Here is a 144,179-nt window from a genome sequence, read left to right on the forward strand (position 1 = left end):
CCGGATGATGACGTCACGCGACTAGCGCCGCCGGACGGGTGCGTGGTCCCGCGCACGGCATTGCGCCAGCTATCCTCTATTTAGGTAAGATCTTTATGTATGTTTTGTCTTAAAGCCTGATGAAAATGCCATGTTAGGCATTGAAACGTTGCTTTCATGCAATAAAAGTTAGTTCCTGTTTAAGTGAATGGTGTGCCGCATCCTCCGTCTCTACCTACCTATCTCCATTTGCGGGCACCCATGCAGTAACCGACCTAGGAGGCTGTGCCGGACACCCAGGATCGCTATATATATATATATATATATATATATATATATATATATATATATATGAAAAAAATGTATAAAGATAACGGCGAATAATTACTGGGCTGGGTATATAATAATAAAATATTTATTAAGATAACAATATAAGACAAAAAAGGGGTGGTACGTATAAAAAGGAGGACAATTTTTAAGATGTAAATTATAAATATATATATGTCACTTTGCATTTATTAGATTGATGTATGACTATGTTAAATGTATTCATGAATATCATTACTAATTTTACCCCCTTTAACATGCCCACAGATGAGCCTACCCAAGCAGATGAGGGTGTCCGTGGGGCCCTCCTGCGACTGAGGAACCACCTACACCTCGTCCTTGCAGACCTGCAGGACTTAACTGATCTCCTGCTCTAAATTTTTTTTTTCATATTTTTGAGTTTTCTAAATTTACTGCAAAAAATAAATAGTTGTTCACAGTTAGAAGTTGTCTGTGTGTTTTTTTTTAACATTAAACAGTATTTGTGTAAATTGTTTAGAATATTTTTCAGTAGCAAAAGGTACATACTGTATATAGATGTATGTTATTGTAGTGTGCAGATCTTTGCAATACACAAATATACTATAATTGTAGATCAATTTACATTATCAAAACAATAAAATACACACACACTGTGTTTATACCTGTTGGTAAGTTTGCTTTAGTATGTGTTAGTAATAATTTGCACATTGTAGAATATTGCATTTAACGTGCAATTATGATATAATATGCATACATAAAACCTAGCTAAAGGGGTGAAAATGAATAAATAGCACTTCACATGATGTAAGGGTTAATGTCTGTAATGGATGTGGTAGTAATGTGTTTAAGTATCAATTAGGATTTAATTGATTCCAATTCCAAACAAACACTTTTTAATAAGGTTGGCTCATTGCATAAGTGGGTCATGTGACCGATTTCTGAGTACAGATAAAAGTGATTAGTTTTGCGATAATACATCGCATCGGTGCGTACGGGCAGGTTCCCGTCCGTTCTGACACGGTAAGACCGTGCAGACGCTGTAAGACCGTGCAGAATATGTGTCGTGTCCACCGCACATGCAAGGATTGGATGTCGTCCGTAAACACGCCCTCTTCTTAAAGTGTAAGTCGGTCCGAATGCAGAGCACCGGTGGGCGTTTCTTCGTTCTTCCGAAAGAATTCGGAAATTTACGCACCAACCAGAATAACCTCCTATGTGTAGGTATAGCAAGGTTTTAGAAAAGCAACTGTGTCATAATACCCCTAAACATCTGTGCTCTTGCCATTATACCAGTTATTTATATTGTGCACACATAGAGTTAGATGCACGAAGCTTCAAAGGTGATAAAATGGAGAGTGATAAACAACCAGCCAATCAGCTCCTTCCTGACATTTTTCAAACACAGTCTGTGACATGGCAGGCAGGAGCTGATTGGTTGGCTGTTTATCACTCTCCATTTTTTCACTTTTGAAGCTTAGAGAATCTAGGCCATATTCTGCAGCGCTTTTACAGAGAATATTTGAACATTCACATCAGTCCCTGCCCCAGTGGAGCATATAATATATATATTCCCAAACACAAATACACGCACACACATTCATTCTAGGGTTAATTTTGTTGGAAGCCGATTTACCTACCAGCATATTTTGGATTGTGGTAGGAAACCCAGTGCACCTTGTGGAAAGAAAAAAGAAATGCCTCATATTAATACTGTATAAACAATAATCACAATTATAAATATAAAATACACAAATCATATATTTAAGCTTGAATTTCAATCTGTATTTGCTGCATGAATTCATGTTCAGGATAGAGTCAAACTTTCCCAACTATATATGTTGAATTTCATATTACCATTCCGTATTGATATGCTGGTTGGTGGGGTCTGGGAGTAATTAGGTGTGGTGCTGCTGTCCGAAATTTGTAGAGCTGTCCCCCACAGATCCCTGGTTGCTCTATAATTTCAAGAGCGCAAGACTTCTGAGAAACCTCCACTTGCTCCTCTGGTTAATTAGGGGCAGCTGCTGAATGTCCCAAAATTTGGTGACCAGTTCTTGTGGTGAGGTATACTTTCAGGATGATGAAACCAGCAAACAGAAGGTATCTGGGTCTAGTTGGAAGTGTATAAATAGGCTCAACGCGTTTCCTCGGATGTTGCACTCCGGCTTCCTCAGGAGCAAATGTCACCTTGTGGAAAACCACGCAAGCATGGGGAGAATATACAATCTCTGCACAGTTAGTTTTAGTCAAACTCATGATATCAGCACTGTGAGGCAGTAATCATACCCTCCAACATCTGAAGGGCAGAAATCGGTACACATTCAGAAAGGGGCATGGTCTATGGTAAAAGGGGCGTGGTCACCCACTTTCCAAATGTGTACTGGTAATTTTTTCCATATATAGATATTGGTGTACACAGGCATACAGCCAAAGGCTTCCTGCAAACTGCATATGACACATTGATATTGCACTGACCCACAGCGTGCCCCCCTGCCCCCGTCTGCTACAGGGCACAGCAGGGTTACCTTTGTTGGCCACTTCCCAGGCCACCTCGAACAGCAAAGTGTTGTCCAGGTCATCGTTCCAGTCCTCCAGGCCAGTGAGGGAGGTGACGGACAAGCTCCTGGCCAGGGGCATCTTGCTTTGGGCATCACATACACCCGACCATAGGGTGAAGAGCAGGCCCCAGTCTCCCATCTAGCCACTCCATGACAACAAACCCCCGCAGTCCTCCTCCCATGCCGCAGCCCAGGCTCTACAGGAAGCCGCTGGAGCAGCGCTGGACCCTTACAGCAGTGGGCCATTACTCCCTGGCCAACACCCCCTGCTCCTGGTCTTGGAGACCCAAAGCAACAGGAGAGCTGTGTGAGCACCCCCTGCTGCTGCCGCCGCCACCGTCACATGGACTGTCTCCACTAATTCCCCCCCTGCCACACTGAAAGCCAGCAACATCTCCGCTCGCCAGATGCCCCCCCCCCCCCCCCCCACGTGTACAGCTTGTGTGACATGGACGCATGGGTGTGATTGGAGAAGCGGAAGCCGGCAACTGGCACCCTAAGCTCCCTGGGAGATGTAGTTTGGCCGGCCACTCACCCTCACCCTCCCCGAAGAGCAGCCGGCTGTCAATAAAACTACAAATCCCAGAGTCGGAGGAGCCAGTTATCAAAAAAACGGTACATTCGGTACACTTTGATTTAGCCAGTACAGACCGTTAAAAAATGGTACTGTACCGGCTAAATCGGTACAGTAGGGAGTAATGCTAACCATTAATCTGCCCGTGCTGCATAACTATTGCACTCTCAATTGCATGCAGATCATGTTTTATCTGGTGGTGGTGGTGTTGGTGTGTGGGTGTGGGGGTGCTATTTGAGGTGGTATTGTTGATGGGGGGGGGGGGTCTCAATAACATTACCCTATAAAGAGAAAATCTTAAAGTTTGAGTTAAATTATATATTATGTAATGTGTCCATGGTAACCGTAAAACTGTATATATTTTAATTGAATTATTAAGGTGTCTTAATGCCAATGACTCACAGGTATCTGCTAATCTTAGCTATAATCCTGTAGGAGATATATAAATGGAAATGGAAATATTTGGAAAGGCTATATACTCTCTATATCATGTTCCTGTCATATCACCCCGAATGCTGTGACAACTGTGACGTGTGAAACTTTCAGTCCTGAATCACAGTTTTGGTAAATGCTTTGTCATTTTTATTGGCTCCAGCACAATAAGATACTGCATAGGCTTCCAGGAACAGCTGGTATTATGAAAAGTAATTTACAGCACCTCACATGTAATTTATGATGTACAGAGCTTGTGTGGAACTTCGTAAACTGCTGCATTATTTCTCCATGAAAAAAATTACAGTCATTTTTTTTTAAAAGCTGTGCTAATGTTGTTTTTCGCTTGTGCTGTTAAACCTGATTGCAAGAATCTGCCCACACTAGAATCAGCTTGAAGCCAAACATGTCAATGCTCATAAATTGTCTGTCCTTAGTGATTTAGGCTTTTCATAAGCAGAAGTATAAAAAATTATTATTCCTACTTTACTGTAACCTCAGAATTTAAAAAAAATTGAAATAATAAACTGTTTATGTATTGTAATTTATTTATGTAAACTCAATGCACTGATATCTTATGTTAACAATAAACTTAACTAAGACCTAGAAACAATGACATAGGACCTGATTCAGATGTGTTCGCAGCCTGGCAAACAGATAAATGCCACCAGCTGGCCAACCAAGCCTCTTACAGCCTAAGAGGCATATGTATCAAAGCTTGGACAGAGATACTGTAAAGTGGAGAAAGATAAAGTTACTGTTATGGTTTTAGGTATGAACCCACAGCCGTGACCGCTGTTTAGGACGGCCACGGCGAGCCCTTCTTCTTTGTTGGTCTGCCCTGTAGAATGACCAGTACCTGCTGATGCTAAAGCTTCTACTATAATCGCCACGTTTTAAGATATAGAGAAGGGAATAGGTGGAAATTGAAGAGGGAGGGTGAGAGAGAATAAATATGGGAAATTGGTGAGTATGTAACAGAGTGAGAGAGAGGGAAAGGAGAAATTGAGAGAGAGAGAGAGAGAGAGAGAGAGAGAGAAGCAATAGAGAGATCAGCCTGAACAAGAATACATAATACAAGTACTCACTGTGGGGGGGGGGGGGGGGGGGGTGCTGACAGGGAGATCCTTGCTGCAGTGTTTGCTTTGGATCCCTGTGATTTGATGGGTCCTCCTCCCCTCATCCGCACAGGCAGTGCACCATGATCTCCTCTTACCGAGAACTGCTTTCAGGCATCCATTAGTCTGGTCTGCTCTGGTCCCGGACAGCAGGGGCTGCTGGGGCATGTAGTTTTGTTTTAAGTGCCTGGCTGCCAGACACTTAAAAAAAACTACATGTCCCAGCAGCCCCTGCTGTCCGAGACCAGAGCAGAGTCTGGCTGCAGCAGAGCCGATGGATACACCACGGGGACAGAAATCAGAGGCAGATAGATAGCTGGTAAGGAGCTATTTAATATTTATAGTTGTAGGATCAGGTCTGGGCCCCATTCTCTGTCAGGGCCCAGGACTCCAGACCCCAGAGACCGCCCCTGTCGGCGAGCCTGCTTGTGCATAGAGCAACCCACACAGGATTGAGTTGCAAAGGCACAGACTCGCCACCGGAGGCCACCAGAGAGTCCATTACCAGAAACCGACTGGAAAGCTCACAGAACTGACATAAAACGAATGAGTCATAGGGATGGCCATTGTTACCATTTCCATCGATGGTTGCCATCGATGGCAGTAGTACAACTGGCCATCGATAGTATTAAACTATCCAATGGATGACCATCAATGTTTTTACCTATCGATGATCATCCATTGTTTTTTACTGAATGGCCTGTAAGACAATCAAAACACGGGGGCGGGGCTTCACGGGTGTCAAGGACGGAGCTATGCTCCATACCCGACACTTTGAAAAAAAAAAAAGCAAAACATCGGTTTTGCTGTGCCATGGATGGAGGAAAACCATCTGGTTCTCCCCATCGATGGCTAAAGTATTCGACATCGGTCATAAACCATCAATGATTTTGAATGATCAATGGTCAATGGCCATCACTAATGAGCCACAACAATGGCTCATGACAGTGACAACCAACCAGCTACAAACTGATCTGCAACACCAGAGAGAGATCTTGAGAAGAGGTGAGATTACCCTAATGGTAGGATTTAGGGCGGGATGTACTAAAGGGAAAATGCGGTAAAACCCCCGTTTTACCGCATTTTCCTATGTACTATCACCGGTTCGCCCCGTTTTCGCAGGCCAGGGTATCGCCACCCAGAGGGTGGCGATACCCTATAGAAGCCTATGGGCTTCTTTCGCCGCCTGACGTGCGCCGTCCGCGCGCCGCCCCCCCCCTCCTGTCCTCCTTTAACCTCCTCCTCCCCCTGGTGTGACAGCCGGGAGGACATCCGGCTTCAGGGGGGAGGAGGAGATGCAGGGGGACGCTGGCAGCCGCCGGGAGGTGACGGAGACCCCCGCAGCCAACATCACAGGTATCGCGGGGGTCTCCGTTACCGCAGCCCGATGCTGGCCGCATATGTTAGTACATATGCGGTAGCATCGCGGCGGCTGCCGTGCGAAGGGCGGGGATGTATGTTGATACATCCCGCCCTTACCCCCTACCTGGTATGCTTCAGTACCCGATGCCACTGGGAGAACAGTGTTTATGTAGCCATGTACAATGGTGCAAACCATGATAGTAGTTGTATGTTGTCAAAACTGAAGATGGGCAGTGCGTTTGATCAAAGCTCTGCACTTGGCTGTCTGTATATGACCCCAATTGTTTTGTATTCAATGGCAGCTGTGTGTTTAAAATTCAATTACAATGTCAATAACCCATCTGTACTCAAATGTTCTCCTTTTATCATTTAGCTATATCCCCTGTCAGGCTTAAGCAAACAACATGTGAAAATACAAGTTTGAAATGTGACCCTATTAGTTGTGACCTGGAAAGCAGCACATCGAAAGTTTACTAAAGGTGTCTTGGGGGGATTGGCTGCTGTTTGTACAGCGTGAGAAACTGCTTCTATTTTTGTACACTTTTTTTTTGTTCTCCTTATTACAAAGCGCCATTTTATTCAATAGCCTAAAGGCTCGGAACCTTCACTGACGTGTAACATTACAGCTGAGTTATAGTTTACAACTCAGCCTGAACATATTATGTTACTGTTATTACTGGCCCTGCTTGTTGGTTTTTAAGTTAGTTTCCTGTGGCCGAATAAAGAATGGTGATCTTGGGTTTGTTCTAGCAGTACATTGTCATTACACTTTGTCACATTACACTTTTGTTCTGTTTGGAGCTGATCGCTATTATTTTAAGCATTGCTACTGTATATTGCTATATAGAGTAGTTATATTCCTTCATCAGAAATAAGAACAATATAACAAGATACAGTATGTTTACTTAGATCAGGGTTGCCTACTTTTAAAGTCTTCTCTACAGGAGAAGCCCTGAGAGGAGACTGTCAGCAGCACTTTGGGGGAGGGGCCTCATGTAGACGTAATCAAGCCCCACCCCTTAGTACTGAAAATCCCGCAATTTGTGGGACTTCGAGGAGGGGGCTGGGCTAAATGACATTAGCATCTTTAGTCCTGCCCCATCCCACAAAAAGCCGCAAATCGTGGGAAATTAATGCTGCCAGGGGGGGGGGTGGGGGGGTTTGCCCTCCTTTCCGGGGGGCAAGAGGGGACCTGATTTTTTTATGAGCCTCCCAGCTATTCCGGGAGAATAGGGAAGCACTCCACCACCATCTTTGTTTTTTATCTACATTCCAGGAGAGTAGGCAACCGTGACTTAGATACACAAAGCATTATAATAATATCGACATTCTTAACTAGAAGGGTAATCCCCTCCCAATTTGACTGACAGTAGGCTGGTGTTTTGCCATGGTAACATGCCATATTATGGGTGTGTCCACAAAAAGGTAGGCGTGTCCAGGCATTTTAAAGGAGGGCGTGTGACTTCAGCTCCGGCCTCATCAACTGCTGAGTCATGCCCATCACTGCCATTCTGCTCCTCCTCCCTGCCCTCTGCTGGAAGCAGCTAGGCCGCTCACCATGGCATCTGTACATTGTACTGAGCTGAGCACGTAATTGGCAGGCAGGCTTGAATACCACTACCTCCACTTCAACCAGGCCGGCTTGAGTTTGCAATTTTTGCTTTCTGCATGTCTCACAGGGGTGCCATGAGTTGCACTGTCATCCCTATGCCTCCTGCTGAAAAGGCCAGCCCATGTCCTACAGCAGCAGTTGGCCCTTCCCAGCAGGAATCTGCATTCATTTTAACCAATGTGAAAGATGTCGGACTCTTCTCTGCTGCCAGCTTGGTTTCAGGAGTCAAGGGGAAGCCAGTTATAGTGTCCCCTAGCTTACTTCAGCTTTCAGTGAAGGGAGGTCTCACTCTAGTCTATAGACCCCGTGCAGGTTCCTCCTGGGACATACTCCAGCACACCTGTTGGGTATTATTCTACACCCCTTGGACCCTCAATTTCCCCCACACAGCCTGTTGCCATTACCTCCCCCTCCTGACACTTACTGATTCCTTACTTTGCAGAACCCCAGATATTTTTTTCACACCCCCTGGCTGTTCTCTTTGCAGTTTGTCGGCTTTCAGCTTTCCCTTCACTGGACCCCCTTTACAAATTGCACAAACAGGTTTCCACCCCCCCCCCCATGTCCCACCAGTATGTCATCCACCTCCTCCTCCTCTGTTTCCATGTGATGCATGTTCCTTGATATGAAGGGCAGATGCAGAGTTGAAGTTACACTTATAAGCAGAGCACTCACAACAATTTTGATGCAGAGTCATAAATTATGGGATAGCAGCTACACTTCTGACTGAATAATAATTATAGTTGTATAAATCTAGACAACTCTTTCTACAGTAGCTGGTATTTCTGCCAACATGCACTCTATGTGAGACTGCCCAGTTATACCCCCTCAGATCAAAGTGGATCAAAATGTTCTGAAATATATCAGAAGTAGTTTCAGAAGAAACAGATATCACAAAAGACAAAGATTGACATGCATATAAACCTCCAAAGCACTGCAGAATGTTACGGGTGGTGTAATGGTTAGCATTACTGCCTCACATCGCTGAGGGCATGGGTTCGATCCCCACCATGGCTCTAACTGTGCAGAGTTTGTATATTCTCCCCGTGTTTGCGTGGGTTTCCTCTGGGTACTCTGGTTTCCTCCCACAATACAAACATATACTGGTAGGCTAATTGGCTCCCAACAAATTTACCCTAGAATATCTGTGTGCGCGTGTACATGTGGTAGGGAATATAGATTGTAAGCTCCACTGGGGCAGGGACTGATGTGAATGTTCTAATATTCTCTGTAAAGCACTGCGGAATCTGTGTGCGCTATATAAGAAACTGTTCATAAATAAATTAAATAAATGTTACCCCAATGGGCATCAGAAGTCACTGGTAATGCTGGAATGCAGTGGATGCCAGGCCACAGCATATATCAAACAATGGGGCAGATGTATTAAGCCTTAACAAGAGATAAATTCAAGGGTGATAAAGAGAGATGAACATCCAGCAAATCAGCTCGTAACTGCTATGTTAAGGAGCCCACACACGCACCGATCCCGGCGTGCGTTGTGGGTTTAACTAGCACACATAGCATCGCATTGTATGCCATGTGCATGCGATGCGATGCTATGCTAGAAAAAGCTAGTACAAAAAGTATGTGCAGCACATACTTTTTGTACTGTACGATGAGGTGCCGCGGGAGCGCGCACCCCATCGTACAGCATCGCACCGCCGGCAACGGTGCGTGTGTGGGCTCCTTTACACGCTGTGTTTGAAAAAAGTCAGTAAGGAGCTGATTAGCTGGACATTTATCTCTCCTTATCACCCTTGTATTTATCTCTTGTTAAGTACATCTGCCCCAATAATAGTTGCATGCAGGATTAGAACCCAAATGTAACCATTAAGACACCTCAATAGTATAGATGTTAGCATTACTGCCTCACAGCACTGAGATCATGGGTTTGATTCCCACCATGGACCTAACTATGCAGAGTTTGTATATTCTCTCCATGCTTGCATGGTTTTTTTTCTGGGTACTCCGGTTTCCTCCCACAATCCAAAAATATACTGGTAGGTTAATTGGATCCCAAAAAAATCAACCCAAGAATGAAAGTGTGTCCATGTGGTAGGGAATATACTGTAGATTGTAAGCTCCACTGGGGCAGGGACTGATGTGAATGTTCAAATACTTTCTGTAAAGCGCTGCGGAATTTGTGTGTGCTATATAAGAAACTGGTAATAAATAAATAGAGCATTTTACTGATGAAGCAAATGGAAACGATGCAAGTTGGCAGTATGCAGCAAGCAATAGGAAAAACAAAGTGCGAGCCAATGCTGTGTGCAAAAAAACAATGATTAAAACAAAAGAACCTGGCACTAACTTTTTCTTGGATTAGTCTGACAGCCTGCAGCCTCCAAGAAGGGAATGCTAAACCGTTCAAAAGCCATTAGAAATACAACATAATATAAAAAGTGCTGGCTTTCCAAATTAATGCATTTATCACACACGACCTGCTTACAGTAAAACCACAATAAAAAAAACATATATTTTTAGTTATATACATATCAAAAACTTGCTAAATGCATTATCATTCAAGCAGCGGTTAAAGTGTAATCTGAATGGGGTGGAACTGAGTTCCACCACCTGTAATGGTAGGTGGATTAAGTCCCCCACTAACAACGGCAATATATGATTCAAGCAGTGGTTGTGTCACTTTCCCCTTTCTCAGGTCCTCTGCCTGAGCCCACCCTTCCTGGTACTCTCACACACTGTGTCTGTCAGGTGGTGCTCGTTCCCTCTTAAGGTCACAGCATTTCCTCTTCCAGTATGTGACATCATTCCTTTACTGCCGAAGAAGTGAATAATATCATACCCTCCAACTGTACCAATTAATCCGGTACAGTACCGATTTTTAACGGTCTGTACTGGCTAAAATTCACTGTAACAATTGTACCATTTTTTGAGCTTCAGATCAGTTGGCGAGTCCTCCCCTTCATCCACGGGCAAAATCCCCCAAAATCCGGATCTGGCAGCCTGTCCGGGAACCCTTCCCAGAGGTGCATTGCGGGTACAGGCCAGCGTGAGTCGCATCATGACATCAAGCGACACCGCAGACCAGCCTGCACTCAGAGGGGTTGTCTGCGTGAGCCTTCTTACAGATGGCGCATGCGCAGTTTAAATTTGTGGACACCGTGGATGGAGCGGTTAGGGAGGTACGGGATAGCAGCACAGTAGTTACTTTAACTAGTTTTAATTATGTGTCAGTTCTATTTTCAAATATGTGGCTAATCACTGGTATTTTATTTGCTTTGCAGTGTTTTTTTTAAGTTTGAAGCATATGTGTCCATTGGCAGTATAAAAAAAGAGGTCGCGGCCACGCCCTCCCATGCCCCTTTTCTGAGGTGGTACAGATTTTTACTCCTCAAATGTTATAGGGTGTGGCACTACTGTGGGCATTATCTTTATAACGGTCAATAATACTGTGGGCATTATGTACAAGGGTGGCGCCTTTCTAGGCATTATGTGTATAAGCAGCAATACTACTGTGAGCATTATATGTAAGGGGCATTACTACTATGGGCATTATGGGTAAGGAGCTCTACTGCTATTGTGTACAAGGGACACTACTGTTTGTATTGTGTATAAGGGACAGTACTGTGTGTCATAAGATGTAAATGGGTTACTACTGTGTAGAGTAACATGAATAAAGGGCTCTACTGAGTGACATATTGTTAAAAAGAGGCACTACTATGTAGTGTCATATGAATCAGAGGATGTAAATAAGATTGTGCAAATGTGCACTGTCCCTTTTTAAGTGTGGAAGGTAGGGCACAAATGTATATTTTGTCTTTCGCCCTATCCAACTGGAGTGGGGGGGGGGGGGGGTAGGTGGCAGGGGAGATGAGCTCCACCAACCTCAACCCCATTGAACCTTCTGTCTGAGGAAGCCACTGGCAATTATTAAGTTAAGGAGCTTGGAAATATTGGCACCAGGAGCCAGCATGTGTGTAAGAAACCCAGATAATCTCCAGTAACATCTGGCATGGATAAACCGTGATACCTCTATGTGGCTGTGTTTCATGGATTTAACAGCAACTGTGAGGAAAAAAAAAAACACCTTATTTCATACTAATACTGATGCAGAAATAAACACCCTTGATGATTATAATGATGATGATTGTGAGTATCAGTCCTAGTCTAGCTGCATCTGATTGACTGGTTGTCTCACTAGTGGATAGTATTAAGGAGGTTGCAGGGACCACAGGCGCTTACTTAGTTCACAAAGAAGAATTTATTAGGAAAATGACACTAGGTCCAATATGGACTAATAAGCAAAAGACTTTAAAATGAAATGACAATACAAAAAAGATAAAGGGCGGGATGTACTAAAGGGAAAATGCGGTAAAACGGGGGTTTTACCGCATTTTCCTATTTACCATCACCCGTCCGCCCCGTTTTCGCTTGGCTGGGTATCGCCACCCAGAGGGTGGCGATACCCTATAGAAGACTATGGGCTTCTACCGCCGCCCGCCGTCCGTGCGCCCCCCCCCCTCCTCTCGTCCTCCTGATCTCCTCCTCCCCCAGCAGGTATCACAGCCGGCAGGACATCCAGCTTCAGGGGGGAGGAGGAGACGCATGTCACCGGGAGGTGACGGAGACCCCCGCAGACCACATCAAAGGTATCGCGGGGGTCTCCGTCACCGCAACGCGATGCTAGCCGCATATGTTAGTACATATGCGGCAGCATCGCGGCGGCTGCCATGCGAAGGGCGGCGATGTATATTAATACATCCCGCCCAAAATGACATAACAAGTAAAAATTATTCCAGGGATTGTCCCTTACCCAAGCCTGGTGGTGTAGCCACAGGTGTTATAGTGCAGAGTGCCTCCGGATGCACCCTGCAAGGCTCCAAAGGAGTGAGGCTGGGAAGGTGTCCTGGTCCTGGATACGTACTGCAGCGCGAACGTCCCGCCCTCCCAACTGCAAAAGTTGCTATCCCTAAAATGAACATTAACCCTTCCCCTAGTGCTAAACTATTTTCCTAAGGACCCTAATCCTTCTCTAGTGCCTAACCATGACCCAAAAACGAATTCAGGCCCTTTCTCTCACAGAGTGCAACTAAGCTGATCATCCACTCATTGGTCATCTCACGGCTTGACTACTGTAATGCTCTTCTCACCGGCCTTGCTCAATCCCAACTAGCTCCTCTCCAATCTGTCCTCAATGCTGCAGCCAGGCTTATCTTCCTCTCCCGCCGCTCTAATTCTGCTACTCCCCTTCAACAAAATCTGCACTGGCTTCCATTCCCCTACAGAATCCTCTTCAAACACCTCACACTCACATACAGGGCCATCTCTAATTCCATTGCTCCATATATCTCTAACCTCATCTCCATTCACACACCCTCCCGCCCTCTACGGTCAGCTGACGACTGTCGTCTCTCCTCCACCCTGATCACTGCTTCCCATGCTAGAGTACAGGACTTTGCCCGTGCTGCACCCCTTCAGTGGAACGCACTCCCTCGCTCCATTAGACTCTCCCCGACCTTGCAAAGCTTCAAACGGGCACTGAAAACTCACCTATTCATCAAAGCGTACCCTTCCACTGCATAAACCAGCTGGTTCTCCGACCCCTTGCCTGTTTCCTGTTTACATCCTGCTATCTAACCACCACCACCTCGCTTGCACCTCTTGTAATCTGTCTCTCTTCCCTTCCTACTAGATTGTAAGCTCCTCCGAGTAGGGCCCTCTTCCCTCCTGTTGTCAAAGCCCACTTCTCTTCACATTTCACTCACAGCTCTCCTTTACTCCAACACTCAGTGACCATCTTCATACTCCTCTCCATCATTGGCCTCAAGCCTCTAGTTGTATGTTGATTGAGTCCTCACTACTTACATTTAAGCTGTAATGTGTATTGAACTGTGGTGCTCTTTATTTGTACTGTATTTTTGTTATTTATTCAATGTTATGCCAAGTTTTGTTTCCCTGTATTGTTCCTTTGTACGGCGCTGCGAAACACTTGTGGCGCCTTATAAATAAAATTATAATAATAATCCTAACCCGAACCCCAATACTCACCTTAGCCATCCATTGACATTGCGAGTGTCAGGATTCTGATTGTGGGGATACTGGCTGCTGGGATCCTGACTACATCTCTTGTAGCTGCAATACTGTACGAAGCGGAGTATCTATCCTCATTTACTGTCATTCATTGATATTTCAATGTAGACTGTATCAGGATGAAGATTCCCGTTTCATTCTTAACTGTGAAAATCAGCAGATGTTTGCATTTCATTTTGTTTAATCCATTTTTGGTTTATCTCATTATATTTTATACAGTGGATCTATTATTAATTCACAACACTTCCCTGTTCTGTAAATGACATTTCAATACATTATTACAGTGTACAAAGGAACGTCACCGATGGATGATTAAGCCGGAGGTGACATAAATCACCGAAGGGGAATCAGGCTGAAGCAAGTTAACAGTTTTGTTTAGTTAGACAGTATGCTGCGTCTGGCAGCCAATGGGTGCAAGGGGAGGAGTTGGGAAGGGGAGAAGGGTCTTGTGATAAGAAGTGGCTTCCTCTGGAAGTTTTTTTCCCACCCTCCCATCCCTATTTTCTGTCTCTATTTTCTTCATTAGGCGGCGGTAAAGAACGGTCAATTGTGTAGATGGAATGTGTGTAGATTAGTGGGTGCGCTCTCCAGGCATCGACTGTCACGAGCCATACTTCTATGCACGGAAGATGGCTGCCACCACCGACACGGGTGGTTGGCTGGGAGAGTTGGTCACCAGCGGTGTGTGAATGCTATGGTGATTCTACCCACCCCCTTTTCTTTAGTATGACCGTTCTTTAGTGCCGCCACCAATATTTATAGTCTTTAGTCTGTTGTCAAAATAAATTTGACATTCATTATTTTGAAACGCCAGCACTTGTGTCTGTGTCGTTATTTTAGATAAGTTTAGTAAGTTAAGTGTTAAGGGTGTAAGCCTGAGAGTACCGATGGTGAATTTAATAGGGTAATCTGCATTTAATACTAGTGCTGCCATGTCACATATCTTCCTTGTAGTTGGTGTACAGTATACACACATGATATTACTCTTGATCTATACCTGCTGTAAATGAAGCTATGTATCCAGCGCTGCATGAGCCCAAATTGGAGAGAGTACCACATTCATATCATTTGTTTTGAAGAAAAAAAAAAAAAACCTAGTAATAGTTGTTCTAATATGAACTGTGGTATTCAAGGCCAAAACCCCTAGCGCAGCATGAAAAGATTATAGCATACATGATTTATGCTAACCATTCTTTATTATTGCTGTATTGTAGAGGAACTGTCACATTTGTTCTTTCCCTAAATAATGTGTGTGCTCTTTAAAGATAGATTTATATTTTTGATCATTTACATTTAGCCATCGGCCTCTGATATTTTTGCAGTAAGCCAGCCATTTATTTTCCTTAATTTCCCATGACTAAGTTCTGCTGCACAGAGCTTAATTAATGCCCCTTTCAGACCGCACTTTTAAAACGGTAAATTGCCGTTTTTTTACCGTTTTAAAACGGTAATGTGTGCGGTCTGAAAGGTCCAGTCCCACTTAACCGGTTAGAAAATGCCGTTTTTTCTAACCGGTTAAAATGCAGGGTCCTACCCGTTTCTGAACCGGTATTTTAGCGCAAAAATCGGCTCAGAAACGGTATTTAGGACCCAGCCAATGAGTTGGGTCCTAAATTCAGCACAGTGAATACTTAATGAGCGCTCATTAAGTATTCACAGCACTGGAGCCCCCCCGCGCGCGTGTCGACGCCCCCCCGCGCGTGTCGACGCCCCCCCCGCGTGTCGACCCCCCCGCGCGTGTCGGCGCCCCCCCGTGTTGACTTACCCCGTGCCGGTATCTCCGTTGTGGTTCCCGGCACTGCAGCTCAGTATGCTCGGAAAGCACTTATGAAAAAAGTGTCTTTCAGAAAATGGCTGCCCCCCATACGGAAGACAGTTTTTTTAAACTGGGTTTCCTATGGGGCAGCCATTTTCTGGAAGACACTTTTTTCATAAGTGCTTTCCGAGCATACTGAGCTGCAGTCCACAGCGGAGGTACCGGCACGGGGTAAGTCGACACGGGGGGGGGGCGCCGACACGCGGGGTGGGGTGGGGGGGCGTCGACACGCGCGGGGGGCGTCGACATGCGCGGGGGGCGTCGACATGCGCGGGGGGGCGTCGACATGCTCTCGGTCGACACGCGAGGGGGGGGGGGGGGAGCTGCACGGAGGGGAGGGCTGAAGGCTGCACTGGCTTTGACCCTGTATTTGGAAAGTTTCCAAAAACGGGTCTGCCAGTGTCAAAAAATCGGCACTTAAACGGTAATATACCGTTTAGGTGCTGCGGTGTGAAAGGGGTTTTATCTGGCAGACCCGTTTTTGGAAACGTTTCCAAATACAGGGTCAAAGCCAGTTATGCGGTCTGAAAGCAGCATTAGCTGTTTGTGATCCAGTTTAATATGACCATCTACATCTGCATTAATGTGTATTAAGCTTTAAAGCGTAAGTTCTGCAATGTGCTTCCCACATTTTGTCCACTAGAGGGCAATAGAGTTTTTCTTATTGACAGGCTCCTTACAGCAATGTTAATATTTGGAATTATATTAAAACCCTCCAAATGCAACATTAAAATATAATATAAAGTCAATTTTGCAAGAAGTTTATAAAAATTGCAAAGAGCTGGAAAAAAACAGTCAACATTATTGCTCCAACCGATCTGTTTTAGCATTTTGGCTCTCAGTGTAGGTCTTGCTTGCTACAGAAGACTCCGCAGACGCGAGCTAAGAGATCTGGTTATTAAAGCCCTGGAGCTATCTCTATTACAATAAGCCATTTATTAGTTTCCAGTATTGTATATTTTCTGTAGAAGGGTTTTTTACGCCTGGTGCTGTCTTGGTTTTGACAACAGTGAAAATATAGTGGATGCAGAATCAGGAGAGTACAGGACTGCCGCTGTGTCCTTTATGGTAGTATTTTATGCTTTGTGAGAATTATTAAAGTGGACCTGTCATTTCCACATTACTAGGGGTGGTTTAAGAGGGGAAAGGGTCCAGCTGCAGCTGCAGGCTCCATGTGGGCCCCTCCTGCCTGGTAATGCGGTAGACTGGCTTAGTGCATTACAATACAACTATTACACACCGGTAGGCAGTGCTAATTAAGTAGATATGTAGCACTTGCTAGGGATGGCCATCGGTGCAAACACCATAGATGGCTGCCATCGATGGTGAATCTGCACCCAGCCATTGATAGTCGTAAACTATTTGATGTATAACCATTGATAGTTTTAGCTATCGATGGTCATCCATTATATTTGACTGAATGACCCATGGGCCAATCAGAACATGGGGGCGGGACTTCACTGGGTGTCAGGGGGCGGAGCTATGCTACGTGTCCCGGTACCTTGAAGAAAACAAAAAGGAAACATCGGTTCTCCTTTGCCATCGATGTAGGGAAACCATCTGGTTCTCCCACATCGATGGTAACCATCGACGGTTTCAAATCATCGATGGTCGATGGCCATTCCTAGCACTTGCATCTCTGTGGGGGAGCTTGAGGGGGAGTGTCTGCTGACTGAGAAAGAGTGCCTGCTCCCTATATTGAGAACCAGTGGCGTAACTATAAAGGGGGGAAATTATGCAGTTGCTGTGAGGCCTGGCGCGCCCCGAGGCAACCCACTGCACCCTTTATAGTTGGGAGCACATCATGATACTTACTGAATGGAGGGTGGAGGTGGCAGATGAGTGCAGACTCTGGAAGCTAGGAGCAGAGCCAGCTGTGCTGCTAGCTTCCAAAATCTGCAAATGAAGCGGCTTCACCTCCATCCTCTGTCCTGCATCCTCCATCTCCCAGCAAGTAACATGTCGGGCTCACACCACGGCTTGCAGCAGCCACATTAATACTGTAACTATAAGAGGGGGTTAGTATTGTCGATACAGGGCAGCAGGCCTAATAAAGTCCCAGCGACAGCAATGGCTAAAGATGAAAAAAATTATGATAAATTTCGGTGGTGCAGTGGGATTGCTTTTGGGCCCCCTAAGTTCCTGGGACCCATAAAAGTGGCATCCCCTGCACTCTCTTTAGTTAGTCCAGCCAGCCTGTCCATCTACGTCCCCTCCCATCCAATTGTCCATCTATGCCCCTCTCATCAGTTCGACAATGCCACCATATGGTGCTCTGTTCGTCCATCTCTCCATCCATGCCCCCATTTGTCCGTCTGTCTGTCCATCTATGCCTCCACCATCATCCTGTGCTGTATTCTCTCTCTACATCTCTCTTTTGGGGGGCCCATTGACTAACATTATTTTTACTAAAATATTGTGAAAAGGGGTGTTTTCATGCACTTTTCGCATTAGTTTAGTTTCACTTAAATGTACTAAAGAGGAATTGGGGATAATTCGCAAAATTCTCCAAAACCCAATTATCGCATTTTTTTAGAAAGCATATCGCATTTGCCATAATTGTAATGGGAAATGAGATCTGCTCAAATTTACTAAGCCTATTGTTAAAAAACCCCCCCGAAATTAGCCTGGTGATAATAACGCCAGCTGAGAGCCGGGTCAAACCATTGACTGCAAATGTGATAAGGCTAATTTTTACAGGAGGGAGAGAGGTTTCCAGATCCACCTCCCTCCCTCCCCTCTGTCACTGATAAAAAAGCCGGGCAGTAGAAGCTGAAGGAAGAGGATACCTCCATGGTGCATGGAGCACAAGCAAGCGTTTTACATGACAGGTTAATAAACCTGTTTTTTTTTTTTTTAACACCCCCCCCCCCCCCCTTGTACTTACATGTCACTTTTACATGTATTTCATTTGCTCTGGCCATGCTTGCACTCATATTCTGCAAGTCTCCCTGACACTGTCTCTCTCCCCCTTTCTCTCATCTTCAATAGAACCCCTGCTGCAGGTGCAGGATGCTGCTATGGGGTGCCGTCACTAGTGACTAGTTGTGAGCTGGGAGATGCTCCGGGTGACGGGTCTGAGTCGGGACACGGGAAGATAGCTGTGGCGCTGCGCAGACATGGCTGCTCGTCGGCTATTTTAAATCTTGTGGTTCAGCTGCCAATCAGGAGTGGTGGCTCCTGATTGGCTGCCGGACCGCGAGATGGCGCGAGATTTGAAATAGCAGCCAGGTCTGCGCAGCGCTATGGCTATCTCGCTGTGTCCTGGTAAGCGCTCTGATATAGCCCGGCTCAGCGGGCTGTCACCTGCCTGAAGAATTGGGCGCACACAGCCGGCAAGTGAGAGTGCTCCCGGGTAGCGTTCTGTCACAGGAGCGTCTGCCCGGAAGTTGCGCCTCGCATAGCAGGTGGTCTGTGGTGCCGGCGTGCAGGACCACCCACAGGCAGCTCGGCACCGGAGACACATCGGGGGACTGATCATATGACGAGGGACCGAGTCCAGCCCCAGCAAACAGTGTGACAGGTACCTACTCCTATATTGGGACGCCAGACCCCCTTCCTCTCACATTGCACACATTGGCAGTGCTGTACATTATTTTTTCATTATCAACAATGTAAAGGGGTTGGGACACCCTTTAAGTATACAGTAGCAGTGCCACAACACACTATAGCATCACGGGTAAGCGCGGTGTTAGACTACAATCATGTTACCTGCCTGCCGCCTGCTTAAACTCCCCCTTGGCAACGAGCATTAATAATAGTCCCCCCCTTGGCAACGAGCATTAATAATATTCCCCCCTTGGCAATGAGCATTAATAATATTCCCTCTTGGCAACGAACATTAATTAAGCTCCCCTTACACTACAAGTAAGGAAAGGAGTTGGAGGAATTCCTAATGCGCAAAAATAGCAGCAAGTTGTGGTAAGGATTTGAGGAGGAAGCACCAAACCTCCCCTGAATATGGAAGTAAAAAGTAGATAAACCCTTCACCAAATATATGCGCTATAAAATGATAAAACTCCCCTGTATGTAGGCCCGTATCCGGGTTGCTTCTTGGGGAAATTCGGTAGTGGCGATATGGAAGACAAAAAAACAGAGATAGGGCTCCGCCCTCGTGTAATACTGTTTTACAATGTGCACACTTAAACGATCAACTTGGTTAGAAAGATTATAATGTGGTTAACATTAAGTGTAGATGGTCAGGGAATTCCCCCTCTCTATAAACTCACACTATCGAGTATATATTCAAGCTTATCAACATAACATCAGGTTCAATCCTTTTACTCTGTGTGGATATTCCAGTATTAACGGGGATTCCCCATTTCCATATACTCACTATTTGGTGGTATAAATACAGCGTGTCACAGGGTCTTTCTCCTAGATATCAGATCCCAAGGAAAACTTCCACAAGTCAGCGAAAAGTGTTCTTTATTTATAATGAATCTGATAAAACAAGCAGGCTGTACCACCATTCCAGGGCTGACTGGCGTCCCAGGGGTCCAGATGGTATCAATCACGGGGCCCCGTAAGAAAGGTCCCTCTGAGTGCCGTCAGATAACCAGAATGGGTCCAGCTAATGCTTCCTTAAGTCACTGACAACGCGTTTCGATCTCAATTGGAGATCTTTTTCAAGGTGCCAGTGACTTCACCAAGCAGGGTTTAAATACCCCTCCAATAATTGACATTCCCGACATCTGTGGGAAAAGTCCTCCCATGTGTATCTGTAGTGGTTCACTATTAGTCTCATAATAAAACAAGTCCTATGCAGGTTCCCGGGTATGGGGTCCGGTGCTTTAGCCCCTCCCCGGAAATGACGCGTCACGCTCATGACGCGACCTATTCCCGGAAGTGACATGCCAGTGTTGGGGTTTCTATGTCCGGCTTATATGGAGGTGAAGGAACTTTGTTCCGCCGCGTCGGAAATGACGCGATCGCGGGTCCTCTTATATTGTCTTCCTCCCGGACTGGCGGCCATCTTCATCCTTCCGGCCAGGGTTTCTAATGCGTAGCGGCCATCTTGCTCCTCCTGCTGGTTTCTATTTAGTTCTTTACACATACGGCGGCCATCTTTCTCCTCCTGAATAGTTTGGAAACTATACCCGGGAACCTGCATAGGACTTGTTTTATTATGAGACTAATAGTGAACCACTACAGATACACATGGAATGACTTTTCCCACAGATGTTGGGAATGTCAATTATTGGAGGAGTATTTAAACCCTGCTTGGTGAAGTCACTGGCACCTTGAAAAAGATCTCCAATTGAGATCGAAACGCGTTGTCAGTGACTTAAGGAAGCATTAGCTGGACCCATTCTGGTTATCTGACGGCACTCAGAGGGACCTTTCTTACGGGGCCCCGTGATTGATACCATCTGGACCCCTGAGACGCCAGTCAGCCCTGGAATGGTGGTACAGCCTGCTTGTTTTATCTGATTCATTATAAATAAAGAACACTTTTCGCTGACTTGTGGAAGTAGGATTTATCTACTTTTTTATTGATTACACTCCCCCTTGGCAATAGGCATTTGTTTTCCCCCTTGGCCCTTGGCAACAACTCCCCAGTGGAATCGAGTATGAAGGCCCTGGCATCAAGCATGAAACCACTATCAATTATATTGTAGGTAAATGGCACTTACATGGCATAATATCTAATAGGCATTAATGTGTGGTGTATGCAATGGGCATTATGATATGGCACTTACATGGCATAATATCTAATAGGCATTAAGGTGTGGTGTATGCAATGGGCATTATGATATGTGGTATTATGTGTAACGGGCATTATGGTGTGTGGTATGATGTGTAACGGGCATTATGGTGTGTGGTATGATGTGTAAAGGGCATTATGGTATGTGGTATTATGTGTAATGGGCATTATGGTATGTGGTAATATGTGTAAGTGGCATTATGGTGTGTGACACAATGTGTAATGGGCATTACAGTTTGTTATATACTATGTGATGGGCATTACGGTTTGTTATATACTATGTAACGGGCATTACGTGTGCTCTTATGTGTAATTGGCATTATGGCATGTGGCTTTATGTGTAATCCGTATTATGCAGTTCCCTAAAATGTGCAATGGGCATTACGGTGTATAATGCCATGCCCCTTTGTGATGCCCACTTTCCAGTAGACCACACCCACTTTCCCGGAGCGCGCGCGCGCCCTGGGTGCGCGCATAATTAATTTATTCTCTTTTCCATACCCCCACTTTTAAATTTCCACTTTGAGCACTGTATTGTACTGTGTGATTGTCATGAGTCATTGTATAAAGCTTTGCACTATTTGATACAGGATCAAGTACCTGAACTAGTTCTACAGTAAAGGCAGTAGACCAATGTAAATTAACTCACTAATGTGTTGAAATAGCTTTGTTAATCGAGGGAACATAAATTAGAAATACAGTACCGCAAGACATGGTTAAAATTTGTTTTTAGTTGCCTATTAAAACAAAGCCAAATGTTAGCTACTGTAATTACAAGCCATCACCAGTGATAATTCTAAGCAGAATTAGCAGTAGCAAATGACAGGCAGCCTGGTCCTTTTCCCTAGGGAATGTACAGTATTTTCCCTCACACACAGTGATGTGGTCATTAGACTGAGAAGCCGTTAGCAGTCACATGTCAAGATGCATTTTCCAGCATCCCAGCAGGGATTGCTTAAAAAACATCATGTACTATAATTATATCAGGCAGTCCTCATAATCATATTGGATTATTTTATACAATGTCAGTGTTCTTTTTCTATATTCCTCTTAAGCCCCAAACCGGCTCTTAACAAACATATGTGATGATGTTTAATACATCTTAATTACTGTACTGTACAGGGCCGGACTGGCCATCTGGCACTTCTGGCAAATGCCAGAAGGGCCGATGGCCTTGTGGGCCGGTTTTCTGTATACTGAGCGCAGCGCGGTAATTAGTGTAAGAGAGAATGACAGGTCCCACGGAGGAGACAGAGAGAGCCGACGACGCTCCCCGCTCTGCATTCTCTATAATTTCTGCTGTCCTCCTTCCGGTCTGCGCTGCACTAGTACTACCTGTCACAGTGGGGGAAATTTACTAAAGGAAATTTGTAAAAAAATAGGTGTATTTGTATCCAGAAATACACTCATTTTTGACATTTACTATCCCGAAAATACGGCAATTCGTATTCGTATTGATGTGCTATCAATACGAATACGAATTGCCGTATTTTCAGGATAGTAAATGTAAAAAATAAGTGTATTTCTGGATACAAATACACCTATTTTTTACAAATTTCCTTTAGTAAATTTCCCCCAGTGTGTATGACAGGCAGCAGCGCCGGAAGCTTATTCACTTACAGAGCTGATCTGTACCTCCCAAGATGTCCGCACAGGCTGGCAGTAATAACTGCGTCCTCTGCCTGCTGCGTGATGGATTTCTCTTCCTGCTACTAACTAAGCACGGAAGTTTTCACTCTTCAGTCTGCACTCTGATTACAAGCCCGGCCCTCCCCCTCTACAAGCTGCTGCTGCTTCACATCACAGGGAGCCTAGAAAGAAGACAGGAAGATTTAACCCTCTGTCATCCTGTTTTTTTTTACAGTAAGCTTCAAAAGTGTGTTTAATTTTTGTATGTATGTATGTATGTGTGTGTGTGTGTGTGTGTGTGGGGGTGGGGGTGGGGGGTAATGGGCATAATGTATTGTGTCATATTCTGTAGTGGGCATTACAGTTTGTGCCACAGTGTGTAATGGGCATTATGGTGGGTGCCATGATGTGTAGTGGGCATTATGAGGCGTTCCAATGCCAAAATTTGTAATTGGCTTAATGTATTGTGTCATAGTCTGTAATGGGCATATCGGTGTGTGCCACCATGTGTAATGGGCATAACGGTGTTTGCCACCATGTGTAATGGGCATAACGGTGTGTGCCACCATGTGCAATGGGCATAACGGTGTGTGCCACCATGTGTAATGGGCATAACGGTGTGTGCCACCATGTGTAATGGGCATAACGGTGTGTGCCACCATGTGTAATGGGCATAACGGTGTGTGCCACCATGTGTAATGGGCATATCGGTGTGTGCCACCATGTGTAATGGGCATAACGGTGTGTGCCACCATGTGTAATGGGCATAACGGTGTGTGCCACCATGTGTAATGGGCATATAGGTGTGTGCCACCATGTGTAATGGGCATATCGGTGTGTGCCACCATGTGTAATGGGCATAATGGTGTGTAATGTCTCCTTTTTGTAATGCCACGCCTCCTTTCCATGAGACCACGCCCCCTCTTCTCAGCGCAAGGTGGGCCTGTGTGCTCAAAATGCCAGGGCCGATTTCTGGTCCCAGTCCGGCCCTGGTACTGTATATGATGAGGCATAACACTTCATCCATATTTTAATGCCAACTCTATAGCAAATTAGCTAGTTATTATCCTCATCATCCTCATCATCAACATCATCATGATCCTCATCACAACCTTTGTAGTTAAATAAGACATTTTTTCCTTTAATAAAACATTTTGGAGTATTTTCGACTAACTGCTGGTCAAATTCTGAATACATACAAATGTAATCAATTATGTACCGCAATAAATTGGAGCAGTACGGATGGTGTAATGGTTAGCATTACTGCCTCACAGCACAGAGGTCATGGGTTCAATACCCACCATGGCCCTAACTGTGCAGAGTTTGTATATTCTCCCCGTACTTGTGTGGGTTTCCTCCGGGTACTCCAGTTTCCTCCCACATTCCAAAAATGCTGGTAGGTTATTTGGCTCATAACAAAAATTAACCCTAGAATGAATGAGTGTGCATGTACATGTGGTATAGATTGTTAGCCAAAATGGGGCAGGGACTGATGTGAAATAAATAAATAAATTATAGTTTGATACGGGGTGAACACTAAGGGGGAAATTTACTAAAGGAAATTTGTAAAAAATAGGTGTATTTTTATCCAGAAATACACTTATTTTTGACATTTACGATCCCGAAAATACGTCAATTCGTATTCGTATTGATAGCACATCAATACGACTACGAATTGACGTATTTTCGGGATAGTAAATGTCAAAAATAAGTGTATTTCTAGATACAAATACACCTATTTTTTTACAAATTTCCTTTAGTAAATTTCCCCCTATGATCTAGGGAAGAATTAAGCAATCTGAGCCCTTATTCTAAACAGGCTTATTGATTCATTTTCAGAAGAGCACTAATGATAAATCCACAAAGCATTTTGTATTGACTATAGAGTAAAACAATGAAGTCAGAAAATGCCATTGATAAAACTGAATTCAAACTGTCCACTCCAGGCTTGAAAATCGCTTCTTGAATGACAGGAGAAAAAATATAGTTTTAGACTTGAGGCAGTACATTTACTAGAGTATTGGAAAACTTTTAGCTTGCTATATAATGCTGAAGAACTGTATTTCTCCACAAACAATGAGAATGCATCTATTGACAATTCAACAGCTGGAAGATGTTTTATTTAACACAAGCACAATAATATTAGGGCACTCTGGAGAACATACTATTCACTTTATTGTTGCAAGGCAAATAGTATTAGTAAAACATTCAAAAACATTTGAAAACAAAACATTACCATGGTAAAACCCTTAATAGCCATTATATTTATAATTAGGGATGAGCAAGTTCCTATTAGGGGAACCCGTACACCCCCAGCGTGGGTCTCGGGACCTAGTGAGATCCCGCCATCAGATCTCGCAAGATCCGGACCCTATATGTATGCTGGCGGGCGGCGCCATTTCCTCACTCCAGCTTAGGAGAGGAAGGGTGAGCTGTGCTGTCCAGTCCAGTGATACTGCTGTTGGTAATGTCCAGTCCAGTCCAGTGATACTGCTACATACATCCAGTCCAGTGAACCTGCGGCGGGCCCTTTTTTGGGTTTTTGGTTTTGGTTTTGGATCTGGATCTCCCTTTGGGTTTTGGATCTGGATTGGTTTTGGCAAAACCACCCTTGCGGGTTTTGGTTTTTGATCTGGATTTTTTTTGGAAAAATGCTAAAAATTGATAAAATAAGTGATTTTCGGCCTGATTTTGGCCCTAAAGTATTATTAAGCTCAACAACATTAATTTCCACTCATTTCTAGTCAATTTTGATCACTTCACAGCTCACAAATTTTTTTTCATTTACTGTAGTAGGGCCAAAAGGTTATACCGAGGTAACTGGATGACTTAGGCGACAGATATATGTCATCACACAATGGATATATGTCGTCACACTGGATATGTCGTCACATTGGACAATGGATATATGTCGTCACACTGGACACTAGAAATATGTTGTCACACTGGACACTGGATATATGTCGTCACACTGGACACTGGATATATGTCACACTGAACACTGTAGATATATGTCGTCACACTGGACACTGGATATATGTCGTCACACTGGACACTGGATATATGTCGTCACACTGGACACTGGATATATGCCCTCACACTGGACAATGGATATATGTCGTCACACTGGACAATGGATATATGTCGTCACACTGGATATATGTAGTCACTCTGGACAATGGACATATGTCACACTGGACAATGGATATATGTCGTCACACTGGACAATGGATATATGTCGTCACACTGGACAATGGATATATGCCGTCACACTGGACAATGGATATATGTCGTCACACTGGACAATGGATATATGTCGTCACACTGGATATATGTAGTCACTCTGGACAATGGACATATGTCAAACTGGACACTGGATATATGTCGTCACACTGGACAATGGATATATGTCGTCACACTGGACAATGGATATATGTCACACTGGACAATGGATATGGGATGCAGTGTAAATCCCGGCGGTCGGGATCCCGGCGTTCAGAATCCCGACGCTGGAATCCCGATACTTTCTCCCTCCGTGGGTGTCCACGACACTCCTGGATGGAGAATAAATTAGCGTGCCGAGCATAGCGAGGCACCAGGCCCGCTGCGTGGCGAGCGCAGCGAGCCTACAAGGGGGGGCGATCCACGTCACCCCCCTTGTCGGGATTTCGGCGATCGGGATTCCAGCGTCGGGATTCTGAATGCCAGGATCCCGACCGCCGGGATTTAATACTGAATCCATGGATATATGTCACACTGGACACTGGATATATGTTGTCACACTGGACACTGGATATATGTCGTCACACTGGACACTAGAAATATGTTGTCACACTGGACAATGGATATGTGCCGTCACACTGGACAATGGATATATGTCGTTACACTGGACAATGGATATAGGCCGTCACAGTGGACACAGCCCGTTACACTGGACACTGGATACAGCCCATCACCCTGGACACAGCCCCTGGACAATGGACACAGCCCCTGACACACTGGACACAGCCCCTTGTATTATAGACACTGCAGCCCCTGTACACAGTGTACACTCAGCAGCACTGCAGCCCCTGCGTGTGAGCACTGCAGCACCGAGTTAGTTAAATCACACAACACAGGGCTCAGGGCTAAATAAATCACAACACAGGGCACAGGGCATGGGCCACAGGGCACAGGACAGCCCCTGGACAGTGGACACAGCCCCTGACACACTGGACACAGCCCCTTGTATTATGGACACTGCAGCTCAGCAGCACTGCAGCCCCTGCGTGTGAGCACTGCAGCACCTAGTTAGTTAAAGCACACAACACAGGGCTCAGGCCTACATAAATCACTTCAACACAGGGCACGGAGCACAGGGCACATGGCACGGAGAACAGTGCACGGGGCACGGAGCACAGGCCACGGAGCACGGATTTTCTCACCCACGCTCTTCCCTCTCCTAGATTGGAGTGAAGATGGCGCGGCGCGCGCGTGTCTTTTATAATAACCCGGTCCCGCGAGAATCCGACAGCGCGATGATGACGTTTTGCCAGTAGATTGATACTGCTGCAGTACCAGTCCAGTGGTACTGCCATTAAAGTTCAGTCTAGTGATACTGCTACTTAAGTCCAGTCCTTTGGTACTGCTGTTAAAGTCCATTGCTACTGCCATTAAAGTTCAGTGGTACTGCTGTTAAAGTCCAGATATACTCCCATTAAAGTCCATTGGTACTGGCATTAAAGTCCAGTGATACAGCTGTATAATTCCAGTCCAGTGATACAGCTGTATAACACCACTCCAGTTATACTGCCGTTAAAGTCCATTGATCCTGATGAATACTTTCATTCCAGTGATACTGGTGCATAAATTCAGTCCCTTGGTACTGCCATGAAAGTCCAGTGGTACTGCAGTTAAAGTCCAGTGGCACTGCCATTAAAGTCCAGCCCAGTGGTACTGCCAATGAAGTCCAGTGATACTGCCGTTAAAATCCAGTGATTTGTCTCTGCTCTACTGACTGACTTGGGAAATGGGTTGTGAGTTTGCTTTCCTTTTATGCAGCTCTCGCACACAGGTCTTTCAACGTTGCTAATGGTGGTTCCTGTTACCATTCCATCTATCAGTTTTTGGACATTGAATGCAAAAGCTATGGCTGCAGAGTGCACAATAAAACCAAAGTGCTGCTAAACACAAATCCACAGAGTAGAAACACCTTAGACTACTCAATCCGTGATACAGGTTGGAAGAAGTGAATCTGAAAGGTAGCGCTCAAAGGTATCTAAATTTAATGGTGAATAAACCTTATAAGAATAAAATAGAAAAAATACAAAACCAAATATAACTCATCAGAGATCACACATGAATTGTATACAATGGGTGGAATGGATGATCCAGATTAATCCATCAGATTCTGACTTGGTAAAAAGCATAAAACAGTATTGTCCCAGGCAAACAGCAGGCATGTACAGATGTATCAGGTCTTATCCTTGTTGGCGATCCGCCAGCAGCATGCTGCTGGCGGATCGCCAGCAACACGGCACCTCTACCTGACTGAGACGCGCGTGCATCCCCCACGCACACGCGTCTTAGTATCCGGGCGGCGAGGCGGATGCATTACTGTCCGCCTCCCGCTCGAGGGGCAGGGGGGGGACCCGAGGCATTGCGGGGGGGTGCGGTCGCCCGGTGTGGGCACCGGGCGACCGAGGGCAGCACCGTCGGAAGGGGACGCGCGTGCACCTCGTACATACAGATGGCGGCGGGGCATACAGATGGCGGCATACAGATGGCGGCGGGGCAGGGGATGGCGATGGCGACGCCATCACCTGCAAAGATGAATCCCGCTACATCTGTAGGTGTAAGGAGAAAGTCCTTCAGTCTGGGTCCCTTGGTCCAGAAACAAGGGGGGCTCAGTCCAGGATTCTCCACTGCCACAAACTTTCACCAGGAAGCCATACGTCCGTGTAGTACTGGATACACACTTAACGCGTTTCGGAAAGGGATTTCTTTGTCAGAAGCGTGTGTGTCTGACTAATTAATCCCTTCCCGAAATGCATTAAGCGTGTATTCAGTACAACTGTTGAAGCAAGGCTTTGTGGTTCCTGAAGTCAAGCCCTGGTGAAAAAACTTTTTTATGATCAGGACAGTTATGGAACTCTCTTCCTAGTGAGGTGGTGTTGGCAGACACAATAAATACATTTAAAATAAGGTTGGACAAGCATCTATTGGATAAAACCATCCAGGGGTACAAACAACAATCATAATCTAATCTATCTATAATGAAATCAGATTTCACAGTTTATAAAAGGGTTGTAGCAAAAAGATCATACACTATAACCAAAGGTTGAACTTGATGGACTCATTTCTTAATTCAGCCTTAACTACTAAGTAACTATGCAGTGTCATCCTTTCTCTTCCTTGGTCCAGTCAGACCAAGACATCTGATTTGCAGTTAGGTCAGGTGGAACATACAGTATACTGTACAGACCAGTCATGGTCTCTGGACACATGGATGCCTATTGTTATGTCTGAAAAGTGACCACAGCACCAAGAATACATAAAAGCAATGACCATTACACCTGCAAGGTTCATTTAAATTTACAGTTGTGCTTTTTTAACCAATAATAAATTGGTTACGCATATTAGCAGACTTTATTTCAAGTCATATATTTTATTGAATAAATGAAATTATATAACAGCATGTGCAGAAAAAACGAACATACAATTATGGTATCATTTGCAGTATTTAAAATAAAGAATTCGTTGTTTTGGGCAAGTTAGACCGGTAGCAATGAAACATGTCTGTTGTCATGAATAATGAAAGAACTTTGGAGTGATTAAGTAATGGTAACCGTCATTCGCTCCGGGAGGGTATTGGCCGTAATATTGTGTGTTTTAGCTCAATATAGGGTTAATTTGAGAGTTCGGCCCTACCACCCCTTCTCTTAGAGTGTGTTCAGAGTTAGGCTGGACGGTTTGAAGGGATCCAGATGTGTGGGGAAGGAGGGGGGGGGGGGGATCCCAGCGACGGGAAGAGAGAAAAGAAAGAGAAAGGTGGAAAATTATAGGTATTGGAGCAGTGTGTACGGAGGGAGTTAATTATGTGTGCATGGTAGTTTTAAGAGTGACCAGGAAGCTGAGTGTTATGGTAATTATACCATGGGAGCCAAACAGAATGGAATTTACGAATAGTGTTGTTTTGTAGGCTAGTAATGTATTCCATTTTGGCTATAAACCACATTCTGTTTATTAATTCTTGTCGGCTAGGGGCGTTTGGATTTTTCCAGTTGCTAGCAATTTGATGTTTAGCTGCGCAAGCCATGTGCAGGATCATCTTGTTCGATTCCTTAGGGAGGTGATCTATTGGGGCGCACAAGAGTAGATTGATAGGTTCGATGGGAGTGGGAGGGGCGACGAGTCGAGAGAGGAGGGAAAGGACCATCTTCCAGAAAAGGGCAATAATTGGGCAGGACCACCATATGTGGTAAAACGTCCCCCTCTGCCCACAATTTCTCCAGCATAGATCTGAAGTATTAGGATAGATGCGGTGAAGGCGAGTTGGAACTAAATACCACCTGGAGTATACCTTATAGGAGTTTTCTTTTATTGATACGCTGATTGAACATTTTGAGATTGCTAGTCGGATTGTTTCCCATTCCTCCTCCTCAAGACGCCGGCCCAGATCCGTTTCCCATTCACGTTCATGATTATCAAGGGTGGGCATGTCATTAATTAGGATAGAGTTATAAAGTTGTGATATTGATCCTCTGTCGGTCGGCCTATATATGCAGAATCTTTCTAGAGCGGAGTAATTCTGTCGGTGTTGTGAGGTTTGATGTAGGGAGAAGTGTCTAAGCTGTAAATATTGGTAACTTAGAGTGTTCGAGATATTATATTTTTCTTGCAGCTCGACAAATGTTTTAGGACTAAAGTCCCCAGATATGTGATGAATTCTGGTGATGCCTGCTTGTAGCCAGGGAGAGGCCATCGAGGGATGGAGGCCCGGGGGAAAAGATGGGTTATTCCATAGTGGGGTTAAAGGTGAAGGGGATGATGAAAGTTTGAATTTTTTATTGAGTTTCTCCCAGAACTTTAAGGTCAGATCTACCGTGGGGGAAGCATAGGAGAATTGTGGGTGGTTTTTGCGGGGCAACCAAGGGAGATATGAGACGGAAGGGATCCCCACTAAGTCACTTTCCAGATCAACCCATCTTTTGCTATTAGGGGGAGAGTGCCAGGCTATAAGTTGGCTGAGCCTAGTGGCGTCTAGATAGCGCTGTAATATGGGGAGGCCAAGACCGCCATTCTGGGATCGTCTCGATAGTATATCTCTGCGAATTCTGGGTTTCTTATTGTTCCATATAAATTTACATAGAACGGATTGAAGAGCAGCGAGTGTGGCCGATGGGATTGGGATCGGGAGGGTTTGAAATAGATAGAGTAATTTAGGGAGTGTATTCATTTTTACGGCGTTGATGCGGCCGATCCATGAGAGGAAATGTGATTGCCATTGTTGTATATCTTTTTGAATTGATTTCAAAAGTGGAGGATAGTTGGTCTTATAGAGGGAGCTATAAGATTTGGTTATCTGAATCCCCAAATATTTGAGAGAACGTTTCCTCCAATTGAAGTTGAAGTTGGCCTGTAAGAGTTTTTTAGATTGATCTGTCAGATGAAGTGGGAGGGCTTCCGATTTTGAATTGTTAATTTTGTAACCTGATAGGTTTCCAAATGTTGTGAGTTCTTGAAATAGGTTTGGTAGTGATATTAGGGGGTTGGTTAAGGTGAGGAGAATGTCATCCGCAAATAAGGAGAGGGAGTATTGATGGTCTTTGACACGAATTCCCGTGATATCTGGGTTGGATCTAATATGACATGCAAGTGGTTCAATCGTTAGAGCAAATATGAGGGGCGAGAGAGGACACCCCTGTCTAGTGCCGTTCGTAATCTGAAAGGGGGAGGAGAGCAGACCGCCCGCTTGAACCGCGGCTGAGGGGCAGTGGTATAGCGCTTGTATGGCTTTAAGGAATTTGCCCTGAAGTCCGAATTGTTGGAGAGTTTGGGTCATAAAAGGCCAAGAGATTCTATCAAAGGCCTTTTCGGCGTCCAGGGCAAGAACTAACGAGGGAGTCTTATTGGTGTTAATGTAGTGGATGATATCAATGGTTCTTCTGGTGTTGTCTAAGGCTTGTCTAGTTGGGATAAAGCCTACTTGATCAGGGTGAATCAGTGATGGGAGGAGTGGGTTTAGACGGTTGGCCAAGACTTTGGCGAATATCTTTAGGTCCGCATTAAGTAGTGAAATGGGGCGGTAATTAGAGACAAGTTGGGGGTCTTTATTTGGTTTGGGAATGACTATGATGGTGGCAGATGTGGTGGCTGGGTGAAATGGGGCGCCGTCTAGTATTTGATTAAACATCTTAGTTAAGTGATGTATTAACGGGGTCTGAAACGTTTTATAATATGAGGTCGGAAAGCCATCTGGGCCAGGGGCCTTTGATGGTTTTTGGGTTTTAAGCGCGGATGTGACTTCCTCGTCAGTTATGGGTCTGTTTAAGTTCGTTGAGGTATCCGTATCTAGGCTCGGGAGGTTACATGAAGATAGGTAATCTGAGTTAGGCTGTGGTAGATGTTCATCTGGGTGGTCTTTGAGGTTATATAGTTGTTCATAGTATGCTTTAAAGAGAGCGTTGATCTTAGTGGGATTATATTGTGGTGTGTTTGTTGTGTCCTTGATAGCAGGTATAGCTGTTAGGGCCTTACGTGCTTTTAATCTATTAGCCAACAGAGAGTCTGCTTTATTGCTTTTCTCGTAGAAGCGTTGTTGGAGTCTACGCAGGGTCCTCTCTGTCCTCTCGGCTAGTAAAGCATTGAGAGAAGCCCTAGCTGTAGTGAGTTGCCTATAAACAGTGTTGGTGGGTTGTGTTTTGTGTTGAGCTTCCAGTGTACTAACCTCGGCGGTTAGAGCGTTCAGTTTGGCTTTTTGCTCTTTATTTCTAAAAGATGCATAACTTATGATGTGGCCTCTTATTACAGCTTTGTGTGCTTCCCATACCAAGGGTGAGCAGGGGGAGTCATTGGTGTTAAGGGAGAAGTAATCTGTGATGGCTGCGAGAATTTTTTCTTGGAACTGGGGGATTTTTAGTAAAGTCTCATTTAGTCGCCAAGATGGGCGGGATGTGGGAGTGTCGAGAAAGTCAAATGAGGCAGTGAGAATCGAGTGGTCGGACCATGAGTTGGGAATTATCTGGGATTGTACTATGTGTGAGGATATTGCGGGGCAGCAAAAAAACATGTCTATACGGGAGTAAGAGTTATGTGGCGTTGAAAAAAATGTGTAATCCCTGGAAGTGGGATTATGTGCTCTCCAGACATCAAATAGGCCCGATTCTTTTATATATTTATTTAGTGAGCGCGAAACAGAGTTGGTCTGGGAGCTTGTTGAGGGGCGAGACTTGTCTAGAGAGATGTCTTTGACCGCATTGAAGTCCCCTCCTAGGATTAGACAGCCTTTTCGTTTCTTCTCTAATTCTGAAAAGAAGGTTTTAAAAAAGGAGGATTGACCCGTGTTAGGGGCATATATGTTTGCAATTGTGCATTCCAGATGGGCTATCAGGCCAGTGAGGATGATAAAGCGCCCGTCTGAATCAGTGGTGATTGAGTGGAGCGTGAAGGGGACTTTACTACTTATCAGAATGGCTACGCCATTATGTTTAGTTTGGCTGGATGAGTAGAAGGATGTGGGGAAGCGTTTAGAGCTAAGAGAGGGATGGGAGTTGGCTTTATAGTGGGTCTCTTGTATGAGTATAATATCAGCTTTGACATCATGTATTGTGCGAAATAGGGTGGTGCGTTTTTGAGGAGTGTTTAGCACCTTAACGTTCATGGAGGACAATGTCAAGGGCATGTTTGAATAGAAAAGGAGTGAAGTGTAGAAAGAAGAGAAAAGAGAGTTCACCCCGTCGCTGGGGGGGGGGGTGAGATATGGATGACTGGGTGGTTTTGTAGGAGGGAGGGTCTGGGAGAGTGGACCTCACGACCAGCGGAGGACAACACGCCCAGAGTTTGGGACCTTTGGGTCCAATTTGGGGCGGCCTGGGGAAAGGACCAGGCTACCTCAAAGGATAATTAGGTGACAGGTATGAGGGAAATGTTGCCGTAATAGAGACAGTGCAGAGAAGTTGGTTGAGGTTGAAGAAACTTGTGAATGTAGGAATGGAGGGTGACATCCCTCCAGTGGAACATGAACTTATAGAGTTGAAACTCGACCTATGTAGTAAGGCCAACAAAAGTTATATAGCCCTGTAAAGGTTAGATTGAATAGCTTGCAGTAACAAAAATATCTGAAGATTATCATACAATTGTCGGTTAGACCATATCTAGTGAGGAGACGTGCCATGTAGGGAGCTTTTGAATAAGGAGGGGGGGAAGGAAAAAATGAGGCGGGAGAGAAGGGAGATAATATTTAAAAGAAGATAATATATATAAAAATAAAAAAAAAAAAAAAAAAATAAAAAGAAAAAAAGGGGGGGGGGGATGAGGTAGGGTTGATGAAGAGGGCTTGGGAGGGGGGGCACGTTGCTATGAATCTTTAACTACTGTTCGCAGACGAAGCATTGTCTGCAAATTCAATATAAACATATATTATAACACCAGTGTGAAGAGGTCAAAGGGAGGGATATTGTGAAGTTGTTTTAAGGTTAGAATGTAAACTAGTATATCACTTATTAAGGTTAACATAGGGTATACACAAACATCAACTTTTCTATCAACATAGTTACGTATTTAAGCGTTTGAAGGAGGATCAATAGAGGGTCTTGATTCCTCTAAGTGGGCGAGAAAGTCTTTTCCTTCTTTAGGGTCGCGGATGACGATCGTCTTTCCATTCAGATCTACCAAGAGCTTGAATGGGAAACCCCAGCGGTAGCGGATTCCTCTTGAGCGTAGGGTACTGGTTAAGTCCTTGAGTTCTCTCCTTTTAAGTATAGTTGCAGGGGCCAAGTCCTGGAAGAACATCAGCTTGGCGCCGTCATAGAGGAAGTGCGGCTTGTTCCGCATTGGTGTCAATACTTTTTCTTTGTCCTTGAAGCTGGAGAAACGCAAGATAACGTCCCTTGGTGGATCGCCGTCTCTCGGTTTAGGCCGGAGGGCTCTGTGAGCTCTCTCAAGGGGCAGTTGTTGAGCCCCAAGGTCTGGTAGGATATGCTTGAATAGTTTGTGCAGATAAGGTTCCAGCTCCATTGGAGGAACTGTTTCAGGGATATTTCGGATCCTAAGATTATTTCTTCTTTCCCTGTTCTCCAGGTCCTCGTTTTTAGAACGGAGGTCGGCTAGGTCCTGAAAGACGTGGTCGAGATCTCTCATTGTCTCGTTTTGGGTTTTGTGCAGGGAGTCTTGTTTGGCTTCCAGTTTGGTTGTTCTAGCAGAGAGCGTTGATAGGTCGGATTTGATGGATGAGACTGCCTTATCGAGTTTAGATTCCAATGAGTCTTTTAGGTCCTCTATGAGGGACCGCAGGGCTAGAATATCATCTTTAGTTGAAGGGGCCGATGAGGGTGAATCCTCTTTGTCTGTTTGCGGACTCCCAGGTGAAGGGGGATTAGCGTTCATTGAGGACTTGTCGTTTTTGGCAAAATGTTGGGCGATATCACCTCCTCCCCTTTTCCTACTAGTGGTGTTACCTTTATTCATGGTGAGAGATGGCCCAGAAGAGAGTGTGATACCGTGGTGGAGCAGCAGAGGGGTGGAGGGCCTGATTGAGCTTATAGAAGGCCTGATGAATAGCCACTGGAGGGATGTGGGGGATGCCTCCTTAGGGGGCCATCAGGACCGGGGTCCCAGGTCTGGAATGGGCCTGGAGGCAGGTAGTATGGGCCCACGTACTGTGGGGCTCTTGAATTTGTTTACTTGTGATAAGAGTAGGGAGATTGTTGCAGCTCTATTCGCCACTTGATGGACCTCAGGTGTGGCCGAATAACACACAGCCACAGGAACCAGGGTCAGACGACGAGGAAGGGAGTCTCCACGTCTGCAGTTTTGAACCTGATCACGGGGCTTCAGTTTCTATAGGCCCCCGGGACTCGGGTAAGATATAAGGATATCTCGGGTATTCAAGCTGTGGTTTAATGAGTTAGGTCCCCCTGTGGCTGAGGGTAGGATTAGCAGCGTGGCGGGGGTGGATATCAGTGTGTTCGTTCTGTATAGTAACCAGGCCCCGCTCTCGGGGTTATAGAATTTAAGTCTCAGCACTGCTGTTGTTGTGGCAGCGAGTATAGATAGACAGGTGAGCTTTATGGTGAGCTGTAGCCCCTTAGAGGTAGGTGTAGGGTGTCAGCCTAGCTCTGAAGTAGGTAGTGGGAAGCGGGGGGGCTGAATTTGATTTATATGGTTGCTAATATTTCAGGCCAACACTCCCACCCCGTCTGGGGGGCGCCTAGTGGGTTGCGTGGTGAGAGCGCTCCTCTCAGCTGTGCAGGGGGGCAATAATGCTGGGTGGGCTCCTTATATTTATTACTTTTATGCTTTAGGGTCCTGCTCCTCTGTACTTGCCCATACAGGGCTCCCAACAGTGCAGGAGGTGGGGGCACCAGAGACCCCAAGGGTAGCAGTCCGCAGCACCAGTGGGGGAGGGAGAGGGTGCGTAGCACCTGTTGGTATAGAAGCACTCCCTGCCCGCTGTGGCTGCGGGATCGCAGGGCCCCAGCTGCTCCTGGGACGAATTAGAGGTGGGCTCAGGGGCTCGTGGGGCTCCCGGTTCACAGCCGGCAGCACCAAAGTGTTAGGCGTACGGAGCGTCTCAAGCGTCTCCCGCCTCAGGCGCAGGCAGCCGCCGGCGCACTACGCCGCCCAGCAGTCCCCCCTCCCGTTGATAGAGGCTGTGGGATGACTCACCCCCTGATCGGGACGGGTCCGGAGTCCGACTGGAGGCAGCCCCAGCTCTCCGCCGCGGGCTTGTTGGTCTTCGTCGGCACGGAGCTCGTCACCCGGATCCAGGGGGAAATCCAAGTCCCGGCTTCTGTGGTAGATCAGGCCGCAGTCCGCAGAAGCCGTAATAACGGCTTCCCGACTCCGCGGCTGGAGGGAACTGGAACCGGGGGTGCAGAGGTGCACTGAGGTCACCCAGCAAGACCGGGTGAGAGTCAGGCTGATGCGGTGGGGTGATTTATCTGGGCTTTTTCGCCGGAGCTCATGTAGAATGCTGCCGCTCGTGATGGCTGCCAGGCCACGCCCCATATTAGCAGACTTTAAAAAAAGGAGAAACCTTGCCTATTGTACTTTGCAATACAGTATTTATTTTACTTGGCTAGAACATTGGCCAACGAGGGTGCTGTAGATTAGTATGGGCCAGATGCAAACAACCAGCCAACAATCAGCTCCTATGTGTCATTTTTCAAACCCAGCCTGTAACAAGACAGTTAGGGGCTGTTATTTTCACTCTCCATTTTATCACTTTTTTGAAGTTTGATACTGGCCCTATGTGAGCAAATCTAACACTATCACTAACATGATCATGTCCTGAAATTCTCTCCATAGTCCGATATACTCTGCTACTGATTCACCCAACTAATCAGAATAAATATTGTGATGTAGCCCAATGTTCCAATTATTTTGTATTTTTTCTATTTACAGTAAGTATTTTCATCAAGAACTATTTACACAGTAAGCTCTCTGTTGTAAACTAGGAAATGTCAAATTTACAGAATAAATTCTAGTTGGGTCATCCCCAATGTCAGGTTTCCATAGTTACCAGAGGAATAAACAAATAATTATATTTCAGTACTGTAACACGTTAACAACATAAATTGTCTTGCAAAAAATCTGAAATATATCAAACCAAAACAAAATTGTAATCGCCCTGTCCTTATGCTAAGTGGTTTAGTGACATATAATTGCCAGCAAGAATTAGTTCAGTTTTGTTCCAAATATACAGTGGGTGGTTACATGGAGATGTACCCAGCACATACAGCACATACAGCACATTAGGAACCTAAATATTCACATTATTGCTGGGACTCAGGTGAGCATTACTGTATTGCCAGGGCTGGATGACATGATGGAGGGGGATAGTGGGAACATTTGGAAGAGAAATGGGGCTAATGAAATCACAAGTGGGTGTGGGGAAATTAGTGTAATGATTTAATCAACACCAGAACTGCCAAAAAGGTCAAATAAATTGCCTAATGTTACAACATAAATGTGTGCATTTTGACAAGGGGCCAGATGTATCAAGCTTCAAAAAGTTAAAAAGTGGAGAGGGATAATTACTCGCCATGTTATCACTTTTTGAAGCTTGATAATTTGGCCCATAATGGGTTACATTGCTGGTAATAACCATTAGAAGGTGAGTATACTGTGGCCATAAAAGGATGGACATGGAGACTGATTTAGAGATATACATAAACCCAATGGTTTAAGTACATCTCCAGTGCCCCTGGAAAGTAGATGTGTCCTCATGGAGGAGGGTGTGGCCTTATAGAAGGTGTGTTCAGGGTCGGTGCAATGCAACGGAACGTCCCAGGTGAGGGGTGCTCCAGGGGGTCGCTCCACGGGGGTGCCGGGCACTGCCGGGCGCTCGACCGCTCCATCGCACCATGAGGGGGGGTGTCGGGTGAAGCGGCATGGGCCGCCGCAATGCTCAATGGGAGGGGGCGGGGGTGATAACTGTCCTCCTTACCTTGCCGTGGAGAGAGCAGCAGATCACAGTCCCTGGCAGAGGCGGCTTCCTCTCCCCCTTCCCTGCAGTGCGGGGCTCAGGCATCACATTCCAGGCGAAGCAAAGGCGGAGCCCAGGGGAAGGGATAGACCGGCAGTGGTGGAGGCGGCCGGGGAGACAGGGAAATGAGGCATGGAGAGAAGGAAGGGGCACAGTGGGGGGAGAAATAAGTGTGGCCGCTCACTTCAATCCATGTGGACCTGCTCCTAACTGCCGCCCTGCAGTGGCCGGCACCCTAGGTGAATGCCTAAAGCTGCCTAGTGGTGGTGCCGGCCCTGGGTGTGTTACCTTGCTGTGCTATGCTCCCCTTCCCCAATTGTGCTTTGGTCTCATCCCATGCAGACTAACTCCCCCTTACTGTATGTCCTCAAGCCCCAGACCACAAAGTGGATCTCTCTAGCCTTGGCGCACAGTGTTTCTCTCCAGCCCCAGCCCACAGTGTTTCTCTCCAACCCCCATCACTTACTGTACCTTCTTTAATGACTTCTGGATGACTATTGCTGCTCCTCTTTCTGCTTTGTCTCAGTGGTTTGCCACATGATTTCATGTGCATAATGTATGTGGGCCTTTAGTCATCGACACTTATAGACACTAGATATTTACTGTGTGTGTGTGTGTGTGTATATATATATATATATATATATATATATACATTATATACATTATATTCGCTTCTTTGAATAAATACAAACACTCTGTCCGTAAAGTAAGGACAAAATCCGTAGTGAAAAGTCGTGGCTGTTTAGCAAAGGTTAGCATGGCTTCTATGTTCACACAGTAGCACTTTGAACCAGGGACATGTGTAGCCTTGAAAAGCTGGAGAAGCAAATTGAATCCCGAAACACGGTCCTCAAAGCAAGGACTTTTACCTGAAAAGCTAAATCTATTTTGCGGAAAAAAAAACGTTCTCTGTAGCGCAGTACAGTATGTATGGGTATTAACTATCATGTAAATGGAGGCCTGCCATTGTGAATTTTTGTTTGTGGAAAAGTCAGAAAGAATTTGATAAGCATCAACTACTGTAACTACAGTACCTGTATTGGTTAAAAAAAAAAAAAAAAGTACGTTTAAAAAATGAAAAAATATTGTAACCAACTGAGGATCGAACTACTGATACTGACACAGTGAAGCTGTGCCTCTACCCGCTAGGCCACTGTTGCCTGTGATTATAGCAATAGCAGATGGTTAGCATGGCTTCTGCACCAATTACATACAGTACATGACCATACAGTACGTCACTGCGGCTGCGAATAAAATACAAAAACTCTGTCCGTAAAGTAAGGACAAAATCCGTAGTGTATAGTATGATCCTGTAGGAACTCAAATAATGTTTTAAGTAGTCATCCAGCAATAGCAAAGTTTAGCATGGCTTCTGTACCAATTACATAAATGACCGTACGTAGCTGCTTCTGCGAATAAATACAAACACTCTGTCCGTAAAGTAAGGACAAAATCCGTAGTGAAAAGTCGTGGCTGTTTAGCAAAGGTTAGCATGGCTTCTATTGTATGTTTACACAGTAGCACTCTGAACCAGGGACATGTGTAGCCTTGAAAAGCTGGAGAAGCGAATTTAATCCTGAAACACGGTCCTCAAAGCAAGGACTTTTACCTGAAAAGCTAAATCTATTTTGCGGAAAAAAAAACGTTCTCTGTAGCGCAGTATGTATGGGTATTAACTATCGTGTAAATGGAGGCCTGCCATTGTGAATTTTTGTTTGTGGAAAAGTCCGAAAGAACTTGATAAGCACCAACTACTGTAACTACAGTACCTGTATTGGTTTAAAAAAAAAAAAAGTATGTTTAAAAAATGAAAATATATTGTAACCAACTGAGGATCGAACTACTGATACTGACATAGTGAAGCTGTGCCTCTATCCGCTAGGCCACTGTTGCCTGTGATTACTTTCACTCCCTTGGTGTGTGATATACTGTACAGCAACGTCCAATACAAGACATGCCCCATAAAGTACAGTACTGTACGTACTGTATGACATGCTCCGTATGATACTGTAGGTCTTCAAATAATGTTTGAAGTAGTCATCCAGCAATAGCAAAGGTTAGCATTGCTTCTGCACCAATTACATAAATTACCGTACGTCACTGCGGCTGCGAATAAAATAAAATAACTCTGTCCGTAAAGTAAGGACAAAATCCATAGTGTAAAGTATGATACTGTAGGTCCTCAAATAATGTTTTAAGTAGTCATCCAGCAATAGCAAAGGTTAGCATGGCTTCTGTACCAATTACATACATGACCATACGTCACTGCGGCTGCGAATAAAATACAAAAACTCTGTCCGTAAAGTAAGGACAAAATCCGTAGCGTAAAGTCTTAACGTGGAGCATTAGTCACCCAGTGGTTAAACTATGTATTACATGGCGTGGTACATAACGCAGGACATAACGCAATCTGCAACTCTCGAGTCAGAGCCCTCAAAAGCGCGTTGTAAACCACGATGTACCTGGCCACAACTGTATGTATATATATATATATATTTGAAAGATGTACTATTTCGCCCTGATATGAGACCATCCATTGGTGGAGGAAGCTGGCTACAGAGAAAGATGGGGTGCTTTAAATGTTTAAAATGTACGACCTGCAGAGCCCTCATAACTGGGTCAACGTTTTGTCACCCACATTCTGGACAAAAAATCAAGATCCAGCATCATCTGGTCTGTACAACAGATCATGTTGTTTACATCTTAAAATGCCCGTGTGGGCTCGTTTACGTGGGCAAAACGATTAGGACTTTTCGTGAGAGGATGAATCAGCATCGCTCCTCAATACGGTTAGCCTATGCCACCAAGACAACTGATAAACCGGTGGCGGCTCATTTTCTCAAATTGAACCACCAAATAGCCTCGATGTCATATATGATCATCGACTGTGTCCCGCCATTGGAAAGAGGAGGAGATCGAGGCCTCCTATTATTGCGCAAAGAGGCGAGATGGATACAAAAATTGGACACTATCTCCCCTAGAGGACTTAATGAGTATAACTCATTAAGTGTATTTCTATGAAATGGACCCTGACTTTCTCCACTTTTTTTTCATTCATTTTTTCCATTCATTTCTTTGCATGCAATTTTTTTTGCATGTTTACATTGATGAACAAATAGTGTGTTAGTGCGCCTGGTAATAAATCTTTTTTAAGGTTTTTTAGTAAAATATATAAAAATAAATAAAAATGGAACTGTTTTAAGTCACACATATGGACCTTGTATGCTAAACACTATGTGCAGTTTATTTGTGGGTATGGAGTGCTGATATCCCTAATCATTGCGATGTGGGAATAACATGGTAGAGACAGTATCTTGGTAATGGAACGCAAGCCAGGCGTTGACACGCACGTCGTGGCCGGTTTCCTTAACAACCCAGTAGTTATGATGCACACACTTCCGGTGTGTGGAACACAGACAGGGCGCTGGAACGCATGACGCGACCAGCGCTGACCTCACCACCTATGGCGGATGTGACGCATGGGTTTCCGGTACGTGGGACGCAGGCCAGGCGCTGGAGCGCACGCCGCTTGTCACCACACTAACTCAATAACGGATGGGCGGGAGATGTGACCACTTCCTGCTAATGGAACGCAGGCCAGCGGTGGAACGCACGCCGCTGGCGAAGCGCTAAATATGGATGTGGATAAGAGTCACTCGCCAGCTTTACACGCTGTCAATTGGTATGGGTGAGCAGCATCTATTGATATGTAAATGTTTAATCTATGTGTATCATAGGAGCCCTTATAATTGGTTTAATGTATGATAGGCACTTCTGGAAAATCAAAAGTGGGAGTTGTCCTAGCACTTGTGTTTGAGCATAAAAGGTCCATAGGTATATTGTTGGTTGTGCACTGGTGGAGGCAGGAGTAAAGGGGGTCTTGACAAAGGTCTATGCTTAGACCGAAACGTTGACCATGCCCACTGTCACCTGAGAATATCTGCTGCGGTATGTAAATAAAAACACCTGCATTTTGGATGAAGTCCGGTGAGTGCACCCATTATTTCTATGTGGATATATATATATATATATATATATATATATATATATATATATATATATATATATATATATATATATATATATATATATATAGGCTTTGGATTGTTTTAAAAAATTGTCATAAAATGGCCAAATTACGTAATTTTTATTTACTTTTGTCCCTAGAATATTATCCTCAATAACATTAATTTCCAGCCCTTTCCAGACAATTTTGACCACGTTACAGCTCACAATGTCTTCAGCAAGCTGGAGGGACTGCCAAACCTGTGACTGAAGTGACTGATTCATTTGAGCCCCCACAATAAAAGAAGCAATGATTAAAATAGCGCATAATAATTAAATAATAAGAAGAAGAATATCAAGAAAAAAGAAGAGGCACAAGGTGGAATTGTCCCTAGGCCCACCAACCCACCCATATCTTGTAAAAAAAGGACATGCACATTGCACACTTGAACACAAACCAGTCATTCAGTCAGAACAACTGCCAAACCTGTGACTGAAATGGTTTTCAGTCACAGTTTGACCGATGTCATCATTTGTCATCCTAATCCTCACTGTCATCAGTGTGTACATCCTTCAAGTCCTCATCATCACCACACAATATCATTTCATCACTGCTGGAATCCTCCATGAGCGATGGCTCTGTTTTCTAATGGAATTGGTGGCAAAGGTCTTCCTCGTGAAATTTGTAATTAATTTTTATGAACATAATTTTTTTGACCTTATCTGAAGAAGTCAAGCTAAAGGTGTCACTAATACTGGGCAATTCCCTTAGACCCAACCAGGACTGTTTTTCATCCCCACTAGATCTATTTTGAAAACATAGTTGTTTATGAGCAGATTCTTGCCCCGCTGTCTGCGTACGGCCAGTCGGGATCCTGACATCGAGCTAATGACTGTCGGGATCCCGACTGTTTGGACCAGTGCTCGAAGTGGAAATTTAAAAGTAGGGGTATGGAAAAGTTAAGAAATTAATAATGCGTGCACGCTTCTGGGAAAGGGGTGTAGCCTAGTGGAAAGTGGGCATGGTGTCACAAAGGGGCGTGGCATTATACACCGTAATGCCCATTGCACATTTTAGGGAACTTCATAATATGGATTACACATAAAGCCACATGCAGTAATGCCAATTACACATAAGGTCACATGTGATGCCCATTACATACTACATAATAAACCGTAATCCCCATTACAGAAAACCTTAATGCCCATTACATAGTATATAACAAACTGTAATGCTGATTACATAGTATATAACAAACTGTAATGACCATTACACATAATGCCCTCAATAGTGTCCATTACACATAATGCCCCCAGTAGTGCCCCTTACAGTAATGCTCCCCTTTTTTGCAGCCTGGTATCAGGCATCCATGGAAGGAGAGGAATGTAGAGCTGCCACTGGGTCCTTGTATATTGTGATGCCACTGCTCTCCTGACTTCAGTATGCGCAGAGGGAGGATAGGAAAAGCAGATTTCCTGCTCGCCGGAGCTGCTGTCAGAGGGTGCCGCAAGGTGAATGGCTGGTGAATGGGGGGAGAGGAGCATCAGGAGTGTCTTCTTGGATGACTTAGCGGGCGGAGAGGAGCAGCCCGATGCATCCGTTCTACACCCCCCCCCCCCCAGAGACTTGGCTGGTTCTGCGGGGAGGGAGAAAAGCGGCAGCTTCCAGGCGGAGGTTGCACTGGACGGAGCTTCCATGCCAGACAGGGTGGGTGGAGCTTCTGGGCAGGGGGGGATGGAACTTCCGCTGCTGGAAGCCAGCTGAACGTCCTTTAAGTGCAGCAGGCTGGCCACTTCCACTGCCTCCTGCTGCACGCTTTTTTATTAAATAAAATGACACTTTCAGGTCAGTGGTCAAAGAAGTGCCGGTATGGCATACCGCTGTATACCGGCCCACTTCGACCACTGGTTTGGACCATATACCACACCCCTAGTGGCTGCCTGTGCACACAATACTTTTAATGTATGATATTTGGATTTGTATTTTAATTCATTCATATAGGATTTGTGTTGTAATTAAAGTGGTGGTGAGGTTTTTTTACAACTGCAGAATCCATCATCCGTGGCTTGTCCCCCACCCCCAACCAGAGGCATAAGGAGGGCAGAGCATGAGCTCCGGGCACCGATACATCAAAGGGCAACGGAGCCGTGCAGCCCGCTTCCTCCCCCGCTCCCTGCTCTGCCCAGCTGAGCTCAGCTGCCACCCTTTCTGCTGCTATTAAGTCTCCCGCTGGACCGTTAGCCAATAGGCGCTTGCGGTCCAGCAGACAATCAGAAAGCAGCATTGATGACTGCTGGACCGCAAGCGCCTATTGGCTAGTGGTCCAGCGGGAGACTTAATTGAAAATAGCTAGGGACAGGGGCAGCTCAGCCGGGTAGAGCAGGGAGCGGGTGGGGAGCGGGAGGGGGTCCCCCTTGGCAATGAGCAAATTAAGTCCCCCTTGGCAATGAGCAAATTAAGTCCCCCTTGGCAACGAGCAAATTAAGTCCCCCTTGGCAACGAGCAAATTAAGTCCCCCTTGGCAAAGAGCAAATTAAGTCCCCCTTGACAACAAAAAAAAAAGTCCCCATTGGCAACAAACTAATTTAGTTCCCCTTGGCAACGAGCAAATAAAGACCCCCTTGGCAATGAGCAATTTTAAACCCCCTTGGCAATGAGCAATTTTAAACCCCCTTGGCAATGAGCAATTTTAGTCCCCCTTGGCAATGAGCAATTTCAGTCCCCCTTGGCAATGAACAAATGTAGTCCCCCTTGGCAATGAGCAAATTTAGTCCCCCTTGGCAATGAGCAATTTTAGTCTCCATTGGCAACAAGCTATTTCCGTCCCCCCTGGCAACGAGCATGAAGCCCCTGACATCGAGCATGAAGTTCCTAGCAATGAGCATGTAGGTAAGTGGCAATTATGTGTCAGATGTGTAATGGGCCTTACGGTTTGTTATATAGTATGTAATGGGCATTACTGTGTGTTATACAGTATGTAATGGGCATTACTTTTTTTTTATATAGTATATAATGGGCATCATGAGTGACCTTATGTGTAATTAGCATTAAGACATGTGGCTTTATGTGTAATGGGCATTACGGTTTGTTATATAGTATGCAATGAGCATTATGGTTGTTTATATAGTATGTAATGGGCATCATGTGTGACCTTATGTGTAATTGACATTACAGCATGTGGCTTTATGTGTAATGGTTATTACAAAGTTTGCTAAAATATGCAATGGGCATTACGGTGTATGGTAAAATGTTAGGCGCGAAACATGCCCTTGCTCCGGGCACCGTGGCACCTAGTTACACCACTGCCCCCACCCCGAATTGTCCTTTAACAGTTGAAATAAAACATATGTATAAAAACGCTATCTCGGGAATATAATGTTGTTTCTGAACCCAACATCTCCTCACAACACATTCAGCTTTCACAAAAGTAAAAGTGGCATAACAGTGCGGATGTGGAAGGCGTCACCTAGACCTTTTCATGCAGCTATATTTTATATATACTGTATATAACATCCCTCTTCAGTATTTATTAGGTATTGGCACAGCTGTTAGTATACAGTTCATACATCAATGGCCTAAGATTTATTTTCTGCTTGCACACATACAGAGAGAGTAAATGCCTTTGAAAAATGCCCTGGCCACCGCCAGTTCTCCGTCCCCTTTCTGCCTCTTTCTGATTTAATAGAATAGACTTGTCGTAGATTGCATTTTATAGAGATGCATACATTTTTATGTACACCCACTTCCAGCAGTGTAGCATTTATTATTATGGGACACACAATGCATTTCTTTCCTGCAAAATGTATGTGTTAGGGATTTACATTACAAACACCGCCTTTCTGCCTTCAATGTGCAATACATATTTACTGTCATGTAGCAAATTAAACTTTTATTATACCGTACACACTTATGTTGAGTGGACCCTGCTGAATTGGGCGGTGTATTTTACTAGCTATGCTAAACTCATCTTTTTACAGACACAAAGTACAGCTTTATGCTGCATTTGTAATAATGCTTTGAAGTCAGCAAAAAATACAGAGATATATCATTGTTTTCTATGTACAAAAATGTAATGCTGAGGCAAATTAAGGTCCGTTTTTTAGAACTGTCAGTTTTTTGCGTCTTCTTGTTCCTTAATAACTTTTTGGGCCAAGAAGACTTTACAGTATGTGTAAATTCTATCGAGTCACCAATCTATCGCCCTATTATTTCTGCTCGTAATTCCCTTTTTCAGCCTGTTTCCCGTTTTTGGACTCTTTGTTACAACCCCACATTATGGCCCAGCAAACCTTTTTGAAAGATACTACACAATTCCTCAATAAATTGAACGATTTGGACAACTTACCAGCAGAAGCAGTACTTTGTACAATGGATGTAAAAAACCTGTACACAGTTATCCCTCATGGACAAGCTGTGGCAGCCATGCGATCATTTTTGCATCGAGTTCATTTTTCATCTCTGGACATTTCTTTGTTTTTGCACCTTTTGGAATTAACCCTCACCCGTAATTATTTTTTGCATCATGGTTCATATTATTTACAGCTCACTGGGTGCTCAATGGGGTCCAACGTTTCTCCATCATTAGCAAATGTATTTATGTTTGAACAGGAAAATATTTTTTTCTTTACAGACACCCTCATAAGTTCCCGAATCATCATGTACACCAGATACATAGATGATCTGTTTCTGATCTGGGGAGGAACCATGAAAGACCTGGAGGACATTATACGTAACATCAACCTGTCAGACAGCCCCATCGAACTAACCCACACCATGAGCAAATCTAACATCAATTATTTGGACGTCACTGTGTCCTTAAATAACCAAGCCATAACCACTTGTGTTTTTAACAAAGAGACCGACAGGAATACTCTCTTGAAACATAGCAGTTATCATGCCCCACCATTAAAAAGGGCACTTCCCAAATCACAAATGATCCGGGTGGCGAGGATCACAAGTGACCCTACAACCCTTGAGAAAGCTTTAGACAATCAGGTTATGAAATTCATACAGAGGGGATATGACCCCTGTACATTAAAACAACAAAAAATGGAGGTGATGAAAATACCCAGGGACCAGTTGCTCAAGCCACGCCCCCCCAATCAAACTGCAGCTCAAAAAATCCCATTTGTGACGACCTACACCCCTGCCAGCTTTGCACTACCGAGAGCCACCAAAGCGGTATGGCCTCTTGTCACCACGGACAAATCTCTGCCCTACTTTAAAAACAAAACCATAATGCCCAGCTATAAACGCGGGAAAAATTTACAGGATATGCTGGTGAAAACCAACATTCCGCCCAAAATCGTGGAACCCATTTTTAACGTGCAGAGAAAAAAACCAGGGTGTTATAAATGTCCTATGTGCACCACATGTAGCACCATGATAGCAGGATCAGAATTCAACCACCCCAGCACGGGCCAAAAATATAAGATCAATCATGTGGTATCCTGTAAGTCTCAATATATTATATATATAATTATTTGCCCCTGCGGCAAATATTATGTGGGGCAAACCATCAGGACATTTAAGGAGCGCATGGCGCTACACCGCTCAGCCATAAAAGCGTGTATCAGCGGTGATAAAATTGAGCAACCAGTGGCCAAGCACTTTAAACAGTGTGGCCACAAACTGGAAAGTATAAAAAGCATGATAATAGATCACATCCCCCCACTCCCCCGGGGTGGTGATTGACAAAAATTGCTGACACAGCGAAAGTCGGCTTGGATATTTCGACTCAACGCACTAGCACCCATGGGTTTAAACAAAAAAATTGCCTGGAACTCATTTATTTAAACCTAGTCTTCAGCAGTCCATATAGTCTAAATTTACAGCCAACCATCACCCCTGTCCATATAGCACCCCAGCAAAACTAAACATCCCTATTAATCAGACAGACAACATGTCTGACAATTAAAGTATATACTAACAACATTGGGTACTGTTATACATTGCCTGTAATGTATGTTATATATGAAAATGTATGGTGATGTGTACGAAAAGTGCAGAGGACGCTTGATGCCTGCTTCCAAAAATAGAGCGAGGACTAAAACACCTGCTCATCAATTTAGCTAATTTAACAGGTTCCGTGTATTTATATTTTCATATTTTTATTCACAATGTAGCCAACGCTTTTAGCCGCTGCACCCACTTGTTTGTATTGAATTTTTGATCAGCACTTTTTGCACCTTTTCCAGCAGTTTGACTGGTCCTAATAGAAAGCCTTCCCCAGATGCCGGTGTACATGGACATGCAGCGTCCAAGGGTGCCTTGGCAACGGCCACGTCACGAAGGCGGAGCCGCACACCCGGAAGTTGTCAGTCCGGTCCTGACAGCGGGGATCGCAATCTCCTCCACACACGCAGCACACTTAAGGTAAGAGAGCCCACGGGCTCGGTATTCTTTCTATACCACTGCACACGCACTCTGCACTTTTCTAGCGCACGTCTTGAAGACAAGACTCATGTAGTCTCGAAACGTTACGGATATCGCATGTATTAAATCTGTAATACCAGATAAAATCTTTTCTTTATACAAGTCGACTGAGTGCCGCCTCATTTCCTGGGCTCTACCTGTTCAAGGCTTCCCTGGATTCTGTTTGTATATGTATATGTATATATATATATATATATATATATATATACTAGGAGATTCATCGCTCCCCATGGGCGCTCTTCACACCGTCGTAAGGGGCTGCGCCCCCTTAATTTGTGAACGTTTGTATTGTGAGAAATGAAAGATGCCTGTATTGCAACTTGAGTTATAGGTGAAATGTGTTAAATAGAGAGCAAATAAATTGGAAGGGGGTGTGTATTGTTTTGTTTAATTAAAAAGCAAGATGTACATTGATAGTGTGGATGGTACAGTGACATTTGTGGGTGTGTGTGTGCAATAGTATAGTAGGGTGCAGGAAGCTGGGTAGTGATAGGGGTGTGTGGGCATACGGGGGACTAAAGAGGGGAGCAGGGGTGCCGTGAATTGTAGGAGGGGCGCGCGGGGTGACGGTGAATCTCGGGAGGGGGCGGGGGTCTGCAAAGCGCAGGAGTGGGGCGTGAATCGCGCAAGGGGGGTTGCGAATTGCGGGAGGGGGGGTCGCGGGGGGTGCCGTGAATTGCTGGAGGAAGGGTCGCGGGGGTTGGGGGGTGGGTGCCGCGAATCGCGGGAGGGGGGCGCCGGGGGTTGCAGCGAATTGCAGGAGGGGGGTCACGGGGGCAGGGGGGTTGCTGCGAATCGCAGGAGATAGGGCGCGGGGGGTTGCCGCGAATCGCGGGAGGGGTGGGTAGCGGGGGTTGCCGCGAACGTGGGAGGGGGGGTTGGCGGTGAATCGCGGGAGGGGTCGCGGGGGGGGGGGGTGCCGCGAATCGCCACAAGAAAAAATCAACACAGAAAGGTCAACACATGTAAATGTTGACATAAGTGTGGCATTTCATTGGTGTCCATGTCAACACATGAGAATGAATATGAAAACATTCAAAAAATGAAAAATAAATCTCAAAATCTCATGTCAACCTTTTTCATTGTTGACCATAGCCATGGGGGGGGTTTGCCACGAATCGCGGGAGGGGGGGTCGCAGGGGTGCCGTGAATTGCGGGTGGGGGGTTGCAGCGAATCGCGTGGGTGGGGGGGGGGTTTGCCGTGAATCGCGCGGGGGGGGTGTTTTGCCACAAAACGTGGGGTGGGGGTCGCGGGGGGGGTGCCGTGAATCGCGGGAGGGGGGTCACAGGGGGGGGCGAATCGTGGGTGGGGCGGCGGGGGGCGCTCACCTGGTGCAGTGTCTTTGCTGGGCAACATGGGGAGGCAGAGGATGTCTGGCACTGTGGGCTCACTGGGCTGGTTCTCTGTCATGTTGAGTCAGTCACATACCTCCCAACATGACCCTTTCCAGGAGGGACACATTGCTCTGTTTCTGGACTTCCCTCATAATGTATGATTGCCATCACCTGTTTCACACATGTTATTAATTGATTAGAAAGGTGCTTCAACACAGGTGCTGGCAATCATTAATTAAGGGAGAAGTCCAGAAACAGAGCAATGTGTCCCTCCTGTTATACACACACTCACACTCTTTGAGTGACAGATGTAGCCAAATATAAAAGATATATATAGATATATATCTATATATATATATATATATATATATATAGATATATATCTATATATATATAGATATATATATATGGATATATATCTATATCTATCTATCTATATATATATATATATATATATATATATATATCTAAGACAACTGTGTATCCTTTGAGGTACAGATGGGACAGCACTCCGTTTGTAACGTGAAAAAAATAGTTCCTTATTTATTCAAACTTCCAAATATGGTTTCAGGCCACCAGCATGACAACAGGCATAAACAACAGCGTTTGTTAGGAATAAACGCGTCACTGGCCTGCACCGTGGAGCGCAACGTGACCCGCACCGCCATTGTACTTAGACACGGACTTCCGGTATTCGGTGACACGCACAGGTCTGAGTGTTTGAAGCGCATCGGATTACTAGATAAATGGTTAATTGGGATCCGTAGCGCCTGTCTATACTCGAGCCCACATGATCGGCCTGCATAACAATTGGTACATCACTATGAAAAAAGTGATGATCAGACTTTGAACAGCGTGAATGAGAAGAACTGGAAATAAAAGTGAAAGCACAAACAAAGTGATATCCAACACACATATATACTGCTAGCATTAAGGTTATCCAATGACCAAAAACCTGAGCTGAAGTTTCAAAGATTATTAGTCAGTCAAGTCATATATACTGATATTATAGATATGCAGATAAGCGGAATTCCTCATTGAGTCCTGAGGGGGATAGTGAATTAAGTTTATGAATCCACTGGCACTCCCGTTGCAATAGGAGTCTATGCCGATCACCACCCCTACGCAATGGTGGTATATGATCCACCGGCATAAACTTAAAGTCACGGATTGAGTGATTAGCTGCCACAAAGTGTCTCGCAACCGGAGGTGTGTTTCCATCAATACTGCTCAAAGCTTTTTTGATGGAAGACCTGTGCATTCCGATTCGTTCTTTCGCCATCCTCATAGTCTTCCCTACATACAGCTTGTTGCAGGGACATGTTGTCACATAAATAATGTATTTTGATTCGCAGTTCAGGTGGTGGAATATAGGGAACCTCGTTTTAGTGATGGGATGGGTGAATGCTGTGCCCACAATAATGTAGGAACAGTTGACAAAGCCTGTGCATTTGAACGCTCCCTTCTTGGGGGTAAGCCATCCCCTAGTTGAAGATGAGGGGCTGATATCAGAATATGTAATTCTTTGTTTTAGATTGTTACTGCGTCTGTAACTAAATAAGGGTAGATCCTTACAGTCCATCCCTATCATTGGGTCCGAACTTATCACATGCCAGTGTTTGTATACTGCCGTTTTGAGCTGTCCTGAAGAAGTTGAGTACATGCTGGGAAATACAACGCGTTTCAAGTTGGTGTTTACCGGTGTCTTGGTCAAGAGATTTTCTCGCTCAAGTTACAGGCATTTTTGCATTGCAGTTTCGACTTCATCCTTGTCGTAACCTCTTTCGAGGAAGCGTTGTGCCATGTCTTGTAAATCAATTAAAAGATCATCTTGACTCAACGTAATGCGTGCTACCCGCACTAGCTGTGAGAAGGGTAACCCCCTCTTGAGGGGTTGAGGATGGAAGCTGTCATAGGATAACAAGGTGTTTTTATCGGTTGCTTTCTTAAAGATTTTTGTGACATATCGGTCATGATGTGCGATTACTTTAACATCGAGGAAGTTCATAGTATGCGAATTGCACACATGTGTAAATCTTATCATTCCTGGTAGTCCGTTCAGGAAAAGTACAAAGTTATTTAGTTCGTCTTCGGAACCGGTCCATACCATAAATAGGTCGTCTATATATCTCATATAGACTGCCACATATTTAGAGAACTGTATGTTAGACATAATATGCATCCTCTCATAGTAAAACATGTAGAGGTTGGCATACGATGGTGCCATATTGGACCCCATCGCGGTGCCACAGCGTTGTAAGAAGAAGGCATTGTTAAATAGGAAGTAGTTTTTACGGAGGATCACATCCATGAGGAACAACAGGTAGTCCACTGGTGGGCCGCTATAGTCAGGACTGTATGTTAATATCTCACGCACTGCCAGCAGTCCATCATCATGAGCAATGTTAGTATATAGACTGCTCACATCAAGCGTCACCAGTAAGCTATCTGTTGGAGGCCTCCCAAAGTCACGTAATTTAACCAAAAAATCAGTAGTATCTCTGATATAATAGGGAGTTTTAGTGACCACTGGCTGCAATTGGAAGTCCACGTACTGGGACAAGGGTTGACTTAATGAACCCCTGGCAGATATAATCGGTCTGCCAGGGGGAGCCACCAGGCTCTTATGTATTTTAGGTAGAATATACATTAGTGGGATCTTGGGATGATCCTGTTTCAGGAAACCTGCAGTATGTGTATCGATCCAACCATTCATAAGACCCATGTCTATTATGGAGTCAATCTCTCTCTTGTAGCTGCTAGTGGGATCATACTGATCAACCCCATGGAGACTGAGGTACGTAAACACACAGGACACAGGTCATCTATATGAGTGTGTAGCTGGATTTACTTTATTGAGTCCTGGGCACCACACAGTTACTAAGCCCATATAAGGAGATCCGGGGTAGTGACGCTGTTTGATTGACCCTACCTGATTGGCCGGCATACATTACCTACACAGGTGATACAATTAATTTAGACATATGGTGGCTTTAAAAAGGCTTGTTGGCAAGTGCATTTGTGAGTCAGTCTGGAGGAAGGCAAGTTGTGCCGAAACGGATTCGTCGACTGCTACCACAGCCACACAGCCGTTACAGCCTAATTATGGATGGGTGAATGTATCAATATCCCACTATTCCTAACAAACGCTGTTGTTTATGCCTGTTGTCATGCTGGTGGCCTGAAACCATATTTGGAAGTTTGAATAAATAAGGAACTATTTTTTTCACGTTACAAACGGAGTGCTGTCCCATCTGTACCTCTAAGGATACACGGTTTTCTTATATACCTTTTTTTGGTCCGGCACCCATACCATATTAACTTATGTTTAGTGTGCGAGTTGCATATGTTTTCATATATATATATATCTATATATATATATATATATATATATATATATCTATATCTATATATATATACCGTGTTTCCCCGATAATAAGACACTGTCTTATTTTTTTTTTCCTCTCAAAAAAGACCTTAGGTCTTATTTTCGGGGGAGGGCTTATTTTAATAGACCCCACATTCTTGATGGCCCCAAACCTCTGTTTGCTTACAGAGACAAAATGTGACTATTAGTTCAAGAGAGAACAAAAAAAGAAAAAAGAAAACTCTGTTTGGGGGCACCCTTGCGTCCCAAATTATTCTATGTACTGTGACTATTCTTTAATATTTAACTTTTATTTCATTTGTTAAAATTATGGACCACCTCTCATCAGTTATCACACACCGCGAAAATTATGAATATTTTTAAAACTATCCATGTTTAAATTGCAAATCAGTACCTTCATCAATATGAAAATTTGAAAAATATCTCAAAAAATGTAAAAAATGACCATCATATATCCAGCCACTTTTTACCCATTAACTTGGGTTGGTTGCGTGGTTAAATCATTGGTCATCAATCTCATACCATCTTGTTTACGCAAGAACCCTATTCCACTGCGTATTATTTTCTCAGAAATTATGACCAAAAGGAGAAAAAATATGTAATCCGCCCTCTCAGACTTGTATCACTTCTGCTGTTTACCCTTCATGCCACCGGCGGCAGAGGAAAGGGAATGAGAGAGTTTATTGTCTCGGGGTTTAGGATTGAAATAGATAAGATAGCCAACCGTTATACCGATGTGGTTACCCTTGGCAACCCTGTTGCCATGTGAGGCATTGCAAGGTACTACCTATGGATCCCAGTCGGCTTTTGGTTCGCTATGAAAAAAAGGGGGAGAGTATTTTACAGGTAATAGTGGTCACCCCTGCCAGCAAGACTCCACCTCTGCTTTTCTCCCTCTTGTAGCCCACAGAGGAGGGAAAATGAGAGAGTGGGGTCCACCCGGGTTTTGACCTAAATAGTCAGATGACCAATTACAGTGCCGGCAGATCCTGCAAGCTGCTCCTGATACTATATGAGCATTGCAGGATGCTATTCTTGCTGGAGGTCGGCTCTCATATTGGTCATGAAACAAAGAGAAAGGTGCAGTATAATTTTAGAACATACAAATAATTATATGTCTCATCTCCTAACTGCCTCTTTTATATATTGTACCCTCTTATATATTCAGTGATTAATTACCTCTCTATACCACCTTAATTATTTTATTCTTATCTAGTAGTTTAATAACCTCTTAATCTCCCATTATTGTCTAAATTTCTATTAAAGATGAAAGTGGAATTAAATAAGGTATGCGTTAGTTTTTATCAATATTTAAAACATGTACTGTCACATAATAATCATATAATAATTTATGAGGAATTGTAACCAATAATTTTTGCTTCTGGATAGTATCAATTAATTTCTGAATACTAAATTGCCAATATTCATTCAGTACCAGACAACATCAATTAATTCCTAAAGGGGCAGTCACCAGCGTTGATCCTGTCTCCACAGGATACAAATACATTGGACTCCCAAATGGATCAATTGTTCTTACCCTAGACAGCCAGCCACGTATCTATATATAGTTTAGGCGCAGTTCCTGAGACAATAAACAGTGAAATACTTCATCTCTAATGTCAGAGAATTACATAGCACTATTGCAGCACATCAAATACGATATATTCTAAGATATGCTGACAATTGCAATTGTGCTGTTCTCACATCAAATATACAGCACGGTTGCAATGTCTGTTTGTCAATTCTCCTGTAACAATCAACTTGGTGCAAACAATTCAAAGGATATAATTCCTAACACCATATATCAGTGCTATCTCCTTAGGTAGTAACTATGTATCCCACCTATTGTCTGGCAGCCTGTCTCTGTATGAGCGTATTAACGTTGGTAGATCCCCAGCGTCCGCACACTCCAATAGTGCATGACAGCTGGGTGTCCCAATGCCACCCGTTAGTTATACCGCTCCCCCCTAAGGGTAAACTCTATATCACTCCGGCTTCTATTGGCGGGTCGCCAGTATGTACTCGCACTGACGCGAGATACTCCTGGCGTCCCCCCGTTACCTCTCCCGCCGGCAGGAACAATTGACCCGGCTGCGTCTCTCTGCTGCGTCTCGATGCTGCGTCTGGCTCTGTGGGAGGCTTCCCTGGACTGATTAGGATTTCGATTCCTGCGGTCACATGTGTGCACCACGTGACCTCTCAACCTTCTGACGTACGTTTCGCCTAAGCTTTGTCAAAGTAGATTGTGTGTGTCCTGTCCATTTCCCCTCACTGCGCTTTTATCAGCGCTTCTATCCAATGGGGAAGTGACTACACCTAATTAGCGCAAAATCGGCTTTTCACACTGCTTTCTTTATTACAGTGATTTAGATTTCTAATTCCTTCAAAGTGTTAGCGTTATCTGCCTTTGCAAAAATGTATCTATTCCCTTGCGACAGGGAAATAGAATAAGAGTTTTTTATTATTAGAAGAATCTTTTAATCGATGGAGTTTAATCATTAAAAGGAATATTTTGCTTCTTGGCCCCTGAAAATTACTATTACTTTTGTTCACAGGGGTCGCTATAGAAAACTCTGCCACTGGCTGCATGTATATCATTTAATTTTTGTTTTAGTTTAATTTTTACACCTACCTCCATTGCCTTTATTATTCATCTATATTGAAGATTTGTTCTTGTATATTGGGGTTATCCTAAAATTTCATTTTTATTGTACAGTAATTAATAATATCTAATTTATTTTTTATATATATTTTCTATATTTTAAATAATTGGCTTTCTATTATTTTCCCATATATTAATATAGTTTGTTATTATTATGCTAAGTGATAATGTGCTGATATAAGTGATCAGATTATTTTATTCCCTCCCAGAAGTGATAGATGTGAAACCTCTAGTGAATATAATTTTATATTTTATTACCTCCACAGTTATATCGGATAATATAAAAATAATAAAACTAATGAGTGTAAATTTGATAGATCGTGTCTGCTCCCATACAAATACACATATGTATGTATAGGACCTCTAAATCGTGCAAACGTGTACGTATACATGTATCCATCTGTGCACATGTGTTTATGTACTTTTATAGTGTAAGAAACTTTAGTGAAAAGCAAAACAAAACAAAACAAAAATAAAAATAAGTGACAACAGTTATTTTAGAATGTGATATTGTGAAGTATTAAACTATATAGGGGCTATTTATTATCTTGTATGTTAATTTTGATAACTTATTATGTATTGTAATATCTATTACCAAGGCACTTGGACATCCGGAAGAAGGTTTCATATATCGCAATTATAGTATTTAGTTGAGGAAGGCACCATAGTTTATATATTCGTTTAGTCCATGCGGATTCATGGCATTAAGGCAGAAGGTCCATTCACTTTCCTTCTTTAGGAGGGCGTTCGTCAAATCCCCTCCCCTAATTCCTAAAGTGATCTTCTCGAGACCGCACACCTTCAATTCCTGCCACTTACTATTATGGTACTTATGTAAGTGACGTGCCACGGACGTCAGTTTTTTCATTTTTCCCAAGTCAGATGCAGCATTGCGTATAGTTCCTACATGCTCCAAGACCCGTTGTTTTAATTGTCTAGTGGTCATGCCCACATATCTTTTTTGACATTTGCATGTGAGGCAGTATACTACCCCCTTAGTATTGCAGTTGAAAAAACCTTGGATTCTGCGTGTCTTGCCAAATCAATCTTCTATTGTCTTGGTTGTTGTCATGTACTCACACGCTTTACAGCTTCCACAGGGATAAGTTCCCACTGTCCCTGCTTCCTTTTTGGTTGTCCTAATGTAGTGGCTGGAGACTAGACGGTCCTTAAGGTTTCTCGCCCTCCTCCAGCTCATGGACACTTTACCATCCAGGTTTCCTGCTAATACTGGGTCTAAGTGTAGGACTGACCAATGTTTCTGCACTGCTTGTTGGACCTCCTTCCATTCCTGGCAATAATTGCCAACAAATCTGATCTTATTTTCTTGTTTCTTTTTCTTAGTACCAAAAATAAGATGTTCCCTATCCTTGGACTCAGCTGTCCTGATTGCCTTCTTAATAGCTGTATTGCTGTATCCTCTTTCCTTCAGTCTACATGATAGATCTTTGCTCATATTTTTAAATTCCAGATCGTCCGAGCAATTTCGCCTTAGGCGAAGAAATTCGCCCTTCGGAATATTTTTCACAGTTGGAGGAAAATGTGAGCTTGTTTGGTGGATGAGTGTGTTAGTCGCAGTCTCCTTTCGGTAGAGTTTCGTCGCCACTCTCCCTTCCTCAGTCCGATGTATCAGGAGATCCAAAAATGGAATCTCTTTCTGACTGATTGTATACGTCAAGCGCAAATTAAGGTCATTGGAATTAAGAATCCCTATGAAAGAGAGTAGTTCCTCCTTGTCACCCTCCCATATCATAAAAATATCGTCGATATAACGATTCCACATAATTACATTCTTGGTCAGATGTGCATTCTGTTCATTAAAAACTAATTCACGCTCCCACCAGCCTAAGTAGATGTTAGCATAGGTGGGGGCACAGGCCGCCCCCATAGCTGTGCCCCTCACCTGTAAATAGAACCGGTCATTGAACGTGAAAAAGTTATGATAAAGCACAAATTTCAGTAATTCCATGAGAAAATCATGAAATTCATCATAGCCACTAGTTCGAAGAAAATACTGTACTGCTTGTAGTCCTCTCTCATGCCCTATTGAGGTGTACAGCGCCTCGACATCTAAGGACACCATATACTGGTTATCCTCCAGGGTGATATCATGTAATTTTCTGAGGATATCTGCTGTGTCCTGGGTAAAAGAGGGTAACTCCAGGACATATTTTCTCAAATGTAAATCAAGAAAATTACTTGCCCTTTCGGTCAGGCTTCCTATCCCCGAGACTATCGGGCGTCCCGGGGGGGTTGGTCAAATTCTTATGCACTTTCGGTAGTGCATAAAAAGTGGCTATTTTTGGATTGTCAGTTTTCAAATATCCATATTCATTTTTTGTAATTATGCCATTCTTGAACGTTGTGTCGATGATTTGATCATATAACCTTTTATAGTTCTCCAAGGGATTGAACAATATATGTTGATAGCATCTGGAGTCATTTAACTGGCGGTTAACCTCTTTGAGATATTTTTCCTCTGACCAGAGGACAACATTGCCCCCCTTGTCAGAGGATTTAATGATGACCCCCTTCCACTCTTGCATTTCTTTCAGGGCTTTTCGTTGTTTCTGAGTTAAGTTAGATGTTCTCATACTTTTAAAACCTCGTGTGTAGATTTTATCAAACTCCTGAGATACCAATTTGGAGAAGATCTGTACCTCTGGTGAGGTATGTTCCAGAGGAAAAAAGGTTGATCTCTTTTTAACCTGGGGTCTTGATACCTCTCTATCTCCTTCTGCTGTTTCCCCCGCCAGTTCACATAATGCTTCCAGTGCTTCCTGTTCTAGGGTGTCCAAGTCTCTCTCAAGGGTTGACTCCTGTTGACCTGTGGAAGGTTCACCCCTCTCCCCATACATTTTGGTCAGCAGAATTTTCCTACAGAAAAGTTTAAGATCTCGCTCCCACTCAAATCGGTTAAAGTGTTGAGTTGGTGAATAAGTCAGGCCTTTTTGTAGAACTGATATCTGTTCTTCAGTAAGTATCTGTTCTGTTAGGTTTATTGAAGAGGTGCAGTTTGTGATGTTATACCTTGCATATCCTCTTCTTGGGGTCCTATTTTCTGCGCGTGGATCTCTGTGGATAACGACGACTCTGTGGTAGATCCCACCGTGGAGGGCTTCTTGTGTCTCCGGCCCCCCCTCCTCGTCTTCTTCCTCTTGACTTGTTCCACCCTCTGCTTTCCCTGACATCCCCTAAAAAAGGGGCCGATGCAGAGTTAGAGTCCAATAAGCGTTCACCTCTGGGATTTTGATTATTCAGATGACTACCCATGTGTTCCACCTCCTCGTCTACACCTGAAGTCTCTGCCTCCGAGGATGTATATTGCTCTGAGTATTTCCGAGGCACCCTCATTGATACTGATTTCTGCCACCTGAAAATTCTCCCGGTTGCAAAATCCTTCTTGTCCCGTGCAAACTTATTCTTTTTACGATCAATGATCACTTGGTCATACTTCCTTAGCTCTTCTTTATTCTTCTCGAAACATTTCTGGAACTGTTAGTCTTTCTCCCATTCTTCCAGCTTCTTGCCTACTTCCACTAGGTCTTTCTCACACTCATCCAGCGTTAAGGTGTCATGTTTGACAAGAATTTGCATAAGTTCCGTTGAGCATTTCAAAAGTGCATCTTCCCAATCTTTTTTCAGAGTTTCGTTCGCCAACTCGAATGTTGGGAAGACCCTTGGGCGTAGACCCCTTGGTGAGATCTTATTCTTTAGGTAGTTTTCTGTTGTAATCAGGTCCCAATTCACCCTTGCCTGTTTCTGTAGTAGTTGTTTTAATCTAAAGAACTCCGCTTCCCAGTTGTTATGTGGATCATCATTGGTGACATCACTGGGGAAGATTTCTTCCAATTCGTCCTTATTCTTGCGTCTTGTTGACAATTCTTGTAATAAATTGAAACTCATTTTCGATATCTGATATTATTGATTCAATGTTTTCCTAGATTTGGTGTTAATTAGCCTTTCTGCACTAATATGGGAGGGATCTGTAATCCTAGTGCTTTATTACTGTGCGGGTCACTTTTGAAAGCTGTTACCAGCCAGTGTAAATATGTATAGAAAAGGAAAAGGGGAATGGGATAGAGACCGCACCAGTCTTGTTGAGCACTATGTTATGATAATTGTAAATTATGGTCTAATCTGTATAGTTTGGGACTACTGACTTTATGAGTGTAGCCTCACAATCGGTCACCACACCCTTTGGAAAAAAAGAATTTCTTTGGGTTCAGCGTGACAGTCAGTGGTGCACCCCGAGTTTTAAAAATAGGTCAAAATGTGACTATTAGTTCAAGAGAGAACAAAAAAAGAAAAAAGAAAACTCTGTTTGGGGGCACCCTTGCGTCCCAAATTATTCTATGTACTGTGACTATTCTTTAATATTTAACTTTTATTTCATTTGTTAAAATTATGGACCACCTCTCATCAGTTATCACACACCGCGAAAATTATGAATATTTTTAAAACTATCCATGTTTAAATTGCAAATCAGTACCTTCATCAATATGAAAATTTGAAAATATCTCAAAAAATGTAAAAAATGACCATCATATATCCAGCCACTTTTTACCCATTAACTTGGGTTGGTTGCGTGGTTAAATCATTGGTCATCAATCTCATACCATCTTGTTTACGCAAGAACCCTATTCCACTGCGTATTATTTTCTCAGAAATTATGACCAAAAGGAGAAAAAATATGTAATCCGCCCTCTCAGACTTGTATCACTTCTGCTGTTCACCCTTCATGCCACCGGCGGCAGAGGAAAGGGAATGAGAGAGTTTATTGTCTCGGGGTTTAGGATTGAAATAGATAAGATAGCCAACCGTTATACCGATGTGGTTACCCTTGGCAACCCTGTTGCCATGTGAGGCATTGCAAGGTACTACCTATGGATCCCAGTCGGCTTTTGGTTCGCTATGAAAAAAAGGGGGAGAGTATTTTACAGGTAATAGTGGTCACCCCTGCCAGCAAGACTCCACCTCTGCTTTTCTCCCTCTTGTAGCCCACAGAGGAGGGAAAATGAGAGAGTGGGGTCCACCCGGGTTTTGACCTAAATAGTCAGATGACCAATTACAGTGCCGGCAGATACTGCAAGCTGCTCCTGATACTATATGAGCATTACAGGATGCTATTCTTGCTGGAGGTCGGCTCTCATATTGGTCATGAAACAAAGAGAAAGGTGCAGTATAATTTTAGAACATACAAATAATTATTGGTCTCATCTCCTAACTGCCTCTTTTATATATTGTACCCTCTTATTTATTCAGTGATTAATTACCTCTCTATACCACCTTAATTATTTTATTCTTATCTAGTAGTTTAATAACCTCTTAATCTCCCATTATTGTCTAAATTTCTATTAAAGATGAAAGTGGAATTAAATAAGGTATGCGTTAGTTTTTATCAATATTTAAAACATGTACTGTCACATAATAATCATATAATAATTTATGAGGAATTGTAACCAATATTTTTTGCTTCTGGATAGTATCAATTAATTTCTGAATACTAAATTGCCAATATTCATTCAGTACCAGACAACATCAATTAATTCCTAAAGGGGCAGTCACCAGCGTTGATCCTGTCTCCACAGGATACAAATACATTGGACTCCCAAATGGATCAATTGTTCTTACCCTAGACAGCCAGCCACGTATCTATATATAGTTTAGGCGCAGTTCCTGAGACAATAAACAGTGAAATACTTCATCTCTAATGTCAGAGAATTACATAGCACTATTGCAGCACATCAAATACGATATATTCTAAGATATGCTGACAATTGCAATTGTGCTGTTCTCACATCAAATATACAGCACGGTTGCAATGTCTGTTTGTCAATTCTCCTGTAACAATCAACTTGGTGCAAACAATTCAAAGGATATAATTCCTAACACCATATATCAGTGCTATCTCCTTAGGTAGTAACTATGTATCCCACCTATTGTCTGGCAGCCTGTCTCTGTATGAGCGTTTTAACGTTGGTAGATCCCCAGCGTCCGCACACTCCAATAGTGCATGACAGCTGGGTGTCCCAATGCCACCCGTTAGTTATACCGCTCCCCCCTAAGGGTAAACTCTATATCACTCCGGCTTCTATTGGCGGGTCGCCAGTATGTACTCGCACTGACGCGAGATACTCCAGGCGTCCCCCCGTTACCTCTCCCGCCGGCAGGAACAATTGACCCGGCTGCGTCTCTCTGCTGCGTCTCGATGCTGCGTCTGGCTCTGTGGGAGGCTTCCCTGGACTGATTAGGATTTCGATTCCTGCGGTCACATGTGTGCACCACGTGACCTCTCAACCTTCTGACGTACGTTTCGCCTAAGCTTTGTCAAAGTAGATTGTGTGTGTCCTGTCCATTTCCCCTCACTGCGCTTTTATCAGCGCTTCTATCCAATGGGGAAGTGACTACACCTAATTAGCGCAAAATCGGCTTTTCACACTGCTTTCTTTATTACAGTGATTTAGATTTCTAATTCCTTCAAAGTGTTAGCGTTATCTGCCTTTGCAAAAATGTATCTATTCCCTTGCGACAGGGAAATAGAATAAGAGTTTTTTATTATTAGAAGAATCTTTTAATCGATGGAGTTTAATCATTAAAAGGAATATTTTGCTTCTTGGCCCCTGAAAATTACTATTACTTTTGTTCACAGGGGTCGCTATAGAAAACTCTGCCACTGGCTGCATGTATATCATTTAATTTTTGTTTTAGTTTAATTTTTACACCTACCTCCATTGCCTTTATTATTCATCTATATTGAAGATTTGTTCTTGTATATTGGGGTTATCCTAAAATTTCATTTTTATTGTACAGTAATTAATAATATCTAATTTATTTTTTATATATATTTTCTATATTTTAAATAATTGGCTTTCTATTATTTTCCCATATATTAATATAGTTTGTTATTATTATGCTAAGTGATAATGTGCTGATATAAGTGATCAGATTATTTTATTCCCTCCCAGAAGTGATAGATGTGAAACCTCTAGTGAATATAATTTTATATTTTATTACCTCCACAGTTATATCGGATAATATAAAAATAATAAAACTAATGAGTGTAAATTTGATAGATCGTGTCTGCTCCCATACAAATACACATATGTATGTATAGGACCTCTAAATCGTGCAAACGTGTACGTATACATGTATCCATCTGTGCACATGTGTTTATGTACTTTTATAGTGTAAGAAACTTTAGTGAAAAGCAAAACAAAACAAAACAAAAATAAAAATAAGTGACAACAGTTATTTTAGAATGTGATATTGTGAAGTATTAAACTATATAGGGGCTATTTATTATCTTGTATGTTAATTTTGATAACTTATTATGTATTGTAATATCTATTACCAAGGCACTTGGACATCCGGAAGAAGGTTTCATATATCGCAATTATAGTATTTAGTTGAGGAAGGCACCATAGTTTATATATTTGTTTAGTCCATGCGGATTCATGGCATTAAGGCAGAAGGTCCATTCACTTTCCTTCTTTAGGAGGGCGTTCGTCAAATCACCTCCCCTAATTCCTAAAGTGATCTTCTCGAGACCGCACACCTTCAATTCCTGCCACTTACTATTATGGTACTTATGGAAGTGACGTGCCACGGACGTCAGTTTTTTCATTTTTCCCAAGTCAGATGCAGCATTGCGTATAGTTCCTACATGCTCCAAGACCCGTTGTTTTAATTGTCTAGTGGTCATGCCCACATATCTTTTTTGACATTTGCATGTGAGGCAGTATACTACCCCCTTAGTATTGCAGTTGAAAAAACCTTGGATTCTGCGTGTCTTGCCAAATCGATCTTCTATTGTCTTGGTTGTTGTCATGTACTCACACGCTTTACAGCTTCCACAGGGATAAGTTCCCACTGTCCCTGCTTCCTTTTTGGTTGTCCTAATGTAGTGGCTGGAGACTAGACGGTCCTTAAGGTTTCTCGCCCTCCTCCAGCTCATGGACACTTTACCATCCAGGTTTCCTGCTAATACTGGGTCTAAGTGTAGGACTGACCAATGTTTCTGCACTGCTTGTTGGACCTCCTTCCATTCCTGGCAATAATTGCCAACAAATCTGATCTTATTTTCTTGTTTCTTTTTCTTAGTACCAAAAATAAGATGTTCCCTATCCTTGGACTCAGCTGTCCTGATTGCCTTCTTAATAGCTGTATTGCTGTATCCTCTTTCCTTCAGTCTACATGATAGATCTTTGCTCATATTTTTAAATTCCAGATCGTCCGAGCAATTTCGCCTTAGGCGAAGAAATTCGCCCTTCGGAATATTTTCCACAGTTGGAGGAAAATGTGAGCTTGTTTGGTGGAGGAGTGTGTTAGTCGCAGTCTCCTTTCGGTAGAGTTTCGTCGCCACTCTCCCTTCCTCAGTCCGATGTATCAGGAGATCCAAAAATGGACATATTTTCTCAAATGTAAATCAAGAAAATTACTTGCCCTTTCGGTCAGGCTTCCTATCCCCGAGACTATCGGGCATCCCGGGGGGTTGGTCAAATTCTTATGCACTTTCGGTAGTGCATAAAAAGTGGCTATTTTTTGATTGTCAGTTTTCAAATATCCATATTCATTTTTTGTAATTATGCCATTCTTGAACGTTGTGTCGATGATTCGATCATATAACCTTTTATAGTTCTCTAAGGGATTGAACAATATATGTTGATAGCATCTGGAGTCATTTAACTGGCGGTTAACCTCTTTGAGATATTTTTCCTCTGACCAGAGGACAACATTGCCCCCCTTGTCAGAGGATTTAATGATGACCCCCTTCCACTCTTGCATTTCTTTCAGGGCTTTTCGTTGTTTCTGAGTTAAGTTAGATGTTCTCATACTTTTAAAACCTCGTGTGTAGATTTTATCAAACTCCTGAGATACCAATTTGGAGAAGATCTGTACCTCTGGTGAGGTATGTTCCAGAGGAAAAAAGGTTGATCTCTTTTTAACCTGGGGTCTTGATACCTCTCTATCTCCTTCTGCTGTTTCCCCCGCCAGTTCACATAATGCTTCCAGTGCTTCCTGTTCTAGGGTGTCCAAGTCTCTCTCAAGGGTTGACTCCTGTTGACCTGTGGAAGGTTCACCCCTCTCCCCATACATTTTGGTCAGCAGAATTTTCCTACAGAAAAGTTTAAGATCTCGCTCCCACTCAAATCGGTTAAAGTGTTGAGTTGGTGAATAAGTCAGGCCTTTTTGTAGAACTGATATCTGTTCTTCAGTAAGTATCTGTTCTGTTAGGTTTATAATTTGAAGAGGTGCAGTTTGTGATGTTATACCTTGCATATCCTGGTGCCTTCCTCAACTAAATACTATAATTGCGATATATGAAACCTTCTTCCGGATGTCCAAGTGCCTTGGTAATAGATATTACAATACATAATAAGTTATCAAAATTAACATACAAGATAATAAATAGCCCCTATATAGTTTAATACTTCACAATATCACATTCTAAAATAACTGTTGTCACTTATTTTTATTTTTGTTTTGTTTTGTTTTGCTTTTCATTAAAGTTTCTTACACTATAAAAGTACATAAACACATGTGCACAGATGGATACATGTATACGTACACGTTTGCACGATTTAGAGGTCCTATACATACATATGTGTATTTGTATGGGAGCAGACACGATCTATCAAATTTACACTCATTAGTTTTATTATTTTTATATTATCCGATATAACTGTGGAGGTAATAAAATATAAAATTATATTCACTAGAGGTTTCACATCTATCACTTCTGGGAGGGAATAAAATAATCTGATTACTTATATCAGCACATTATCACTTAGCATAATAATAACAAACTATATTAATATATGGGAAAATAATAGAAAGCCAATTATTTAAAATATAGAAAATATATATAAAAAATAAATTAGATATTGTTAATTACTGTACAATAAAAATGAAATTTTAGGATAACCCCAATATACAAGAACAAATCTTCAATATAGATGAATAATAAAGGCAATGGAGGTAGGTGTAAAAATTAAACTAAAACAAAAATTAAATGATATACATGCAGCCAGTGGCAGAGTTTTCTATAGCGACCCCTGTGAACAAAAGTAATAGTAATTTTCAGGGGCCAAGAAGCAAAATATTCCTTTTAATGATTAAACTCCATCGATTAAAAGATTCTTCTAATAATAAAAAACTCTTATTCTATTTCCCTGTCGCAAGGGAATAGATACATTTTTGCAAAGGCAGATAACGCTAACACTTTGAAGGAATTAGAAATCTAAATCACTGTAATAAAGAAAGCAGTGTGAAAAGCCGATTTTGCGCTAATTAGGTGTAGTCACTTCCCCATTGGATAGAAGCGCTGATAAAAGCGCAGTGAGGGGAAATGGACAGGACACACACAATCTACTTTGACAAAGCTTAGGCGAAACGTACGTCAGAAGGTTGAGAGGTCACGTGGTGCACACATGTGACCGCAGGAATCGAAATCCTAATCAGTCCAGGGAAGCCTCCCACAGAGCCAGACGCAGCATCGAGACGCAGCAGAGAGACGCAGCCGGGTCAATTGTTCCTGCCGGCGGGAGAGGTAACGGGGGGACGCCAGGAGTATCTCGCGTCAGTGCGAGTACATACTGGCGACCCGCCAATAGAAGCCGGAGTGATATAGAGTTTACCCTTAGGGGGGAGCGGTATAACTAACGGGTGGCATTGGGACACCCAGCTGTCATGCACTATTGGAGTGTGCGGACGCTGGGGATCTACCAACGTTAATACGCTCATACAGAGACAGGCTGCCAGACAATAGGTGGGATACATAGTTACTACCTAAGGAGATAGCACTGATATATGGTGTTAGGAATTATATCCTTTGAATTGTTTGCACCAAGTTGATTGTTACAGGAGAATTGACAAACAGACATTGCAACCGTGCTGTATATTTGATGTGAGAACAGCACAATTGCAATTGTCAGCATATCTTAGAATATATCGTATTTGATGTGCTGCAATAGTGCTATGTAATTCTCTGACATTAGAGATGAAGTATTTCACTGTTTATTGTCTCAGGAACTGCGCCTAAACTATATATAGATACGTGGCTGGCTGTCTAGGGTAAGAACAATTGATCCATTTGGGAGTCCAATGTATTTGTATCCTGTGGAGACAGGATCAACGCTGGTGACTGCCCCTTTAGGAATTAATTGATGTTGTCTGGTACTGAATGAATATTGGCAATTTAGTATTCAGAAATTAATTGATACTATCCAGAAGCAAAAAATATTGGTTACAATTCCTCATAAATTATTATATGATTATTATGTGACAGTACATGTTTTAAATATTGATAAAAACTAACGCATACCTTATTTAATTCCACTTTCATCTTTAATAGAAATTTAGACAATAATGGGAGATTAAGAGGTTATTAAACTACTAGATAAGAATAAAATAATTAAGGTGGTATAGAGAGGTAATTAATCACTGAATATATAAGAGGGTACAATATATAAAAGAGGCAGTTAGGAGATGAGACCTATAATTATTTGTATGTTCTAAAATTATACTGCACCTTTCTCTTTGTTTCATGACCAATATGAGAGCCGACCTCCAGCAAGAATAGCATCCTGCAATGCTCATATAGTATCAGGAGCAGCTTGCAGTATCTGCCGGCACTGTAATTGGTCATCTGACTATTTAGGTCAAAACCCGGGTGGACCCCACTCTCTCATTTTCCCTCCTCTGTGGGCTACAAGAGGGAGAAAAGCAGAGGTGGAGTCTTGCTGGCAGGGGTGACCACTATTACCTGTAAAATACTCTCCCCCTTTTTTTCATAGCGAACCAAAAGCCGACTGGGATCCATAGGTAGTACCTTGCAATGCCTCACATGGCAACAGGGTTGCCAAGGGTAACCACATCGGTATAACGGTTGGCTATCTTATCTATTTCAATCCTAAACCCCGAGACAATAAACTCTCTCATTCCCTTTCCTCTGCCGCCGGTGGCATGAAGGGTGAACAGCAGAAGTGATACAAGTCTGAGAGGGCGGATTACATATTTTTTCTCCTTTTGGTCATAATTTCTGAGAAAATAATACGCAGTGGAATAGGGTTCTTGCGTAAACAAGATGGTATGAGATTGATGACCAATGATTTAACCACGCAACCAACCCAAGTTAATGGGTAAAAAGTGGCTGGATATATGATGGTCATTTTTTACATTTTTTGAGATATTTTTCAAATTTTCATATTGATGAAGGTACTGATTTGCAATTTAAACATGGATAGTTTTAAAAATATTCATAATTTTCGCGGTGTGTGATAACTGATGAGAGGTGGTCCATAATTTTAACAAATGAAATAAAAGTTAAATATTAAAGAATAGTCACAGTACATAGAATAATTTGGGACGCAAGGGTGCCCCCAAACAGAGTTTTCTTTTTTCTTTTTTTGTTCTCTCTTGAACTAATAGTCACATTTTGACCTATTTTTAAAACTCGGGGTGCACCACTGACTGTCACGCTGAACCCAAAGAAATTCTTTTTTCCAAAGGGTGTGGTGACCGATTGTGAGGCTACACTCATAAAGTCAGTAGTCCCAAACTATACAGATTAGACCATAATTTACAATTATCATAACATAGTGCTCAACAAGACTGGTGCGGTCTCTATCCCATTCCCCTTTTCCTTTTCTATACATGCTTACAGAGACAGCCAGAACTGTATTGATGGCCCCTGTGTGCTGTAGGCGCTGTGTGCTGTACAGGCTGTACTGTTCAGCAGCCGCGTGATGTGCGTGGCGTGATGTGCGCGGCGTGACGTCACGCCACGCCACGCCTACCGCAATGCATCCCTGGGAACGGGAGCCGCAATATTATCGTACAGGTACAGGAGAGTTGAGCGGGGCTGAGCAGGGCTACATTTTAATAACTTTAAAAAAATCTATGGGGAAATTCATAGGCCTTATTTTCGGGGGAAGGGCTTATTTTGGACAAATGTTCCAAATCTGGGGTAGGGCTTATTATCGGGGTAGGTCTAATTATCGGGGAAACACGGTATATATATATATATATATATATATATAGTCGGTTCGTAGGGCGGCACTCACATCAAATAACAGGTTCAAAATCGGAGTTGAATCAACGTTTCAAAGTTTAATGAATTACTTCGTCATCAGGATACATAAAAACAGTGCATACAATGACAGTATTTATACATACCCAATCCCCGCGAAAAAGAGACGCCGTCTGCACGTTCTTCCGGGTCACGTGGCGTATGGACGTCATCATCCGGCTGCCGTTGCCATGGTATCAGCATAGCACTCGGCGCTCAGATGGCGCGTCGACGCTGTTACCCAGGAAGTAGACGGATCCAGCTGATCGGTGTTTACGTAGCAGCCCGTCGTCATGGAAACATGACGCTAGCTCTCCGCGGCATTCACCTCCGCAATCTACGTCTACTGTGTGTCCGGCATAGCTTTTTCAAAAATACAGTGATAACACCCAATACAAATAGTACAGAACAGGTAATAGAAATATACAAAGGGAAAGAAGTTACTCTTTACAAAAGAATACTTGCAGTATATAGAAAATTACATTAATTTAATGAATGCAATGAATTTAAGGAAAGCACCCATAGTAGTTCAAGCTAAGCAATTTTTTAATAATCAGATTCAGAACATGAATTAGTTAGTTCTCATCAGAGATCAAGTACGATTACACAAGATTATGCACTATAAGGTCAAAGGTTACATGTCATAAAAAACAATGCAGCCCATGGGATTCGTTCAGGCCACCCGGGGAGAGGGTGCACGCTGCATCGTGGTCATGGATACCGTCACTGTACAGGCGGTGATTCCTGAGACGGGCCGGGCGTCTACGGACAAGAAGAAGGGATGTGTTCACAATAAGTGCAACACTGGGTGCTGAATGCATTCATGTGCAAAAAAATACAGACAATACATGCATGTAAACATTAGAGGAAGACACATAGCTTTTCTAGCTGTGCGATCGTGTTATGCTTTGGTGTGGTCGACACTGTGTGTGTCGACACAGATACCACTGAAAAAATAAAAAATGTGAAATATATATGAAAAATACAAAAAATACAGTGCACTTTAAAAGCAGTTTGGGCAGCAGTGCGCTCTAGATATCAAATGTGTCCTTGCATTAAATTATTAATAAGGCTCCAGGGACTTTGCTGCAATTGAATAAGAGGTTATGTTAATTAAGGCTGTGGTGCAGGCCAGCTAAGTACAACCAGTCTGTTGAGATGACATTCTGGTGACCCTAAGTGGTTTTTTTTGGCTCTTTACAGAAAGACTCTGAGGGGTAATCTGTCATTGAGGCCGTTGGGTTTGGTGGACCCCAGTCTGTGGATCCATCTGGCCTCCAATTTTAATAGTTGTTGGTCCCTGTCTCCTCTTCTTAATGCTGGAGGAATCAGGTCTATGGCCATATGCTTGAGGTCGGACAGTTTGTGTCTCTTCTCCAGAAAATGTCTGGCTACCGGCTGTTCTTGGCCCTTCTTTTTGTTGCTCAGGGCTTGGTTGATGGTCGAGCGGTGAAGAGCCATTCTTTCCCTCATGGGTCTGATGGTTTTTCCAACATATAACATGTTGCAGGGGCACTTGATGACGTAAATGATGTAGGCTGACATACAATTCAGAACATGTTTAATTTGGAACGCTTTGCCAGTATTAGGGTGAATAAAAGCCGGTCCCGTCAGCATATCTTGGCAGGTGGTGCACTTAATGCACTTATAACAGCCTGGTGGGCGTGTCATGAAGTTGGTGGATGTCGCCAAATTGTTTGGATCAACCTACAGTCCCCATTTTCTTTACAGTTCCCAAAATCCACAAATCCTTACAGAATCCCCCCGGACGGCCCATCATCAGTGCCAACAATTCCATATTCCAACCCATCTCCCAATTCCTGGATGGCATCGTGCAACCCATCATATGTCGACAACCATCCCACATTAAGGACACCACAGACTTTTTATTGGCACTATCACAAATTCACCAGGTCCCAGAAGATGTCTTAATGGTTACCCTGGATGTGACCGCATTATATACCAGCATCCCCCAAAGGGATGGACTACGAGCAATGAGACAGTTCTTAATTACCAACGAAATGACTGACATCAATTTGGAACTGTTTATGGAACTCATGTCATTAACACTCATTAACAACTACTTCTTGTTTAACGGACAATTCTATAAACAACTATCGGGGTGTGCCATGGGCAGTTCCATTTCACCTTCATTTGCAAACATCTATATGTTTGAGCAGGAGGAGATGATGTTTCGACAGAACCCACTAGCGGAAGGGAGGATCCTACTCCTAACGAGATACATTGATGATCTCTTTATGATCTGGCAGGGGACCACCAATGAAGTTGCGAAACTAGTGGAGAGCATCAACGCCAGACCCTCACCCATCAAGCTAACGTATAATGTGTCGAACAAAGAGATTAGCTACCTTGATGTCTCGATAAAACTGATGGATGGTCTCTTTCAAACTGAACTGTACGTCAAACCGACCGACAGGAACACAGTGTTACGTAGCAACAGTTTTCACCCCCGATCTTTAAAAAGAGCATTGCCGCGCTCACAGATGATAAGAGCCACCCGTATCATCAGTGAGCCTGACAAATTACCAATGGCTTTTTTGGAAGGAGGGGGTTTGTCACAAGCTTTAAATGGTGGTAATGAATCAAAATAACATCAAATAGACCAACATAAGGCTAATCAAGGTATGAAATAGCCCGTGTTTTGGGTTGGTGGTGCTCCCAAATACGTTCAGCAGGATAAGCTGTACAAAGAATTTTATGTCCAAGAGGGACACAGAAAGGCAGAACCATAAAGGTTTTTTGGGGCACGCTTTAGTAAATAATTCTATAAATGAAATAGTTGTAATATTAAAATATAACTTTTATTACACTGGTTAAAATAAAGGCGTCAAAGAACAATTAATTCGTCACTTAGGAAATAACAACGATATCAACGTACATGTGAAATCACAGGTATGATGTATGTAAATATCTGGCGAAAATGATTGGATATCCGGGGACCAACCCCAAAAAAACACCAAAAAAAACACCCTAGTCAATTATATTACATATAACGATTGACTTATCATGTATTGGGTGAGTATGGATACGTCGTCTTAAATTGTAAGGTGCAGAAGATGCTGAAAAAAGGAGACAATAGAAAAAGGAAAATGGAAAATGACCTCATGAAAACCAGATGCGACTTTGACCAATTAACTATACAGCACCGAATATTCCCTACTGGTCCCCCAGTAGGTACTGATCCGGCCTTTCACTGCTTAGCTGCTGAGATCGGACGGGATCAGGCGGCACAGTGAGGTATGATCGTATCCGTAATCGGTTTTGAGGCAGGTGGCTGACACATAGGACTATAGAGCACTTCTGCTTTCCAGAGGGTCAAGCAGGTCGCCTCCCTGTTGACATAGGTGACATTGCAGGGGGGGACTGGTGGCCCAGATGGATGAGAGAGTGATAGATATAAGAGATTGAAGTTCAAGTGGTTAATGCGATACACCGACCCTTCTGCTAGCCTACCATCATGATGTACATAGGATGGAGGTTGAGAGTGATAATCTGTGTACGCTTCCCACAGAGAGAGAGTCACTGGAGAAAAATAAATAATAATAAAGTGAATGTACCCCCGTACTGGTGTCTCATTTGTGTCAGTATTGCAGGTGACTGACCAACTGTATAGACAAGGGGTTAAGGTATTGCTTTGAAATAGACAATGGAAACAAAATTCAATAGGAATCAATGTGACCCTGTCACCTCCCTGATAGTAATAGCCAAACAGTGGTGTAAAACGTTTTGCAAATGTTTTAAATAACTTAGAATTTAAATATAAATTTATGTTGCAGATAAGCAAACAAATAGGCACACAAGGTATCAAAATTATGTATCAGATGTACTGGGAATCCAGATGACACTTAGTGGAAGATGCTCTAAGATAGTTTAAACGTTTCTATAGCGTAACTACCTAAGGCTAATGAGAGCACAAATTGATACAGAGTATAAATTTACTGTGAGTGACAATACTAAGTCGGGTTTGAACGTACCGTCAAGCTGCTGTACACACGCTGGGTTTGCAGTGAAAGCACAAAATGATACAGAATACACGTTTACTGTGCGTGACAATACTAGGTCGGATTTGTAGGTACAGCCAGGCTGCTGTACACACGCTGGGTTTAAATACAGAGATACCTGTTAGCGCTATCCGAGCGCTGATGTGCAGATGTGAGTGATCGGCAATTATTGGAGGTGAGGCTGACGGGAGTCGATAAGATGCGCCGGCACCGGTGTTTGGACGAAGGTAGGGACAAGAGGCTTAGTCCGGACAATGAGCTAGATGTGCAGCCGGCATAAGGAGAGGATCAGCATGGTGAGTCGGCACCGATGTCCGTAGGACGCAGGTCAGGAGACCGCTCCGTGCGGTCCACTGTTGGTTACTGGTGACCGGCGTGGTTGAATGATGTCAGGGGGGTTGGTCCCGGGTGGACACGTGTTTCGCACTTAGGCTTGTTCACGGGTGACGCGTAGGTGTGGGATTCACCTGGGCGTTAAATACCGGGGATGACCAATGGGAAGGGAGTAGAAAGGTGAGCGGGGTTAAGTGCATATGCGGGAATTGGAGACAGTTGCTGGGGCTGACAATGGCGGACCTTGTAGGGGGATTATAATGGCACCAGAAACAAGTTGGTGATTGAGAAAAAGTTGAAAAAAGATTGAAAGAAGATAAATACATAATGAAAATAAATATAATGAAAATAGATAAAAATAGATAAAAATTGAATATAAATTAAAAGTCGAATACAGATATTGGTATATAACAATGGTCCTTATTGGAAGATTGGGCACAGTTTTTAGCTGGTAGGAAATCCCTCAGTGAGAGACATAGCAGAGCTAAACTGACCTTACCAAGTCTGGTCCATTAATGAAAATTAGAATTCACTATAGGAAAGAGCTATTAATGGTAATGGATAATGATCCCAAGGCAATTAAGGTTGGAGCTAACAGTCGCTATGGTGAAAGGATGGTAATCATAAGGGAGTATTTGGATGAGAAATGAAATAATAAATAAATAAATAAATATTAAATGAATGAATAAATAAATAATAAAGATAAATGTAATTAATGATATTGATATTCCCCAGGAGATGGGTGTTTGAGCTAACATTGTAAAATGGGATAAACAACATGGTCTAAGGGATAATTGGTAGGTGACAAATTGGGGTAGATATGTGTCACTTAAACTGGGTGCGGGTGGGTTGAGAGACAAAATGCAGAAGATGATGACAGGTAAAAGGTAGAGGGAAAAATGTCCTTATGAAGACCAGATGCAGCATTAACCAATTAACTATACAGCACCGAATATTCCCTACTGGTCCCCCAGTAGGTACTGATCCGGCCTTTCACTGCTTAGCTGCTGAGATCGGACGGGATCAGGCGGCACAGCGAGGTATGATCGTATCCGTAACAGGTACTGGAGCAGGTGGCTGACATGTAGGACTGCATGGCACTTCTGCTTTCCTGAGGGTCAAGCACATCCTATCCCTGTTGTCATAAGTGACATTGCAGGGGGGACTGGTGGCCCTAAAGGATGAGAGAGTGACAGAAATGAAAGATAGAGATTCAAGTGGTTAATGCGATACACAGATCCTTCTGCTATCCTACCATCATGCTATGCATAGGATGGAGGTTGAGAGTGATAATCTGTGTCTGCTCCCCACAGAGAGATAGTCTCAAAACAAGAATAATCGAAACTAGATGTGTGCTGTGTAGGTGTCACACATCAATGAATAAATGAAAGCTTTCCCACAAATAAGTAGGGTGTTGAAGTGTTACTTAGAATAACACCCTGATGATGGTTGTGACAACAATGTGTATAGGGATAGTACATCATGTAGAATAACATCACGACCCTGTATAAATTTTGTAATAATTGTGATGATCTGACAAGGAGACTAATATAGTAAAAATTAAACATTACAAATTGATGGTTATAAAGTTGGGAAATGAGACATGGTTGGAGCTTGAGTAGGCATGACTGGACAATTAATGAGGAAACTGGAAGTGATAATTATATAGACATTAGGAACAATATATAGATGTCGTGAGGGTCCATCCCTACACATTGCTGGAGAGCTTACAGAAAAGCACTGTATTTTATTTCTTCATTCAGGCCTCTGGGTGACATGGAGTCTAGATGAAATATCCACCAGCTCTCTCGCTGTAAGAGAGTCTGGTTGATATCTCCACCCCTTCTGCCAAGATGGATTTGTTCCAGACCGAAGAATCTCAGGACAGATGTGTCACAGTTGTGATGTTGCATATAATGCCTAGCAACAGAGGTCAATTGCTTCATTCTTGCTTTGTCCCTCGGGGCGTTCCTGATTGATCCCATGTGTTCCAATATTCGTAGCTTTAGAGGGCGGGAAGTCATCCCAATGTACTTCTTTTCACACGGACAGACGAGACAGTAGATCATGTTTTGATTTTTGCAATTAAAGAAACCCTGTATTTTGACTGGTTCATTAAATTTATTGATGAGGTTGGTTACGTTGGTAGTATGTGTACAGGCTTTACAACTACCGCACGGATGGGTGCCCATGGTTTGTGGTATCTTAGGTTGGTTGCGCACGAAGTGACTCCGTACCAGGTTATCCTTTAAATTTGGTGCTCTCCGCCAACTGAGATCCACTTTTGGTTTAAGTTTGGTAGCAAGGTCGGTGTCTGTAAGGAGGATATGCCAGTGTTCCTGAATGATCTTTTTCACTTCTTTCCATTGGTGGCAGAAAGTACCCACCATCCTGATTGTCTGAGTCGATTCTTTCTTATCATCAGTTTTGAAGAGGATGGTTTCCCGCGGGGTATGCTCCACAGATCTCCTGGCTTTTTTGATGAGACGTTTTGAGTAACCCCTCTCATGGAGTCTAGTCTCTAGGTCACTGCATTTGTCATGGAAGATCTTGTCTTCTGAGCAGTTGCGACGTAGCCGCAGGAATTCTCCTTTGGGCAGATTGGAGACCGTGGGTGGGAAGTGTGAACTTGTACTGTGGAGCAAGCTGTTGGTTGAAGTGGATTTTCTATAGAGCTCTGTGCTGAGTTTGTTATTAGAGTCTCTATATAACCGGAGATCAAGAAAGGTGATACTGTTGGAGCTGAGTTCATAAGTGAACTTCAAGTTGAGGTTGTTGATGTTGAGTCTGGAAATGAAATCCGTAAGTTGTGCCTCGGTGCCCTTCCAGATAATGAAAATATCATCGATGTAGCGCATCCAACAGTGGATGCGTTCTACATCGACATCATTCTGGAAGACAAACTCCCTTTCCCACCAGCCAAGGAAGAGGTTGGCGTATGTGGGGGCGCATGCTGCCCCCATCGCTGTCCCCCTTCCCTGGATGTAGTAGTGGGAATCAAAAACAAAAAAGTTTCGGTGTAGGACAAATCTCAATAAATCCAGGAGAAATTCATGGAAGGGGTTGAGGCCTTCCATTTCAAGGAAGTATTTGGTCGCACTGATTCCAAGTTCATGTCCGATACAATTATACAGCGATTCAACATCCAGGGAGACCAATAAGTGGTCATCATCCAATAGAATGTCATGTACTTTTCTTAGTACCTCCGTGGTATCCTTGGTGTAGGAGGGCAAGCTGGTAACATGATGACGCAAATGGATATCGAGAAAGATACAGGCTGTTTCTATAAGTGACCCATTGCCCGAGACGATAGGTCTCCCTGGTGGTTCATGGAGAGATTTATGCACTTTAGGGAGAAGATAGAAAGTCGCCACTCTGGGGTTAGGAACCTGTAAATACTGAAACTCAGATTTGGTAATTATGCCATTAGAAAAAGCTCTTCCTATGATTCGTTCATACTCCGTCTTGAAATTTTCTGAGGGATCAAACAGGGTTTTGTGATAACAGGACTGGTCATTAAGTTGTTTGTTGACCTCTTTCAAATACAGTTCTGTGGGCCAAAGGACAATATTGCCCCCCTTGTCGGAGGGCTTGATGACGATATCGTCCCAATCACGGATTTCATTCAGGGCAGCTGACTCCCGTTTGGTCATGTTCCCGTGTCTATGATTGTGTTTGTTGGTTAGATGTAATTTATCAAAGTCTCGGGAGACCAATTTAGTGAAAATCCTCACCTCCGGACATATGGATTCTGCAGGAAAGAAAGAAGACTTCTTTTTGCAGATGAATCTGCTGTGGTGTGTTGGTTCAGGGTTGTTCAGATCCTCCAGATCTTGTATGGCCTGTAGTTCTTGTGTGGTCCAGTTAGAAGCCTGTTCCACATCCGTATCGGTCTTGTGCATTGAGTGGAACTTCGTAAGTAGGAGTTTGCGACCGAATAATTGCAGGCTGGTCTCCCACTTGAATCTATTGAAGTGGTTAGTAGGGGAAAACGAGAGTCCTTTCTGTAGTATTTTGGTTTGATCTTCTGACAGGGTATGATGTGACAGGTTGATAATTTGTAGTCCAGATGATGTTTGGCCTACTGGGGTCTCTTCCTCTGGGATTGTCGACTCGATGGTCGGGGCTCCCATCTGGACCAGTCCCTTCTTCGATTTTTTGATGCTTCGTCTCGTCCGCCTCTTCCCCTTTCCTGTCTGGGGCCTCTGCCCCTTCCAAAATCTAAAAAATGGCGATGGTCACCTTGGTTGTATGAATTGGAGTTATCGCTGTTATCGTCCGTGCTAGAATAGTCTGATTCTGATGGGGAGGAGGCAGTTCCTCTTGGTTCCCTTTGTGGATGTCCTCTGTATTGCTGCTGGGTCCTGGTCCAGTTGAAAATGCGGCCTGTGCTGAAGTCCCGTTGGTCTCGTATGAATTTGGATTTCTTTCTCTCTATTATCATAGTTTCATACGTCTCTAGGTCTTTTTTGTTTTTTTCAAAGCTTTGCTGGAATTGGGTGTTCTGTTCCCATTTTTCCAATGTTTTACCCAGGGTCTCAATTTTTTGCGAGCAGTCTTCTAGCACCAGGTGGTTGTGTTTGATTAATATGGCAATCAATTCTTGGGAACACTTGAGGAGGCTTGTCTCCCACTCCTTCTTAAGATTATCTGTGTGAAGATCGAAGGCTGGGAAAGTCTTGGGTCTGAGGCCCCTTGGGGTTATCCTTTGTTTTTGGTAATTTTCCAAGCTTGATAGATCCCAGTTGGTTCTTATTTGCTTTTGAAGGATCTTTTTTAAGTTGCTCAGTTCTTCCTCCCAGTTAGGGTCTATGGTAGTCTGCGTAGAGTGTGAAGGGAAAATAGTATCAAAGTCATTAGCTCTATGTCGACTTGTTAGCTCATTTCTGAGGTTAAACGTAGACATCCCAAATCTACGGGTTATTAGTGATTGGTTGCTTAGCCCAATCTGTCTACCTGTAATAACAGGTGGTGGTCCCTTATTGGCCTGTGTAAAAGTAGAAAAAGTTGCACAATAAAGAGTTACAAATACTTATGGGGGTGCCGTGCTCAAACCCTGGAAACTGAGAAAGCCCTCAGCAAAGGTATATGTTTTTTTGGAAGGAGGGGGTTTGTCACAAGCTTTAAATGGTGGTAATGAATCAAAATAACATCAAATAGACCAACATAAGGCTAATCAAGGTATGAAATAGCCCGTGTTTTGGGTTGGTGGTGCTCCCAAATACGTTCAGCAGGATAAGCTGTACAAAGAATTTTATGTCCAAGAGGGACACAGAAAGGCAGAACCATAAAGGTTTTTTGGGGCACGCTTTAGTAAATAATTCTATAAATGAAATAGTTGTAATATTAAAATATAACTTTTATTACACTGGTTAAAATAAAGGCGTCAAAGAACAATTAATTCGTCACTTAGGAAATAACAACGATATCAACGTACATGTGAAATCACAGGTATGATGTATGTAAATATCTGGCGAAAATGATTGGATATCCGGGGACCAACCCCAAAAAAACACCAAAAAAACACCCTAGTCAATTATATTACATATAACGATTGACTTATCATGTATTGGGTGAGTATGGATACGTCGTCTTAAATTGTAAGGTGCAGAAGATGCTGAAAAAAGGAGACAATAGAAAAAGGAAAATGGAAAATGACCTCATGAAAACCAGATGCGACTTTGACCAATTAACTATACAGCACCGAATATTCCCTACTGGTCCCCCATTAGGTACTGATCCGGCCTTTCACTGCTTAGCTGCTGAGATCGGACGGGATCAGGCGGCACAGTGAGGTATGATCGTATCCGTAATCGGTTTTGAGGCAGGTGGCTGACACATAGGACTATAGAGCACTTCTGCTTTCCAGAGGGTCAAGCAGGTCGCCTCCCTGTTGACATAGGTGACATTGCAGGGGGGGACTGGTGGCCCAGATGGATGAGAGAGTGATAGATATAAGAGATTGAAGTTCAAGTGGTTAATGCGATACACCGACCCTTCTGCTAGCCTACCATCATGATGTACATAGGATGGAGGTTGAGAGTGATAATCTGTGTACGCTTCCCACAGAGAGAGAGTCACTGGAGAAAAATAAAGTGAATGTACCCCCGTACTGGTGTCTCATTTGTGTCAGTATTGCAGGTGACTGACCAACTGTATAGACAAGGGGTTAAGGTATTGCTTTGAAATAGACAATGGAAACAAAATTCAATAGGAATCAATGTGACCCTGTCACCTCCCTGATAGTAATAGCCAAACAGTGGTGTAAAACGTTTTGCAAATGTTTTAAATAACTTAGAATTTAAATATAAATTTATGTTGCAGATAAGCAAACAAATAGGCACACAAGGTATCAAAATTATGTATCAGATGTACTGGGAACCCAGATGACACTTAGTGGAAGATGCTCTAAGATAGTTTAAACGTTTCTATAGCGTAACTACCTAAGGCTAATGAGAGCACAAATTGATACAGAGTATAAATTTACTGTGAGTGACAATACTAAGTCGGGTTTGAACGTACCGTCAAGCTGCTGTACACACGCTGGGTTTGCAGTGAAAGCACAAAATGATACAGAATACACGTTTACTGTGCGTGACAATACTAGGTCGGATTTGTAGGTACAGCCAGGCTGCTGTACACACGCTGGGTTTAAATACAGAGATACCTGTTAGCGCTATCCGAGCGCTGATGTCAGCCACCTGCTCCAGTACCTGTTACGGATACGATCATACCTCGCTGTGCCGCCTGATCCCGTCCGATCTCAGCAGCTAAGCAGTGAAAGGCCGGATCAGTACCTACTGGGGGACCAGTAGGGAATATTCGGTGCTGTATAGTTAATTGGTTAATGCTGCATCTGGTCTTCATAAGGACATTTTTCCCTCTACCTTTTACCTGTCATCATCTTCTGCATTTTGTCTCTCAACCCACCCGCACCCAGTTTAAGTGACACATATCTACCCCAATTTGTCACCTACCAATTATCCCTTAGACCATGTTGTTTATCCCATTTTACAATGTTAGCTCAAACACCCATCTCCTGGGGAATATCAATATCATTAATTACATTTATCTTTATTATTTATTTATTCATTCATTTAATATTTATTTATTTATTTATTATTTCATTTCTCATCCTAATACTCCCTTATGATTACCATCCTTTCACCATAGCGACTGTTAGCTCCAACCTTAATTGCCTTGGGATCATTATCCATTACCATTAATAGCTCTTTCCTATAGTGAATTCTAATTTTCATTAATGGACCAGACTTGGTAAGGTCAGTTTAGCTCTGCTATGTCTCTCACTGAGGGATTTCCTACCAGCTAAAAACTGTGCCCAATCTTCCAATAAGGACCATTGTTATATACCAATATCTGTATTCGACTTTTAATTTATATTCAATTTTTATCTATTTTTATCTATTTTCATTATATTTATTTTCATTATGTATTTATCTTCTTTCAATCTTTTTTCAACTTTTTCTCAATCACCAACTTGTTTCTGGTGCCATTATAATCCCCCTACAAGGTCCGCCATTGTCAGCCCCAGCAACTGTCTCCAATTCCCGCATATGCACTTAACCCCGCTCACCTTTCTACTCCCTTCCCATTGGTCATCCCCGGTATTTAACGCCCAGGTGAATCCCACACCTACGCGTCACCCGTGAACAAGCCTAAGTGCGAAACACGTGTCCACCCGGGACCAACCCCCCTGACGTCATTCAACCACGCCGGTCACCAGTAACCAACAGTGGACCGCACGGAGCGGTCTCCTGACCTGCGTCCTACGGACATCGGTGCCGACTCACCATGCTGATCCTCTCCTTATGCCGGCTGCACATCTAGCTCATTGTCCGGACTAAGCCTCTTGTCCCTACCTTCGTCCAAACACCGGTGCCGGCGCATCTTATCGACTCCCGTCAGCCTCACCTCCAATAATTGCCGATCACTCACATCTGCACATCAGCGCTCGGATAGCGCTAACAGGTATCTCTGTATTTAAACCCAGCGTGTGTACAGCAGCCTGGCTGTACCTACAAATCCGACCTAGTATTGTCACGCACAGTAAACGTGTATTCTGTATCATTTTGTGCTTTCACTGCAAACCCAGCGTGTGTACAGCAGCTTGACGGTACGTTCAAACCCGACTTAGTATTGTCACTCACAGTAAATTTATACTCTGTATCAATTTGTGCTCTCATTAGCCTTAGGTAGTTACGCTATAGAAACGTTTAAACTATCTTAGAGCATCTTCCACTAAGTGTCATCTGGGTTCCCAGTACATCTGATACATAATTTTGATACCTTGTGTGCCTATTTGTTTGCTTATCTGCAACATAAATTTATATTTAAATTCTAAGTTATTTAAAACATTTGCAAAACGTTTTACACCACTGTTTGGCTATTACTATCAGGGAGGTGACAGGGTCACATTGATTCCTATTGAATTTTGTTTCCATTGTCTATTTCAAAGCAATACCTTAACCCCTTGTCTATACAGTTGGTCAGTCACCTGCAATACTGACACAAATGAGACACCAGTACGGGGGTACATTCACTTTATTTTTCTCCAGTGACTCTCTCTCTGTGGGAAGCGTACACAGATTATCACTCTCAACCTCCATCCTATGTACATCATGATGGTAGGCTAGCAGAAGGGTCGGTGTATCGCATTAACCACTTGAACTTCAATCTCTTATATCTATCACTCTCTCATCCATCTGGGCCACCAGTCCCCCCCTGCAATGTCACCTATGTCAACAGGGAGGCGACCTGCTTGACCCTCTGGAAAGCAGAAGTGCTCTATAGTCCTATGTGTCAGCCACCTGCCTCAAAACCGATTACGGATACGATCATACCTCACTGTGCCGCCTGATCCCGTCCGATCTCAGCAGCTAAGCAGTGAAAGGCCGGATCAGTACCTACTGGGGGACCAGTAGGGAATATTCGGTGCTGTATAGTTAATTGGTCAAAGTCGCATCTGGTTTTCATGAGGTCATTTTCCATTTTCCTTTTTCTATTGTCTCCTTTTTTCAGCATCTTCTGCACCTTACAATTTAAGACGACGTATCCATACTCACCCAATACATGATAAGTCAATCGTTATATGTAATATAATTGACTAGGGTGTTTTTTTGGTGTTTTTTTGGGGTTGGTCCCCGGATATCCAATCATTTTCGCCAGATATTTACATACATCATACCTGTGATTTCACATGTACGTTGATATCGTTGTTATTTCCTAAGTGACGAATTAATTGTTCTTTGACGCCTTTATTTTAACCAGTGTAATAAAAGTTATATTTTAATATTACAACTATTTCATTTATAGAATTATTTACTAAAGCGTGCCCCAAAAAACCTTTATGGTTCTACCTTTCTGTGTCCCTCTTGGACATAAAATTCTTTGTACAAATTACCAATGGCGTTGGAAGGCATCATGAATAAGTTTGAAGCCAGAGGGTATGATAGGAACTCCCTGGCCATCCAAAAGCAAGAAGCTCTTAGAATCGACCGAAATACACTGTTGACACCGGTGTCAGCTAACAAAGGAAAAACCATCAGACCCATGAGGGAAAGAATGGCTCTTCACCACTCGACCATCAACCAAGCCCTGAACAACAAAAAGAAGGGCCAAGAACAGCCGGTAGCCAGACATTTTCTGGAGAAGAGACACAAACTGTCCGACCTCAAGCATATGGCCATAGACCATATTCCTCCAGCATTAAGAAGAGGAGACAGGGACCAACAACTATTAAAATTGGAGGCCAGATGGATCCACAGACTGGGGTCCACCAAACCCAACGGCCTCAATGACAGATTACCCCTCAGTGTCTTTCTGTAAAGAGCCAAAAAAAACCACTAAGGGTCACCAGAATGTCATCTCAACAGACTGGTTGTACTTAGCTGGCCTGCACCACAGCCTTAATTAACATAACCTCTTATTCAATTGCAGCAAAGTCCCTGGAGCCTTATTAATAATTTAATGCAAGGACACATTTGATATCTAGAGCGCACTGCTGCCCAAACTGCTTTTAAAGTGCACTGTATTTTTTGTATTTTTCATATATATTTCACATTTTTTATTTTTTCAGTGGTATCTGTGTCGACACACACAGTGTCGACCACACCAAAGCATAACACGATCGCACAGCTAGAAAAGCTATGTGTCTTCCTCTAATTTTTACATGCATGTATTGTCTGTATTTTTTTGCACATGAATGCATTCAGCACCCAGTGTTGCACTTATTGTGAACACATCCCTTCTTCTTGTCCGTAGACGCCCGGCCCGTCTCAGGAATCACCGCCTGTACAGTGACGGTATCCATGACCACGATGCAGCGTGCGTGTCACGCTGCGCTCCAGCATCAAACTACAGCACTTCCGGTTAAGCCCACCTGCGTCACCACAGGACGGCTCCTGGGACCGGACCGAGCGCGGGAGAACGGGGGATGTGGCGTCTCTCTGTCCACCTTATTTAAGGTAAGACACCCATTATGCACTGTTTTCTCACCAGTTTGTACCTTGACAAAGGGGTGTAAGCACCTCGAAACGTTGGTCATTTGTTTGAATACACCAGTTTGTTTAAAAGTCCTACGAGTGCCGTCGTCTTATTCAAGTATCTCTATTTCTACCAACGGGCACCGGGGCCCCAGGACCCAAAATAGGAGTGCCGGCTCGCCACCTCCTGCTAACCATTGGACCGTATTTCGGCCCCCCGGAGCACAGGCACCCTGACCATTTTATGGTGGATTACCTTGCTCAAGGTCAAGTGAGCATCACCGCAGCAGCAGCAGCAGCCTCATCCAGTCACCAAGTGACTGTTCCATTCATTACTACACATCAAGCCCAGGACTCTGTATACAGCATGCAAGGTGCCAATGCCCCCATAACCAGCATTCTGGAAGCCCTTCCGACGGGCCGCCAGGCCACCCCTGGGTTTCAGGGTATGGCAGTCGACCAGGGGGAATTCTTTAGTTTCTCTGAGGATGAGTCAGCACGTGCATTATTCAAGCAAAGCCTCTCCAATATAGAGGAACGCCCCAATTCTGAAACTTTATATCGCCAATGGCACAGATTAAGGAAAAGGGAGGTGGACTACCTGCTACATGGAGTGTCCCTCTCCGATTACCTCCGGGAACGCAAAATACCCCGGGGGTTCAGGATACGCAACACCCCCACCATTGGGCGTCAGAATGCCGAATTCTGACGCAAATGGATCGGCATATTAAACAAGTGTAGCCATGATTTAATGGTGTTGGTGGTAGAGGAGTCCGCTCGGAAACTGCAAGAGACTAAGGACAGGCTGGACAAATTTGAGGGCGAGTACAAAAACATCTTAATTCAAGATAACAGCCAAGACTGGTTAGGCAGACTCCAAAGCCAAATCGACTCTTACCAAAAGGAATTACTCAAGTTCAAGAGAAATAAATACTTTATCGTCAAGGATGATTATGATCAGAACTTGGTGTATCGATGGCTATCAGGAACCCAGACGTATGGCAGGAACACAGGAGCCCCGTACAAATCCAGACCTTTCAGGCGCTCCCGAAGTGCTACCCCGAACCAACCAGCCTACTCTTCAAATAGCGGCAGTGACTTTATGGTTGAACCAGAAACCCCTGAGCAGAGTGCCCCTTTAGGCCCAACAAAGACAAAAGGCAGAAGAACTCCGGCCAAAGGCAGGGGCGAAGGAAAGCCACCCGCAGGGGCCGCCAACACGCGCGGATCAGTAAAAGCCGCAGGGTTGCCGAATCAATGATCTTCAATTTATCAAGCAAACAATTCAGTGAGGTCGAAATGAAAGTCCTCAATAATGGACTCACTTTTATTCCTACCACGCCTTATGATGACCTCACTTGGCAAGCTGATCTCAACAGATTTGGACGCAACCTACGATTGAAAGAATTTTACCAAGCTCGCACTGCCACCGATGAAGTTCAACCGCACCAAGCCTTTCTCAGCCAACGTTCTAAATCAAGATTCGACCCCCAGTCCCACAATCCGTCCATAGCGTCCTATCTCAGACTCATGGACAAGTCAGTCAAAAGATACCTGGCGGCCCCACATCCAACGCATCACAATCTGACACGCTCAGAACAGCAAGCGTTGAAAAACTTGGGAGCCTACCGTGACGTCATCTTTAGACCAGCCGACAAAGGCGGAGGGCTGGTCAAACAGAATCTGACGGACTACACTGAGGAAATTTATAGGCAATTGGCTGATGACACGGTGTACCAACTGCTGAACAAAGACCCCACAGACCAGTTCAAGAAGGAACTGGATCTTGTTCTCACTGGAGCCCGGAGCAATGGCCTAATCTCAGAAAAACTACAGGCAGCCTTAACGCAGGATCAACCTACAGTCCCCATTTTCTTTACAGTTCCCAAAATCCACAAATCCTTACAGAACCCCCCCGGACGGCCCATCATCAGTGCCAACAATTCCATATTCCAACCCATCTCCCAATTCCTGGATGGCATCGTGCAACCCATCATATGTCGACAACCATCCCACATTAAGGACACCACAGACTTTTTATTGGCACTATCACAAATTCACCAGGTCCCAGAAGATGTCTTAATGGTTACCCTGGATGTGACCGCATTATATACCAGCATCCCCCAAAGGGATGGACTACGAGCAATGAGACAGTTCTTAATCACCAACGAAATGACTGACATCAATTTGGAACTGTTTATGGAACTCATGTCATTAACACTCATTAACAACTACTTCTTGTTTAACGGACAATTCTATAAACAACTATCGGGGTGTGCCATGGGCAGTTCCATTTCACCTTCATTTGCAAACATCTATATGTTTGAGCAGGAGGAGATGATGTTTCGACAGAACCCACTAGCGGAAGGGAGGATCCTACTCCTAACGAGATACATTGATGATCTCTTTATGATCTGGCAGGGGACCACCAATGAAGTTGCGAAACTAGTGGAGAGCATCAACGCCAGACCCTCACCCATCAAGCTAACGTATAATGTGTCGAACAAAGAGATTAGCTACCTTGATGTCTCGATAAAACTGATGGATGGTCTCTTTCAAACTGAACTGTACGTCAAACCGACCGACAGGAACACAGTGTTACGTAGCAACAGTTTTCACCCCCGATCTTTAAAAAGAGCATTGCCGCGCTCACAGATGATAAGAGCCACCCGTATCATCAGTGAGCCTGACAAATTACCAACGGCGTTGGAAGGCATCATGAATAAGTTTGAAGCCAGAGGGTATGATAGGAACTCCCTGGCCATCCAAAAGCAAGAAGCTCTTAGAATCGACCGAAATACACTGTTGACACCGGTGTCAGCTAACAAAGAGAAAAGCAAGCAGGACCGAATACCGTTTGTCACCAAACTGAATGTGGCTAGTGCCATTCTGCCGAGGGCCACAAAAGCATTGTGGCCTATAGTAAAGACGGACAAAGCTTTACCAAGCTTGAACACGAAGACTCCAATGCTGTGTTACAAAAAAGGACGCAGCATCAGGGACATCATTGTCCATAATGATATAACTGGCTTTGCCACAAACAATTTGGCGACATCCACCAACTTCATGACACGCCCACCAGGCTGTTATAAGTGCATTAAGTGCACCACCTGCCAAGATATGCTGACGGGACCGGCTTTTATTCACCCTAATACTGGCAAAGCGTTCCAAATTAAACATGTTCTGAATTGTATGTCAGCCTACATCATTTACGTCATCAAGTGCCCCTGCAACATGTTATATGTTGGAAAAACCATCAGACCCATGAGGGAAAGAATGGCTCTTCACCGCTCGACCATCAACCAAGCCCTGAACAACAAAAAGAAGGGCCAAGAACAGCCGGTAGCCAGACATTTTCTGGAGAAGAGACACAAACTGTCCGACCTCAAGCATATGGCCATAGACCATATTCCTCCAGCATTAAGAAGAGGAGACAGGGACCAACAACTATTAAAATTGGAGGCCAGATGGATCCACAGACTGGGGTCCACCAAACCCAACGGCCTCAATGACAGATTACCCCTCAGAGTCTTTCTGTAAAGAGCCAAAAAAAAACCACTTAGGGTCACCAGAATGTCATCTCAACAGACTGGTTGTACTTAGCTGGCCTGCACCACAGCCTTAATTAACATAACCTCTTATTCAATTGCAGCAAAGTCCCTGGAGCCTTATTAATAATTTAATGCAAGGACACATTTAATATCTAGAGCGCACTGCTGCCCAAACTGCTTTTAAAGTGCACTGTATTTTTTGTATTTTTCATATATATTTCACATTTTTTATTTTTTCAGTGGTATCTGTGTCGACACACACAGTGTCGACCACACCAAAGCATAACACGATCGCACAGCTAAAAAACTATGTGTCTTCCTCTAATGTTTACATGCATGTATTGTCTGTATTTTTTTGCACATGAATGCATTCAGCACCCAGTGTTGCACTTATTGTGAACACATCCCTTCTTCTTGTCCGTAGACGCCCGGCCCGTCTCAGGAATCACCGCCTGTACAGTGACGGTATCCATGACCACGATGCAGTGTGCGTGTCACGCTGCGCTCCAGCATCAAACTACAGCACTTCCGGTTAAGCCCACCTGCGTCACCACAGGACGGCTCCTGGGACCGGACCGAGCGCGGGAGAACGGGGGATGTGGCGTCTCTCTGTCCACCTTATTTAAGGTAAGACACCCATTATGCACTGTTTTCTCACCAGTTTGTACCTTGACAAAGGGGTGTAAGCACCTCGAAACGTTGGTCATTTGTTTGAATACACCAGTTTGTTTAAAAGTCCTACGAGTGCCGTCGTCTTATTCAAGTATCTCTATTTCTACCAACGGGCACCGGGGCCCCAGGACCCAAAATAGGAGTGCCGGCTCGCCACCTCCTGCTATATATATATATATATATATATATATATATATATATATATATATATATATATATATATATATATATATATATATATATATATATATATATATATATATATATACAAGGCTATTTTTCAGCAGGCTCCAGCAGGAACTGAGGCCCTAATTCTACATCACTCTTTCTGACAAAATATTTCTTAAGCCCCGTACACACGGGGGAGATATATGGCTGAGCAATATATGGCTTAGCAATATATTGCTCAGTTTCTCCTTTTCATCAGCGACCAGAGATGGTGAAAAAGAAACTGCCGGGGGGAGCCCGGCAGTGGTAATTAGCTGGCCGCAGGAGCATGTTCCTGCGATTAGAATAAGGTTGAAAACGGGAGAGCGCACCCGGCGATTTATCGCCGGGGCACACTTCCATGACTGGCAATATGGTCGCCTGCGACCATATTTCCAGCGATTTCAGCCCCTATCGCCCCTGTGTGTATATATATATATCTCTTAAAGCAAAGAAACAAAGAAACGTGGGCGCTCCAATAGTGTATTACCACTTTTAAAAATTTTATTAGCACGAAAGGAATTAAGAACAAACAGGTAGGGTCACGTACCACAAGATGTGGCTGTTACCTGCCGCTGGTCTGTATAGCATAAACCAAAAGACAGTTGGAGAGGTTACACTCCTTACAGCTCCAGAGGCACAGGATCACAGAGACGCTAGGCCACGCCCCTACGCATTTCGTCACACCGGACTTCATCAGAGGGCTGGCCTAGCGTTGGGCTAACTCCTCTTATATAGTATCAGCGCACATGCGGCGAGTTTACCCACTGATTACCCCATGGTATGTATGTCAGAATCTCTGACCTAAATACAGCATATAAAAAGGCTAAATGCATATTCTATGCCTCTTAGGTTAAAAACCCGAGTAATATAAAAAAAAAAAAATACATGATAATATCAAGGTACATACACATATTATAAAATGCTCTTAAAAGATAATACATTTTTGCTTACAAAAAAAACACAAGCTCAGTGTTTACCCATAAGGAACTCTCATACACGGGTGTTGGGATTGAAGGACACCTAACCTCTGTTGAACTGTGGGAATCCTCCCTTTGGACTGGTATCGTTTACCAAATATATATATATATATATATATATATATATATCAAGAACAAGAAAATGGGGGAAGCGCTTCATAGTGCAAGTATTGCTTTTTTAATAATATGAATACAGAGGCGTCTGGTTTTGTCCATCTAAGAGCCCACTGACGAAGTCATAGACGAAACGCGTCTGGACGGGTCCTACCAGACGCCTCTGTATTGTTACTGCCGTCCACGTTCCGGGAGAGCAGAGGGATAAGTGCGCCAGCAGGTCCAGCGTGTCGGAGGTACACAGGACGCAGCAGCATTGCCCGGTGGTTCTCAGCCTTGAGATTGGAAGTGGAGTCGGTAATTGTTTTTAAAAAAACCACGTGGTAGTTTCTAGCCCACGCTGATGTATTAAATGGTACGAGTTGTACATTTTACTCTGATCTTTTAATTGAAAACTTGTTTCATATTAAAAAAGCAATACTTGCACTATCTTGTTCTAGATATCTGTTAATCCCGTGGGATCCCGGGATTCTTCTCAAAAGGGTGGAAAAAGCAGCGGCCACAAAACTAAAGGCCTAGTGCGTGTTAAAGATTTCTTCCCTGGGAGCTCCAATCAGACTCTGGGACTTTTCACCATTGACAAAACTGAGGTTTATGAAGCCAGCGCTTCTCCACATTGTCTTTTTTCTGATATATATATATATATATATATATATATATATATATCAGGTAGACAACCCCCAGAGTAAACTCCAGGAATAAAGAGTGGCACTCTCCGGGCTTTAGTAAAGTCAAATCAAGTTTTAGTAGCAGTAAATTGTCATCGTCGTCAACGTTTCAAGGCCCAATGCCTTTTCATCAGGACGGGTGTACAGATAAAGTGCAGTAGGTGCTGTGCAAAGAATTAGAAGACCACACCACCTACTGCACTATTGGATTTTTTTCTTATTAATAAAATTACTACACTATATTCGGTTCTACTTATGCTTCTATCCCTGTTTAACGACCACGGCTTGACACACCGGGGAAGTTGGCCCATATACAGGGAGAAGAGAGACAGAGACCCGAATACAGTCCTCAGGGGAAGATTTTGATTATACCAAACCCTGGTACACAGTAGGGACGTAATATTTCTCTATCTCTTTGCGCTGGTGGAGGGATCTGACCACTTTGTGTTTCTACACACTAAACCGTTTTTCATACTCACCCAGAGGTGTGGGGACACCTCAGGTTCTGATTCCTACCGTTAGCTGCAGTGCCACTACATCTGCGCAGATCTTAGGGAGATCTCAACTCACACCACTTTGTATTTTTCAAACCCAGCCTGTGACATAGCAGGTAGGAGCTGATTGTCTGGATGTTTATTACTCTCCACTTTATCACTTTTTGATGCTTGATACATCTGGCCCTATGATTTTTTTTTTTTTTTTATGCTAGTTGTTAACCTAACAGTATACATATTTTTGGAGTGTGGTAGGCAGCCAGAGTAAGGAAATGCAAGCAAGAAAGGGTGAAGATATACAAAGTAAACTACACATAGTGGAAATTAAACCACGCCGTTAATGCTGTAATGCAGTAATGCTAATCATTACACCTGATTTGGGGGTGAACCTTTGTATCTGGACAAAACCATGTTGCAATACACGTGGGTTGAGATTTAAAATGTGCAGAAAGATTTTAGATTTGATAACTCAAACTCAAATCTAAATTGTAGTGCAAATAAAATATTGCCCAGTGTTTGTGGGCTACATACAAAAGCAACCAGTATTTACTTTGCATGCAAAAATAAATAAATAAATGTATTCACTTTCTTTGCATTGAAACATGGTAAATTCAGGTGCAAATTTACTATTTTTTTTACTGTGGTTCCCCATCAGAATAAGGCCCTCTGGGCCAGATGTCAAAAGTGATGAAATGGAGAGTGATAAACAATCAGCCAATCAGCTCCTGTCAAACCCAGACTGTGATATGGTAGAAGCTGATTGGCTGTCTGTTTATCACTCTCAATGTTATCACCTTTTGAAGCTTGATACATCTGGCCCTATATCCGTATGTCCATGATTAAACAAATTGTGTTCATAGTTTCTTGGTCAAAATGTGTTAATTTCTATATTTTTTAAATGAACCATGTTATTGCAGTATAAGAGATAATTATAATTGCAATGGGGTATCTCTATTATTGACATTACGTTTTACATGATATAGATTACACTTGTTGCAGATGGATCAGTTTAGCTTACTGAGCTTTCAGTTCTTCCATAGAGAATTGCAATGTGTTTGTGCTGGCCTGCCTTGCCTTCAGGGGTTAAAACAAGATGAGAGGAAAGAGCTGAAAGTATCAATCAAGTCATCAAAGCGAGCAATCTCCCTAACTAGATCTACATGTCTGTGAAGAGTTTGCCGTAATCAAGTCTGCAGCTCGCGCCGTGAGAAATCAGGGGGTATTATAAGCAAGAAAGAAGTAGGGCTACCCAAGCTGCATAATCTCCATGTCTAATAGCCCACTCCAGCCATGAAGGGCATGAGAGCGAGGACAGGCAGAGAGGGTGGAAGATTAACGGAGAGATGAGAGTAGGCCCTCTGCCAGAACATTGGCAAGCAAACGGAACATCTTTGCTCATCACAAATGTAATTACAGCTGACAAGCTTGGGATAATTTTAGTAAAATTGGTAGATGAGCCATTTTAGGAATTACATAAGAAGCCTGATACAGATGTGACCTGTGTTCCCTGCTTCTATTTTACAGGATAAAACCTTTTTCTAGATTTTCAGTAGGACAACGAGTAACAACCAGAAACCGTAGTGAGTAAATGACAGAATATGTGCAAGATCATTCTTTTTCACTCTCTGCTTTTCATCCAAGTGCTACAGATCTATCATCAGCATGTAACTTTATTCTATTGTATAACGTAAAATTCACAGATTTGTGAGTCAGAATCACCCCTTAGTCTCAACGGTTTTGATAAAAATCTCTGTACTGCTTTCCTAGCACGGCGCCCGTCTCATTGATTGTATGCCTTAAGTTTAAGGTACTTAAGGCATACAATCAACGCGATGGACCCGATTTTTTAATCTCATGGATCTTATGCATCCATAAGATGCATGCGATCCATGAGATCCATGAGATAAAAAATCGTGAGCCCCCAATAACCATTGTTAACACCACCAGCACTATCAACGCCAACCCGAAGCGTGGCGAGCGCTGCGAGCCCGCGAGGGGCGGCGGTACGCGTCCTCCGACCTTTTCATACCCCCACTATCCACGTCGGCGTGGAGTTGATTTTATATAGTGTGGCGAGCGCAGCGAGCCACCGAGCCCGAAGCGTGGCGAGGGGACGCAGACTACTTCACATGTATTCTGCGTCCCCTCGCGGGGCTTGCTGCGCTCGCCACGCTTCGGGCCGACGTGGATAGTGGGGGTATGAAAAGGTCAGAGGACGCGTACCTCTGCCCCTCGCGAGCTTGCTGCGCTCGTCACGCTTCGGGTTGGCGTCAATAGTGGGGTGGCGTTAACAATGGGGGAGCCATTTCACCAATGAGGGGGGGTTAGCAATTAAAATTGGGGGTTTGGGGCCTTTTTACATTGATTCCAATGTAAAAATCTCATTGATTGCGTCGATTGCATCATCTCATGCATCTTATGCCACACAAACACATAAGATGCATGAGATGCTTGATATATCAGCCCCACACATACAATCTAGATCGTGGGCACCGTGCTAGGAAAGCAGTACCAAAATCTTTTATTTAGAACCGCTGCTCCACTCTCTCAATCCCGATTCCCACGGGTGCCACGACAACAATGTAGAAGAATTAGAAGGGGCGCCTAATAGTGCAGCATCATCAATTTCATTTGATAAAATGTAAATTAAGTCATCAAGCTTGTATGGCACGCGTACCAACATATTCATCAGTGGTGGACTGGGTACCACAAGATATAAACAATTTTCACACTGGCACAACAGGAACAGGTGTCCCCTATGCACACTCACTGATCCCTTTTTGTTGGAGACCTCCGGCGTTACACCTGCTGAGGTCTCTAACAAAAAGGGATCCGTGAATGCAAACGCCTATTCCTGTTTTGCCCGTGTGAATATATATATATATATCCAAATGCAAATATACAGGTGCGCTGACACTAAATTAAAGTCCGTTCCTTTCAAGGAATAACCAGTCCTTGAAAAATTCAACACCAAACCAAATAGTTTGTTTTTAACGGTGCAGCTCCCCTCAGACGACCCGATTCCCACGGGACCTTCAACAAACAACAGCACCTATAACAGATAGAGGGGGCGCTTCATGGTGTAATACCGTTTATTTTAAAACGTGAAAATCACTGTTAAGAATCTCTCCCACGGAGAGGAAAATGCCCGTACCGAACAATTCATCCGGTGTGGGCTTAATACCACAAGATTTAAAACACAATCCACAGGCTCAATTACTGCATGCCCAGAAGGTGCGGTGTGTAACTCACGATACCGGTCAGGAAACCCAGCAGGCACGGTCGTTCACACCAGCAGCGGCTCAGCGTCAATTCCACAGGCTTCCAAGCAGACTTGAGACCAGCGGCTTCAGAGATGCGTCACACAGACCACGCCCCTACGCGTTTCGTCAATGGACTTCGTCAGTGGGGTGGACTGTGTGACGCCGCATCACGTATTTATACCATTGTACAGGTGCGCGTCATTAGAGCTTCCCTGCTTCTCATATATTGGGCATATATATGCGGCTAATTTCTTTAAATTCATGCGGCTAATATAATCACCGCCTGCGGCATTTCATCTAAAAACATGTACTAGTAAAAAAACACTAAATTTAATTGTAGCAATCCGAGTGAGTGAGTGAGTGAGAGCGCTGGATATCTAAAATCGGGAAAAGGAAAAAACGGGGCGGAAATGGAAAGAGAAAAGGACGGGATGATACATAATAATTGTTGTCATATATAAATTAACCACAGAATTTATTTTATTTTAAACGAACCGTGTTATAACCAGTTCATATAATATATGGGATCCTTCGACTATAGTCTCTTAGTCAGGGAGGGGGAGAAAAAAACGGGGCGGGAATGGAAGGGAAATTGGACGGGATGATATAAAGTAATTAATTAATTATTATCATACATAAATTGGCCATAACATTTATTTTATTTTAAACGAACCGTATTATCACCAGTTAATATAATATTTGGAATCCTTTGACTATAATCTCTTAGTGAAATTATGTGAATCTTCTTAGTGGAAATATAAACATAAGAACAAAATTATTTTTATATAAAAAGACCTATATAATTTTAGAGAATGGAGCGATTTAGTCTTTAATAGTATAAACAGAGAGACCCGACTCTCACAATTACCTCCCGTAATATCAGAAGCTGGGAGTCTCTTTACATATCAAATTATTCACAGACAGTACCTTGTCACTAACAAAGCATCAGTACTTATACCGTATTTTTCAAGCAGCGGGATAGGCAATGGTTCTTGACAAATTTAAGCTTCTCTGTAAATATATTCATTTGTATCAGATAACATAAAGACATTAGACCATAACAGTCTAAGTGGCATGGAACAAACTTTTTACAGATTAGTAGAAGAATAGGATTTTAGCAATACATCCCAAATATAGTTGTTTTAGAATAACAATTAGGAGCTGACTAGCAGCAAAGTTTACACAAAAATATACCATAATACAGAGTACTACAGGGGTGAAAAATAATACACAATACAATACAATAGACAGCAAAAAAGGGGAAGTACACTTAACCTGATCTTATTTGGTTAGAAGGAAACAAGCAGATGATTCTTAGATAAAGAAACAGGCAGATGATTCTTAGATAGAAAAACAAGCAGATGATTCTTAAATAGCCATGTTTATTGGATGAAGGGTGTGATCTCGTAGTTTTCATTGAGACCTCGGGGTATTACTGTATTTAAAGTTATTATCCAGTAGGTTTCCCTCCTGGACAACCTATTTACTCTATCCCCTCCCCTTTTATCAATCTGGATATGTTCAATGGCTTTAAACTTCAAAAGAGAAGCATCTCCATTATGGCACTGGGCAAAGTGCCTTGGGATGCTATGATTCTGCACCTTGTTTTTTATGTTCCGTGTGTGCTCCAGTATACGGATTTTTAACGTTCTCTTCGTTTTTCCGACATACTGGAGCCCACACGGACACTCCAACATATATACAATAAAGGAGGCATTGCAATTGATCAAGCTTTTAATTTTATACTGTTCAGTTTTATCTGAGTTGCAAAAGGTTTTTGCCCCTCGTTCCATCAGTGGACATATTTTGCAGCTGCCACAGGGGTATGACCCCAGGATACCACCAAACATAGTTGGGGGAGTGTTCTCAGGGATCTTCTCAAGCTGACTTTTTGACAACATCGTTTTGATATTATTAGCTTTTTTGTATATAATATCTGGACGGTCAGGCAGATGTTCAGAGAGTGTGGGGTCCAATTTCAAGACGTGCCAATGCCTCTTCAGGATCTTATCTACTGTATGTCTCTTTCATTACAGTTATATTTGGTTACAAAGGGACAAAAAATCTTATCTGTCTCTCTATTTTTCTGTTTATATGTGAGAAGCTCTGTTCTGTTTTTATTTCTTGCTTTTATATTAGCTTCCTCAATTATCTCATGAGGATACCCTTTTTCACCAAATCTTTCAATATACACCCCTGCTTGCTCATCATAGGCCTCTACTGTAGTGCAGTTTCTCCGTAATCTGGTAAATTGTGAAAAGGGTATATTTTGTTTCCACCTTGGTAGATGGCAACTAAAGAAGTCGAGGTAACTATTGCTATCCACTTTTTTAAAATGGGTGTGTGTTTCAATTTTGCCACTTGTCTGGAAGTTCTTTGTACTGATTACTAGGTCAAGAAATTCTATCTCTGACTCACTGATCATGTGGGTGAAACTGAGGTTATATTCATTGATGTTAATGGCGCTCATATATATATATATATATATATATATATATATATATATATATATATATATATATATATATATATATATATTCACACAGGCATATAAATATGTATGATGCATAAGCAGACCTTGCTGATTAAAATGATATACAGCATGCGTATATTCTGTGTGCTTCTGTTCCTGTATCTGCAGATTAAATTGAAAGTTACAGTGTTTTTCAGGAAAACAGTGTAACATATTAGCATTTTGTATGCCGATAGTGCCACAGTTGCAGACAGAATATAGGCATGCAACTTTTTGCATTATAATGCATCTTATTCGCATCGCTATGCAAATAAGATGCATTATAACTGAAAAAGTTGCAGAAAAAGATGAGTCATATCACACCCAATGCCCCCAGTGATCTTACTCATGTGAACAGCCAGTATGTGAGTAAAGGTCCCCATACACTGCAGTGACTTCTCTCCTTGGAGAAGTTGCACATACAGATAGGGCAGGTCCCATCCTTGCCGCCAGGCCGCCATGGCGGAGGTTCTGGCGCTCCGAAATTCTTCTTGCGCCGGCGTCCGCCAAGGGGCGTGGGTTCACGCCATGCAATACAATCCGCCACCACTGGGTGGCTAATGCTCCATCAAGCTAGAGTCGGAGTGCTATACTGCAATGTGCCAATGGAAACCCGCCATTCGCCGTACGGAGCGCGCTTGCTGTATGAGACGCTCGTGCGTGATGAGCTGCTCATAGGAAATGAGACGCTCGTGCAAATGAGTCGCTCGTGAACATCGAAGCGCGCAAAAGGGCCGTGTACTGTAGTGTCATGATCCTACAGTATACAAGCATTTACCTTCACGTTCACGTAGCCGATGCTGAATATTTTGAACTGTTGGTACTGTGCATAATGTGTATGTCAATCGCCTCCTCCCTTTCCAGGGGAGGAGGGGGTTGACTTGACCTTAAATACAGTACAGCACATTACAGCGCTAATTCTTTAAAGGACCGTCTCAGACGCTGTCGGGACTCGGGTTTCGCCAATGGGGCTGCAGACGCAACAGATTATTATATCAGCACTCTACCGACCATAGACATCACTGTGTTGCGTAGTGTAGTGGGTAGCTGCGCCCGTCTTCATGCAGGAGACCCGTGTTCGATCACGGTGTCAATTTTTTTTTTTTTTTTATTCGAATATTTTGTAGAGTGATATTTCTTAAAGCCAAACCATGAAATGTAACAGTTTTAACAAAACTAGACAAATAAAACAGTTAATGTTTTACAGGTGTCCTCACAGAATCATACTGTAAGTGAGGTAATTAGCTCCACCTGTGGATCATTTATAATGTGTCAGTCAGTAACGAGTACACCTGTGCCACAGCTACTGTAGGTGTTCATGAAGTGTTGGTACTGTAGAGTAAGAGGACTTGATTTGGCTACAGTACCATTGCACTATTGTCTCTTCCACGGAGTAATGTGTACTACAGTATACTGTATGCAGCTGAGGTCAACCGCCTCCTCCCCTCCCCCCCCCTCCCCCCAGGGGAGGAGGGGGTTGAATTGACCTGAAATACATTTCAGGACATTACACTACACCATCCCCTGCAGCGGTAATCCACGAAGGGGCGGGCCGTCTCAGACGCTGGTCTGTCAAGGGCGGGCCGTCTCAGACGCTGCTGGGGCTCGGGTTTCGCCACTGGGCAGCAGGCCCCACAGATTATTATATCAGCACTCTACCGACCAAAGACATCAATGTGTTGCGTAGTGTAGTGGGTAGCTGCGCCCGTCTTCATGCAGGAGACCCGTGTTCGATCACGGTGTCAATTTTTTCTTTTTTTTTTATTCGAATATTTTGTAGAGTGATATTTCTTAAAGCCAAACCATGAAATGTAACAGTTTTAACAAAACTAGACAAATAAAACAGTTAATGTTTTACAGGTGTCCTCACAGAATCATACTGTAAGTGAGGTAATTAGCTCCACCTGTGGATCATTCATAATGTGTCAGTCAGTAACGAGTACACCTGTGCCACAGCTACTGTAGGTGTTCATGAAGTGTTGGTACTGTAGAGTAAGAGGACTTGATTTGGCTACAGTACCATTGCACTATTGTCTCTTCCACGGAGTAATGTGTACTACAGTATACTGTATGCAGCTGAGGTCAACCGCCTCCTCCCCTCCCCCCCCTCCCCCCAGGGGCGGAGAGGGGTTGAACCGACCTGAAATACATTCCAGGACATTACATTACACTATCTCCTGCAGCGCTAATCCGCGAAGGGGCGGGCCGTCTCAGACGCTGGTCCGTCTCAGACGCTGCTGGGACGCGGGTTTCGCCACTGGGCTGCGGATGCTACGCTGGCCACGCCACAGTATCTAAAATCAACTCCATGCCAACGTGGACAGTGGGGGTATGAACTATCCACATTGGCATGGAGTTACAGTAAGTTACTTTATTTTAGATACAGTAGTTTGGCGAGCGCACCCAACCCGGAAGTAGCACGGCGCCATGATGGCGCCGTGAAACTACACAAGAACAAAATAAAGTTTTGGGACGCATGATGAATGTCATGTGTCGCACACAGCGTGTGTTACTAGGACGCCCGCTCCGCCATTTTTAGCCTACTGCACTGTATGCTGTACAATGGTGCAGCACAGCAGAGAAGAGCCATACAGCACCCGGGAGCTTAGGCACCTGGTGCGCTGTAGAGACCTCACTCTCTCCAGCAACAGGGAGAAGGTGCGGGCGTATAAAAATGCCCGTAGGGCAATTCTTGCAGACACTGGCCGTGAGCGGTCTGTCCGCTCCCTAGAGCGCCGGTGGAGCGACCTGGTCAGGAGAGATCCTGACAGACTTCAGGCCATCAGATGCTGTAAGTACAGTAATGTGAGGATACTGTACAGTGTACCAGAATAAAGTTTTAATAAAGTGGTGACTGCAGTACAAGTGTATACAGTAGTAACGCCGTGTACCCTTTAATTCCTGTGTTCACTCAAAGTTTACTGTACACAGTGTACAGTACCTGGGTGCCCGCCATGTGTATCCTACTGTACAGTACTATATAATAATACAGTACTTGGTGTCCCCCATACCTCCCAACATGACCTTTACCAGCAGGGACACAATGCTCTGCTTCTGGACTTTCCTCTTAATTTAGGATTACCATCACCTGTGGAGAAACACCTTTCTTATTAGTTAACCTGTTCAAAAACTGGTGATTGGCAATCATACTGTACTGTACATTAAGAGGAAAGTCCAGAAGCAGAGCATTTTGTCCCTCCTGGCATGGGTCATGTTGGGAGGTATGTAATACCGGTGGGGCCCACAATGTGTATCCTATAATTATACAGTACTTGGGGTCCCGCATAATACCGGTGTGGCCCTCCATGTGGATCCTATAATAATACAGCATTTGGGGTCCCCCATACTGTAATACAAGTGTGGTTCCACCATGTGTATCCTACTGTATAATAATACAGTATTTGGGGTCCCACATAATACCAGTGTGGCCCTCCATGTGTATCGTACTGTATACAGTACTGCAATAATACTGTACCTGGCGTTACAATATTTGTCACAATGGTTTTTATATAGACCTGTCACGCCGACGTTAGAGGGAGGAGCGGCGCTGCCCCCCCCCTTACCACAGAGGCAGAGGAGGAGGATGATGAGGAGCAGCCGGGCACCAGCTCAACTGGTAAGTACTTTACAGTATAACACCAGGGGTCCAACCATTTCATTTACTGTACAGTATGTTTACAGTTTTTTTTTGCATTTGTAGCATCGGTAAGCCACACCCCCACCCAGGGAGAAGAGGTGGTGGTGATGGAGGAGGAGGGAGATGAGGTGGTGGAGGAGGAAGAGGGGGAGGAGCAGGAGGAGGAGGAGGCTGCGCCATTCAGTAAGTACAGTGGTACAGTACATACTGTACACTATGAACAATTGGGGTTGTGTGTGAATAGCGATCAACAATGCGGTGTACATTGCTAAGCAAGGTTTACAGTATTTAATAAAACAATACAGTACACGATCTTGCATACAGTAAATTACACTGTACAATGCAGGGGGTACTGTGCAATGGTATTGCCAACTATTACGACAGAAGTGAGACATCTCACAGGATCTCTGCTACTGCACAAACAATGGGTTAAACTACAGTACAGTGCAGTCCGGTTGTTATTGGGTGTATGGTGGGGGGGTGGCCAGTACACCTTGTCTGGCTGTGGCTTCTCGCTAGTCTGGACCTACAGTACAGTACTCTGCTAAGGGCAGCCAGATGCCTCTGTCCGGTGGAGGGTGTGCTTTGTGGGATGCGGAGGTGGGGGTTTGTTGCTGAAGAGGGTGGAAGTGCAGGCGGTTCTAGAGGACCTGACGATGCCATTTGGTTTAGGCATTCACTTTGGGGGGCTCTGCGGTGGGTGTCACGCAGCATTTGGGCCTTGGCTGGTTGTACAGTAGGTGGCTGGTGCCCGCTTGGAGATGGTGTGTAGGCATTTCAATCTACAGCATTAGGGCCTTCTTCTACGGAGTTGTACAGTAGTAGGAAAATTACTGTACAGTATGTTGACAGTGTTTTTTTTCTTTTTTCTTTTTTTTTTTTTACATTTGCAGCATCAATAAGGCACACCCCCACCCAGGGAGATGAGGTGGTGGAGGAGGAAGAGGGGGAGGAGCAGGAGGAGGAGGAGGCTGCACCATTCAGTAAGTACAGTGGTACAGTACATACTGTACACTATGAACAATTGGGGTTGTGTGTGAATAGCGATCAACAATGCGGTGTACATTGCTAAGCAAGGTTTACAGTATTTAATAAAACAATACAGTACACGATCTTGCATACAGTAAATTACACTGTACAATGCAGGGGGTACTGTGCAATGGTATTGCCAACTATTACGACAGAAGTGAGACATCTCACAGGATCTCTGCTACTGCACAAACAATGGGTTAAACTACAGTACAGTGCAGTCCGGTTGTTATTGGGTGTATGGTGGGGGGGGTGGCCAGTACACCTTGTCTGGCTGTGGCTGTGGCAGCATTAGGGCCTTCTTCTACGGAGTTGTACAGTAGTAGGCAAATAATGTTTTTAATCTTTTATTCTCCACTCAGCCATCATTGTGGTGGATGACCATGAAATGGAGCTGGAGGAAGAGGAGGAGGAGGATGAAAGCGGTAAGAATTACTGTAGTACTGTACTGCTATATTTCAGTTGGTTGAACTTGATGGACTACAGTAACTTCTTTTTTTCAGCCTGAATTACTGCACAACAGTACAGGTAGAGTACTACTGTATGTTACAGGGTGGACCTACACGTACAGTACAGTACTTTCCGGTACACGTGGCGGGAGCCCTGATGTTATACAGTCCAATACTTACAATCCGCGCTGGTTCCCGGCTGTGGCTGCTGCGGCTGCTGCTGCTGCTGCTGCTGCGGCGGCCCCTCCCGGGCGTCCAGGGCGAGGGGGACAGTTTCAGACACTGCAACAGAAAAAAAGACAAAATACAGTAAACATTCAGTACAGTAATGTACTGTACTGGACCATACAGTACTGTAGATACTGTACTGTATGTTTTACTTAAGTCAACCAACTGAACTGTAGTGGACAGTATCTACAGTAACTTGTAACTAATGAGTTACAAGTTACTGTAGATACCGTCCCGTACAGTTCAGTTGGTTGAACTTGATGGACTACAGTAACTTCTTTTTTTCAGCCTGAATTACTGCACAACAGTACAGGTAGAATACTACTGTATGTTACAGGGTAGACCTACACGTACAGTACAGTACTTTCCGGTACACGTGGCGGGAGCCCTGATGTTATACAGTCCAATACTTACAATCCGCGCTGGTTCCCGGCTGCGGCTGCTGCAGCTGCTGCTGCTGCTGCGGCGGCCCCTCCCGGGCGTCCAGGGCGAGGGGGACAGTTTCAGACACTGCAACAGAAAAAAAGACAAAATACAGTAAACATTCAGTACAGTAATGTACTGTACTGGACCATACAGTACTGTAGATACTGTACTGTATGTTTTACTTAAGTCAACCAACTGAACTGTAGTGGACAGTATCTACAGTAACTTGTAACTAATGAGTTACAAGTTACTGTAGATACTGTCCCGTACAGTTCAGTTGGTTGAACTTGATGGACTACAGTAACTTCTTTGGACCCCAGATGGTATAAGGTACACCAGGTGTTATACCGCATGGCACACATGTGGGTCCCACAAGTGTTATAGGGTTCACATGGTGGTCCCACAGGTGTTACGCAGTACACATGTCGGGCCCACAAGTATGATATTATTCGGCACACATGGCGGGAACATGGGAACACTGGTGTTATACAGTCCAATACAGTACTTACCATCTGCGCTGTGTCCTGCCTCCTCCTCCGGGGTGGTGCTGCTCTCCTCCTCGGAAGTGGGGGCGCGCAAACGCCGCCGCGGGCTCCGTTGACTTGGTGGGACTGTGGAAAAGCAAACCAAAAATAGGAAATTTTGTAACACACCTGTATTGTATGTGTTACAGTATGACACCACATGCATACTGTACATTACTGTACCTCCCAACATGACCCATTTCAGGAGGGAAAAATGCTCTGTTGCTTGACTTCCATGCCAGTGGCAGTTGCAGGACTGCAGCAGAGTCCAAAAATCAGATAGGGTAGACCCACCAACTGCCACCCCAAACACCACAGTCCAGGACTCATTGTGTGGCTCCCCTATTTGAACTTTGGACAATGGTGCAGTTCCGCCTATGCAACTGGCACTGGCAAGGAAGTCCAGGAGCAGTATGCCACATGTTTTAAAGTCAAAATCCATCTTTGTGTATACAGCAGGATACAGTACTGTATACAGTATGCACTGCAATGTACAGTACAGTACTGTACTTACAATGGTGTTGGTGCCTCTCCAGCGGCGTCATCCTGCTGATACCTGTAAAAATACAGTATACAGTATACAGTTACAGTATACAGTACCCATGAAAAAATGCACGCAAATACTGTACAACATGGCAATGAGAATGTAAGGACATGTAATGACCCATGGCAACAGGCATGTACTGTACTGTAATGACCACATTGAAAACAAATATTGTATGCAATCCCTCGTGCCAACCAACTACTGTAGCATGTAATCAGCCCATGGCAACAGGCATGTACAGTAAAGACCACATTGAAAACAAATACTGTAGGCAATCCCTTGTGCCAAACAACTAGCATGACAACATTGCAAACAAATACTGTTGGAAATCCTGTGTGCCAACTACAGAATCATGTAATCACCCCATGGCAACAGGCATGTAATGACCACCATGAAAACAAAATGCTGTAGGAAATCTCTGGTGACAACTACTGTAGCATGTAATCACCCCATGGCAACAGGCATGTAATGAACACATTGAAAACAAATACTGTAGGAAACTAGCATGTGGCAATAGGCATGTAACGACCACATTGAAAACAAATGCCGGCCCTAGGCAATTAGGCAAATTTCTAGGGCGTTTGGAATGCCTAGGGGCACCAGCAGCTAGGCATAAAATGATATGCAGCATGCCTATAATCTGTATGTGACTGAGGCTGTATCTGCATACAGTATGAAATAGTGTACTCATGTAAATCACTGTAACATACTGTACTGTACTGTAGCATTCCATATGCAGGTACAGCCAGCTTCTGGACCACATTGAAAACAAATGCTGTAGGAAATCACCCATGGCAACAAGCATGTACTGTACAGCATAGTTGCCTACCCTCCTGCAATCTGCAGGAAACTCCCTGAAATACTGTAGCAGCAATCTCCCTCATTAGTCTAGCAATCTCCCTCATTTCACCTAACCCCCGCAAGGGGACTCAGACGCACGGCGCCATATTAGCGTACTGTGTAATACTTACATTCCCTTAGGGAGTCCAGCAGTTGGGGGTCCCGATGGACCAGGTCGCTCCATCTGCGCTGGAGGGCCCTCACTGGTCTCTCCCTCCTGAAGCGCATCCTGATGGCTTGGCTAGCCTCCTAGTATGCCTCCACCACCTCTCTGTTGGTCACCAGGGGCCTGTCCCGCCAAGCAACCAGAATGAGGAGCTCTCCGCGCCTGAAGGGCCTCGCTCTCCTCGCTCTGCGTGGTGCAGCCATCTTTTATTATCTTGATAATAAAAATGGCGCCCTGATCACGTGCGTCCTGTGCGGAACAAGCGTCGCATTCTGCGCGCCTGCCATTGAGTAGTTTATCACATAAAAATGGCGCCCTGATCATGTGCGTCCTGTGCGGAACAAGCGTCGCATTCTGCGCGCCTGCCATTGAGTAGTTTATCACATGGCAATCAGCTCCTACAGTAACTGTGAATTTACTGTACTGTACATGCTTGTCTTAAAAACATGACAGGTACTGTACAGCACAGCAATGTATACAGTAGCAGCTGAATGACCACTGAAAAACTGTACAGTACAGTACTTCTGTAGTTTCACGGCGCCACTATGGCGCCGTGCGTCTGAGTCCCCTTGCGGGGCTCGGTGGCTCGCTACGCTCGCCATGCTATTTAAAATCAACTCCATGCCAACATGGATAGTGGGGGTAAGAACTAACCATGTTGGCATGGAGTTAAGTTACAGTACTTTTTTTGACATATTTTGTGGTGAGCGTAAAACCTGTGAAACTACAGACATTGTATCACTTCAACGAGCTTACTAAATCTACAGTTCCACTGTATACTGTATATGACTGTAACCGTACTGTGTGCAAAAGTAAAATGATCCCTATACGAATCAGTAACTTACTGTGAATGTCATAACACCAAAATGTGGCCACCGTTAGAACATACTGTATACTGAGACGCATTAGCTTCCGTGCCGCTCCAGTATAGTACCCGTACAGACGCTCAAGCGCCCATGCAAATTTAGACGCCAAGAAAGCCTTATTGGTAACCGGAATTTTTTATGTGTGTTAAAACTACAATACTGTACTAACCAAAGGCCAGCACCTGTCAAAAAAAACTAATGAGACGTACAATACAGTACAGTATAATTTAATGTAATGATTGTGTACGCAATGCAATGTAATTTTATTTATTAGTGTGTACACTATCTATAGAACAGTACAGCTTGCTGGACACAGCACAATAGTAGTAAAGTACTTTACTGTAGTACCCTGCCATAATAACAACTCAGACGCAAAAGCATCTCATTACTGGAACGTCTGTGCAACTGGGTCGCAAGAGCGTCCGTCAGAGACGCTCCTTCGTGTTAAACAAATGCAGCGCCTCTCCACCCGCATCAGCATGATCCTCTCCTTCAAAGAGATGGGATCATGCTCGTGCCGGTGGTGTGAGAGAGGCGCTGACTAGGCTTGCCAGGGACAATAAATTATTTAATGTAGTTCCTGCGCTTCATGCACGCGCTGCAGCATAAATTTTACGCATGCGCAAAGAGGTTTTCAAAAGTGACATCTGGTGGATGATCACTGGTATTGCACTCATCCGGAGACGCCACGGCGAATCGCCAAGCATTTAAAATGTATTGCGATGGTGGGCGCCATGGCGAGCTGGCGAAACTCTCGCCATAGGTAGCCAAGATGGGACCTGCCCAATCTGTAGTGCTCCCTTAAGCCTCCCAGGACCACCTGAGCGGCAGGATTGCATGCAATATATAAAGCTTGTCCGGAGCCGAAAGCAATCCTACAGATTGCTTCTCCAGCGGGGGCGACTCAGAGAGTCCGGTGCAATGCGTACAACAAAATGAATACTTAACTTTGTCAGGCACTGAATAATTCAAACATATGACTCCTCCCAACGGTATTGTAGCGATGGTACCATGTATGGGGGGGGGCGGATCACATGTAGGGCCTTATTCAGATCTGAGCTCAGTACAAATTTGTTTGGAAAATGGGAAAAACCATGTGCACTGCAGGTTGGGCAGATGTAACCTGCGCAAAGAGAGTCAAATTTGGGTGGGGTGTGCTGAAACTGAAATCTAAATTGCAGTGTAAAAATAATGCAGCCAGTATTTACCCTGCACAGAAACAAAATAACTCACATAAATCTTTCTCTCTATACATTTTGCATCTGCTCCACCTGCAGTGCACATGGTTTTGCCAGGGCCGGCGCCACCACTAGGCAGTGTTAGGCATTTGCCTAGGGCGCCGGCCACTGGGGGGCGGTAGTTGGGAGCAGGGCGAGCTGGAGGTCTGGCTTAGCGGGCAGGAGGGAGGCCTCGCAGTTCAGTCCTGGTGCATGTTAACTGACATCTTCCTCCACCCGCACCGCGTACAGCCGCTCAGCGTCTGAGGGTGAGCCAAGTGCTCAGCGCTGCCCGGCTGAGCGGCTGTACACAGTGTGGGTGGAGGAAGTCAGGAAGATGTCAGTCACACTGCGCCGGGACTGAACTGCGAGGCCTCCCTCCTGCCCGCTAAGCCAGACCTCCAGCTCTCCCTCCCGCCCGCTGAGCTAGACCCGAGCGCCTCACCTCCTGAAGGGTGAGTAATACCGGAACCCCCCACTGGAGCAGCACGGTAGCATTATTCCTCCCCACCCCCCACCCGTGCACCGGCACTGGGTTTTGCCCATTTTCCGAACAAATTTGTACTGAGCTCAGATCTGAATAAGGCCCTTAGTAAAGTACAGCAGTGTCTAATGGACAAATTTAGAATTGCAGGTGTCCCATTACAGTATCAGTGTTGTGTTCCCACCCGTTCCAGCTAGCCGGAGCTTACGTAGTTAGCGTAGTCAGTCAGCGTTACGCAGTTAGAGTAGTCAGTCAGCGCTTATTACATTGTGTGGGAACCATTGACCATTTTATACTGCCTGACATGGCAGGTGTGAATGTGTTCCTGAAACACCCCAACTATCCACGCCAGCCTGACACGTGGCGAGCGGACACAGTATGCATCCTCCCGACCTGTTCATACCCCCACTATCAACGTTCGCGTGGAGTTGATTTTATAAAGTGTGCCACCGAGCCCGAAGCTTGGCAAGCGCAGTGAGTAAAATAAGCTCCACGCTGACGTGGATAGTGGGGGTATGAACAGCTCGGGAGGATGTGTACCGTGTCCCCTCGTGGGGCTCGCTACACTCACCGTGCTTTCGGCTGGAGGGGATAGTGGGGGTTTGAAATGGAGGAATTTGCCAGTATGTAACATGGAGCACTGGCAAATGCATCCTTCATTGTGCATGAGACGCACTTGCGCACCGCACCCCCCTTTGTGCATGAGAAGCACGTGCTACCGAACACCTAACCCTGTCTGTCTCCCTGAAGCAGACACAGGCAGGGTTGCCGTACCCTGCCACAATAATTACTGAGATGCACAAGCGTCTGAGACGCTCCTGCGTCTCAGACAGATGGAGCGTCTCTCTGCCCGCGTATGCATGATCCTCTCTGCCGGTGTCCGCCAGCTCAGGGTAACTGGCGGTTACCGGCGATGTGTGAGAGACACTCACTATGCTTGCCAGGGATGCTGGGGACAGTACGGTGACTAGCTGCCTGGGATGCTGGCCAGGGATGCTTGCCAGGGATGCTGGGGACAGTACGGTGACTAGCTGCCTGACAGGGACACTACGCTGACTATGCAGGGCTGCCGCGAAGTCACTACGCTGACTACGCTAGGCAGCTTTTGGGCTACACTGACAACGTAGCTTAGCATACGCTGAAAACGTAGCGTAGCCTGCCGCCATGAAACTACACAAGTACTGATTCCTCTCAGATGTGACAGTACACACCCACGCTTTTATGTGCCAACGTTCACAATCTCTTTTCACAATCTCTCCATATATGGTACTAGACACGCCCCATCAATGGGGCACTTTGCTAATTCTATTACCAACTATAATCTCCCTGAAACTAGTTTTTAATAGTAGGCAAGTATAGTGTGAGATTATACTTAATTTCTTAAATAAAATATGGTGTTCTAAGTACAAAAGAAAGGTCTGGAGTCACCCAGGCGTTGCATTCCTTTTTTTTCTTTTACAGTAAGTTTATTTCCCCTTCCCATTGCGCTACAGTACACACATCCCCTCCTGTGCGGTACTGCAGCTACTTGTCTGTTGTGATTGTAAGTGAAAGTGTAATGTGTGATGGATGGCTTTGTATGCATGCACTGTGTAAGATAGAAGCTTAATTCATTGACAGGTGCATGCGAACGTCTGAACAGTGAAACTCCACACTCAATGTCAAAGGTAGGAAATGTTAAGTTGTTAAGCAGACAATGAGCTTACACTGCAGGATTCAGTCTGCATCTCCCGGCCTGAGATATTAGTTTTGTCATACAATTTCATGTATATAAATGATGGCCTGATCTTGCGGTGAGATGTTATCCATAAAGATTTTTCTTGCCGCACAATTGCTGATTTAGTGGCGAATGTAGGCCTTCATTCTCCATCAATATCATAAGCATTATCAGTCACGAGCCGTCATGTTTATGTTTAACAACTCAGCTTGGTTCTACTGCAGACACGGTATGTGCAGAACAAAGCAGTGCGGGAACATAGTCAGGAAGAGCTGTCTATAATATAAATGCTACTTATAGTGTACAATGGTGGCTGTTATTTTTAGAGCCACACTGGTATTTTTTAAATGTTCCAACATATTGTAGTTGCCATTCATAAATGACTTGCACAATGTTTTATCTGCTGCACATTGTACAGTGTAAGTTCTTTCATTTGGGGAATTGTCATCATTTTCTATAAAATCTCCTTCATATTCCACCATTCACATATCTTTTTCTGGATCCTAAGATTTGTCTTTAGTGCCAATATTTTAGCAGTAAAATATGTATGTATTGAACCAGGGTTCTGATCAGAGGCGTAACTAGAACTTTGTGGGCCCCATAGCAAAATTTTTGATGGGGCCCCCCTGCCAATGCCCATTACACATTGTGCAACACACTTTAATGCCCCTTTCAGAATATGCGACACACCGCAATGACCCTTACACAATATGTGTCATACCGCAATGACCCTTACACAATATGCGACATACCGCAATGACCCTTACACAATATGCAACACACCGCAATGACCCTTACACAATATGCAACACACCGCAATGACCCTTACACAATATGTGACACACCGCAATGACCCTTACACAATATGCAACACACCGCAATGACCCTTACACAATATGTGACACACACCGCAATGACCCTTACACAATATGTGACACACCGCAATGACCCATACACAATGATGTGCCTAGTCCCTGTCTGCATTGTGGGGGTTGTTCAGGTTGATTCGCTCAGATTCCAATTTGCATCATTGCAAGTCAACCAAACCCCGCCTTGCGAATGGTGAATGCCATTCGCATGTGCCAAGCAAAAACATCGGCCCTGTGCGAACGTACGTGGGCATGCGAATAGACCTGTGTTCGTAAAATTTTGCAGGCACATTACAAAAGTGCAAGGGCTTCGCTACCCCTCAAAGCACTCACTGGCTGCCCCTTGCCTGCAAAGCCAGGTGTTTACGTAGGGGAGGACACACTGTATTTCTTGCGCCTACTCCCGCCCTTCTAATTACGCCGGGGCCCTGTTGCATTTTCATTGGCAACACTCTTTTTTTTTTCTTTTCCAAAAACAAATTACATCCTCATCAAATTCTTGAAGTTGATAATGATGATGCATTCCATACAATAGATTTTTAATTGGTTGGATCATATAATAAGGAATATCTAAATGCAAGCTTAAAAACAAGTGGGCTTTGTCCATGTAAGTTTTTATATTTTTAGAGCTAAATGGGGCCTGCAGTCACCAAGGGAACAGCTTTTGATCGACTGCAAGGTTTTCCAAGAAAGAAGGGATTGTATGTTCTTTTGGGGCATATTTTTAATTATAATACATTCTTTAAAGAGCTTACCAAATACAGATCCAGATCAATTACTTTTCTTTGATATCATTATTATTATTGCAAAGTATACTGCATGTTAAATGGTAATTTGGAGTTGGGGCATATTCCTCAATATCCACCTTAAGGCTCCTGAAAATAATATATTTTGTGTATTTTATACACATGACAATAGTCATACAATAAGTGATTTCCTGTGGCCATGAGATATCACAGAAAGCTGTGCCCCAACATAAGGTAGCTCATGACCTACAGCTGCAGAGGAGCCTCAGCTGTGAGGGCTTCAAGCCCCACAATCTTGGTGCAAGCAGATGCAGCGTTTGAAAGCAGCGTTTGAAAGCAGCATTTGATACCTTCTCCCGAGTGTAATCATATCAGTTTTGCCTCAATGGTGCTCAATAGGAAGAGGTTACCATCAATGCAGACAGTACCCACATTTTTTATCACTGGAATCAAGATGTGGTCACTATTCTAACCCTTACCATTCCCCTAAAATAAGCATGAGAATGCCACATTTACCATATATTGGTACAGCCATCATTGAAGGAGCACCTTCCAGATGGTAATACCTTCAAGTTGTTTTCGAATTTGTAAAAAAATTTCCTGATCCACAAAAATCTTGTCAATCTTTTCAAAATGGAGACATCTAAATTGGGGCCATTGTGAGGTTTACAGTATAATGAAGAGAGCAGAGGACGGTGGGAAAAGATAATTAAAGGTCCTATCCTATTCAGGTTTAATAAACATCACACGGTGAAGACCAGCATTTGGGTCCCAATACTTAGAAACACAAATCAGTGGCAGCATGGGTGTCAAAAGAGGGACGTAGCCTCAGATAAAGAGCATGGCCTCATGTGAGTCCCCTGCTGCTACCACAGAGGAGGCATGGCCTAGCAGGACATCCCCCTCCAGTTACACTCCAGGGGCTGCTCAGAGAGACTTTTACCTATAAGGCAAACTCCTTCTTATTGACTGGAGCTTGCTGCTGCTGGAAAAGCTGGAATTTTGGTGTCACCCCCTCTGTGTGTGTGTGCATGTGTGTATATATATATATATATATATATATATATATATATATATATATATATATACACACACATACAGAGTACCACAACACTCGCCATGACATGTGTTTTTTCTTGGTTTAAAGCTCACCTGCCAAGTGCCTTATGGCTTTTAAAGATGAGGCAGTCACCTAACACAACACCTGACTTAGAATTAAAGGGGCAGCTGTCACAGGTTACAGATAAATTAGCTCATCTGGGGTGAAAGAGAAAGCTATGATCACAGTAACAAAGATTAATTAAAAAATTAACCCACATATATACACATACTATAGGAAAAACAATGGCGGCACTCGTAGGCTATATATATATATATATATATATATATATATATATATATATATATATATATATATATATATATATATATATATATATATATGCAACTGTTGTAGTAGCTTGACAAAGGGGCGCATGTCTGTCTTGGTCTATCTTTTATGCGTACATACAGTGGTCATTAACAGCTGTTAACATGAAATCCTCGCAGAGCTGGAGTTATGTGCTTGATTTGAAATCATGGCCCAATCTGTGTAATTTGTACAGTAAGTTTTCCCATATTTGCATGGGTTTCCTCTTAGCACCCCAGTTTTCTCTGACTTTGTGATTGTCAGTTCCGCCAGATCATGTACGTGATGTGAAGGATTAAATACAGTGAGGTAGATGTATTACTGTTTGTAGGTAAGAAGAAGGTAACTACATAAGTGCAGCAGTTACTGATTCATCCAATGTATTAATGTGGGGCAAATGACAGAGGTGCCCTATTATTGGCCCTGCTATCTACAAGATAGTTTGTTGATGGGCCAGGCAATGTATAAACAGCTGCAACTATTGATATCGACGGCAGCCCCATTGCCAGCCACTGTACAGTACCTGGCTGTGGTGGCCTCTGGGCTACCTGGGAGATCTTGTGATGCTTGTGAGATCATGCTCATGCCCAGTGGAGCTCAGGGGGCGGTAAGACACAGCGCATCAGCAATAAACTGATGCATTGTGGTGCTGACAGAAATCACCATAGGGGGGAGTTTTCACTCCACCACTCTGGCAGCCTAGATGTTAATATATCTCACTTTGCTTCCTAATTCACCTCACTAAAGAGTTGGAGCAGGAAGTGCTATAGCAGCATAATTAATGCCACCATAGTAATTCTAACCCAGTATTCCCAGTAAGGCGCTATGTGGTAGATGTATGGAAGCAGTGATAAGGGAGGAGAAGTGAGCCAGAGCAGAAGTGACCCATGGCAACCAATCAGCACTGAAGTAACATCTATAATTAGCATAATATTAAATTATACAGAGCAGCTGATTGGTTGCCATGGGCCACTTCTCCTCTGGCTCACTTCTCCTACCTTATCACTGCTTCATATATCTACCCCATGTAACATGTAAATGCTATGTAAAAAACTGTTAACTAGAACAACTTCTAGTAAACAAACTTTGTATAAATGTACTGGTGGGGATTTGCCAACTCTTTAATTTGTTTCCCCACTTCCAGAAAAGTTTGACCAGGAGAAGCCAACCTTTCAAGGTCAACCTTGCGCCAGAAAATGTCTCAGTTCACACAACACTCAAAGCTTATACTTATCATATCGTCCACGTAGCCCATTCATCAAGCTGTTTCATGTTTGAAAGACTTTAATGAGTAAGCCCAGTAGAATACCAGAGCAGGGCATTTTATTTATTTCATGTTTGAAAAATAAGAACCTTTTGATGACCATACCCCATAGTGTTAAGGCAAGCAATTAATACTGCTGCCAGTGTATGAATAGCCAAAAAAAAGGCACAACGCCTCCTGTTCTGATGTGATTTCAGGACAAGTTGAAGATTAAAACTGTGTTAGGGTTACCCAAGGGACTGAAAAGTAATTAGTTGTACATTCTCATTGAGTCAATAAAGCTTTGTGTGAGGAACAGGAAGACCAAAGTGATCGCATGTTTATATCGGATTGAAATATTTATGTTTTCATTGGCTTACAAAACACGTTTGAGGAAATTAAGATACATTAATAAAACTTGAATATACTTTTGTGCTGAGCACTGGAAATGCTAATGAAGGACTTTTTTTCTATTAAAGTTTAAGGTCTTTGATGTCTCTGAAAAAGTATAGTATATTCAATAACTGTAAATAGGTAATTATTTATACAAGGTGATGGGGAATATATGTTAGAACAAAACAATCACCTTTTTTACTGCTTTTTTGGACCAGTATCTGTGGGTTGTCGGTGGGGACACAGTGCTGTTTGATTTGATTTTATGCTTCATGTGGTTTTCTCATATTTGGGGGAACTATGGGCCAGATGTATCAAGCTTTAAAAGTGATAATGTGGAGAGTTATAAACAACCAGCCAATCAGCTCCTACGTGTCATTTTTCAAACCATGGCAAATAGGAGCTGATTGGCCGGTTGTTTATCACTCTCAATGTCATCACTTGACAGCTTGATACATCTGGCCCTAAGAATGAATAGTGTATGTTGGTACAGTGCTGCTATCTGGGTTTTGCATTTTACAGCACCATCACTACTATATGCAAACCTGTCATCAAGACAAGTAAGGCAACATTCTACCCTGCCCAAGCCACAACCCAACTACCCAAGACTGATATCAACCTGCCAGATAAACCATGTTCTCCAAATGTAAACAGACTTGCAACTGTACAGGAAGCAATACGTATTTATTTATAAACAGTTTCTTATACAGCGCACACATATTTCACAGCGCTTTACAGAGTATAGTTGAACATTCACATCAGTCCCTGCCCCAGTGGAGCTTACAATCTATATTCCCTACCACATGTACACACACACACACACACACACACACACACACACACACACACAGACATTCTAGGGTTAATTTTGTTGGAAATCAATTGACCTACCAGTATATTTTTGAATTGTGGGAGGAAACTGGAGTACCCAGAGTAAACCCACGCAAGTATTGGGAGAATATACAAACTCTGCACAGTTAGGGCCATGGTGGGAATCAAACCCATGACCTCAGTGCTGTGAGGCAGTAATGGTAACCATTACACAAATCTATGATGCCCAATAGCACAAATTACACTGAATAACGATCTACCAGGTATCGGGAAGCATTACCAACAACGTACCATAGAATACCAGGTGTTTTTATCTAATTCTCAGGAGGCATTCCCCACAATTGTAGTGAAGCTATCTGTGGTGAGTCACTTGTGGCGCCCTGTTTGCTCCCCAGTTTTTGTTATTCACTAACGACTCCATCTGTGGAAAAGTGCCTTCTGTTTAACCTATATTTTTTATACCAATAAAATACCCCTAAAGTTTTTTAACCTGCTTGGTGCCGGCTTCTTGTGCCTGGAGAAAGAAACCGTGATAGGAGGATATATCATTGAGATGAAGTAAGAATACGTGAGCATCAATTTTAAAAGATACCTTTATATGTCTTTGCTGCTATTGTGAATGTAAGCTTACTGTAAGCATTCGTTTATAAATACAAATGATCCCGTAAGGATTAACATCACGAAGACCCCGCTAGAAAGAACTTTATTCCATCTGAAGACTATTGTTAAAGACTTTGTTTTATTATAAACAGTATTACACTATGTACATTCTTTCTTCTTTTTTATGAAATACATCTGATGAGTATAAAGTGAATATAACAGGACTTTTTTACCTCAAGCCATAGTACAGTGATACGTAACTATACACTTTCTAATATTTTTTGTTTGTGCGCAATTATAATTTCACCAATTTCTTAGTCTTGTGAAATAGCTACTATACCCTTATAGTAGTTATTGTGTTGGTTTGTGGCATGTTGTGGGTAATGGTTCTAGGTAATGATAGACTATGCATGCATATAGTGACCAATGCTAGGACACGCAAAGCCCAGAGAAAGGCTTTGTGTGTTCTGTTCCAGCATTGGTCACTATATACATTTTCGGCTGCATAGAGTGCACCCCCCCCCCCCCCCCCTCCCCCCGGGAAGGTTCACAAGTCTTTGGAATTCCTTAGCAGCCCCCGCACCCTCTGGAGCTGCTGAAATAAACTCTGTAATTTGCAGCTCTATGGGGAGGGGGCAGGACCAAAATGACGCAAATCATGCCATTTTAGCCCGCACCCTTTTCGCAGACTCGTTAATTTGCAGAGTTTGTATGGAATGGGGGTGGGGCTTGGTGATGTCAGCCTTGTCCCCGCCCCCGGCCCGCAGCATTTGGTCTCCTTCTAATACCTTTTCCTAGAATGATATAGATGCAAATTCCATTCAATTGAACATATTTAATTTATATAAAAGATAACACACACAATTTAGTAAATACAATAACTATATACTGTTATTGACAATACACTTGTATGTTTATTCCCTTGCAATATCAGCATACCATTTACAAATGGAGAACAAGGGACATAATATACAGAATTGAAATGGATACACGATGTGTGCTTGTCATCCTTATGAATGAGGAAATACGCGAGATAAGTCTGAGATGCAATTTCCAGCATATAAAATAGTGCCGGCTTTTAGAAGACAGAAGTTTTGCCCAGCAGTGTTTAGAAGATTTACTGCTACATATTTGCTCACATTACTCCGAAAATACCATCTGTTTTTATAACTATGACTTTACAACTCAGCTGTTATTCCTATCATTTTGGGTTTTCTGTAATAATCTCTGGCGAAATGTAAATTGCACACAGAAATAGTGTGCATTATAAAAAGTCTATCTGCAAAATAATACAACTCGGAGAGGGAGAGAGACAGCCATTTTGTGTCATCAATTTCACTCATAATGCAGTGTAAGGGCATATGAGTGAGTGGGAATGAATGGTCCTCATGCAGACTGAAGACATAAGAGATCAGGAACAGATGGGAGATGTGTTAATCAAGGCAGGCGCGGTCTGTCTGCACAACGTAGAGAAAGGCAGTTGATGAGAGATGAATCTTACATTGCTCAGGCATCCAACCAATTGACCTCTCTAGAAGATTCTACCTAATTATTGGCCAATTCCACTTCTTTGGTCAAATTGACCTCTGAGACTTCATTTATTACTGAAAATAGATATTTATTCCCATCTACATTTCCCACCAATGCATTTAAAACATGGTGAGGCCTGGTCTTTAAGTCAGTATTCACAGCAGAAAAATGTTCAATCACAAAAGTTTATTTGATTTACTGATTGCACGAGAAAGCATATCCAGTAATAAAAGAGGGGACCAAATGAACATATTTTTGTTACCGCAAGATGTAAAGGAACTTAATTTCATATAGGCCTTGTTTAACATATATATCCTGCGCCAGTTTAATAGTGGCTTTATGTTACTTGCATTCGCACCAACAGTTTGGCTGAGCCCCGGTTAATTAAAGAGGGGGGTGGCTACAAGGCATGGGCGTGGCTCCCAGAGGGGCGTGGCCATATCCCAGTGAAAAAAAATAAACAAGAGAGAGAGAGAGATGACAAGCTGCTACTGCATTTGTCTCTCTCCAGCTCAGCACACGGCACTGAGCAGCATGTGCTGAGCTGGAGAGAGAGGCTGTGCTGTGGCGGCAAGCTGTCACTTCTCTCCCCACTACCTGGCTCCCTACAAAGGGGGAGCTGGCCCTGGGCCCCTCCAGCAGACCCTGGCAAAAAGTACCCACCCCCCTTGATGGCCCTGGTTACTTGTACTGTATATGCTGTGTGCAGGGGCGTTTCAAGAGAGGAGGAGGCCCGTGTTCAGCCTCCTGTGGCTTGGCCATCTGCTCTTTGCTAGTAGCAGTGCAGCGTTGTGGAGTCTGAGCACTCAGACTTCACTGCACATCCACAAATCCACAAAAAAAAATGTCTGCCATGCAATTTTTCAGGTGATTTTGGCAGTGCTCCTGCCACCACCACTTGTCTCCAAAAGGTACATATTACCAAAATGGGTGCAATGTGTGCGGTGTGCCCCTTCCTGGGACTCAGGGGACCGTGTGCAAACTGCACCCATTATAAATATGCCAATGGCTGTGTGCAACCCTACTACAGTGACATCACTAGCCAAGTGCAGTCTGCACATGGGTGTCACCCTCAAAACTGGGGAGACCAAAGTGCTAGCTCTTCTGTAGTGACATGAGCAGGGTGCTGCAATGTGATAAAGCAGACAGTGCCATCTCCATGGGCAACCATCATCTTTAGGGATTAAGGACAAACCTCCAGAGTGATGAAAGTAGGTTCCAGGTGAGGCCACACCCCTTTCAAGTTGGCAACACCCCTTTCTGGGCATGCGCCCTGCGGCATAGCCCAGATTGCCTCTGCCCTACTACTGTTTTTCTGTGATACCCGCTAAATGTTTATGGGATGACACTTCCTATTATTTAACATGAGAGGTAAGGAAGTTTTCTTCAGGCACAAAGGGATATAGCTGGCATTTAAAAAAAAAAAAAAATTCCCTTTATTTAAAACAAGACTGTTCTTTAATTAAAATTGGTTACTCACGGTTACAATACATTCATTTAATTAACACATGTTTGCAGTATATTACACTCCTACAACAAATTAATTAGTTTATTGGGCTGGAAATCCAGATCCGGAGATATTTGTAACATTGGTATATTGTAAATGTAACAGTCACAATTACATCCCTTTTCATCCAGTGTTTCATATATAAGATAACATAAACACCATGCCACATTACAAACTGCTCTCCAATTACACTCTCTTTAAAGAATTCAGCTTACACTTGCAGATTATAGATCAGTACCAGTGCCGTCTTTCCCATTGGGCACGATGGGCAGTTGCCCGGGGGCCCTAGGACCTAGGGGCCCCCGGCCCAGCCCAATGGGAAAGATGGTGGCCGGGGTCCGGGAATCCGCTCACCCTCGCTGGGGGATCCGGGCAGGGGGATCAGGGCGGTGGCGGTAGCTAGAAGCCTGATTCGGCGAAGCTCTATTTGCCGGCGGGCGGGAAGCGCTGTTGCATTTGAATAGACTGGCCGGACGCTGATTGGCTGAATTCAGAAAATCAGCATCCGGCCAGTCTTTGAAAAGGCAACAGGGCTTCCCACCCCGCCGGCAAATAGCGCTTCACCTCCTAGCTAGCAGTGAATTTAATTTCGGGGGTCCGTGTGCCGGGGTTCTGATCACCCTCACTGGGTGATCCGGCAGGGGGATCAGGGCATCGGTGGCGGTAGCTAGGAGCCCGAAGCGGCGAAGAGCTATTTGCCGGCAGGGGGGGCGAGAAGCGCTGCTGCATTTAAAATGACTGGCTGAATGCTGATTGGCTGAATTCAGCCAATCAGCATCCGGCCAGTCTTTTCAAATTCAACAGCGCTTCCCGCCCCTGCCGACAAATAGTGCTTCGCCGCTTCGGGCTCCTAGCTACCGCCACCACCGCCTTGATCCCCTTCCCCAGCGAGGATGGTCGGATCCCCGCCACCCGGCCACCATCTTTCCCATTAGCGCTATTTGCCGGTGGGGCGGGAAGCGCTGCTGCATTTGAAAAGACTGGCCGAACGCTGATTGGCTGAATTCAGCCAATCAGCATCTGGCCAGTCTTTTCAAATGCAACAGCGCTTCCCGCCCTGCCAGTTAATAGCGCTTTGCCACTTCAGGGCAGGCTCCTAGCTACCGCCGCTGCCCTGATCCCGCTGCCCGAATCCCCCAGCGAAGATGATCGGATCTCCGGCCGCCGGAAGCTGACTGGCTGCCGCACGGAGCCAGAGATGTGAGGGTTGGGGAGGTGACTGTGGGCTCCTGGGCAAACTAATTTTGGGGGGGGGGGGGTCCAGTGAACTAGGTTGCCCAGGGGCCCTTCCTAATGTTAAGACGGCCCTGATCAGTACAAATACATAACTCCCCCTATTCAGCTTCAGGCGCAGAAGTCAGATAATCACAAATAGGCACTTTTTACTGAAGTGGCCACAATGAAGTAACAAAGTGCAATCGTATCCCAAAGGGATGCCATCGCACTGTGATTGACAGCGGTGGGCATTGGAGGCAGCGATGCAGTGTTTTAGGGGAGTGGTCAAGTCAAAGCAGGCGTGTCCAGTTAGTTTTTGGAGTGGCTGCGTGACATCATGCAGGTAAAGATGTGCAGTCACAGTATGCTGTATATAGGTAGGGGGGCTTTCCTTAGGCATGTTGAACAGCTCTTTATTGTCCTTGCAAATCAATGATATCCCCCTGATACCAATATGAATAATGTTTAGTCATCCCTGTTTTTAATGAACAGGTTACGTTATCCTAAGACATAAATCCTTTCTAATGTGAAGGATGAATGCAGTAAAATAATTAGTGCAGCTCAGTAGAAGGATATTGTGTTTTCTAAAAGTGGTTACTATGGTGATCTTTAAACAATAGTATTCAGTGGAAGCTGGAAAAATTGTGTGTCTGGATAACTGAACTGCACAACACAGTTCTAAAAACTGCTTCTACAGTATACCCCCTTCAGAGAGACACCAAAAATGTACAGCATAATATAGCAATGCGTAGCTGTTTGTTTCCAAATACAAAATGCCATGCCCATTTTGCTCCTGTTCAGTATAGTATAATTGAGTGTGTTAAATAAATCTCAAACAAATGTCTTTAAGAAAACAAAATACAATGGTGCTGTGTGAATGCAGACTAGAACTGATTATTTAGCATGTCAATGGCTTTTATTTTCTCACTCATAATCTTTTTAGTCTTTATGGCTGTTTACAGTCTTATAGCAGTACAGTACCCAATGCCAGTAATACCCCTTTCACACCCAGTGGTGTAGCTAGGTTCCACGGTGCCCGGAGCAAGGGCATGTTTTGCGCAAACCCCACCCCCGATTTGTAGTAGGTGGGGCTCTGCGCTACAATCCTAAGTACCTTGGACACAAGATGAATTTGTAATGGGCTTTGGTGCATAATTCAAGAAAGGTATGAAAGCATTTGAACTGATAACCATTGTGGAGCATCTAAGTCGCATTAAATATCACTTTCCATATGGTGCAGAAATACTAGGTGAATGCGGACACATCTGTAGATCTTGTGGATGAGTTAAAATATGACTGCTAGATCCTCAACCTTTAATGCTGTATTCCATTCCTAGTGTACTTTCAAGTTAGTAATAAATATTACAGTATAGATTAAAAGGAGGTATCATAAAACGTTATCATATTTGTGGATCAACTTAGAGATTTGTTTATTTCAGACTCTACTACACCATGGGTCAGAGTCCAAATGGCTGTGGCTTGCAAAAATCATGATACAACTTAATAGTTTTGCTGTACAATCAGTGCTGGATAATCGTATTATTTAGGATCATGTCACAGCCTGGGATGGGGTCCATTCTGGCCATGGGCTTACCGTTTTGGGCTCTTGGGTCCTTGCGCCTTGTGCGAGCTCAACCATGGAGACTAGTGGGTGGCTGTCTAGTGGGGGTAGCCTCCGGCAGGTCCAGTGTGCGATCATCATTGGTTGCAGGTCTGTGCACCGCATCCCTTGACCCCTTGCTAGAGATGCTGGTGCCAGGGATGCGGCACCATGACATTGTGATGTCATGGCGCCGCATCCCTGCTTCTGGCTTTCCAAACCGGCTCATGCGCAGTGAGAGCGCTCGCCGGGTTTTCACTTTCCCCCACCGACTGATGCCAGGCACAGCGGGCGAGCAGGGCAGGGGAGCCGGCGTCAGAGCTCTGGCGCCAGGTGACATGTTGGTGCCTGGAGCTTGAGCTCCGCCGGCTCCGCCCTAGCTACGCCTCTGTTCACACCAGCTAAAATTCTCAGGTTGGCCCCGGGAACAACCCGGGACTAGCGCTGGTGTGAAAGGCTGATGTGCCAGGATTTCAACCCTTATAGCTAGCAAGGGTGCTCCTGGGACCAGCCCAGGTTACAGGCTGGTGTGAAAAGTACTTACCCGGCTTTGCTGTAGCTGGCCGTGGTGATCGTAGTGAGTGCTGCTGCTCAGGAAGCCACAGGGTCACTTCATGGGGACAGAGCTGCTGCCTGGGGACCCCCCTCCCGTATCAGCCGCCACTGGGGAAAGCTGCTGGGTCTTTACTGCTTTCTGATGGAGCTGCTGTGCACCCACCCTCTCCCATAGCTCATTTTTAAGCAGAGGGCTGGGGCTTTCCAATGAGTCCAGCCACGCATCGTTAGCCACACGGGGACCACCCCCCCCCCCCCCCGGCATCGCACAAGCTTGTGGTTGATCTAATTTGAACTCCAGTTATTGTGGGTAAACCGTTATTTTGTCTGTCCTGGGCCCCACAATTTCTGATGACAGCCCTGGGCAGGATGGAGGGAAGGGGAGTAGTTTTCAGCAGTGTAGGGGCGTAAAGGAAGCTGTTTGGGAGACTACCATGGGGCAGGAGCGCCACACGGTTTTCGGGAACCTACTGGCCATGCTGGGAGAGTAGGCAAGTATGATCATATCTGTGCGGCCTAAAGATTTGAATAGCCCAGCACTGTTCACCAGTCCCATGCAATTCTGGCCTTCTCCCGGAGAGCAGATTATGAAAGATGACAATTATGGTAGTTACTAGTTTGTTTTCATTATATACTGTACAATATTATATATTCTAATGTTTTTTTCTGTTAGAATTGTATATGATAGAAACTTTCAAATATATCAAGGGTTTTAACAAGGTACAGGTGGGAGACATTCTTCACAGGAAGAGGAGCAGCAGAACACGAGGACATGCACTGAAACTAGAGGGAGGAAGATTCAGGGGAAATTTGAGGAAGAATTACTTCACAGAAAGAGTAGTAGATAAGTGGAATAGCCTCCCATCAGAGGTGGTAGAGGCAAATACAGTAGTACAATTTAAACATGCTTGGGATAGGCATATTGATATCCTTACAAAAAAATAAGGATCAAATATGGTTTGAGGTAACATGTTTAAAAAAGGGGCAGACTAGATGGGCCAAGTGGTTCTTATCTGCGCTCAAATTCTATGTTTCTATGTAACCTTATGTAATTCAACCTGCATTAGCCCATTTTCTGTGGAGCCTGCATTGCTGCCTATGCGGTCTGCAAGATGCTGATGTGAGAAGAGAAAAGAGGAGGCATCTGGGAAATCTTTGCTTTCTCACTATGGGGGGATGCTCTAACATTCGAGCCCCCTTACCACCGCTCATCGCCGGCTACCGCTATCATAATTATTGCATATGCAATAATTGCATATTTCATATGCATATGCCCCTCGTCACGATAACCCAGCGGGGGATGCTTAGAGCATCCCAAAATGCGGTAAAAACACAGATAACGGGGTTTTTACCACATTTTTAGTTTAGAGAATCTCCCCCTATACTAGATATTGAGCAATGATATTTTAGAATTTCCCCAAGCTAAACTGCTGGACAAAAGCAACCCCCCCCCCCCCCCCCCCCAGTTTACTAAATGTTGTACATCCCTCAAAGTTTGGAGGTTCCCGGACTATGGATAGACAATGTCTAGATGGACTGTTAATAGGTTGACACCATATGGTAAACACGCATTAAATTCACAGGGTCAAAATGTCGACAGGCAAAAGGTTGACAGGTTCAAAAAGTCAACATGGCAATGATCGACACACATATGGCTAACAAGTTTATTTGCTAGGGTTTCAGTTTTTATTAAAAAATTTCTTGGATTACTATGCACATGGATTATGGTTGGGAGTTGTTATTCAAAGCATGGCAGATGATTCGAAGCCGCAAGTGTCTACCCATAAGAGGCGATGAAACATGCAAAATAACACCAAACAAATCATTTTTTACATTTACATGTTAACCTTTAGATCCTATTGACATTTTGTACCTGTTGACCTTTTGTCCTTTCGGCCTTTTACCTATTGACCTTTTGGCCATCTCAGCCTAACTCCTGTCTTCCATATGGTGTTGAGGTATTGACAGTTTATCTAATAACGGTAGATCTTTGACACCACACACGAGTTGGCGGGGGTGTGATTTAGATGACTCATAATTGCAGTGTAATGTGCAATATTTGTGGGCTACACAGAGGCGTAACTATAGCACCGCAGCCCCCGCGGCCACGGGGGGGGGGGGGCGCTGTGCATGTGTGGGCGCTGGGGGGCTGTGGTGCTATAGTTATCCCCCTCCCGTCCGCCCATCTGCCGCCCGCCAATCCACCGCCCACAGCCTTACCTGACTTCACTGGTCCCGTCCCGGCTCCCTTGCTGGCTGGCTTCTGCTGGTGAGACGGACCACAATAAAATGTTCGCCCCATATAGCAGACAGTTCTCTGAAACTGCTGTATGGGGGCGGACATTTTGTGTTGGTCCGTCTCACTAGCAGAAGAATGAAGCCAGCAAGGGAGCCGGGACGGGACCAGCAAGACAGGTAAGGCTGCGGGCGGGGGGTGCGGCGGCGGGCGCCCCCCATTAACGGCGGGGGGGGGGCGCCCAATTCATAGTTACGCCACTGATTAATAAATCAATGCATTTGCTCCTTTGAATTGCAACTTGGTTTGTCCAAGTGCAAATTGCTCCTGTTTAGCTTTGATCCCAACACCCAATCATCAGCCCCTAATGTTTACATCGGTGCATAAAAAACCCCAGACATCTTGACAGCTATGAAGCCATAAAGATGCGATATGACTGGAGTCCCAGGTAACTGCTCAGCTGCTGTGAGAGCTGCCTTTATCTTCTACTTAATCCCAGTAATCCAAAAGCAATCTTGTTGGAAATGTAATTGCATTTTCCGAGAAGAGTATGCAATAACAATGTGTTTGTCTTTTAATTGTCTGTTTATTTACTTTATCTGATGAAAGTCTTCTGGGTCCGCATCCTTAGTTGGAGGTCTCTCATGAGAATGGAAAGCTGCAAAAGTCAAGTTACACTGGAATGAAAATGTAGCTAAAATGGAATAAACATTTTGTACCTTGAAATACTTGCTAATTAGTGTCTTTATATCATTTTTTCTGGAAGCACAATTACCCGCTTACTCCAACCATGAGTTTATCTGAGTACAGAGTCCTTCCAGAACACACACTTTCATCTTTGAATCTCTGGCTCTGGGCCTGTTTCAGAGACACACAAATGCATTCGCAGCAGCAATCTTGTGTCACGAAACGGGGATTATTCAGTACAAATCTCAAAAGCAAAATCCTTCTCTAATGGGCAAAACCATGGGCACTGCAGGTGGTAAAAATCTATAATGCAGTGTATTATATGACTGTGACTTCCCAGGTGAGACCTCCCATCCTCAGGTGTTTGGTAATTATTTCTTCCTGAATGTCAATACTTTCCCTTTTAGCGTTGTTATAGTCAATCTCGATCCTGAGACAACTTTATCATTCATTTTAAAGTTATTTGGTCCCTCGGTCGACAATGTCAAGGTCGTCAGTCACTAGGTTGACCACTAATGGCCAACAGAAAATAGGTTGACACTTATAAAGGGTTGACATTTTTTAGGTCGACACTGACAAAGGGTCAACACAAACCAAAGTTCAACATTGATATAGTCAACACTGAAACGGTTGATGTGAGTTTTTTTTTCGTTTAGACTGACTTGGTTCATACTTGACCGTCCAAGTGGATTGGAATAGTGTGCCCCGAAGACACAAATACCGTGAAAAAATTGTGATGATCTTTTCAGAGTCAACCATGTAAATGTCATCCTTTTGCTTGTTTCAACCATCTGTCAATGTTGACCTTGTGTATGTCAAAGCAATACATTGAGGTTGCATGCCTTTAAATCTACTTCTTGTAAAAGTAGGATTTGGTATACTCGGAACCCAGAAAACAGGTCAGCGCCACCTGTCGTCCCACCGAACGAACGGAAATGAAAGTCAGTTTGAACTGACTTTTATTTCCGCCGCTGATTGCCGGCGGGTGACGGTGGTCATATGATGTCAGCCGCCCACCCTGAGCAGGCAATGCCACGCCTGCACACCCATGATTTCCATAAGGATGCCTATAAAATTCTAGGCGTTCGTTTGGCGCCACCCCCTCCCTCCCCTGCGCTTGTGAACGCCTCGGCGAGTGTTATTGCATGTTATTCTATTCACATGTACTACATGAGTATTTACATACCTAAATATTTGTGTTTGTTACATGTGTGAAAGTGCTGTTATAATCAAAACGCAAAATTCAGTGGAGACGCCCGGAGCGAGTACCGCTTCCCTCCACAGACAATGATTACTTACGGTTTTTTTTTCTTTTCGCTGCACTTGTCAAACAACAAAATATTGTTTAACAAGAAAGATGATACATTTTAGACTAACAAGACTGGCAATTGAAAAAAATGACTTTAATTATCCTGAACTCAAGGGACAGTTTAAATTGATGTGACGTTAAATGTGACAGCTTTTCTAAGCATTTTAAGCAAAAGCAAATCATTGTGAGCAGCTAATAGGCACCAAGGAAGGAAGGGATACATTTGATAAGGAGAGCTACATTTATAGTGTGGTACACTATTTATTTGTCTTCTAATGCATCACTTCAGCACATATAGTATGGAACTGTCTTGTTAATTAAAAGGCTGCTTTAGTGATGAGAAAAAGGCAGTAGGGGGTTCCAGTCCTTCGCCCCTAAACATAAGTGTTACCTGTGTATAACCCTATGTATGGGGAAACCCATTTATCAAATATCAGAAAACTATAATTGTATTTCCAAAAAACGGGTTATGTTATCTTTGAGTAAAGCAATTTTTTTTTTGCCATAAATTATTTAAAATATACATATAATAATTATCTTTTTCTATATTGTATTTTTTCTTTCTGTAACTTTAGTGATAATTTTGTGATGATTTTGCGATGATAGGAATTAATTTAAAACCTTAAATGATACATCAATAAAATAAAGGATTAGAAATGAAAGTATTCTACAAAGTCCTGCTTCTCATTGCTCCCGCGGAGTCCCCTACACGAGTGTCCCTGAAGACGGGTTATGCCCGTAACGGAGTAAAAGACTGCTGTATTTGATTTATTAAAAGCCTGTTGAAGGGCTGCCTTGAATATCCACACACTATATATATATATATATATATATATATATATATATATATATATATATATATATACTAGCAAATAGAAAATGGACAACCCAGTGAGTGGCTGCCGGAGCCATTTATTTCTTATTGCACTAATCATAGTTTTGTACGGATTCGGTATGAAATCCCGACGGTCAAAATCCCTACAGTGTCGACATTCGGGTAAAAAAACAGTGAAAAACCCATGTTGACCTCGCGACCTGTCGACTGAAAGTCATGTTGACTTTTTCACCTGTCTACATTGTATATGTCGGTATTTTGACCTTGTCGGGATTTTGACCAATGTCGGGATTTTAAATGTCTGTATTTTGACCTTGTCGGGATTTTGACCGTCGGTCAAGGGTTGTCGGTATTTTGACCGTCAGGATTTTGACCATCGGGATTTTGACTGCATTCCTTTTGTACTATGTACTTTTTGCTGATGTATCGGGTCCTGTAAACCTGGTGAAGACGGTAAGGACAGAATTTTAATTAAGGTTAATTGATTCCTTTTTTTAGGGAATGTAGTTCAGGTCAAGCTCTGCAGAGCTAAATAACACCAGAAATTAATACAGTACAGTGTCATACTGGGGCATGAAAATCGCACTGAGGGAATGCTGTGGTCCGGGCCCACGTTTGGGGGTGTTTTTTACATGAATGCTAATGGTATAGCAATAACCTACTGTAGAAGCTAATATGAATACAGAAATATTAGAATCACATATACTGTACCAGTGGTTCCCAAACTGTGTGCCGTGGCTCCCTGGGGTGCCTCGGGACACTTGCAGGGGTGCCCTGGGTTGTTGGTCCAGGACCAATTGAAATTATTTATGGTCAATTATTTATGGACAAATCCAGTGCTGGTGGCTGCCAATCATAAATATGTGTACAATCAGAAGGAAATCATGTCCTTTGTCACATAACTGAACCTAAGAAGCATATATAAACCCAATCTACCTAATTTTATATATTATTTGGGGGGCCTAGGGGTGCCGTGGAAAAATTCTGATACTCTAAGGTGCCATGATTCAAAAAAGATTGGGAACCCCTGACATATACACTTACGGTATGAAGGCAATACAGGTGCTACAATGGACATTTATTTGTGAAGCATATTCACACAGTTCAGTAGTTTGCACTTGTTGCTGATCAATGCATTGGATCCACGGAAACATTTATTCACAGAGCCCGCAGTCTTTGTAAACTTTACAGGCTCCGCTATGCTTTATAGATGCTTCGTAATTTCATCAATACAAAACAACTGCCCGTAACGGCTTGCAGGGATACGGATAAAGGGTTGGCTCTCGCCCTTGTGCTCTGGGCCAAATACTTCCCAGGGCCACTCTTTTCTATGGGCATTTAATCATGTTGCCATTATGCCTTGAGAAGCTTAATCTTGTTTTTCTCCAGTGTGCAGAAATGTATCATTGGTAATATAAGCACTTCTTTCTAATGTTTGTCCTAGAGATACCGCAACACATAAAACTTATACAAGCAGCATATATTATCCTAAGTACTGGAGTGAGATGAAGAGTTATTGCAGTGCCCACAATAGCTCACAGCAGTGATGCACAGCCATATACAGGTAAATAGAATACCACCAGCAATATTGCAATAATAATAAAAGTTAATGGCAACTCTTTAAAAAAAAAAAAAAAATGTATACAGTTAAATTATGTATAATGGAAGATTAAATTGAAATTTTTGCTTTGTTCCACATTTGGTTACAACATTGAAAATATTTTCCAGGGGAATTTGGCTTTATATACTACAAGTTGTACTCCAACACTGGGGTTTATTTGCAAAGATGGGAGTTCTATTTCGGATGGCATGTTGCTATGGACGTAGCCAATCAGATTCGATCTATTATCTTGTAGAAGGTGCTAATTAAATATGGAGTAGATTCTGATTGGTTGTCCATAGCAACATCCCACCTGAAATAGAACTGCCATCTTAGTAAATAAACCCCACTATATTTGTAAAGTCAGGGGCAAATGCAGGATTTTCAGAAGGGGGTTTCCAGAGGGGCGGAGCAAAGCACAGAGATGGACACTTAGGTGACCCAGTATATGCCGGGTCAGTTAAAGTATTATATATAGACCAAATGTATATAAATAATAATAATAAAAAAAAGTATATACACACACACACATATATATATATATATAGATATACATATATATACATACAGGGGCGTCAACCGCAGTGTAGACCCCTGGGCATATCAATGTATTGGGGCCCCTACTGATCCTCCAGCGGTAGGGGTGGGGGAAGCTTTGATGTCCCACGGGTGTTAGGGGGTATTATATCAACCCCTCAGCATGTAGGGCCTGGATCAGGGGGAGAAGGGGGCATTGGGCTGAGTGAAGGGGCCCTGATACATAACTTCCAGGGTGGTAGAGGATGTTTAATATGCAGAGGAGGGGTGTATAGTGGAGTGGGCTTATTATTCATAATTTTCTGGTGGGAGGACAGCTTGTTTGACTGCAGATATCTCCAGTTCCCAGAAATAGATTTCTTAGATTTTAATGGAATTAAAAACTAAAGAATCCCACCTACCAAATGGTATTGGGGACTAGGGGATCAGATTTCAGGAGGCAGAGCAATCTGCCAACGAGAATATAAAACTACATACCAGGTATGTGGAGCTGGAGCAGTAACCAGCTGCTGGAAGGCTGATATCTCTGGTTCTGGGAACAGTAGAGACAAGCTAATAGTGTCTATCAAAGTGAGAGAGTCCCAGCTTTTGGAATATACCCTCAGAAAAACTCGAAGTCAGAAAGAACCTGAAATATCTGACTCCTGGTGGGTTTCTGAGTACTCAGAACCCCCCCCCCCCTGCGTACGCCACTGAAAGTGACAGCTTTTGTCGGTTACAGATTCTTTCCGATTTGGTATTCAAAATTTAACGCCACTTTACATTTTCAGTTCCAACCCACCGTAATGTGATAGTGTACAAAAGGTGTGCACACAGAGTCGCAGTGGTGACAAAGTTATGGCCTCTGAATTGTTTTGGAAATGTATTGGATGTTCCTTTGTGGTGACTATATAGTGGCTATTCAGGCACATAGAGACGCACCAATGGGTTTGACACGACCGTGCTGTACAACTGGTTGCAAACTAAGATACTTCATTCCTTAAATTGGAGGCCATATTCAAATTTAGAATCTGCAACTAGCATGGAGTAAGTTCAGATTTAAATGGTGTGTCCAATTGTAGCGCATAAGGATGCACCAAGCTGGATTGTTGCATCTAAACAAGCAAAAACGTTGGCATCTCAGTCCTTGTGCATTTAGACGCATCACTGTACAGAAGGGGGAAGGGCAGACATACCTTTGGCATAAGACACTTAAGTGAATGGAACAGGGTGTAGCCCGGAATCAGTCAGTCTCTTCAGGGGAAGTTTAGTCTAATTAAACATAAACATTTTTTAATTGATACACTGTAAATCATAAAAACTGTGTGGTTTCACAAAATTACACTTTAGTACATTTAAGGGGAGTTTTAAGGGGAGTATTCAATCTGTGATTCTGACTGTTGGAACGTCCCAACAGTAGGAATCCCAGTCCGATTCCATTTCTTCCGACTGTAACTTGACAGCCGGAATTCAATGTTCCGGTTGTTCAGTGTCGAAAAGTCATCGGATTGTCAAAAAAATGGCCATGAATTTGACAATCTGTGGCCGTTTCTGACAAAACAGATCCAACTTTAATAAGTCAGATCTGACACCCTTCAGTGCCGTCGTTAAAGCAGCATTGAATAGGTGAATGTCGGGAAATATTGGCACAGATTGAATAACCCTTTAAATCAACAGCCTCCGGCTTTGTTCTGTATATGCTCACACATGATCTTGGCATTTCTACGAGGAGACAGACAGAATTCCGCACAAGGTTGTCACCAAACCACTGGATTCAACTCCAGAGTGAACTGAACCCCGGTGTGGAGGATGTGGCCTGAGTTGCTTTAAACCAACTACGCTAATATTTAGGCCATGCTATGGGATCCTGTGACTGCTCGGTGGTGCTCCCTTGAGTCCAAAAGTATACTACAATCCAATGGGCACATAAGAAAAGAAGACTCTTTTTTTTTTTGGGAAACTCTTAGAAAAATTGTAATTATAGAATAAAATATAACTTTTAATGTTTTGTGATGAAAATGATTATATTGGATAGTGATACATACAGATGTGTCCACATACATCTTGGTTTTACTGCGCCATGTATGGCACACCTTTGTGATTTTTCTAAAAATGTCCACCTCTAATCTATTACTTTATACAAATTCTACTGCTGCAAACAATTTTCAGAGTCCACCCACTTGCTACATTAGGAAAAACAACTAAACCGTGTTTTACATGTTGTGACATATTGAAAAAAAAAAGCCAAGATGTATATGGACACATCTGTACATACATACATATATAATACAAACATATACAAAGTTGAAAATTAGTAATGAAACAATAATACGATCGTATTACTGTTTCATTACAATGCAAAAAAAAGAGTCTTCTTTTCTTCTGTGCCCATTTCTATAAGGATCCTGCACACATTTTACTAAATGCAACACTAGTCAATTTACAGTATCTCTCAATCCAACACTGTCTTTGTCCCTGCTGTCCATACAAGGTCAAAGTTAAACTGAAAGGCTTGAAATTGAACACAACTTTTAGACACAAGTTATCATTTATTATTATTTATTTATTAAGAGCTCAGAACCACCAATAGAGATGCTTCTATGGCTAGTACTGGAAAGGAAAATATAAATCATGGGATCCTGTCAGCCAATCTAAACTTGTTTCAGTGGTGTAAATCTCACTGCTGATAATTATGGGTATAGACCAATAAACTTGTATGACCCTTTGGTGCTTAACTAAATGTAATGCTAGATGATGAATAATTGCATGGCAGATTAAATAGATCTCTGTTATACAGTACCTTAACTATGTGGATGGACTAGATTGGCTTTGAAATAAGTATTGGTTATGTCACAATGAATAATGTTATTAGATTTGTGTGGCTTTACCAATGCAAAAGTTCCAGGACAAAGCACTGGGAAAAGTGACAGTCTGGTTCCAGAACTAGGAAGAGGAAAGCAGGCATTAAGCTTAGGCTGGAATAACTTTTTGCAACCATTCATCATCTCCTGTTTACTGTTGTGTTCTGCTATGAAGTGTTAGGTTTTTTCGGGTCCCTGCGCACTGTACCCGGTGGTCGGGGTTAGCTGCTTCACTTATTGGTTGACTGGTCCAATTGGGGGTACGTAGTTTAGGGTGGATTCAGTGTAGCGCTTGGCCCCTTCGGTGCTGGGTGCTCCTCCTGTTCCCGTCCTGGTCTTCCCTCAGGTTCGCCGATGCTTCTCTCTGTTGCAGTGTTTGCCGGGCGGTCTATTCCACGCAGTCTCTGTCAGGTCCCGCACGCTTCTGTTTGTTCTCGCGGTGCTCCCACTCGCCGGTACTCTTTCTCCGATCTGGCCACCACCCCTGTCAAGGTTTCCTTCGTCAACGACCAGTCCGGGAAAGGGGAGAGGATCTGCTTCAATGTGCGCCGGGAGCTCTACTTCTGCTATGAAGTATTTGGCCAGAGAACCAATTTTAGCCAATCAAATCTTCAGAATATTCACAAAAGCAGGATATGAATGTGCTGATCTTGTTATATAGGATCATTACATGTCCATTTGTTTATTCACATGTGACCAGGGCTGCATTTTAAGAGCAATGGAAATGAGAAGTAGAATGGAGCAAACAAAGTTAAGTTGTTGAATATAGTAAGGCATCTAACAACACAGAACAGTACTGCTGAGGGTGGAAAAGTGCAGATGTCCAACTTTCTTTTGTGCTTTTTAGCCATGCATTAATACAGGCCATCATAAATTGGTGGACTCAGGACTGTTGGAGAGGTGCACTCTGCAGACTGCACCTGTCTCCTTTGAGCAGCAGCAGCATCAGCCCCATAGGCTGTTTGGTCCCCTGTGCTTGCTGTCCCCTTTTGAAGGCATTCCTAGCGTCCCCGCGCACAGTAAGTAGCAGCACGCCTTCAGAGAGGGAAGCCCGCGCGCCCAGTCTAGTGTGTTGCTTACTGAGGAGAACCCATGCTGCACTGTTCATTAGAGTGAGACGGAGCCCCCGCAGTGTGCTGACAGGACAGCGCAATTACCTGCAGTGGTCCTGAGCCCCGGCAGCTATCCCTGCAAGGAGAGGGAGAGTTCCTACCCCGCTGTCCTCACAGACCACAGCTCTAATGCTCTGTACACATGGTACAATTTGACATTCGATTTTGACTTTATAGTTAAAAACTAATCTTGATCGCATATACTGTACTTCGTATGTAGATAGAACAAGTTTTTAAGCTTTCTATCCCAATTCGATGCAGATGCGCTGTCCCGTTCACCTGAAATCGAAAAGCCAAATAGACAGTGCAGTAATGACTATATAGTGCAAATCGATGCAAATGATAGCATGAATTGTATGTAAATAGTACAGAGCAAAGATTGCATAGCAATGGAATCTTAAGTCGAATAGCAAAGGAATCTCACCGTGTGTACACACCATTAGTCTGCATGGCTGTGCAAACTTCCCTAGCAGAGAAACTTCCATAATGTCATCATCCTTCTGCTACAGAATACTTGCACCATACACCTGTGTAAAGGCTCGGACTGGCCTGGTGGGGTACCGTGGTATCCCCCGGTAGGCCTTCTGACTCTGCCCACTTGTTGAGGGGGCGGGGCCTGAAACAAACCCTAGGATTAATGCCACCGGGCAGTCAGTGTTACCAGGGTGGTATTCTGTGCTGGCCTGAGAATACTGCGCTGGCCTGGCGGCTGGCATTTTCCTCAGGAAGTCAGATCATCCTTGTATCTGACCTCTGCAGCTGCCTGATGCCCCCCGCCCCTGGCTCGGCCCATTTCATGACCGTGGACTCCGCAGCGGTGCACGCTGGGAGCTGTGATGTGTATGCTGCAGTCATCTTCATGTGCCCTCCTCCGCAGAGTGACAGAGGTTTCCCACTGCGACCCGAGGAGAGGAGTGTCAGCTGCTACTACCAGGATTGCCCAGCCCATGCCATCACCGCGGCCGCCGCCTCCTCGCCCGATGGAAGCCCTGTGGCTGAGGAGCTCCTGCCATAACATGCCCTAGACTCCGATCCAGGATTGCCCAGCCCATGCCATCACCGCAGCCATCGCGTCCTCGCCCGATGGAAGTTCTGTGGCTGAGGAGCCCATGCCATAGCATGCACTAGACTCCGATCCAGCACTGATTGAGTGAGGCTGACTGCGTCGAGGAGCCCCCCCCCCCCCTATCATGTACTGCAGCTGATGCTCTGAGTGAGTCCTGACTGGCCCTCAGCCCTATGCTACAAGCATGTAATCCCCCATGGAATCGAGCATGAAAGCCCTGGCATCGAGCAAGATACCCCTAGCAATTAACATGAAGGTAAGTGGCACTTATGTGGCATAACATGGAATAGCCATTATAATGTGTGGTATAATGTGTAAATGGCATCACGGTGTGGGAGGTGATGTGTAGTGGGCATCATGGTGTGTGAGGTGACGTGTCGTGGGCATCACAGTGTGTGACGTGACATGTAGTGGGCATCACGGTGTGTGACGTGATGTGTAGTGGGCATCAAAGTTTGTGACGTGACGTGTAGTGGGCATCACGGTGTGTGACATGACGTGTAGTGGGCATCACGGTGTCTGATGTGGTGTGCAGTGGGTATCAGGGTGTGTGACATAACGTGTAATGGGCATCAGGGTGTGTGACATAATGGGCATCAGGGTGTGTGATGTAAAGTGTAATGGGCTTCACGGTGTGTGACGTAACTTGTAATTGGCATCAATGTGTGTGGCACATTGTGTAATGGGCAAAATGGCATGTGATATAATATGTAATGGTTTTGTGATGTAATAGGCATTACGATGAAATTTTTTGGTAGCCACTCCTCTCTGGTCAGGTGGCCACACCCCTTCCTGCAAATGACAGAGGTGGGCCTCTGTGAGTGCATTTTCCTGGTGGGCCCTTCATGCCCCAGTCCGACACTGCCTGTGTACACCTACCTGTTATACTGTATATCTGCTATATACTGCATATCTGCAAGTTAACCCTTTTACTACCTGTTAACTCTGTGCTCCCTATAATAAACCACATTCCTGGTTAAGCTTCCAAAAGTGTGTCGTCTAACACCACCACAAGCCATACTTGCCTACCTGTGGTGAAACTTCTTTCTTATCAATTAGCTAGCTTACCACAGGTGATGGCAATCCTACATTACCAGAGAAGTCCAGGAACAGAGCATTCTCTCCCTGAAGGAGAGGGTCAGGTAGGCAAGTACGCCACAAGCACAATAATCTGTGAACAAGGACGGACAATTTACAGCCCCCCCCCCCCCCCACTTGGGATAGATCATTGTCCCCAGCTGATCACATCTGACACATCAGGTGGCAGACAGACAGAGACAGCTCCATGGGGCATTCCACAGTGCTCCTGATTGGCTGATGGTTCTCACTGTCTTGCAACTGGCTCTGTTTTCTAAATGCTGATGTTTCTGTCTCTGCCTGGCTACCACCTGGATCTCCAGCTGTTAGTTTGGGTCCAGGATACCTGGCTGTCCCCACAGTATTCCAGATTGGAGGGCCTGATTTTTTATATCTCTGGTGATGGTGGCTTGCTTGTTGCCTTTGTTGGTATATGATAGCTATGTTGTGCTGTCTGCATTGGATACATTTGTGCATACTACTGAAATCTCAACCATGAAACTAGCTCTGAGTCACATTCTAGGCCAACAAAAAAAAAAATCTGATTTGCGGGGGATGAACATGTCAGTAAAATAAAACCATCCGAGGGTGAAAATTTTTGGTTGATAGATGCTAAATTCTGATTACATTTCTCAAGTCATATGCACTTGAAAGGTATTAATTATGAAAGAGATATACGATGCTACTGTGACACTTGACATTACAATAGAGAGGTTTTATGTTTTGCTCAGACAGCAGTAAGATATATTTTGTAGATTTCTATTACAGAAAAGGCATCTGCTAATATCCAAATGAAAAACCTTGCAATGCATGCATTACCATATCTGCACAGCAGAGGCAGAACTACCATAAACTTACCATCGGAAATCTTTATGCCCCACTTTTTAATAAACTTATCTTAAACCTTAAACTAACTTAACACTAAAATAACGAGACAGACACAAGTGCTGGCGTTTCAAATATATGATGTCAAATTTATTAATTGACAGCTATAACTATAAAAGGGGTGGCGGCCCTATAGGACGGTCATATAAAAGAGAGAGAGGGGTATGGTCACAACACACCATTCATACATTGTTGGTGTCCAACTGTCCCTCGCAACCCACCCGTGCGGATGGTGCAGCCCACCCCCTGTCCAAGGGGTGTGGGCTAGTGACATATTGATGTCGGGAGAGTGCACCCCACTATCTTCATACTATATTCATTTAAACAAGGACCGTTCTTTACCGCCGCCAAAGAGATAGAAAGATAGGGAGGGAGGGCAGGGAAAAACCGTCCCGAGAGGCAGATCACCTGACTTTTTGCCTATTCCTAGCTCAAGGAACTCCTCCCTTGATCCCTAATTGGCTATCCTGATCTTGTCATCACACCCTGTCATCACATAACCTAAAGTGCAGACAACTCAGATTCCTTCAGTAGTTTATGTCACCTCTTGCTTAATCAACCATCGGTTTTCTTTGGTGCAGCAGGTGCAGTGCACCGGGGCCTCTGAGGACTGAAGGGCCCACTGCTACCCCTGTTACTTACTGTGCTTTCCTGTCACATTTCCTGCCTCTCCCTGTCACCCTCTGCTGTTTTGCATATCGTAAACTTGGGTTGGGGTGGAGGAGGGGGCCCAAATTATATTTTCTTGCACCTGGTTTCACCACCCGCCACCGCTGCACTGCATAGTTACAATAGTAAGAATGAATCTATCGAGGTTTTCCTGGTCATTGTGGGATACACATAACATGGTAGCGTTCTCTGTTTGATCCATCAATCCCTGAAAACATGGTACCAGACTGCTCTTCTCTGCAGCCGTTACACCTGACTTTTGCACAGCTTTGCAAGTTCTCTCATGAAGGCTATTTTGAGTCTTGACGAATGATCCCCCTTATTTGAAATGGATCTTTCAGCCATAATGGATTAATTTCCCTGTCTCTGTCTCCTGCTCCGCACGGTGGTGGTGGGGGGGTGTGTGTAACTTAATCCCAAAAGAAAGTGATGTGAAGGGCATACTGTAACTCACAACTGCAATGTTAGCAATGGTTTAAGCATTCACAGTGTGTCAGTGTATGTAGACAGCGTCATTTCCACTGACCCTGAAATATGGTCCCTGAAGAGCTTAAGAACTATTGACGTAAGGCTGACTTTTATCTTGCTCCCATGTACAGTACAATTAAGGTTTGTTTTAAATGCTCATATAAAGCTTTCACTTCCACCAGAGGAATTCTGCAACGCTAATACATTAGACACCCATTTTTCTTGCTTGTAACATTAGCCGAGGACTCGATCATTGGCTGACTGCCCTAAGTATATTGATTAGCTCGAGAACTTTACAGGGCATTCTGCAAAAGACCAAAGTGGTAATACATTTACATTCTAGGGAGAAATTGTGACAGTGCGATAACAACTTTAACGCCCTCTGGGTCTTTTTATTACCAACTTCGTTGAAGCTTCAGTTTGCCAGCTCGGTAAATAATTGGCGCAGTTTAATGGTTGTGTAGTTAAAGAGATTTCTACAAGTTTTATTTGCTGGAGAAATATGTCCTCTGTTCATATTTACACAAACACTGCGCTACATTGCTCCACGCTTTTTTTGTCACCAGGAATTTATTGTGGAAGGAACGGAGGGCAGAAAGACAGCGCAGCAAAGTTAAGTGCTTAATTTGTCTGAATAACAAGTGAGGTTATAGGTCTACAGAGTGATCTGCCAAAAACCATAGGCACCTTGATGTATATGGAATAGGAGAAATACTGCAGGCATATCCCACACTTGCGGCTTTCTGGCATAGATTATGTTTTAGAGAAAAAGCAATTCTGCCTCCTCCTGATGGACTGTATTACATCTAGAAAATAACTGGAGTTTGTAGAAATGAACAAGAATACCGTTGCCAGACAATGGACCAAATCCAATACAGGCTACGGGTGGGATGTATTAAAATACATCGCCGCCCTTCGCGCCCCCCCCCCCCCCGCCGTGATGCTGCCGCATATGTACTAACATATGCGGCTGGCATCGCGGTGCGGTTACGGAGGCCCCCCGCGATACCTGGAGTGTGGTGTGCGGGGGGTCTCCGTCACCTCCCAGCCGGCTCCTGCATCCCTCACGCGGCGTCACGCGGGGACAGCTAAGCAAGCTGTCCTCGGCGCCTCCTCCCCCCTGCAGCCGGAAGGACGTCACTAGGGGGAGGAGAGGTTTACCTTCCAGGGTCCAGGAGGACCCTACAGGAAGGTATGCCAGAGGGGGGGTCGGCGAGGCGGCAGGTTTGCTGCGGCCGGCGAAAAGAAGCCCATAGGCTTCTATAGGGTATCGGTATTCACTGCGGTATCATTTTTGATACATAGGAAAATGCGGTAAAACCGGGGTTTACATCTCGCCCTACATCTTTATCATGTCATAGAGGTACGCAATTGTGATCAGGGTCATATCAATATGCTTTGAATGCTTACCATTAAATGAAACAGTTATAACATTTGCTCAAACACTAAGGGGGGTATTCAACGGTTGATGATATTTCCGACAGTGGAAATATCGGCAGTTAAGGTATTCAGTCCCGGCTGGGACTCGCCATCCCTTTGTTCTGTCCACTGCATACATCTCTCTTCTGGGGCCAGATGCACTAAGCTTCAAAAGGGATAAAATCGAGAGTGATAAACAACCAACCAATCAGCTCCTGCCTGATATTTTTCAAACACAGTCTGTGACATGTCAGGTAGGAGCTGATAGGCTGGTTGTTTATCACTCTCCATTTTATCACTTTTGAAGCTTAGTGCATCAGACCCCAGGTCAGAGATGGTCAATATCACTACTGTTGATAAAATCTTTTTTTTTTAATAAACACCTTTATTGGAAGCATTAGTTCAAAAGAGGGAAAGACAAAAACAATGTACAATGGAGAAAGAATAATAGCTCAATCATCGTACAATTGCAGCACCAATCTCTATCGGGACCGAGTTCCACACAAGTTCCACAATAATAAATCGACAGGCCTGGAATTAAGTATTATCGATAGGTTAAGACTATTCTATAATGGGGCAAACACGTGGTGCGATACGAACTACAGTATAAAGGAAATCATAGACCATAGAATAGAAATCAAAGAACATATCATACCACACCGCTTGTGATGCCTATGCTCACCTCCGCAGGGTCAGTATCGCAAGAAAGACTCAATTTTGACTATAACGTGTACAATCTATATAGTGGGCAGTGCCCACTCTGAAGCCTCTATTCTGGCATTTACAAATCTGATTAACATTCACTATTTAAGTGAATCCATGGTTTCCCCCAGAATTATGGTTTCCCCCAGATTCCATGGTTTCCCCCATGGAATCCATGTTCTCCCCCAGCTCACTGTTGCCTGAGGAAGTGCAAGTGATGCCAATATTTATTAAACTTCAAACAAGGTTTCAAGGTGAGGATGGATGTCCTTTAGCAAATGACATAGGTCTTATTGATGGATGAATGACTTCCAAATGATTGGGTAAAATGGTCCACACCAGGAATTTAAGGATAGATGTAACAAAGTTATCTCTGTACAAATACAGTGAGTGCATCTCAAAATGTCCTGTAATGGAGGCAACCATTACAGTGTGTGTCATGCAGCTTTTGCAGTAGCATATCGGATGCATTGTGTGGAGGTCACTGGCACCATCTCTACCTTTTGTCATGTGATAAAGGACTACAAGAGGCACCCTACAATATACTATCGTTACCACAGACCTACAACAAACAAAAGCATATAATAAAAAAACCTACAATACAATTAAACTAGTACCATTGGTAAACTTCTCATTGCCCTCAGAAAACTAATTTTTGGGGATTTAAATTGGACTGTGTTTCTCATGGAGCATCTATTAGACATATTTGGAACACATCACGTTAATGATTGACCTCTCATGCAATATTTCAGCATGATATTATTATACATGCACACTAATACTTATGGTTGTTTACTATATTAATGTAGAATGTCTATGTTATTGGTATTAGCTGGACTTACTTTAGATGTCCTAATTATAATTAGCGTTCATTCCAGCACCCGCTAACTTTGAAAACCCATGCAGTTCCTATTCCCTGCCTGGGGTGTCGCTGTCTGCTGTGGTGTTTCTAGCACAGGTCTGGTTTGCATGTCAGTGTTGATTTACAGACCATACTGTGCCTGCTTCTGTAATCCATGAATGTGCCTGAAGATGCACCATCGGATCACTCTGCAAGAGCATTTGTTATCTGAGTAACCAAAATTGTGGGAAACTATCATTTAAGATGGTGACTTTTTATATCGAAGGATGTTTATTTATAGTCTTTGCTAATTGATCAGAAAGATAGATAATCACAAATTATGAGATTGCAGTTACCTAACAGGCGTTTCACGCAGTATCAAACTCATTTTATATTAAAAATCAGACCTGTGAACCTCTATGTTGCTGGTGTCTGCAGACAACTCTCAGTGACAGGCTGTTAAAGCATTGCCCCAGGAGTTTTGCATTAGTGCAAGTGAAACTTCTAGACAGGAAAACTAGAAAATATTATGATTTCATATCTATGTTGGGTTTCATTGGTACGCAATAATTTTGCCCTTGGAATATTTAAGGTACTTATAGATTTGTCCTCGTCTGGACCTGATTAAGGTCTTTGGGGGCCTTGGACAACAAACTTGATATAAGTGACACGTTGTGCCAGCTAGAGCCCCTTAGACATACTGTGCCTTGATTATGCACACCGTAACACCCATTACATATTATGCCACAAACTGTAAAAACCATTTTATGTTATGCCACACACAGTAATGTATATCGTACATTATGCCACACACCGTAATGCCCATTACATATATTTTACCAGAGGCGTACCTAGATATTCATAGGCCCCATAGCAAAAGCTTGTAAAGGCCCACTATTTACCAACTGATTGTGATAAATGTATTAAATGTATGTAAAACATATTACCTAGATAGCAAATATGGGCCCCCCTTCAGCTCTGGGCCCCATAGCAGCTGCTCCCCTTGCACCTATGGTAGTTATGCCCTTGTTTACCACACCATAATGCCCATTACATGATACCACACACCGTAATGCCAATTACATATGATACCATGCAGTGTAATGCCCATTACATATAAAACCACACAGCATAATGCCCATTACATATGATACCCATATATACATACCACTCATAGTAATGCCTATTCTATATTATGCCACATAATGCTTGCCTACATGCTGGATGCCCAGGGTTACATGCTTGTTGCCATGGGTTGCATGCTTATTGCCAGAGGGAGTTACAGTCTCGTTGCCAGGGGGAGTAACATGCTCTTTGCTAGGGGGAGTTAAATGATCATTTCCATAGGGGATTACATGTGGGCGTGAGTGCGTTCGGGCATGCAGCCATGTATGAGTGGTGGAAGGTACAGGGGCACTGTACTGTGTCCGGCCGCAGTACCCGCTGTGATCAACCTGGACTTGTGTGAAGGTGGCCAGGACTGCAGTACTTGCCTGCTGTCGTCGACTGCCTGCACGGCCCTCCAGGTTAATCACAGCGGGTGCTGCGGGCGGATGACTAGGGGGGTGCCAGACATTAGGGGCTGCTGGACAGTGTGTGGAGGCTTTAGATGTATGTGGGCCCTGGGACAACCGCCCTGTCACCCCATCTATAATCCAGCCCTGGTCCTCATACATCTAGCCTCATTAGTCAGCTCAGTCTCCTGGTGCATACTAGACATGTCGCAGTGAAATTGAGCAAGTAAGCAAAGTACAGCATGCAAACGTGTCCCATGCAGACCTGAAAGTGGGTGGAAAGAAGTCTGTTTAATGTCATATCTTGTGTGCCTTGTATAGAGAAAGTATGAACTGGGGTTTAGTCCATCGAATGCGAATTCACATCCTTGCGAGTCAACCAGAACCCTCTCTGCGAATGGTGGTGCACCGGCCCACCATTCCCAAGGCGCGTACGTTCGCATGGCATGTGAACAGATGAGTTACATATACATCCATTCAGCATTCGCTTGCCAGTGGGAACCTCCAACATCATCAAAAGATGTGGTGTGAACACGCATATATATAATGAGACTCTCTGGTCACTCTTATATGCGTGTACGTTCTCGGTGAAATGGGCGGGTAGCTGATATCTGGTGATGTCAGCTGTTTGCCCATGTCACCGGGCTATTACAATGGGAACACCCATGAAACGCTGGGAATTGCCATGAGCGAGTACCCCTGTCTGCTGACCCACTAGGTTTTGCGCAGATGCAAAACATCGGCCCCTTGCGAACAAAGGGGCCGATGCGAATGGACCAGAATAAGGTCCTGGGTGCAGATTCAGAAGTGGTCGCTTCTCTATAATGCTGCGTGTGGTAAAGTGTGTGCCTTAGGGCAAGATGTACTAAGCTTCCAAGCATTATAAAGTGGAGAGTGCTAAACAACCAGTCAAACAGCTCCTACTGTCATTTTTCAAACCCAGCCTGTAACATGACAGTTAGGGGCTGTTTAGCTGGCTGTTTATCACATTCCATTTGATCACTTTTTGAAGCTTGATACATCTGGCCCATAATGGGAAGAGGGATCCTGGACATTGGCCTATTCTCCATGTAGCCTCGGAGCATTCCCAGACAGATGTGTGTTATTTAGATATGGATATGTATATTGTAAGCAATAGTCATTGGTTACAATTTTCAAACATTTCCATACCCATTCACATAAAATATTGTAATATAATTAAAATACATGCTTTTCAACATGTATCCTTATAAAATGAAGCACATCAGCAGTTATCCAGAATAAAAATGTGCAAATTGCACTAAAATGCTCATCTTCCTATGGGGCTGATTCAGACAGGTCCGAATTCGGCCCCGTCTCCGAGGGTGGGGGTGTGTACATGCGCATAGTTACTCATGCGCAACGTTTGGTGAGTTTTTCCCTCGATTGGGGCATTCATAAAATAAGGGATTTCTCTTCCGTGTGGGAGCATGCGAGCAGATGTATATGCGTACAAATCCACTTGCATCATAGCCCAGGGACTCATGCAGCGGGGTGGGGCGCGTTCTGTGAGGCCGTGTTTACCTGCTCGCTTGGCAGCGATTAAACGCAGCCGAGCAAGCGGGACTGAATCACCCCCAATGTGTAGCTTCCTACCACATATTTATAATTCGAGAATCCGGGGCATCTGTAATATGTGATGGACGTGTGAGAGGGCTCAGAGTTAAATATAAGTACACAACAGCAACATTGCTCTTACAAACAGTTACTTTGCAATCATTGGAAGTTTCATTAGAAATATTTTCAACCATTAAGGAATCTCATTAAGTCTAATCTGCACAGCTCTTTAAGAAATCAATGATTAAAAAAACGTATTATTTGTTTATGCCAAAGCAATCCCTTATGTTATCTAAGGTTTTTCTGCTCGTTTAACAATGAAAAAGTCTGTGAAATGCAAGCATTTAAATACGCTAAATATATTTAAAACTTCATCAGATAATTGTCTTATTCCACGTTTGGCTGCAGCATTTTCCTCATTTTGGGGGTGATTCAGCAGAACTTGCTGATCGCTGAAAATCATTATTTAGCAATCTGTGCACGCACACCCATGGTAGTGAGCATGCACGAGCCCTGAAACTCCAACTGCAACTGCAATCTAATAGCCAGCAGGGGCGGTGATGGTTGGTTTAGGGGTGTTGCTTTGGCGTTGGCGGAAGGGTGGTCTAGACAAAGCAGGCATGTCCACATTGGCTGTGTAACATTGCACACAGATGCTGTGACCCAAAAGAATGTGGCCCTGTGCCTGGCTTCACAGCTAGGCTGCGCAGCCAAGGGCTATTCTCAATATGTGAATGTTTTTGCTGTATAGGCACCTAAGGTATTAATAGCTAGATGGAATGCTAATACTTGTAGTGCAATATTGGATGATCCTAGAGTGTCTACAGGTGAGTTGGCATTGACATAAATATACTGGGTGCAAGGGGTGTCACTGCTAGTGAGCCCAGAGGCTCAGAGATGCCTGAATCCAGGTTCTAAAGTTGCATACCACTTTCTTATACTTGCCTGCAAAGAAATTGGGTCTGATCAACTGTCCAGCCTAAATTGTGTGAAATAACATTTTCAATGAGAGCAGTGTGTAATGGGTGTTAAGGGTTGACTGTGATATGGCATAATTTTAACTGGAGGCCACTGTAATGTTGCACAATAGGAACTAGAGGGTACTGTAGTGTGTCATAATCTGATCTGCTCA

The 144,179-nt window shown here is 43.8% G+C and overlaps 1 long non-coding RNA gene across 1 annotated transcript; it reads left to right on the forward strand.

The window, feature by feature from the left end:
* The first annotated feature begins 5,214 nt into the window (after nucleotides 1-5,214).
* LOC146072581 (uncharacterized) lies at nucleotides 5,215-100,811 on the forward strand. The gene is made up of 3 exons (XR_014473199.1): nucleotides 5,215-5,289; nucleotides 100,565-100,667; nucleotides 100,752-100,811. It is a non-coding gene; the product is annotated as an uncharacterized LOC146072581 (long non-coding RNA).
* The last annotated feature ends 43,368 nt before the right edge of the window (nucleotides 100,812-144,179 follow it).

This window comes from Crinia signifera, chromosome 4, assembly GCF_055691185.1.
Source record: "Crinia signifera chromosome 4, ASM5569118v1, whole genome shotgun sequence".
NCBI lineage: Eukaryota > Metazoa > Chordata > Amphibia > Anura > Myobatrachidae > Crinia > Crinia signifera.